Source organism: Gymnoscopelus braueri, assembly GCF_963280865.1.
Source record: "Gymnoscopelus braueri genome assembly, chromosome: 20".
NCBI classification, from domain to species: domain Eukaryota; kingdom Metazoa; phylum Chordata; class Actinopteri; order Myctophiformes; family Myctophidae; genus Gymnoscopelus; species Gymnoscopelus braueri.
The window spans coordinates 24,511,952-24,656,130 of NC_137622.1; the positions used below are offsets into that span (position 1 = coordinate 24,511,952).

At 39.8% G+C, this 144,179-nt stretch overlaps 7 protein-coding genes across 12 annotated transcripts in view; 5 read left to right on the plus strand and 2 right to left on the minus strand.

Moving 5' to 3' along the window:
• The first annotated feature begins 6,619 nt into the window (after nt 1-6,619).
• On the plus strand, nt 6,620-18,037 carry guf1 (GTP binding elongation factor GUF1). The gene is made up of 17 exons (XM_080415810.1): nt 6,620-6,905; nt 7,148-7,259; nt 7,629-7,777; nt 8,693-8,773; nt 8,964-9,041; nt 9,289-9,372; nt 9,705-9,769; nt 9,987-10,190; nt 11,207-11,346; nt 13,554-13,677; nt 14,470-14,602; nt 15,126-15,269; nt 15,447-15,580; nt 15,746-15,847; nt 16,991-17,110; nt 17,649-17,685; nt 17,792-18,037. The coding sequence occupies exons 1-17, from the start codon at nt 6,717-6,719 to the stop codon at nt 17,921-17,923; spliced, it is 2,028 nt and encodes a 675-aa protein (XP_080271936.1). The 5' UTR covers nt 6,620-6,716; the 3' UTR covers nt 17,924-18,037.
• Nucleotides 18,038-19,515: 1,478 nt separating this feature from the next.
• Nucleotides 19,516-89,040, plus strand: pigg (phosphatidylinositol glycan anchor biosynthesis class G (EMM blood group)). Of its 2 annotated transcripts, none has more exons than XM_080417056.1 (13): nt 19,516-19,993; nt 20,563-20,768; nt 26,129-26,338; nt 26,717-26,905; nt 30,693-30,831; nt 37,423-37,635; nt 41,351-41,568; nt 43,039-43,323; nt 64,375-64,784; nt 66,524-66,715; nt 77,564-77,873; nt 82,405-82,568; nt 84,755-89,040. In XM_080417056.1, exons 1-13 carry the CDS (start codon nt 19,840-19,842, stop codon nt 84,999-85,001), a joined length of 2,937 nt encoding a protein of 978 aa, XP_080273182.1. In that variant the 5' UTR covers nt 19,516-19,839; the 3' UTR covers nt 85,002-89,040. The 2 variants fall into 2 exon arrangements, with proteins under 2 accessions (XP_080273182.1, XP_080273181.1); XM_080417055.1 differs by having other exon boundaries at nt 43,039-43,322; nt 64,362-64,784.
• An 11,194-nt stretch (nt 89,041-100,234) lies between these two features.
• Nucleotides 100,235-101,032, minus strand: tmem271 (transmembrane protein 271; the record flags this gene model as incomplete). The annotated part of the gene is made up of 1 exon (XM_080416263.1): nt 100,235-101,032. The coding sequence occupies one exon, from the start codon at nt 101,030-101,032 to the stop codon at nt 100,235-100,237; it is 798 nt and encodes a 265-aa protein (XP_080272389.1).
• A 3,633-nt stretch (nt 101,033-104,665) lies between these two features.
• fnta (farnesyltransferase, CAAX box, subunit alpha) lies at nt 104,666-110,156 on the minus strand. The gene is made up of 9 exons (XM_080415404.1): nt 109,986-110,156; nt 109,343-109,428; nt 108,828-108,942; nt 108,158-108,262; nt 107,644-107,770; nt 107,219-107,367; nt 106,954-107,016; nt 106,287-106,452; nt 104,666-105,346 (listed from the first exon to the last, which is right to left on the minus strand). The coding sequence occupies exons 1-9, from the start codon at nt 110,114-110,116 to the stop codon at nt 105,215-105,217; spliced, it is 1,074 nt and encodes a 357-aa protein (XP_080271530.1). The 5' UTR covers nt 110,117-110,156; the 3' UTR covers nt 104,666-105,214.
• A 607-nt stretch (nt 110,157-110,763) lies between these two features.
• aup1 (AUP1 lipid droplet regulating VLDL assembly factor) lies at nt 110,764-123,291 on the plus strand. Its single transcript, XM_080416679.1, has 12 exons — nt 110,764-111,076; nt 112,008-112,145; nt 114,183-114,333; nt 114,626-114,813; nt 119,811-119,883; nt 120,339-120,412; nt 120,675-120,741; nt 120,901-121,000; nt 121,101-121,238; nt 121,457-121,605; nt 122,527-122,615; nt 122,792-123,291. Exons 1-12 carry the CDS (start codon nt 111,036-111,038, stop codon nt 122,835-122,837), a joined length of 1,254 nt encoding a protein of 417 aa, XP_080272805.1. The 5' UTR covers nt 110,764-111,035; the 3' UTR covers nt 122,838-123,291.
• A 585-nt stretch (nt 123,292-123,876) lies between these two features.
• ctsf (cathepsin F) lies at nt 123,877-138,347 on the plus strand. Of its 4 annotated transcripts, none has more exons than XM_080416675.1 (14): nt 123,877-125,154; nt 126,025-126,135; nt 129,638-129,719; nt 130,063-130,133; nt 130,418-130,490; nt 131,221-131,334; nt 131,791-131,939; nt 132,102-132,198; nt 132,540-132,620; nt 132,787-132,906; nt 133,501-133,565; nt 133,737-133,827; nt 137,284-137,342; nt 137,573-138,347. In XM_080416675.1, the coding sequence occupies exons 1-14, from the start codon at nt 124,903-124,905 to the stop codon at nt 137,645-137,647; spliced, it is 1,440 nt and encodes a 479-aa protein (XP_080272801.1). In that variant the 5' UTR covers nt 123,877-124,902; the 3' UTR covers nt 137,648-138,347. The 4 variants fall into 4 exon arrangements, with proteins under 4 accessions (XP_080272801.1, XP_080272803.1, XP_080272802.1 ...); XM_080416677.1 differs by having other exon boundaries at nt 123,878-125,154; nt 130,421-130,490; XM_080416676.1 differs by having other exon boundaries at nt 123,878-125,154; nt 130,066-130,133.
• A 1,736-nt stretch (nt 138,348-140,083) lies between these two features.
• Nucleotides 140,084-144,179, plus strand: part of eif1ad (eukaryotic translation initiation factor 1A domain containing) — a 5,778-nt gene continuing 1,682 nt past the window's right edge. The window contains exons 1-3 of one of the 2 annotated variants that reach the window (XM_080415465.1): nt 140,084-140,228; nt 141,368-141,539; nt 143,523-143,631. In XM_080415465.1, coding sequence (XP_080271591.1) covers nt 141,453-141,539; nt 143,523-143,631 — 196 coding nt within the window. In that variant the 5' untranslated portion in view covers nt 140,084-140,228; nt 141,368-141,452. Of the gene's footprint in view, nt 140,346-141,367; nt 141,540-143,522; nt 143,632-144,179 lie in introns of both variants that reach the window. The other variant, XM_080415466.1, reaches the window with a different exon arrangement.

The window sequence follows — 144,179 nt, forward strand, 5'->3', positions numbered from 1 at the left end:
GTTCCTATGGATTATTCAATGTATTTTTCCCCATAACAAAACATGAATTGAGTTCATATAGCTTTTATTTTATTTTATTTGTAATAATAAGTTATGTTGTATAATATATATTTTATTTTCAATTCTATATTCTCCAAAGTACTGACTGAGTCCTAAAACAAGACTTCAAGATAAATTGATGGTTCAGACAGTGTGTGCTTTGTCGATTATGTATAAACTGTTTCTAATAAAACGCCTATAATTCTAAAGCGTATTATCTGGTTTGTTGTTTGGCTATCTGCAGCCCCCCCGCCCCCCGACACATTTGCTATTTTCCTGATTTATAGTACAACAAAAACAATATAGGTAGACACACTGACAGGGCAGGATACAACACATTAAAGTCACTATATGCACATTTATAAGATACACATAAGTAAAAGTAAAAACAAAGGATATATATATATTTATTTTTAATGAAAGCAAGCAAGAGATGAAAACAAAATGACTCCTTGTCTCCGCTGGCTGTCATTATTAATGTGCATCATAATTTATTACATTTTTGTTCAAACCTGACATGATAGTGACCACTGCCCCTACAGATGCTGCTTGTGCCATAGATAATAAATCAAAAATAATCTTTAAGCCAGCTGTCTATGGGCTAGTTTCTTCAACTTCCAGTTAATGTAATAAATGTGGATCTGTTTCACTGAGAGAAAGGATAATCTTATAAAATGTTGTTATTCTTTTGAGGTTATGGCACTGCTGGACATAATGGGAAATTGATATTCAATATTTTGCACAAAACATCTTTAACATTTACCCCAGAGCTTCTTACCTCTATGCAGTGCCATTGCCGATGCATAAAAGTGTCAGTCATCCCACACTACAGCCATGCCAGCACATAAAACATTATTGCTCATTTTCTTCAGTTTGTGTGAGGTGATATAATATAATATGATAGTTTGAACAAATCAGTATAGCTTAGCTTTCCAATCCTTTCACTGATCTGTTGTGAGAAGTATACCCAGACCCCATTGTGCTTTTGTGGATGCACACTATAGTTAAAAACCAAAAATCTGGCATACTATAGTTTGGGGACAGTTCCTTAAAGGTAGGGTACGTGATATGTTTTGGTTAAAACAAAACTTTTTTTGTTAAAAGGTTAAAGCACTATATTATGATAGTAAACATTGGGTGTTTGTTCAGTCACAGGGGTCTCCCTGTCTCTCCAGCTCTTTAATAAATAGAAAATACATTTTCAGGTATAGGTGACAACATTTCAGCCAATCAGGAGAGAGTACTCATTTCATAGCTTCATTTTTAGTGTTCCAGTTCCATTCCATTGCACTTGTTTAATCTGTATCCTAACTGAGTTCTCTATCCTGATTGGATAAAGATCTGGAGAGACATGGAGACTCCTGTTACTGAACAAACACTCTAGCAATGAGTACTACTACTGGAATATAGAGCTATTTAACACTTATTTTAACCAAAGAAAATCACTTACCCTATACCGTTAAGTGCGTAATTGCTTAGAATAGATTTCAGATTTATACTATACCAAATAAATACCAAAATGTATCTCAAGTTCCTGAAAAGGTATTATATTCCCATTCTTTAATAACTCTGTTTTTTTTAGTTTTTTTTTTTACATTAGAGTAGAAACAACAGAAAAAGCACTAGCTGTAAATAATGGGTAGCATGGGACAAGAGGGCATGGTTAAAACAATGATTTTAACACGTTTAAAAATGCTATATTAAAGGAGGAGTTCACCCAAAAAAATACTTATTTTCTATCAATTACACACCCCATCATGAAGCCTTAATTTCATGGATTTATTTTTGTTTATGTGGCATTCCTAAGACAATGATTTGATGACGTGTGTATTTCCGGTAGGAGACACAAATAATCTACTTTGTGTCTCCTACCGGACATTAGCCGGTAGGAGACGGGAATCAAATTATTAGCTTGAATGCGACAAAAACAAAAAAGAATCCATGGATTCAAGGCTTCATAGGGTGTGTATGTGCAATTGATAGAAATTTTTTTTTGGGTGAACTCCTCCTTTAACAACTTCATAAGAACGCAGAATTAAGGGGCTTTTAATGTGCTTAATAACAAACAAAATAACAAAAATACATCACTGACAGCCAGACAATATCACTGTAATCTTAGGCGCACACACACTGATCATCGTGGTCCAAGTTAACATCGTTGATGTGCAGACACTGACACATGATGTGTTTGTGCAAGAGCGGCTCAAATAACATAAATATCAAAAGACCATAATGACAATGAAAAAAACTCTGAAGGCTGCAAAAAAAAGAAAAGAGAAAAAAAAAGAAAAAAAGCGTACATTTGTTTCTCCTTTACAAATGGTATGAAGTCTGGATGTCATGCATCAAATATACACTTTTGCTATATCTACAAACAATGCAGTATATGATATGATAAGGATGAACAATGCCACAGTGTGGTGCATTGTGTTTTGCGTTGCTGTTGAATCCAATTAAGGACACTGGACACTAATTAGGTACCCGGACCTAATTAGTGCACCTTTAAACGCCGCTACTTCAAACGTTCTTTAAAGGACTTTGGATTTAAAGGTTCTGCAACATTGTTGCAGTTTTTAAATGGGTCTGTCTGACATGCTGGCCCAGGTGTTAATGTCATCAGAAGGTCGTGGCTTTTAAGTGTGGCGTCGCAAACATCGGAACAATTACACATCACACAAGAAAGACCAAGATAAAAGGATAGCCTAAACAATATGTTAAGGCGCAGATGAACTTAATGTGAACTTATAGTGAACACGCGCGCGCGCACGCACGCACGCAGACACACACACACACACACACACACACACACACACACACACACACACACACACACACACACACACACACACACACACACACACACAGACAATCTTGTCTGCTCATTTATTTGTGTCATCACTTCCAATTTCACCTGTTTAATCTAAATCCTGACTGAGTTATCTATCCTGATTGGATAACATTGGTATCCATCCCTGAAAATGCATGTTCTGTTTAATGAAGAGCTGGAGAGACATGGAGACTCCTGTTACTGAACAAACACTATGAGAAGCTATAGCATATTTAACACTTATTTTAAATCACTTACCCTGCACCTTTAAGCGTGTAATTGCTTAGAATAGAGATTTCAGCTGCAAATCCTACTGCATACCAAATACCAAAAATGTATCTCAAGTTCTTTAATAACTCAGAACTTTTTTTTTCATGCGCACATGATGTGTTTGTGCAAGAGAAAGCTCAAATAATATAAATATCAAAAAGACCATCATGACAATGAAAACTCTGAAGGCTGTAAAAAAAAAAGAAAAAAAAGGGGGAAAGCCTATTTGTTTCTCCTTTACAAAGTCTAAGTTGTATGAAGTCTGGATGTCATGCATCAAATAAACTTTTGCTATATAGCTACGAACAATGCAGTATGATATGATAAGGATGAACACAGTGTGGTGCAGAATGTTTTGCGTTTAATAATTAATTAAGGACACTAATTAGTGCACCTTTAAACGTATGCTTTAAACACACGCGCCGCTACTTCAAACGTTCTTTAAAGACATTTGGATTTAAAGGTTCTGCAACATTGTTGCAGTTTATGGGTCTGTCTGACATGCTGGCCCAGGTGTCAATCAGTCAATGTCATCAGAGGTCATCATGACTTTTAAGTGTGCTGTCGCAAACATCAGAACAATTACACATCAAACTAATGAAACGCACAGAGACCAAGATAAAATAATAATATTAGGCGCAGATGAACTTAATGTGAACTTTAAATATAGAGAACATGCGCACGCAGACGCACGCACACACGCTCGTAGGCCACCCACCCACACACACACACACACACACACACACACACACACACACACACACGCGTTTAAAGTTTAAACAGACTCCTTCCCTTGTTTGAATACACAGACTGACTGCATGCAACATTTGGATTCCTTCTGAAGCCTAACGTAGGCTATTTAAAAACACTTTGGGGTTTAGGATTAGGCTACTCAGATAGCTAGCCTATATTATGTTAAGTGACTAGTCAAGTGAAACAGACTAAATGTGACAACAAACATTTGTTTGGTAAAACAGTAGGCCTATACTCCATTTCCAAACAAAATGGCAAATCATTGCGAAATTGTAAACGTGCAATCAGTGCAATCAGTGCCGGTGCGGTGTACTTTGGGACAGAAAGACAGACAGGTATGATGGATTGCTGACAGGCGACCTGCGGTTGGCACCTTGGCCCATCAACATCAAACAGAATGGCCTTTTAACTCAGCTAGACATTTAAACATTGTTGCAATTCGGAGCGCCTCTAATCAGACAGGTGCGGGTTCAAAGGGGTCCGCAAACCTTTATATACAGCCCAGTGTCCCCAACGTGTTTTCTGCACACTAGCCTATTATACCGAAGACATCAGCGTGAAGACATCGATCTGCCAAAATGACATCCAGAGACGACGTGAGACGACGTGCCGCCGGACACGGACAGACGTCCCAGATCCCTGAGCCTGACCAATACTTCAACATGTGGCACGACTACCTGCAGTTGGGGAGGAGAACCTTTGAGCGACTGCTCGCCGTGGATCATGACTTGGTGGCCGGGGACCCCGACAATTACAGCCTCGGATGGGCCGGACGGAGCACACTGGACATTGAGGACAAAAAGCCTATCCTTTACCAGGAGGACGATTTGAACTCCGTGGAGGAGAGTATCGCACTCAGTCCAGCCAGCACAAGCAGCCTGTCGGACATGGTTGTTCGTCGACCCCGCTACGTGTCGGTGGACTCGGAGGAGAGCATGACCCTCAGCACAGCCTCCAGCCTTTCAGACATGGTTTTTCGTCTACCCCGCTACGTGTCGGTGCCGGTGGACTCGGAGGAGAGCATGACCCTCAGCACAGCCTCCAGCCTTTCAGACATGGTTGGTCGTCGACCCCGCTACGTGTCGATGGACTCGGAGGAGAGCATGACCCTCAGCACAGCCTCCAGCCTTTCAGACGCGGTTGGCCGTCGACACCGCGGTTTCTCAGTGGGGAGCATGACCTCCAGCCCGGCCAGCAGCTTTTCAGACATGGCTGGCGTTGGCCAACGTCGACCCCGCCGTCCCGCCGTCTGCTGTCGGTTCTGCAAACAGAATGGAGAGTCGGCTGAGATCTACCAATCGCACAGCCTGAAGTCTGACGACGGCGACGGGAGAGTCACCTGCCCCATCCTCCGGAGGTACACCTGTCCGACCTGCAACGCCACCGGGGACAACGCACACACTCGCCGCTACTGTCCAATGACGCAGGCCGGCGGCAGACAGGTGGAGACAGGGTCCGAGTACCCGGACCAGACAGGAGCCTTGTGGGGTCTGGACTCAGTGAACTGGGACACTCGGGCTTTTCAGTTTGAGGAGTGAGAAGAAACAAGTGAGAAGTTGTCACTCACCAAGGGACACACGAGACTGTACTGTACATAGTTCAAAACAGCATGGCAAGCAATGTTAAGTTCTATCTAAGATAAGTTACGTGTTCTAATGTGTTCTAACCTTATAGTCTCCATATAGGCTATCATGTTCTGAGAGAAGATTACGTTTTTGTTCACTTTGAGACATCCTTGTTTAACTATTATTTTCTAAGTTTGACTGTTTTGTATATTCTAACCCAGTTGAGACAATTCATGTTCTGTTCTTAAGATATATGAAAATGTATAGCTATATTTATGTACACATTTTTATATCCCCCTAAATGTATAGCTATTTTTTTGTACACATTTTTATACCCCCCGAAATGTATAGCTATATTTTCTACAAATTTTTATACCCCCCTAAATGTATAGCTATATTTTTGTACACATTTTTATACCCCCCTAAATGTATAGCTATATTTTTGTACACCTTTTTATACCCCCCTAAATGTATAGCTATATTTTGTACACATTTTTATACCCCCCTAAATGTATAGCTATATTTTTGTACACATTTTTATACCCCCCTCCCCCCCACACCCCTGTTTAGCCCTTTGTGGTATAAAAGTGTCAGTTCAAGCAGCACTTTGTAGTGATTTGTATATTTGATCTTGTCAATAAATATACCGTTATCATTATTTGGTAAGTTTCATGTTTTTTCTCATTTATTTATAATTAGTTCTTCTGAACGCAAGAGTAGTTTGTAGCAAGCAATATATTAATCGGAAAGCAGACAATAAAAGCCCATATAGGATTGTTCAGATGGCCTAGAGGTTTATTCACATGCACACTAAAAGTCAGATGACAACTTTGGTCTATCATTATTTTATTATTTTACCCTAAACGTTTTTTTTTTGCATCAGAATAAATGAAAGAATGAATGGATAAATACATAAATGCATAGCCTAAATACATACATAAATAAATAAATACATATCATATGTCAGTGGCAAAAATATTGATTAAAATGTACGTGACAAGCCGGCATGGTGATGACACGTGCAATGCATAATACTGCAGGCAGTGGTGGAAAGTAATTCGACTGAGTCAAGTCAACCACATTTCCCAGAATACATTGCTCATGACCTATCACCTCAAAATGGCAGCCTTCATGCAGCTCTTGAGGTTGTGTTGTTTCCAGGGCCATTTTATTGCAGAGCAAAAATATGCAGTGATGCACTATGTATACGTTATTATTTCGCTGATCTCAGTTAATGAGACATTTAAGATTTGATCGTAAACATGTCATTTTGCATTTTGAAACGATGGTACGAAATGCCAATTTTAAGACGTCTTTTAGAGTTCAAAGTGTATAGAAAGAAGATCCAAAGCACAACCCATACGACGTTAAGACACAGATGGATAAAACATCTACCAATATTATCAAGCAGATTCACACTGATACACAGTGATACAACACAAACACACAAGGTAAGGAACTGGATGAAGTTCCTATGAATTAAATGTTGTTAATGTAATTGTAACCTTTATTGCATTGTAGTGGATTTGAATATATACAATTAATGCATATTGACAGTCAGTAACATCCAATATCAGCACAGACGAGTTATAGAGAATTGAAAAAGACTATAAGCTAATGACTGCACTTTGCTATTCAAAACAGAACATTTGTCTGATTTAGGTTTTTCTTTGCCAAACTGTTCACTTTGTAGGATGTTGTTGACCTGTCCAAGTTCCCTGTCGAAAGAATCAGGAATTTTAGCATCATTGCTCATATTGACCATGGAAAAAGCACTTTGGCTGACAGACTGCTGGAAATGACAGGTAGAGGTTGTTCAAAATAGTAGAAATAGCCGATCTACAAGCTCACAACGTGTCGCATTGTGACACGTTGTGACATTGTAGATCTGATTTTTGAACACATTTTGAATGTAAAACATATATGGCCCATTTTAGCTACAGTTCATTATTTATTTTGATTTTTGGTATCGGCCATTGTCAGTAATTTCTTTGTATATTTAGTTAGGCTATTTGTCTGCCCTGTGCAATTTTTGTTTACAATGACTAAAAGCCAAACAGAAATGCAACTTTTTTGCATTTACACAATTAAACCGCTAATCGCAATTATTTGTTAGACAATTAATCGTCAAGTAAAATGTCAAGATCGTGACAGCCAATATCCCTGATGAACAGGTGCCATAGCAAAGACTGTGAAGAACAAGCAGGTGCTCGACAAGCTCCAGGTGGAGAGAGAGAGAGGGATAACAGTTAAGGCCCAGACGGCCTCATTGTTTTACAACCACCAGGGTCAACAATATCTCTTGAACCTTATCGACACACCAGTGAGTCAATTACTTAATTCTTATTTATATATCTGCTCTCGCCTGCTGATGCTGATTAAGGTGCTTTTCGCCTTGCTCTCCTTTCTGCTGCTGCTTGACTCAGCGCCGATGGCATTTTGGTGTAATGTTTGAAAAAGTCTGGATTCTGCTCATGGGAACACAAGTTGACAATACACAAATGCAAAATGCACAAAAAATTGATTGCCAAACAAACAAAAAAAAACAGAAAATTGTCCTCTAGTGTTCGTTGTGATAACTGCATGGATGCCAGCTTTTAATCTGGGCAACATGTATAATTAAATAAAAGGGCTGCACAGTATAATTATTGCATTTAGTGAAATTATGCAATGGTTAAATTGTGTCTGAGTCAGCACCCTTACTGTTAGCCAGGGTAGACTTGGAAGAAAGTGTGAAAATGTATGTTTGTTTTCAAGCTTATGGCTCTAACACAAATACAGTAAAAACTGCTCCTGTCTCCAAGTCAAACACTAAAATGTTGTGATTAAAAAAACAAAAAACGAACACCTGTGTCTGACAATAAAAAGTAGAGTTCTTGAAAAAAAATGATCATTTTGGAAATACGTTATATTTGGGAAAAGACAGAGCACCCTGTGGTTGACTATATGGTAATATGTTTGTTTAAAAGCTGAATTCACTTTGTGTTTCTCTTAAATACACCATATAATACTGTGTATTATATAATAGGCCAAGAATTGATGAATGTGCCAATACAGTATGAACAAAAGCAGGTTCACCATTTTGGCTCAGCCTTCTTTGACATTTACAGTTCTCATAAACATGTTTTATTCAGTATGTTTGGTCAAGATTGTTTATTTTCTTTTTTGCAATTGTAATGTTTTATTGCCCGTAAAACATGTATTTTTTTCATCCATAATACATTTTCCCCCTGCCCAGGGTCATGTCGACTTCAGTTATGAGGTGTCCAGATCAATTTCAGCATGCCAAGGTGTTCTACTTATTGTCGATGCCAACCAAGTAAGTGCTTTGCCCTCAATATGTATGGTGCTAGGTTTAGTTGTTAAGAAGTGTTAGGAATTCTGGGATAGTGTTACGCAGCCATTAGTACCCTGTCATATTATTTGTTACCAGCTGTCCTAGTTGATTTATATGGAAATACACAGTGAATGTTACTTTGCTAACCATAAATATTTATTGACATGTTAAGGGCATTCAGGCACAGACGGTGGCTAACTTCTACCTGGCTTTCGAAGCTCAGCTGACAATTATCCCTGTCATCAACAAGGTATAGTACACTCTTTCACAAGGATAATATCCTTGTGTATGTGATTGCAGAGTGGGGACATCCCCAGACTGCAATCCCCCACACTGAATGAACCAGCGTCACTGTAATGGGACAGTCAATCTTAACGCCTAGGTCACTCTGCCTTTCCACTTTGTCATTTAGACCCACCAGTGATTTGATATTAAGGCCACATGGTACTTTTTTGAATAGAAGCAAGTCATTAACCTCTTGACATTTTCTTCTTCAGATTGATTTGAAGAACGCTGACCCAGAGAGGGTCGAGAAACAGATCGAAAAGGTGTTTGATATTCCACGTGAAGAATGCATCAGGGTGAGTTTGAGTATGCACAAACTTGTTTTCATACTAGGACCATACTAGTGTCAAAGCTTTGGCCAGTTATCGTACTGAAAATCTTTTCCCCGTTCATTTTCCTCATTTGTTTAGTTATTCATATCAGATTCAGTAAATCAGTCTTTTGACATCAAGTACTGTATAATATGAGTCATAGTCAATGGGTTAAACATGCAGACCACTGGTATGGTCCTTTATGTTCTTATTGTGTTTTTGTACACTGCTATAACATGCAAAATGTTTTCCAGTTCTCTGTATAGATGTGTAATATGAATTGACAGTAAATAACGCAATTGATTTAATTCTCTAAGATCTCAGCTAAACTTGGAACAAATGTTGAACAAGTACTGGAAAAGGTTGTCAGCAGAATTCCACCGTAAGTATTGCTGATTTGCTTAAATATTTAATGCTGTAATGAATGATTTTACTGACTGAAGAGGGCCTGAGTGCTGAAACATTTTTGATATACTTTGTTATGCTCTTTGCAATCTACATTTTCTGTAGTCTTTCAACTTTGAACATCCTTTTTGGTTGCAGATACTCTTCCATTTCTTTCATTTAAACATTTTATTTACTTTTTTGTCCATTCTCAGGCCCACTGCTAGGCGTGATGAGCCGTTTAAAGCTCTGGTGTTTGACTCCAATTTTGACCACTACAGAGGTGTGGTAGCTAACATTGCTGTGTGTGGAGGCCATGTCAGAAAAGGGGACAAGATTGTATCAGCGTACCTTGGCAAAAGCTACGAGGTCAATGAGCTGGGCCTGCTCCGACCAGATGAGTATCCAACGGACAGGTTGTAAGTAGCTTTTATCCTCTTTTCACTTCTCTTATTTAGCACATTCTTATCTTTTAGAGTTGACACTCTTGACATTATCATTCACCTTACAGCGGAGGGTCTGTGTGTCTTTTTTTTTTTAAATATACAGTATATTCTTTTTATTATTGCAAATCTCTTCCTAGAACTGAGGTTTGTTGGTGGAAAGTAAAATAGCATGGCAATGTGACCTCACTGATATTGCTACAGTATATACCAGAATGTTTTTCTTTTACTTGTTTTATTCTCTTAAATGCTTTTAAGATGTACATCTCCAGATGTGGGGCCAAGTTGGTGCTCTTCAGCAATCAGGGTTCTGAATGAATTCTAGCCGAATAAACAAGGCACAATACCACCAAGGCAAATGTAATATATAGGAAATGATCTTGAAAGCTTTTAATTGCCTTGTTATTCTTTTGCCTTATTCTATTTCTATTTAGATATTTATGAAATTATGTTATGCATTTGCAATGTGTGTAATAGGTGGTGGTATATGTCTGGGTACATTTATTTTGGTAGTTAAAAGTTTTAACCACATGAACCCTACCCAAAATGTCACTTTTGTTAACCACTTAAACCCCCAGCATCCCTATTCTGGGGGGAACGTTCGCCAAAAATATATTTGTGTAGAGTGAAATAGGAGCGTACCAAATGCGCTCTTTACAGGTTTACAGGTCCGTTTTAAGTGTTACTGAATTTGCAGCTCAACAAAAGCTAATTCATCCTAGTGTATGACGGAGGACAATTTCACAATCAATTAAAATCTCTGCGATACGATTATTGTGAACGTTATTAATTTAGCAAAAGAAAATAGTTTTTTCCTGAACCATGTCATTTATTTGTTTATAAAAATGCCTGTTTTCTCTGTGTAATATTCAAGAGCAGTGGTTCGCAATGTGTGGGGTCCAGGGACCCTCAGGGTTCCTTCAGGGGGTTTTGAGGGTTTTTCTTTTTAGAACCACTGTTCTAGAGTGTAACTCACTTGATCTTCTGTGCAGGTATGCAGGCCAAGTGGGCTACATTGTAGCAGGGATGAAAGACGTGAAGGAAGCCCAGATTGGTGACACTCTTTATCATCAGAACAATCCAGTAGAGTCCCTTCCTGGGTTTAAGCCCGCCAAAGCCATGGTGTTCGCTGGTGAGCAGAAATTCTTGCCTGAGTTCCACTTTTAAGAATTGGAGATCAATCCACTGCTTGTATGCTAAATGAACCCGTTTGTTCATTTAGCATACTCTCTCCAGAGAGACTTTCAAGTTGCAAGATCAGTGTAAAATGGCACGAGCCCTAGTCAACAATAATGTCAGGGTAAATGGTCTCGTTTGCAAAGAAAACAATTCAGTGCTTCAAAGAAGGCCACTCTCACACACGGATTTCATTAATTTATGGATAGACTAGACAGGTGCCCAACAGACTTACTCGAGCACGATGCAAGTCAGGAACGATGCATGTTGGGAATGCATGCTCCACCCGGTTACGCAATACCTGTTGTAACCATAGTACCCTTTGTCAGAGTACCTGTTGTACCCGTCTGTCTGTCTGTGACCCTTTCATGCCCATATGGAGATCTCTGTATCTGTCTGTTTGTCTGCCTGTGTCAATTGTATGCCCACAACAGTTCATTACAGTAAGGACACTCTGTGACATGGTTACTGTGTGGACTCCTATTATTTCTTTTTGTCCTGCATTATTCATGCACTGTTGAGGGTGTAAAGTGTTGTATATTTTTGTTCATTATTGTCTCCGCCAGGCCGAAAGGCATGGCGAGAGAGTATGTTTTCGCCCCTGTCCGTCCGTCCGTGTGTCCGTCCGTGTGTCCGTCCGTGTGTCCGTGTGTCCTGTCTGTGTGTTAGCACCAAATCTCCGGCACCGTTGGCCCGGTCGCTGCGAAACTGTGCACACACACTCCCTGGATGCCAATTCAGAACCTCTGCCTCAAATTTTTCACATGGGCCTGTTATAGCGCCACCAGGAGGCCGATTTGTGCAAAACCCATTTTTTCCCATTACTCCTACAGTTTTTAACCAAACCTCATGCAAATCGGTACACAGTATCTCTATAGTCATGTGATCAACCCTGATCTGTCCGATTTCCCATATTCCATCCTCATTGGCTAAGGTTACCATCCAAAGTTTGCAGGATTGGTCGGTTTTGAACAAACTGCCTCAAATCATGAACGCAGCTTGCCATTTCCATAAAATTGCACACGCACATTCCCACTATGCCGAGGAAGAAATGGCACTTAAAACTTTTCACATCAGCCTCATGGTGGCGCTATAACAGGCCGATTTGCATTTTTTACTATAACTGCACCGATCTGCGTGAAACTTTGCACGCCTACTCCCTAGAGGCCAAGGAAAAACATCTGCACTGCATTTTTCACATCTGCTTTTTTACAGCGCCACCAGGAGGCCGACTTATGTCAAATACATTTTTGGAGATTAATCCTTCAGATTTTATCCAAACATCACGCAAATCGGTACACAGTATCTCTATAGTCATGTGATCAAGACGCATCTGTCCGATATTTCATATTCCATCCTGATTGACTAAGTTTGACTTCCAAAGTTTGCAGGATTGGTCCGTTTTGAACAAAATGTCCGAAATCATGAACGCGGTGTGCGATTTCCGTGAAAATTTGCACGCACATTCCCACTAGGCTGAGGAAGACATGCCACCCTTTTCACATTGGCCTATTATAGCGCCACCAGGAGGCCACAATAACTTACCTGACCTGGCGGAGACCTGTGCTCCGAGGAGCACTTTTTCTAGTTGATGGTGTTTCTTTTGAGGCTCCCAGTACAGCATGGGCAATTTAGCTGCACTGATTGGTCAATGGTCAGCTGCCATATAACTCAAAAGAAGACACGACTTTGGCTTGCACTCATTGGTCAGCTGCTGTATAACCCATAGCAGCTGACCAATCGGCACAAGTTTATCACTCTTGTGTTCCTTTTAGTACTTTCCTCCCCACTGGCAGATAAAGGCTGAGTATGAGTTATCTGCCAGTCCTTAATAATTAATCTTGCCATGCACAAAGCTTTTTACTGTCTTCCCATTTACAGTATTAGGGTTTCTGTGAATACATAGAGCATAACAGCACTTATTGTGCTTGTATTGTAGGCTGGAATAAAGGCTAGACAGGTTGATATAATACCTCTTCAATGTTTATTCAGTGCTTGTGCTGAATAATGACTCCAGTCAGGAGCTGGTTGGCTTTTTGTACATTCAGTGGTTTGCAAATAAACAATGCATGGACTAGTGGTTGTTGATGTTCTCTCTGTCTCTCACACACACACACGCTCTCTCTTCTCCGATTCTTATTTTCTTTTTCTTTCTTTCCCCAGGGATGTACCCAGTGGACCAGTCAGAATATACGGTTCTTCGCAGTGCCATTGATAGGCTAACCCTGAACGATTCTAGTGTCACAGTACAGAGGGACAGCAGTGTGGCTTTGGGAGCAGGCTGGAGGTTAGTAGGAACACACATGCTACAGCATGTCAAACACATTTCACAACAGTATAAAACTGTTATGAGATCATGTTTTTGTATGTGGCTTGTTCTGATTGCTCATGAATGATTGAATTTAGCAAAATGTACAGTCTAAAATAAAGGACAACAAATTAATGTGGGAGGAGGTGATATCTATTGCTCTAGCGATTTATAGGTTCATAGGTTATCAGTGAGCCTGTGCGTTCCTCTGCATACTAGCGTTACGTCCTCCCGGTGTAACTCGTCACTGTCAGGTGACAAGAAGTGACTGGTGACGCCATGTGTGTCGGAGGAGACATGTGGTTGTCTACACACTACACCCTCCCAGATCAAGCGGTAGGGGTTGTTAGTGACAGAGACTGTACTGTACTCTCAATGTACCCATATGGTAATGACTAAAACTGGGGCAAAATGGAAGAAATAAAAGACGGGGTGTAATATTGGCATGGCTTCCCTAAATTGCAGTACGTACGTGGAGGCCAGTCTGGAGCTGTACTCCATATTTGGGATGGCTGACCCCTTCATTGCCATGCGTTAAAAACTTTGGGAGATATATAATACGTACACGGGACGGGGGACATACAGACTTTCCGATTTATTTTTGGCGTCTTATGCTTTATTTCAGATAGGACAATGTTGAGGGAGCATACAGACAAACGGCTGTTCTAGCCTTTCTGTTAAAAGCGCTATTTGCAAACCAAATCTGAACATCAGTTACAGCTCCTATTATAAGTGGTCCTCTTTATTACGGTCTTTTCATTCCCCTTGCAGACTTGGCTTCCTGGGTCTTCTTCATATGGAGGTGTTTAATCAAAGACTAGAGCAGGAGTATAATGCCTCTGTCATAGTAACAGCACCCACTGTACCCTACAAGGCTATCCTGTCCTCTGCCAAACTCATTAAGGTAAGAGCCAGCTTCAGCTCGTATTGTGTATATTGGACAGGAACAGTGATATCAGACACTACACTGTTTGGACTAATGTACATGATTGTGGTTAAGAAGGGGCTTCAGCTACGGTAGTTTTATAGCATGCTTCATGTGTGAAAAGTGAAAGCCAGTTGAAATTCATTTTTTTTCCTCCGGAAAAAGCAAAGGTAGCTTTGACTGGCCTTCACTTTAACCACTTACACCATTTATACTTTGCTGACTGGAGTCTAGACCCAGAGGTCTATACTTGATCCCCTCCTTTTTCCCTCTGCACCAAATCTCTTGGATGAAAATAGCCAATCCACAAGCTCACAACGCCTCACAGCGTGGTGCATTGTGAGCTTGTAGATCTGCTATTTTCACCGAATGTTCACCTATTTGCGCTGAATGTTCGCCTATTATGACTTATGAATTGGGACCCTTGAGTTTAAGTGGTTAAAATAAGTCCAATATTGTAGCTTTAAGTCGTGTGCTTAAATAACAGTGGTTGTTCTTTTAGCAACATGGCAGTAAGGAGATCACCATAGTCAACCCTGCTCAGTTCCCAGACAGATCGGTGGTGTCAGAGTATCTGGAGCCCATGGTGTTGGGGACCATCCTTGCTCCAGACACTTACACTGGCAAGATTATGACTCTTTGCTTGGTAAGCTCTATACTTTCTGTTTGCATTGATGTCAGCTTCCTTCTCATGTGAATCTGGAAAAAAATTAATAATACACACTATATATATATATAATTTTTTGGACAAATGCACTACTCAATATTGATGGATGCAAAAACATATAAGAGTTACATACTTGATTTTGTTTTTGTCTCAAAGAACCGCAGAGCCATCCAGCAGAATATGGTGTACATCGATGAACATCGTGTTATGATGAAGTACCTCTTCCCTCTAAATGAAATAGTAGTTGACTTCTACGACCTTCTCAAATCAATGTCATCAGGATACGCCAGGTAAAACTAAAGATTGTGCTGTTTTATTTGCCCCAATTGTTTAGAGCAACTGCACATGCATTTCTATTTTTAGAAGATATTGAAGACATTTCGGCTAGTTTTGCAGTAACTCTTAAAGTTTCTACCTTCAAATAGGCCTGATTTTGGTTTATTTATTCTCCATAGCTTTGACTATGAAAATGCTGGTTACCAGCCAGCTAACTTGGTTAAGATGGATATTCTCCTGAATGGTCTGCCTGTGGAGGAATTCACCACAATCGTGCACAAGTAAGTTTCAAATTGTGGTATTTGTGTGTATTGTACAATATCATTGTTACTTTCTTCGGCCAGTTTTTCTGTCTAACACAGCCTGTGTTACTGTTGTGTGTACTACTGCTTTTACATGAGTGAGTGACAAATTAAACCCTCTTGAATCTATCAGCGAACCATATATTGTAGCAATCAGTTCTAATGTGGTTTATTACTATCACAAGGGCCAAGACTTAACAAATGTATTTTGAATGGCATAGCTTTTAGGGTTGGGGAAGGTTGACAGAAAGCGCTTGGGCCTAACTTCGCTATGGGGCCTATTGAATTGGTCTAGGCGGGTGTAACGAACAATCGCATTACTGAACTTTTGATCCACCCTAGATTTTTCTCCATCCAGCCATGCTCTTATCTTGTGGTCTGTCATTGTTTTAACTTTTGCTGTTTTTGAAATGTTTTTGCAATGATGTTTTATTTATTGATGTTGTATATGATGTTTTCGTTTATTTTTATGTTGTTTTTTATTATGCTGTACAGCACTTTGGTCAACCTGGTTGTTTTTAAACGTGCTTTATAAATAAAATTGACTTGACTTGACTTGACAATCGTAAAAGGTTTTCTGTCCTTTCTGACAGAAAACCCTCTGGGTAACAGTCACTGGTGCGCATCCCATCTTTCACAAGATACTGTACATATAGCGACCTAAGCAGTAACTGGACAAACATAAATATACTGTTAAAAAGACAGTGACACATAAAATGGAAGAACTATAATGTGGATTGGCAATAAATTAGACCCAATGTATTTGTAATTGTGACATTTTTCTTCACTTAGATTACAAAATTTGAAAAGATTGAAAACATTAAATATATATATATATATATATATATATATATATATATATATATATATATATATATATATATATATATATATTTTTTTTTTTTTAAATAAGATAACTAGACACAAGTTACAGATGTATGTGCTCTTAAGCAGTATTGAATTTGAAATTCCAAACAGCCAACCCCTTGCTATGATTATAAATACATACTGTACATTTTAACAGATATAAGAAAAGTAAAAAAAGAAGTGTAAAGCACTGACTGTTTAATGTCATTATGTTTAATGAGGTTTGATTCAGAGAAGTGTATATTTTGATTACAGAGAACGGGCGTACGTTTCTGGGAAAGTCTTGTGTGAGCGGCTGAAAGACGCCATTCCAAGGCAAATGTTTGAGATTGCTGTACAAGCAGCCATTGGGAGTAAGATTCTTGCTAGAGAGACGTAAGTACATTGCTTGGAATTGGGTAGAAAAAAACATTGTGTGTGTTTGAATTTTTTAGATCTAAAATGTGTAATTTTGTCATTCTTTGAAACCTGAAGCTACATTATAGCACACAACAAAGTAAAAGTATCATTGATGCATCAACATTTGTTTGTACTATAGATGTGTTGAACTTCAAATGTTGTGTTGAGTGAATTTTATTAAATGAGATGTATCATTTCAATTAGCATTGTGGAACTGATATCTTGTACCCGGTCACTAATATACTGTATCAACGGGCAAACAACTGCACGCATGCAGGTAGAGTCATGACTCTGAGGAAGATGCAGTAGCATCAAAACTTCAGTCAATACTTTTTGGTACTTGGCAACTTTAATAAAAGAGGCTTCAATTGTCCGAGCTGCTCCAGTGTCTTCTCTACATACTGTATGCTGTGTTGTCCTGCTCCTGTGATGCACCGGGCTTGCCTACGTATGGCTGAGGCGCGGCAGTAGACTCCCTTTTTCAGTTCCCTTGTGATGTATTTGTCTCTTTCAGAATTAAAGCGTACAGGAAAAATGTCCTTGCAAAATGTGTAAGTAGAACTTTATTCCTGAAAGCTTTGAATCTTCAAATAATACAGTACAGGTTCCAAACAATTAGCAGATGGTACATGGTAACACTTTTCTTTGTTTTTTTAGTATGGAGGTGACATCACACGGAAGATGAAATTACTGAAAAAACAGGCTGAAGGTAAAAAGAAGATGCGGCGTATTGGCAATGTGGAAGTTCCCAAAGACGCCTTCATAAATGTTCTGAAGAGAAAAGACTAATAGAAAAACATTTATAATGTTGCTGTTATTTAAGGTGATTCGCTGATCAATGGGTCTTTATTATGAAAGACTTGTCTGATGAATGAATATGAATCATGAAAAGATTATCTAAATAAAGTGTTTTTTGGTGTTTCAAACTGCAGTCCTTGTGCCTTGGTTTTAAATAGATTTTCTTCTATTAACGTCATGTCCCACACACTAGGAGACAGAATCACAACTTAACTTATGTAACTTTCCTGTCCTACCCTGGAATTGAACCCAGGTCTCCTGCGCAAGAGCTTGAGTTTTTACCACAGAGGTAATAGAGCCTGCCTGTTTGTGCATGGGAGAAATAGAAAACAGGATTGTGTCAAAGGTCGTGTTTAACGGTTACCTCAACACAGGATCTAAATGTCTCAATAGAAGAGCAGGGAGACCAATCACAAAGTTATATTGTACATACTCTACCATACAGATCGGACAAAATAAAAACGTATTCACAAAAAAATAAGTTGCATAATACCGCTTTAATATTATGATGCAAAAGCTCAGCTACATTACACAAGCGGTGAGTTTCAGGACAGACTGTGTGTAAATAGTAGTGTGTAAGTAATCCAACCTGTACGAGTAAATCTACAACTGCCCACTAGATGGCAGCAGCAGGCAGTTGAAATTATCATTCTGGGATTATTTCTATGAATAAATTATTCCAACAATGGGAAAGTGCTACAAGTTGTTAGGGCAAGTGTTCTTTCAAAAGAAGCCTGCTTTTTGATTTGTTTTTCTGTCTTTCTATTAAAGGTGGATAACCTTTCACTTTGAAATAATTCATACAAAATGCGCGTTTTGTCAGGAGTCAGGACCACGATGGATACAAGCCCTTATTCAGGCCTTTTTGTGTTATATTTTAGTACATTTTTTGCTAACTGTTAATAAAGTATTCAATCAATCAGCAATGATTTTCGGTAACAAAAAAACAAACTAAGGCACTTCAAAATGCATAGGCCTATTATCACACATATAGTGTATATGGACGTTATTGATGTAAAACATAATTGTTGAGTGTAGCTGTCATGAGGGATGAGCCTGGGTTTAATTCTTCGAAACACTACCAGTGCTGCCAGGTTCTGTGAAAGAAACAAGCAACCAGGTCTATGAAAACAAGCCCAAAAGAAGCGACTATAGGCCATATGAGCACTTTTAAGCATCGGATATTTGAAAATAGCCGATCTACGCGTTGTGAGCTTGTAGATTTGCTATTTTCAAAAGAGATTATTGAAAAAAGTTAAACATTTTGAATGTTTTTTAAACATAAGACAAATCTGGTATGGGCCCCGGGTCCCTGGCACAAAATATTTTCAGAGGGAGGGGGGGGGGGTCCGCGGACAAATACATATAAGCTGGGGGGGTCCTTGCCATGAAAATGTTTAAGAACCGCTGGTTTAAACAATTATTAAGAAACGAGCCCAAATAAGCAACTACACTTTAGAAACAAGCCGCAAATACCAATATTTTCAAGCAACTTTGCAGAAAAACAAGCCCAAAATCGCTTATAATAAGCGTACATGGCAACGCTGAGCACTACCCGTAGTTTCCATAACCCGGAAGCCGCTCATAACAAATACTGCTGTTCCAAAGCAAAGTAGCGACGACGAGCAGAAATGTGATGTTTTTGTTGTCGTCTGCTTGTCTGTATTGTCGAACAGCTATATTAAAAAGACATTCAGTCCAATTTAAGTGCGTTCTGGCTTTGGACTATGTCTCTCATCTCTGAAATTGTATTTTGGCGAATTTGGCCAGCCATCTGGTGTCGTGCACTAAACAGCGACCAGTCAAGCTAGCTAGATAAGTACATACCTTATTTTTTAACTCTATGGTACATACATAAATATCTTTTTGACGTTTAGTTACACTGAAATCATCACTCAACCGACAAGATGAAAGTGCGTTCATCTGTTTTCGCATCTCTTATCCTTATATTTGAGGTGTTAGGCATTGCCCTCTTTCTAAGGGGATTCTTCCCTGTTCCTGTCAAGTCCTCTTTACCATCTAAGAGCAAGCTGTCAGATATGCCAACAGAGCCATCGACTGGTAAGGAGAATCATTGTAGTGTTTAGGATGGATACAGGATAGGTGGGCACTATAGGGCAATGCAATGGTTCTCAATCATTTGCATTTCCCATACCACTGCACAAGGGACATCTGGGCACCTCGATGTAAAATTGGCTATTTTGTCCAAAATGTAAAAAATGTAAAAAAGAAAATAGAAAAATGTTGTGATCAATTAAGTGAAGTGTAAAGTATACATGATGTGAACATGCACGGTACATCATTATCAGACTTAATTTTATCCTTCAACTTCTTGTTAATGCCCAAAATGACTGGATATACAGGTTTTGTAGCAATTTGTAGCAATTGTACACATATTAATTGTCGTATGTTTAAGCATGTTCTAATCATGTATAGTATACTTTACTTTACTTAAGACCATTTTCCAAATATTACAGTTTTTTACATTTTGGACAAAATAGCCAATTTTACATCGAGGTGCCCAGATGTCCCTTGTGCCCACCTATCCTGTTACCACTCTTGACTACTGTATGCGTCATTCTTTTCTGGCCATGAAATAAGCTTACATGACATTTTGAAACTCATTTCAGGGGTCTCCCACAACTCATCTCAGGCTCCTGAGCCCATCTTTAATAAGGTGGTTATAATGTTAGTTGATGCTCTCAGGGAGGACTTTGTATTTGGACCCAATGGACGGACAAACATGCCATACACAAGACATCTGGTTGAACGGGCATCATCGCACAGCTTCATAGCTAAAGCAAGAGCCCCCACAGTTACCATGCCTAGAATTAAGGTAAGACAATTACCTTTCAAATGATATATATATATATATATATATATATATATATATATATATATATATATATATATATATATATAATAAGTAGTGATCTGACTATACAATAGCCCCTTTCGGAACCCTGTATACCTTTTTTGTATTTGTAATACAAGTGACCCCCCCTGTACTATTTGTACAGTATTCAATCACAATCCCCATGAACCAATTAAGTTACATCTTGGCAGACTTGAGGTACATTTCCAAAACAAACTGGTGGTGGTGGGGAAAGACAGAATGATGGAAATTATTGAGGGATATCAATTTATGAAATGTTGAGACCCAGCTATTAGACAAGCTACTTATTATTTCCCCCGTGCAGTTGACTGTATCTTGCACCCAAACATTCTAGCCTTCAACCATTTCCATTCAGACTTGTTTTTTTAATACAAAAAAATCGATCTGTTTTGAACTTTTGATTCAGTGTAACTTTTTCAACTATTGCTGTTATTCTTAATTTTGGCTATAAAGGGGAAGATGCTTGTCATTCAAATTAAGTGATTTTCTTTGGTTAAAATAAGTGTTAAATAGCTCTATATTCTGATAGTACTCATTGCTATAGAGCGTTTGTTCAGTAAAAGGAGTCTCCTTGTCTCTCCAGCTCTTTATAAAACAGAAAATGCATTTTCGTTTCAGTTTCAGTTTCATTTCCAATTTTATCCAATCAGGATAGAGAACTCAATCAGGAGATAGATTAAACAAGTGAAATTGGAAGTGATGACACTAAGAAATGAGCAGGCAAAATTGGAACTGGAACACTATAAAAATGAAGCTTAAAAATGGGTACTTTCTCCTGATTGGCTGAGATTTTGACACCTACCGGAAAATGTATTTTCTGTTTATTAAAGAGCTGGAGAGACGGGGAGACTCCTGTTACTGACACTCTATAGCAATGATTACTATCAGAATATAGTGCTTTAACCTTTTAACAAAATACTTTTTGTTTTAACCCAAAAATATCACTTACCCTACCTTTTAAGTGGGGAAAAAGGGTGTTAATGAGCCATACATTACATTGCTTTTAAGCAATTCCCTCATGATATTGATACAAAATTATTATTGTTATCGAAGGGATTTTAAATTATGCTAATGTGTTTTTGTAATAATCAAACAATGATATTTATTTACAAGGATGTCTTAGGACAATGGTTCTCAAAGTGGGGTCCGGGGACCCCCAGGGGTCCTTGGCGTGGTACCAGGGGGTCCCCCGCTAAATAGGTTAATATAGCGTCGTCACAATCATTTTAACCACTTTAACCATTATTGTATACTTTGGCTATTAAAACATAGCAGATATACAAGCTCATAGCGCAGCACCGAGTGCCGCTCTATGAGCTTGTAGATCTGCTATTTTTGAAAAATCTGCTATTTTTGAAAAAGATTCTTTATTACCCCAGCAGGAGGCAGTGCAGGACAATTGTCATGTCACACGGCGCCATCACTGCAATGCACCCAGTTGACTAGTATGACACAGCCAACTACCCCAAATTATAATTTTTCAGTCACAGCTATTAATTCATACTGACATTACACCAACAGTTCTAGAATGTGATACACAATTTAGAGTTATATGACCACACCTTTGTATGCATATTCATAATTTATTTTTTATTTGTTCAACAACGTATTTGCATACATTTTCGTTAGGATCGGGCCCGCAGCAGGTAACTATGCTGGAAGCGCTACCCCGAGGTTTTGCTGCATCATCCTCCCATTAAATTTGATGGGTCCATTTGAGACAGGAGAGGGAAAGAGGGTTCTCATTTCCACTCCTCCTGCATTCACACAGATAGTTAATTAAAAATGGCTCTCAAACTGGCACAAAAAGGGGAAATACCCTCCTGACGAGCTTGGACCCATCAGTGAATTCAATTACAAACAACAGTGCTGATTGCCTCACCTGGCGTAGGGAATGTAGGCCTAAATTCAATGGACCAGTGTGTGACATTGTCAACCTCCTGAATTAACATCTTTTCTGCACAACATTATGAGTACTGAGCAGTTGATTTGTCAACAGAGTGACGGACAACCTGGTATTTTGGCCACGACATACTGAGTCTGGGTTGTTGTGAAGGGAACGCTAGAAATAATTCACAGTTCACACTCTTTCTAATTGCTGCTGCCCTCTCTCTTTCTCACTCGCTCTTTATGTCTGCGCTTCTATATTTCTGTCTCTCACACGTGCGCCCCCAGTTAGGCCTGTCACAATTATTACATAATTGCCTAATCCTAATTATTTGAGATAATTGCAATTATTAGCATAAACGTCACAATCGTTCCCATGTTGAGAAAGGTTCATACATTTTGAAACATTCAAAAGAATAGTGGAAGTAGCAGATCTACAAGCTCACAATGCGAGCTTGTGACATATTTTGAGTATAAATTATTAAATATGCCGTATTTTGGCCATAATACATTATTTATTTTGATTATTGGTATCAGCCATTGTCAGTCATTTCTTTGTGTATTTAAGTGTTCGTCATATCTGCCCCTGTGCAACTTTTGTTTACAAGGTCTAAAAGCCACACAATTAAATCGTTAATCGCGATTATTTGTATGACAATTAAAGTAACATTTCATAATCGTGACAGCCTTACTCCCAGTCTCTAATGCAGTGGTTCTCAAACTTTTTCGTGCCAAGGACCTCCACCTGAAAATATGTTGTGCCAGGGACCCCCAGAAGCAAAGATTCGAGTTCAAAATGTTTACATTGAAAAACAAATATTTTAAGATTTGCACACATTTTCGAGATTCTTTCAAAAATAGCAGATCTACAAACTGGTACGAGCTTGTAGATCTGCTATTTTTTAATAGCCAATTTTGCTGGGGACCCCCTGGTACCCCCCCAAGGACCCCTGGGGGTCCCCGGACCCCACCTTGAGAACCAATGCTCTAATGAATACTGAACAGGAAATATCCCCCCCCAAAAAATATCCTCAAGACGAACAGGCTCCAGAGGCCACTTGTCCTCAGCTGCCCCCAGCTGTTTGTGGGGAAAGTGCTCATATTTGAGTGTCTGTACCTTTGGGCTTCTGGTGTGACAAGCAGTGGTGGAAAAAGGACTCAAATTTTTTTACTTTAGTAAAAGTATCAATACTGCAATGTAGAAATACTCTGCTACAAGTAAAAGTACAAAAATATTCGCATAAAAAGTACCAAAAGTAAAAGTACTCATTATGCAGAATGTCCCATTTCACAAGTTTTCAAATGTATTAAAAATATTTTTAAAATGGCAGATCGACAAGCTCACAATGCTACGCCTTTTGAGCTTGTAGATCGACTATTTTCAAATGGCCGAAATGTATATACTGTAGGGCTGAAGTGGTTAATGTATGTTTTGTAATAATAATCAAAATCTACAAAGTAACTAGTAACTAAAGTTTTCAAATAATTGTAGTGGAGTAAAAGTACAATATTTGTCTCTGAGATGTAGTGGAGTAGAAGTATAAGTATTGGAATTTGGAAATACTCAAGTAAAGTACAAATATCTCAAAATTGTTACTTTACACCACTGGTCCCCACTGGCACTGCATGTGCTGCTGAACCCCGCTTGATTCAAGGCTGAAGGAAATTGTATGATTGTGTATTTCTTTACAATGTGTTGCATTTCCTCTCCAGTTGGTTGCTTACTTTGTTCTAAACCTAACACAAACCCGCGTGTTCTACAGATCTTTAATTTGCATCACCTCTCAGTCACCTCCAGTAAGGCAAACTGGTTACAATGCACTATGGAAAGTAGTCTCTTTAAAACAGCCTATCTTCTTGAAAACATCTGGCTTCAGATCCATGCCTAATAATAGACTACAGCGAGAGAGTTTTTTTTTTCAAGTACAGCTAGGGATCTCCTACGCAATAGGTATTATTTTTGGTTGCTTCTCCTAGCTACAGTACTGTGTGTGTACGAATGAGGCTCTGCTCTCTCCCACTGTATCAGGGGTCTTCAATGTTTTTCAGGCCAAGGATCCCTTAGCTGAGAGAGATGAAGTAGGGACCCCCACTACATTGTATAAAGTTGTGTTGCAGATTACACTTTTTCATAGATGTCATAGATAGCTTCATAGACTTGTTTGACAGCACTATTATCAATTTTTGTTTTATATTGTTCTATATTGGATTTATGTTAATGTTTATTTTTAGACATTTAATAAGCCATGAATACTTGGTAAACTTGAGCTTTGGCTCCCTACTTGGTCTGCTCTTTTTTTCCCCCTACACCAAATCTATTTGCCGAAAATAGCCGATCTACAAGCACAGCACGATGCGTTGTGAGCTTGTGGATCTGCTATTTTCGAAATGTTCCCCCCTCCCCACTAGGGTTCAAGTGGTTTATGAAAAAAAAAAAAAAATCCTATCACACAAAGATTTGGTTGCCCCCCTTTAGTAACCTTTAGGTCCCCCTGTGGTTCCGGACCTCCTGTTGAAGACCTATAGAGCATCGCAGTTGCAGCCACTTCCGGGTTCCACTGCAAAATACTCAATTTCCCATTGACATTTCCAAAAATATTGATATCAATTATTTTAAGCCTAGAATCAAGCCATCCAGGGTCCTGGTGAATCATGACCATAAAACGTTTGATTCTGTGAAAAAACTTTTTTGAAAACGGCAAAACAAAGGGTATTTATTAAATATAGTATATCATATAATTAGATATAAAATTAAAAAAATCACAGAAAAAAATGTTTTATGGTCATGATTCACCAGGACCCTGGATGGCTTGATTCTAGGCTTAAATTAATTGATATAAATATTTTTGGAAATGTCAATGGGAAAAATGCATTGAGTATTTTGAAGTGGAACCAGGAAGTGGGCGGGAACTGCGATGCTCTATAGCCGAATGGTTAAGGCGCTTGCCAGTTGCCACATAGGCTCTGATGATGCATGATAGAGACATTAGCGAGTCCCCGGTTCGTTTCCTGGGCTGGGAGAACCGTTGCTGCATGTCACTCCCCTACTCTCTCTCCTTGTTTTCTGTACAAGCTACACTGTGCTATCAATAAATAAAATCGAGAAACAAAAGCAAGTTTATGAAATCAAAAAGTTGAGGTCATGAGGTCAAGCCAATGGCAAAAAAATAAATAAATGCTCACACACAATCTTGGAATGTTCATCCCAAATCCTGTAAGACTAATACTAATACAGTTAATTAATTGCTTGTCAGAAATTGTACTGTTACTTTAAAAGTGTACTGACTACTGAGTGACACAGAATGACGCGAAGAAAGTTTTTAGTTATTGTGAGAATCACCTAAGAAATCAAGACATTACTCGATTACTGTATTTTTCAAAGGTGATAACAACGACAAAATATCCCTCTGCAGGCTATTACCACTGGCAGCATCCCAGGCTTCATTGATGTGATAATGAACCTGAATTCACCCGCACTGATGGAAGATAACCTCATATGGCAGGCCAAAACAGCTGGGAAGAGGATAGTGTTCTATGGAGATGACACCTGGGTGCGCCTCTTCCCCAAACATTTCATGGAATATGATGGCACTACCTCCTTCTTTGTATCCGACTTCACTGAGGTATGGGTTTTTTGTGTGACCAGGGGTTGGTCTGTTACCTTTCAGCCATGTACTGTACTGTAGCTGATGCTCTTATCCAGAGCGACTTGTGAGAGCTGTAAAAGGCTCCTGTTCAGAACACTCACCCACCCATACTCAATACACAGGTCGTGTAAGTTGCTTTGGATAAAAGCATCCACAAAATAGCAAATGCATCCCGAGTGTTCCAGGTCCCTTTGGTTACATTTGTACACTGTCATAGTTAAATTCACACTCGGGATCTGTATCTCAACTGTTGTGCCGTCTTTGGCGACTGAACTTTCCTTGTGGGATCAATAAAGGTCTTATCCCAGGACAGGGTAGGATTAACCATTCTCTGTGCATTTCATCCTCATGTAGGTTGACAACAATGTGACTCGTCACCTGGACAGCACTCTGAAAAGAGACGACTGGGATATACTGATCCTGCACTACCTTGGGCTGGACCACATTGGCCACATTAGTGGACCTCACAGTTCCCTCATCCAGCCCAAACTACTGGAAATGGATGACGTCCTGAAAAAAATCCATGGTTCCCTCATTTTAAAGGTGCTTTCTCATTCCCTGTGTGCCTTTGTTTAGAGCTTGCAAATTGAAGAATTATCTTTATCCTTAAGCCGGTAAAAATTACTAATGACTTAAGTCCCGAACTAAGCGTACTCTACTGACAGTAGTTTAAGGAATCAAGGACGGGTGCAGACTCGCAACAAACAGTCTTTATAAACGATCTGCACTCACAGAAGAAGTTTTATCGTTTTGAATTTACCGTAGCAGCAGTCCGACAAACGGACGCGCTCGACGTGGCCCAAATGTAGTGGTAATATAGGATTGGTAATATAGGCATATGACAGCCTGTATATTGATTATGCCGTTAGTTTTTTCCAACTCTGTTGATTGGGTCTTAATGGACCCCACAGTGTAGTTTTGCCTCATAAATGGTTGTTAAAATATGTTGGAAAGAATGCAGCAGTCTAGTTTCAATTTGGATTGGCAGACAAATACCTTATTATGTTCCCACTCTCCAAGGTTTTTCTAAGAATGACCAAATCTTGGGACTTTTAATGGTAACAAGTGTATATTTCCTTGAAAACTCGTAAAAGATAAAGCACATAGCTGGAAATTTCAGCAGGACCATATTTCACTATGTGCCCTAGTCGTTAGAGCATCTTGTTAAAAATGTGTCTTGCCAAGTGCTTAACTGCAACTGTGTTTTCTGGCCAGTGGCAGGCGCGTAGCTTTTGGCGCCGATCTCCTAGCGAGTCTCCTTTGAATGAAATGTGTTTGAAAGTATTGCTCCAGTCTCATCAATGCAAGCTTCTGCGGTTCTTGCGTGCAGCACCGGTGTGACCTAAATATAGACACCGCCCAGTGGGGTCCCGCAGGATGTCTTAGAAGCTTCAACACACTGTTTTCTCTGATAAACCTGTGCTCCCAATGAGTTTTGGGAGGGGGGTACAATAAATCTCAGCAACACACCGTGTTATACTGCACACCTAAACTAACTGCCTTTTGAAGGGAATGATGCAGGCAGGGAGAGCAGGAAGGTATTCAAATGACAGCTCCCGAGCCTCACTTAGCGGAACCATGCTCGCCTGTTTCAGCTCTTATTAAGAGCAGAATTTGCTCCACCTGCAGAGCTGCTGGCTGCCACAATATCTTCCTTGAAATCTAAAACGTTCCATTTTAATAGAGTGCCAGACGTCTCTAATGGAATAAAACTTCCACTTTGTGACTTGGCCTCTGCTATTAACAACAACAAAAATCTCTGCAATCATGTAATCTGAAACATTTATTTCACAAGTGAGTTAATGGAATGGAATTCCTTTGTTGCAGGTATTGAACTTCATGAAATTGCTTGTTTTACCATTTCACATTTGGCGGAGGAACTGAATGTTTTTTCTTAATATTCAATGAGGCATAGAGTACTGTAAAGGCCCAGACACAAAGTGTCAGATGCTCGCGTCATCAAACACACTTGACTTAACTTGACACCTGTTCAGTGATGATTCAGTTCAGTGTGTCAGGGTTTTAACTCTACAATATCATTTATTACCTGAGTAAACTTCCTACCATGTGCATTGATTTAAAAAGACTCATTGATTGATTGATTGAAAATTTTATTAGGCAAAAGAATGTAAAACAACACAGTTACATTTATAATGCTTTTGTCTAAAAGGTCCGGCCAAAAAAGTCCTTGCGGACTTCCGTTGGGGTCCTTGAATTAATTTCATAGACATATATAGTAGCAACCAAACAGTTCAAAAATCAACATGAAAATACAGATAATACAGAAAAAATACCACTATGTACAAAAAAAAAGCATGAAAAAATAAAAAAAATATGTACAAAAAAAAGGGGGGGGGGGGGGGAAGCATGGAAAAATATAAATTATATACAAAAAAAGCATGAGGAAATAAAAAATATGTACAAAAAAGAGGAGGGGGGGGGGTCGTCTGTCTACAGGGAAACTGGTACTAGCTCCTCTTTAGGCCTCCAGAAAGATGAGTTTTTAGGGCTGTTTTGAATGAGCCCAGCGAACTGCATTTTTTGAGGGATGGGGTTAGACTATTCCATTCCTTGGTGGCTGTGCTATAGAAGGAGAATTTGCCCATGTTTGTTTTATGGGTGGGTGGTACCAGATTGTTGTTTACGCTCCCTCTAGTTTCGTGGCTGTGGGTGTCACTAACTTTTTCGAGGTATTTATACAGATATGCGGGTATAGGGGGCATTTCGGGCAAATCTGCATTTACAATTTTGAAGACCAGTCACATTTTTAGTTGTTTAACCCTGTCTTCCACCCTGAGCCAGCCTAGGCTGGCAAAGTGAGTGGGAGAGAGGTGGGTCATGGGCCCCAGTCCGAGAAGTAGTCAAAGACATGAAGTGAAGTCATAGACATGCTTACAGACATCAGCATATCTACATGTTTAGTCTGCGTGCAAGTGTGCGTGCATGCGTGCGCACGCTTGTTCTTTAGTGCCATTAAGTGGTAAGTAACTAGATATAGGACAGGGGATAGTCATTGCTTTTTCAACACTGAGTTAATCACCACACATTAAACTGAACACAATATTGGAGATTGGGTCGCTACAGTCATGCCTCTTACACTACTGCATTATTTAGCTTTCATTACACTTTCTAATACTAGCACTATCTGCAGAAATTCTAAGTGTTTTCAGTTGGGGTTTTGATTTCATCTTAATTGACTCACACTCTCTCTCTCTCTCTCTCTCTCTCTCTCTCTCTCTCTCTCTCTCTCTCTCTCTCTCTCTCTCTCTCTCTCTCTCTCTCTCTCTCTCTCTCTCTCTCTCTCTCTCTCTCTCTCTCTCTCTCTCTCTCTCTGTGTTTGTGTCTGAATGTCTCACTCTCTCTCCCTTTGACTATCTACACATTATCCATCTTTGCCTCTGCTGGCCAGTATTTGTTTATTGAAAGTTTTAGCTTTCTACCATGTTTTCACCCACCGGACATGTTATAGTACACTGTGTCAATGCGAGTCCTTTTGAAAGTTCTGTAGAGTGGCAGAGATTTGGTTTTGTATGTAAACGTCTGTACTCATGTTGCCAAAATAGTTCAGAGGACCCTGTCAAATTAATTTCACTGGCAGTTTCTTATGCGTCGAGTTGAAAGGGAATTATGGAGCACAGAATCCCCGACATGATCAAAGTGTGTCATCTTACATAAACGAGTCGCCCTGTGTGTCTGTTTGCTCCTTGCTATCTTGAAATTCTTAAGCTGGAAAAAGAGTCAAAGTATACCGGGTGCCACTTGTCATGACTGTATTTCCCCAGGCAATAGTTTGATTGGTTCATTTTCTGGTGGTATTGAAGCACACCTTCCACATAATGAAAGACAAGACACATCTAAATGTCTAATGAAACTATTTAGTAAATTATTGGAAGTAACCATTGCAATTACATTTTTCGAAATGAGCTTATTTAGCAAATTTTGGGTCCCCGGTGTTGCAAGCCTCTCGACCATGAAGAGAGTTATTATATACTCAGAGCTTTGTGCAATGCTCTGCCAAGTACAGATAACCACTTAAACACTTTATACATAGTTGACTGGAGTCCCCCAGGAGTCTATACTAGGCCCCTTCCCTTTTTCCCTCTACATCAGCGGTAAACAAAGTCACATACAAATGCATCGCATTACAACAATTTCATCTACTCTACAATATCAATTGTCTTTAGTTGGCAGTGTAGCCAGATGCAAGCCACTAATCTGTACTAGCAATTGTGACTGCTATTTTTGCTGAATGTTCACCCCACAAGAGGGACGCTACTATGCTAGAGTTCATGTGGTTAACAGTCTATTGACTTGTTTTTTGTGCACCCAGGAAGAAGAGGGCTCCTTGCCCTACCTGCTGGTGCTGTGTGGAGACCATGGCATGTCAGAGACAGGCAGCCATGGGGGCTCGTCAGAACCGGAGATCAACACTCCTCTCGTGCTTATCAGCCCTGCATTCAAGAGAAAAGGTAAATCAACTGTTTGCTCAGCCACATCTGTTGTGTTACATTAAACCAAATGTAAATAATTAAAACACATACTAACGTACTGTTTGCTTAGACTGGGATTTTAACTGTCAAATAAGAATATGATGACTGAAGAAGGGGGTGGCAACTGGCAACACATTCTACTTCCAATTAAACTGAAAGTCAGGATCCTGATTATTCAAACTTGGCTCCCTTTCAAATTGCAGCTGTGCATAATGAGGGATCCATGACATTACATGAAAGAATATGACTAGGTTTTTTTTAGCCCCCCATGCTGTATATTTATGGGGGCCCCAAAAATGTAATATCCTTACTTGACAATGTCACCGGTAGGAGACTCAAAGTTGACACTTTGAGTCTGAGAGGACGTGTGAGGACGTGTGTGTGAGGAGCTCGTGAAGTGTTTGACAAAAAAGCAAAAAAGCGTCAAATCCCGTGGTTTAAGTGGGCAAGGAAGCCAAACAAATCCACAGGTAGTGACTCATACGGCAAAGCAATGTCGAGGAATAGAAAAGATCAGAAAGAACATGAAGGAGAGCTGGAGGAGATAAGGAAGTCTCTTAACTTCATGTCGGCAGAAATCGACAAGGTGCTGGGGCTAGTCGAGGAAGTCCGACAGCTGAAGGCGGCTAACAAGGAGAAGGATATACAGATAGCCGACCTCTGCAAGAGAGTTGATGATCTCGAGCAATATTCCAGGATTGACGACTTGCTAATAAGCGGTTTGGCGACAAAACATCGCACCTACTCCCGTGTGGTAGCAGGAGATAAGGGTGAAGATGCGCCTGACAGTGAGCATGTCTCCCTGGAGAATCAGGTGATCCAGTTTTTTGGTACACAAGGCATGGAGCTACATGCAAGTGACATATCGGCATGTCACACACTCCCCAGAAAGGACGGCAGTGACAAAGACAAACCATTAATTGTGATGCGCTTCGTGAACCGTAAAGCTAAAGTGGAGTTGCTGAGCCAAGGCAGAAAGTTGAAGGGGACTAATGTCTACCTGAACGATCACCTCACAAAAAGTAACGCTAACATAGCAAGAGAAGCACGCATCCTAAAAAAACAAGACAAAATTCAACGCACCTGGACGAGGAACTGTAAGGTGTGGATAAAGTTAAATGGATCGCCTGAAGCAGCAAAGGCCATACTGGTAAGAGACATCAAGGAATTGGACAAATATAAATAATATGGGTAGGCCTATTGCTAGGCCTGCTGGCCCTGGCTTAAGGAGTGACTCTGAGTCCAATGATGAAATCTGACAATGATATTATTTGCTTTAATATGCATGGACTACTTTTCGCGCTCATGGCATATATAGAATTTTGTTTTTCTAATTACTTTACAAGGACTTACCTAGTGCTTTTTGCATGGACTAATACAGCTTTTTTGGAATGCATCTTTTTAAACGGAATTAGTCAATACCCTGGTGGATGGCATGTTTCCCTGGAGGATATCGTTTATTTTACTAGTTCAGTAAATAATAAATGCATGAAAGGAATAATTTATTTGTTACTTTCCGGTTATTTGGAATGGATTATTATTTACATGCATGGAACTATGGGAAAGCATGGATTACTATTGTCGCTATGGAATGGTTATTTTATTTTTATTGGATTAAAACACGCATGCATGGAACTGTACTATCGGAAAGCATGGATTACTTTCGGAGCGATGGAAGGGATTTTTGTTTATTTTATTTGTATTGGGCTATTTTCATGCATGAAGAGGGGTTATTGGCATGCATGGTTCTTTTATCCATTAGTTATATTTTTTGACGGAATGACATTTGAGGACTTGGCTTCCCACTGTTGTTTAGATGGACTAAACGAAATGCATGCATTTGCTGCTATCGCCTTTTTTTTTCCTCTCGCCTTTTTTTTCCCTTCTCTCTCTAGTCCTGTCGCTCTGTCTCTGTCTCTCTCTCTCTATTTGTCTCTCGCTCTCTCTCTGTGTCTCTCTCTCTCTCCCTCTCTCTCTCTCTCTCTCTCTCAGTGTGTGAGCGCCGCGGGTGCGTTTGTGAGCGGGTGTGATGGTAGATTGTTGGAATTTGAAAGGACTCATGATAAATGGATTGGATTTGGATATAGGAACTATTTTTTATTAACATGGTCGACCTGAATCAAGACATTGACCCTGAGAGTAACTTTTTCACGAATGTAAATAACTGTCGTTACTACACAGATGAACAGTTTATAAAAAACAGGAAATTGGATAATTGTTTTTCAATTATCCATTTCAATAGCAGGAGCCTATACGCAAACTTTGACAGTATTAAACAATATCTGAGCAAGTTCATCACACCATTTAGTGTGATAGCTATCTCTGAAACATGGCTCAGTTTAGAGAGGGGGGTGGATTTTGAGCTGGAGGGCTATGATTTAAATTTCATGAATAGAAAAAAAATAACTAAAACAACAGGAGGGGGGACAGCTTTGTATGTGGACAAAAGATTGCAATACAAGATTGTTGAAAGTATGACTACTGCTATTGATGATATATGTGAATGTGTTACAATTGAGATTAATATGGAAAAAAAGAAAAATATTATCGTCAGCTGTGTTTATAGGGATCCAAGCTCTAGCATTGACATTTTCAAGAATTTTATGGAAGAGTTGTTCACGAAGACTGAGCAGAAGGTTACATATGTCTGTGGAGACTATAACATAGATCTTCTTAATCCTAATAAAAATATATTAATTGATGACTTTATAGCTGCAATGTATAGTATGAGCCTATATCCTATTATAACACAGCCTAGTAGAATAACATCTCATTCAGCTACTATAATAGATAATATATTTACAAATAATATGGAGGATAATATAATGAGTGGATTACTTATTAATGATATCAGTGATCATCTGCCAGTCTTCGTGATTTATGACTGTGGCCATAGCCTGAAGAGGGAAGAGAATCTAACTAGATATAAGAGATTGAGAACTGAAGAAGCTCTAAATGCTTTCAATAGGGAATTACTAGCTCAAGACTGGAAGAACGTATATGAAACAGAGGATGTAGATCTAGCCTATGATAATTTCTTAAATACATTCTTACTGTTGTTCGAAAGAAACTGTCCAAAGCAAAAATGCAGGAGGAATACAAAGTGTAATGATAAGCCCTGGATTACAAGGGGATTGTCAAATGCATGTAAAAAGAAGAATACCTTATATAGAGATTTCATAAAATATAGAACTAGAGATAAAGAAATTAAATATAAAAAATATAAAAATAAACTAATGGTTATTATTAGGAATTGTAAGAAAGATTATTATAATAAATTATTAGACAAAAACAAAAATAATATCAAGGGTACATGGAAAATATTAAATAGCATTATTAGGAATAAAACATACTCTAACTATATTGATCATATTGTTGACAAGGAAAAGACCATTAACAACATGAATGAGGTGGTTGAGGGGTTTAATGAGTTCTTTGTGAGTATAGGACCCAAACTGGCAAAGGAAATAACCCCGCCCCAAACAGGAGGTGCTCAATATTTTGTTGAAAGTAACGCAGACACCATCTTTATACAAAATACTGACAAAAAAGAAATAATTGATATTGTAAATAATTTTAAGAACAAAACATCAACAGATTGGAACGGCATTGACATGTCACTTATAAAGAATGTAATTAATGCTATTGCAGACCCATTAACACACATCTGTAACCTATCATTTAAAACAGGCTCTTTTCCTTTTCAGATGAAAATAGCTAAGGTAATTCCAATACACAAAGCAGGAGACAAACACCTTTACACAAATTATAGGCCAGTTTCCTTGTTATCTCAATTCTCTAAGATCCTTGAAAAACTTTTTTCTGCTAGGCTGGACAGTTTCATCGATAAACATCAGCTTTTGACAGATTGTCAATATGGCTTTAGAACCAATAGATCAACTTCAATGGCATTAATTGATGTAATAGAAAAATTAACTAGTTCAGTTGATAATAAGGAATTTGCAATAGGGGTATTTATTGATTTAAAGAAGGCATTTGACACAATTGACCATGATATCTTACTTAGAAAAATGGATAGATATGGTATTAGAGGCATTGGGCTTAATTGGGTGAAAAGTTATATTGAAAATAGACAACAGTTTGTACAGATGGGAGAATATAGATCAACAAGCTCGGCTATTACTTGTGGAGTCCCACAAGGGTCTATATTGGGCCCCAAATTATTTATTTTATATTTAAATGATATATGCAAAGTCTCTAGTATCTTGAAATGTGTTGTTTTTGCAGACGATACTAATATTTTTTGCTCCGGGGAGAACCTTCAGCAGCTGTTGGAAGTTGTCTCTGTTGAATTGGGGAAACTGAAATTATGGTTTGATTTAAATAAATTATCACTTAACATTAAAAAAACTAAATTTATGATTTTTGGAAATAAAAAAATAGACTGCAATACAAAGGTTGAGCTAAGGATTGACAAAATAATATTGGAAAGAGTTTATGAGAATATCTTTTTAGGAGTAATAATTGACCATAAGTTCAGTTGGAAAGCCCATATAAATCATGTACGGACCAAAGTGGCAAGGAGTATTGGAGTACTGTATAGGGCAAAGCATATTTTAAATTATAAGTCATTGTACACCTTGTATAACACGCTAATACTGCCTTATCTGACCTACTGTGTGGAGGTGTGGGGAAACACCTACCAGAGTAACCTTCAACCATTATGCACAATCCAAAAAAGAGCAATAAGAATAATTCACAAGGTAGGATATCATGAGCATACAAACATACTGTTCTTAAGGTCTAACACTTTGAAGTTTCTGGATATGGTTAAATTTAAAACGGCACAAATAATTTATAAGGCAAGGAACAAAACATTACCAGGAAATATACAGAAATTGTTTAAGGATAGAGAGGGGAGGTACGAATTGAGAAGGGAATTGAATTTTAGAAATCTTGGTGCTCGCACCACTCTTAAGAGCTTGTGCATATCGGTCAGTGGAGTGAAGCTATGGAATGGTTTACCGGAGGTGGTTCAGCAATGTAAAAATATAATACAATTTAAAAAACAGTACAAGCAGAGTCTGTTGGAGAAATATAGATACGATAATTAATGGACTTATGGAAAATATAGAGTGTATACAGTACATAATTATAATAATTGTATGGGGTGTAACGGATTCCGTTGTGATGTGTGTGTGTGTGTGTGTGTGTGTAGGTGGGTGTGTATGTATGTGTGTATGTATATGTATATGTATATGTATATATATATATATATATATGTATGTATGTATATGTGTATGTATTTATATATGTGTATGTGTGTGTATGTATGTATGTAAATGTATGTATGGGTGTACATGTGTTATATGTGAATATATAACGATTAGGGCGTGTTGCCTGCTCAGTAAAGCATGGTAACATAATATGTTGGCATGTTGAGGTGAGATACTGACATGTATATGCGTAATAACTAGGAAATTGATGGATTGAGGGGTATGGTGTGATGTGGTAGTGTTGGCGTTTGTATATAACGGTATGATATTTGAATGGGTGTATATTAGTATATGCACGCATTCGGGTGTAAATATGTGTATAAGAACGAAGACATGGGTGTATATATTGTATATTTTCGAGTGTTCGATTAGTACGATCAATGTAACATCTTGAATGTAAATAAGTAATACTTTGAGTGTTCATATAATATGAACTTTATAAATGATGTATCTAAGTTAAAACAACATGAAGGAAGGATAGGCATAAATAAGCTTTGAGCTTCAGCCTATGCCTTTTTGATCAATCAACATGAACCATTGGCTTATAGTGGGGTATGTTTTGTGAAATTGTTGATGTGGATCAAAATAAACTAAACTAAACTAAACTAAACTAAGACAAACGTGCTCACTTGTCCCCTAAGGGGCTGTGTCATCTTGGCGTAAACTTACTATACCATAAACATAAGCTCATTAACATGACTTTGTGTTGCTGCATGGTGGTGAACATGGTTTTGCGAATGTGATAATTGCTCCCTTCTCAGTCATTGCCTAATTTTGAGATCATTCCTTGCCTGGATTTATTTTTGGAGCAGCAATGTTAATTAAGGATTTACAGTTCAGTGATTTGTTGCTACAGAGTTGAGTGCTTTGCTAACACTGAGCCCCCCCCCCCTCCAAACACACGCACGCACGCACGCGCACACACACGTGCTAACAGCACAGTCCTCTTGCCTAATGTTGTATGATGACAAGTCCCGTTCACAGATTCAGAAGTGATGAAGATCTTTTTGTTGCTCGGTTACAATGCTCTCTCTAGTTACTGTATTGTAGGCTGGAGTGACCGGAGATTGCACTTCCCAAGGGGGATTTCGAGGAGGCTAGCCTTCTCCAAATCCAGTAAAGCTTGCATGGCTTGGAGGAATATGTATCAGTGGGGTTTATTTATGTACATAATTATGTTAGTTATGTGTCAAGGCTGTGACTATAAGATGAGTCAACTTCAGCTGAATACACTTCTGCGTCGAGCGACACTTGACATTATTGTGTGTATTATGTCTGCATTTTTCAATGTAAATTTGTGTGGTGTTAATTTGTCCGTTTCCTGATTTTAAAGAGGGGATGGAGAAGCCTGGGACAGTGGAGCAGGTGGATCTGACTCCGACCCTGGCCCTGGGTCTCGGCCTGCCCATCTCTCAGAACAGTGTGGGCCGTGTCATCCCGGCGGTCCTGGAGGAGACATCGCTAAGGGACCAGCTGCGCTTCCTGCACCTCAATGGCCACCAGCTCAGCTGCTTGCTCAAAGACAGCATACCAGAGTATGAAAAAGGTTGGTTGCAGTTTGGCTGTGTAACTATGTGGTCATATGGAATCAGAATAACTTCATTTGTCAGGGGTAAGTGATTGGCATTTAGTACAACACAGTAAGAAGTGATGAAAAGACCTCAACAATGGACAAGCAGTCCAGTTGCCCAGTCCTATGTGAACCAAGGCTGACCAAAGTTTTGTCCGAAATTTACTTATCATGTTGAAGTCTGTCAAATAGAGACCTTAGATATCATCTATGAATTAAATAATGATAAGTTTAATCACATACCCAGCCTTTATTTGCTGGTTGAGGGGAATGATAAAAGGACAGTGAGGGTAATGAGCATGCACAGATTGGTCAGCTGCTGTATCTTCCCTAGGGGTTATATGGCAGCTGACAAATCAGCGCAGCTAAATTGCCACCACAGGCTGAACTGACATTGTAAGTGACCTCATCGCTCAAGGAATTTTCCATGGATTAAACTTGGACAGAAAACAGTTGCTGCAGGTGGTTTGGTAGAATTCACAGCTGAGAAGACACAGATTGTTCCGAGCACAAACAAACCAAAACACAGAGTGCATAACTGTGACCTTTGAATGATTTACTGAATGGCTGCGTACCAAAAAAGGTGAGGCTCGCCAGCAGAAACCTCCGTGTTCTGAGCCAGGTCTCCCCACACTGTTGTTAAAACCCAGCGGGCTGTGGGACTATGGGCTACACCATTTTGTTCGCCAAGGAATTCCTTTTTCTTTTTAAGCAGTTTTTATTATTTAGCTTGCCGCAAGCTGCTATAAATTTAGACATTTCTTTCTTGTTTTATTTTTTAAAGCGGTGCTATGAGAGACTATGGGTGTGACATCCAGCAAATAGGCCATCCGGCCTGTGAATTGAACCGAGTACTCGTTGTCATGCATTAGAGCCTATGTGGTACGTGTCCTGACCACTCGGCTATCGGGCGCCCCCTCGTTGACAGTTATGTCTAATTAGCTTAAAGTATTGATCATATCCTATTTTCCTATTGTCTTTTTGAATAAATAAGGCCATGGGTATGTGATGTGAATTTTGTTGCGTGTGTGTATGGCACCTTTCAAGGTTCCCAAAGTGGCTTTAATAATAACTATCCATTGAAGCGATTGCTTCATGATTCTAATGATGAATTACAAGTTGGAGGTGTTCAATTGAACTGTCAGGTTGCATCAGCTCGGTGGCTGTATTGTTTCCTGTGGTTTTTTATGACTCTTCCTCTCTGGTGCATCCAGAGGGAACTGTGCCGTACTTTAGCGTATACTGTGGAGCTAACTCAAACTCGTAAACATGACAAGTAAAAAGGGCCCACGGAAACACAAAACACTACCACAAAAGAGCTTAATATAATGGGTTTAAATGTTGAATCCCACAAAATGTATGTCTTAGCCCGGGAGGAGTACACCAGAATCTGACTACTCCCTGGTTATTTTTACATTATGTTTTCTGTACACAGGCACACTATTTACTTATTATATTCCAGAGTTGTCCGATATGCTGCTAGTCAATGTCATCCGTCTTGCAACTGGAATACCTAGTCACATTTAAAATCTACTCTTGGTGCTTTATTTTTTTTTGAATTTTGTATCCAATTTAGTTATGCCAATTCACTTTTAACAATGAACTATTACGCTGTCTCTGTCACTGCTAACCCCCATAATTGGCCTGGGGAGGGTGTAGACAAGACAACCACGTCTCCTCCGATACTCATGCAGTTTGCAGATGCTTCTTTTCACCTGACAGTGAAAGGAGTTTCACTCCTAATGCTCATAATGCCTAATTTTGCTCATACTGCTCATAATGCCTAATTTTGCTCATACTGTAACTCCAATAGTGTCCAGTCCAGAGCCGTGAGCCATGAGCAACGGCTTGGCTCACACAGAATGAATTAGGCTTAAAGCTTGTGGAGGAACATGCCAGCACTCCTAGATCCAAAACCTGTAGGAGTCTCTAGTGCAGTAAAACAAAACAATCCCCTGCCGGCTTCCCACCAGCGGACAATTGTGTTTGTTGGAGCGCCCGGCCAACCCAGAGGCACTGTGGATTAATCGAACACAATGGTGGACGAGTACTTTACCCATGTGCCACCTGGATACCCTTGTTCTTCAAAAAAAGGTTAACCTATGAATTTTGCCACTTTTTCAAACATGATTTGATTCTAGAAATAACTTGCTTGCAACTTGCATGTTATTCTGCCAACGCATTTTCCAGTCTATTTCGGTCTTTTGTTGCCATAGCAATGTGGTTATTTTTCAAGGTGATAAAGTGGAAGAGAAATTATTCAACTGTACCTACTTTTGGTGCTGTGGCTTGTTAATCTGTTGGCATATACGGTATGTGTGTGTTTATATTTACATTTATATAGTTTATGTTGCTGAATAGTTAATGGTGGCAGCTTGGGAATTCCCATTTTAAAACCGGCATGATATTTGTTCATATAAGAACTATTGGAGTTTCTCAAAGATATTTTTGGGGCTTTTCTCTCTTTGTTTATTTCTTGGATAGTACAGTGAAGATAGGACAGAAAACGGGGAGAGAGAGAGACGGAGTGACATGCAGAAAAGGCCCCTGGGCTCAGGAATCGAACCTGCGACTCGCTGTCAGGCTGCATTAGACTGAGCCTATATGTGGTATGCGCCTTAACCACTAGGCCACATATTAAGCACTTAAGTCTTTCTTCTTTCATACTGATGAAACGTGGTCACTCAGGGTCATTGATGTTTTTATTATTCATTCATGTGTCTCAAGGTACAAATACTGTATTTACACTACTCACTCACTAGGTGAATTTGCTTTGAATTTTTTATTTACTACTACGGCTAGCCTGCCTCACCGCCCCTCAACTTCTCTGCTTGTCCCGAATAATCGCCCGCCTCTCATTGAAAATGAATTACATAGGCGCGTTGGCCGCTCCCCGTCTGAAACGACCATTATGCCTATGCCAATGAGACCCTGTGGTCGGTAATCGCAATGTTCTGGTTCTCACAAGCTCTTGAAGTATGTTTTGTTGTTGTGGTTTTTTGTTTTATTTATCAAGGAGAACACAGCAATTTCACAGTCATATAGTTCCACACATTCACAAGTTTGAGCTGCCAAATAGAATCTCAGTCTGACAATATTCTGTTGGCTCTGCCTTGCTCAAGGTCACCACAGTTGTGTGTGTCGGGGAAAGTGGAAATCAACCACTCTTCCCATCTACATTTTCCCAGATGGTCTGGAATTCAAACTGAGAATCTTTCAGTCACAAAACTGCTGTTCGAGCAGCCTGAACCACTTAAACCTTACAGAATATGCTTCAGTTGACCGAGATCCCCCAGGGGTTTATTCTTGGACCCGTTTTTCCCCCCCCCGCTACTCTGTCTACTCAACAAATCTCTTCACTGAAAATAGCCGATCTACAAGCTCATAACATGTCTTGTCATAACAATCAAAACTAAAGGTCTTTTGGTCAGTTCTTATTATCCCCACCAATGCAGTTGGTGGAGATAATAGGGGGTTATATTTTCAGACCATACTGTAAACAAAATAACTTGAGAACTGATGGTTGGAATGATCACTAGAGAACTATTGGATCTCAAAGTTAAGGTCAGGGTAAAAATCAACAATGAATGTGTGGATTTTCATGAAACTTGGTGGGTATCAAATACCATAAAAATGTAAGACCATCAAATACCAGCACCAATACCAATCCATCTTCTATCTTCATCCACAGAGGCAGGTTTTGAGCAGTTCCGTGTGGCAGAGAAATCTCATGGGAATTGGATGAAACTGTACCTAGAGGGAAACACCTCTGAGGTGCTGACCAACATGGGCAAAAAGGTTCTGAAGCAGTACATAGAGGCCCTGGCTGCCATGAGTGCTGCCCTCAGCAAGCAGCTGGGCAAATATGACATGTACTCTATGGTCGCTGGCATGGTCTTCGTTTTCCAGGTGAGCTTAATACATTTTGAAACAGCTTAACCACTTAAAACAAAAGATTTGAACCTACTGTAAGTCACCCTATTGTATACTTTGTTAGACCCCAAGGGGTCTATACTTGGCCCCCTCCTTTTTTCCCACTGCACCAAATGTCTTTGCTGATAATGGCCGATTTACCTGCTCACAACGCGTCGCAATGTGATGTGCTGTGAGCTTGTAGATTTGTTATTTTTGTCAAATGTATACCTACTGTATTATTACATGCCCAGAGAAGGGATGCTATGGCGTGGTTAACATCTGATGTCTGATGCTGTTTTATTGGATCTTTATGTGTGTATATATATAGGCTTTTGTTTTACACACAGTATATGGTTTTATGACCTGTTTTTAGTTTTTCCTTTGTTTATTTTCTTCTATTCTGCAGATGTACAGTACTGTATGTGTTAATCAGCCTGATATTCCAGTATTCATTTTAACATTTTGGAACCTTGGTAAAAAACAAAGCTGTACATTATCGACTATAGATAATATATTCATTTAAGATGAACATCAGTTCTGTAGCTGAAACGTATTGAAATTCTCAGATTTTGTTTAATCCAATCTTGGACTCCGTATGGCTTCAAAGTAATTTAGAGATAGGTACAGCCAACTGCTTGAGTCCTTCTTGCCCCTTTTCAATCTGAGTCAACAGGACAGCCTTATTAAACACATTTTGCAATTGCCTTTTCAAGCAAAGGTAAATGCAGTGATGTCGACAATAAAGTTGCGTCCAATCTGATGCAGCTGCCAATAACTTCATTGACATTGTCAACCAGTTGGCATCCTACCTAACCTGACACCAGGGTTGAAATGTGGAAGTGTAGGGAGAACCACCTCCAACCACTGCATCATGTGCTAGTTATCTTGTACTAACATACTCTTACCATACAAATTGGTTAAAATTGTGTTTTATAATTATTCATTAACCCATTCAATCCGGGAACGCATCTCTGTCATTTTAGATTTCTTTGGCTATTCAAAAATAGCAGCTATATAAGCTCATAGTGCACTATGAGCTTGTAGATCTGCTATTTTTTTTATAGTGAAAATGTGTGAAAATCTTTAAATATATATTTTTTAAAGCGAACATTTGTAAAATATTTTATTCCAGGGACCCCCCAGAAGCAAAGATCTGAGTTACAAATGTTTGCTTTAAAAATATATATATTCAAAGATTTGCACACATTTTCATGATTTTTCAAAAATAGCTATGAGCTTGTATATCTGCTATTTTTGAACAGCCAAAGAAATCTAAAATGACAGAGATGCGTCCCCGGATTGAATGGGTTAAAATAAATCCCGGATTGTAACTTTAATCAGTTGCACTGCAGTGAACAAAATGCTAATCAGGGGAGTTATGGACTCGAATAAGTTCACAATCTCACTTTGCCTCTCTTAACTCTTTCCATTGTCTTTCTCTCTCTCTTCCTCTTTGAATGTCAGCTCCTCTTGGTCCTACTGCTGGCTATGCCCGAGGCCCTGAGTGGAGCGGCAGAAGTGGACCTCCCAGTCCTCTCGGCACTGCTCTCCCTGCCTTTTTACCTTTTATGCCTGCTCCTCGCCTCGGTGCACGTCCTGGTATGCACATCTGCCGAAAGCTCCTGCTACTTCTGTAGCCTCTCCTGGGGTCTCGTCTTTGCTGCCGTTGCCTTCTCATCAGCAATGTTCTGTATCCTGGTCTCTATGGCAACAAGACGGCTTCCCCAGGGACTGAAGATTCCGGGCAAGGTAAGTTGCCCCCCCACATTGGGACCTTTTTGAACAGATAATGGACCTCATAGATATATTCGTATGAATGAGCAAATGACAATGAGCATCAGAAAATATGTGGTTTTAAAAATGTTGTGGTGATTTATATAAGAGAAAATGTGAGTAAGCTATCCAAGCAGTCTTGATTACTCCAAATGTAAAATGTGTTACTACAGAAATAACCTATAGCTACAGAAAACTATTCAAAATAGTAAAACATGGCTAAAAGGTTTAGGGATAAGGGGTAAGGCGGCGCGCAAGATAGGGCCCATAGTGTATTAGACACACACGTTAGATCAACATATCAACACAACTTAAATAAAGCGTTTAAATGCAGAAGATTATTACGTATGGAGAAATATGGGATGTAGGGTTTTATCTTTTACAGGTACGCGGATGAGTTTACAGCATGTGGAATAGGTCAGATCTTCAGCGTGTTTGATATAGCCTGTATCTGTAACCTGAAAGCAGTGGGTCAGACTTTACCCACAAGGGGTGACCAGGGCAGTCTATGCGGCTCTCACCTTTTGTGTAGGACTTTTCTAAAACAGACATTAGTGAGTGTGGTCTGCTGAATGCCAATGACCTTATTTCCCACTTTCAGAATGCTACATCTGTGGTTTGTTAAATGTCGAGATGCTGGGGAAGTTCTGAGAAAAAGCCCTCTAAAGTTTTCCAAGGTTTCACAAGCTTTTTGAAGACAGTAGTGAGTCCAAAGAAAATAACTCAAACAAAAAGCAGTATGAAAGAAAAACTGGCAATTGCATCCAATTTGAGTTGATACTTAAATGGACATCATTAATCAAGTGGCCATGGCTGGTATGAGTTAGTAAGGAAGAATTGCGATGAGTATTAGCCTACAGTAGGGAAATTGATAATCTATTCCTAACTACCATTTTGACTCAAAATTTTTATGACTGTTAATATGTATGTTCCTAATCTCATGAAATTGTCCCACTATTTACATAAATATTGACACATGAAGAGATCACTATTAAACGTTTTGTGGAAGAAGAAGTTTGTTTGATTACAAACAGGGGCAATGTGTCTTGTCCCTGTTGGGAAGTACAGTAACACTTTTCCAGTGTATAATGGCAAATTTATACAGGCTCATTTTTACAAATGACTTCTCAACAAAACATTTGTTGAAAGGGTTGTGCAACTAAGTATAAACTTTTAATCTAGAGAAGTGTTTTATTTTATTTTATTTCATAATGGCATTCTATTGACATTCTGGTTCTGTAGACTTTAGGTTGTTGAAATATTTTTTTAGCAGGGGCATAGGAGTTTGACATTTGCTACCCAGTCCCTGCCCACCCCCCATAATAATATTAGAAATGTGCATCGACAATCAGAGCCAGCTGTAGATATTAAACATATGAACACGTACTATCCTCATTAAATGTGTGATTTAAATGCATACGGTAGCTATGGAAAATGTTTGATCCTCCCCAAAAAACCTATACATCTTCCCTTCTACCTCTCTAACCTTCCATGTGACAATCTCACTTATGCCTGACAGAGCACTAGCAAGCAACACCACAGTGATGCTGGTATCGGCATCTGGTGTTGTCAAGCAAGCTCCTGAAGTAATACATCTCATTTTCAACTGTTGGTCTGCCTCTCTCTGCCTCTCTCTGCCTGTCTGTCTCTATCTGGCTATCATGACCTTGCTCCTGCATGAAGTTCCACAACAATAAACCTTCTAGGTGCAGATCATTTTTCAAATAACACAGTAATTCCACAACAAATGCATCAGCCCAGAACTCAACCACATTACAGTACATACAGTACATGTTCATTATGGATTTGTCATACAGATGTTTTATTTTGTGTGTAAAGCAGAAACATGCTAGTGGTGCAAGGTCTGAAAAACTGTCCTAACAGAACACAACACAACATTAACAACAATACTGTCTGGAAATATTATGATCAAGAAGTGTAAAAAGTAAAGTAATAATGATAAAATGCAATTAAAGGAATACTAATCAGGAAGGATCAAGATAAAGTGTGTGTTCGTTCCAAGGGCATACCGGCTTTGTTTTAACATTGGCAGGGACAGCTGCTTCCTTGCTTTAAATTTGCACTTGCATTAATGTGTGCACCCAGACACTACCACCTCTGTGTTCAAAGCAGAACAGAACACATCACCGCTAAGTTATTGTAAGACCTCACCTGAGACCCTGGACCCTATCTTCTGCCTGGTGCAAAGTGGCGCTAACGGGCAGCGTGATTGCCATTGCTATCTTCCGACCGGCGCAGTTGTCATTTGTACACCTGCCACCCATTGTCTAAATACCAAATGATCTTGTGCCTATAGTGCCCATGGGCGTGTTGGTATTAAAATGAAAATCACTATCAGGGTGCACCGCTATTTTACGCACAGATTTTGCGCTCTGCGCTTCAGTGTGTAAGACCAGCTCTGAGGTGGTGTCATTAGCCAGCACAGTGATGGCGCAGATATTTCCTTACTATTTAGACTGCGCAACGCTCTATACATAAATGGTAACCATCAAATCCGGGGCTCCCGATGCATGGAGCACACAGCCATCCACTATGCTTTAAAAACAACAGAGATATGTGAAGATGACACAATGTCTCTTGGACATGAGGAGATACTAAGCTACAGGAGGAAGACGTGAATTTTGAACAGCATCATGACCACTTATTAGTCCACTCGTTTCAATCAAAATTCAGCACAATAACTGCCATGTTCAATATGTTAGAAGACATTTCCAAGGGACGCGGCATTGAGGTAAAACAAAGAATAATGATCTGGGCCACATTAGCAATATGTTGCATTGTGTAAGTGCATTTTTTCTTTGAACAGAGATGAGCGCTGAGGAGAGAGAAAGGTAGAGAAAAATAAATGAATTAATTTTAATTAGTAGTAGCCTACTCTTTATTACTGAATATTAAAAATGTAAATACCTCTCATCCTGTAAGAATGTCATGAATCCATTTCTTCCTGGCTTCTTTATCTGTTTCTGCTAAATGGCAGCAGGTAACAGTTGTTGATATCAATAGAGCTCCGACACAAGGACATACTACATCGTCTTTGGCATGCTTTAATTGATGGTTTAAATAATGAACATAAGTGAGAATGAGTGGAATATGATCAATTTGATATGTAAAGATATCACGGATGTGTTACTTTTCCTCATTATTTGTCGTCTCATCCAATCTGTTGTCTAAATAGGAATGAGCATGGAGCAGGCGCAACTTTGCGCTTAAGGGTAATGGCATTCAACACTTTGATTAGTTTGATTAATGTAACACCCCAAACACACCCATGACTAAGTCAAAGGCTTAATACAACACCTTGGTGCCTTGCACTAGGCTTTATGACCATATAATGTGCTGTCTAACTTGCAAAATTGGCATGGACACACCCCTGACGCAATTTGCGCCCTGCGTTTGTCTCTCTCACCTGTCTTCCTGCTCTTTATATAATATATATATGAGGATAGTTAACGTCCATGAACATATAAAATTCCCATTTTAAAACTAAAGCATAAACCTCCACTGTTATAATCACTAAACCATTATAAGACCTCACACCCTGCACTCAACCTGACTTTCTCGCCTATATCTGCTGCTTGTACCTGAATTCTCCTGAAAAACAATATTTACTGCAAAATAGACTAGCTAAGCTATTGTTTAAATTTACTTTGAGGAGTTGTTTGTGAACTCTGTGAAAAATGCTTACCTACAGACAGCTGTGGTTCCCAAACTGTGCCGAGGTACACTTGTGTGCCGTGAGACCAGGTGTGCCTTGGGATTTTGGGTTTACTATACTCCTGCATGTTCCATCTAATCTACAGCCTTTATCTTAATTACATTACTTATGATCATCTTAATTTGTGACGCTTTGTAAAATCACACTTACAGAGGCATTCACTTTCAGAAAAGGAAAACGGAAATAGGACAAACAGATATTCAAGACAAATACAACAACGTTGTTCTGTCTACTCTGCAGTGTACCATGCCAACTTAAATAAAAGTGCCTTAAAGGACAGTTCCGTGAGTGAGTGCTGGTATTCTCTTTTAGATAATTATTATTGTAAAGTAACTCTTCTAGACCATGCACCCGGTAAGAAAGCTCAGTAATATTGAAACAAGTTGGAGTCGTGCTCACACCATATTATGTAAAGACAAATACAACTAGAAAAAGTGCTCCTCGGAGCACAGGTCTCCGCCAGGTCAGGTAGGTTATTGTGGCCTCCTGGTGGCGCTATAACAGGCCAATGTGAAAAGGGTGCCATTTGTTCTTAGGCCTTTCACGGCAATCGGACACTGCATTCATGATTTATTTTGAGGCATTTTGTTCCAAAAATGTATTTTGCTAAATTAGACCTGCTGGTGGCGCTATAACAGGCCAATGTCAAATGGGTGGCATTTCTTCCTCGGCCTAGTGGGAATGTGCGTGTGAAATTTCACGGAAATTGCAATCTGCGTTCATGATTTGAGGCATTTTGTTCAAAACGGACCAATCCTGCAAACTTTGGAAGCCAACCTTAGCCAATCAGGATGGAATATGGGAAATCGGGCAGATCCGGTTTGATCACACTGTTCTGACTATAGAGATACTGTGTACCGATTTGCATGAGGTTTGGATAGAATCTGTAGGGGTAATGTTAAAAAATGGGTTTTGCACAAATCGGCCTCCTAGTGGCGCTATAACAGGCCCATGTGAACTAGAAAAAGTGCTCCTCGGAGCACTGCCAGACCCCTAATGGTTGAAATCTGAAGATCAGAGCACTACGTCACGCGAAGCTTGGCCAATCAAAAAGAGGGACAGGTAGGAAAAGAGGGACAGACTGACCGACAAAGCCTCATGTAGGCCGACCCCCTGGGTCTGGCAAATAAGGCTGGATTCCAGTTAGTCTGGCCTGTGAGTCAGTGTTTGATTTTGAAGTACTTCTTGTTGTTTTTAAACCTATGAATGGCTTAGCTCCTTCCTACATTGTTGACATGCTCACTGAATAAGCGCCAAACAGATCCCTTAGATCATCAGATAAAGCTTTCCTCATTATTACCTAGAATAAATTCTAAATCAGCTTATGGTGCTGCCTAGAGTCATTATGGTCCTACAGTATACTCTGGAATTCTTTTCCACTTGAATTAACACATTAACTGCCAAAGACGTTTATAAACGTCTTTGGGAATTCAGCTATTGCCTGCCAAAGACGTTTAAAACGTCCAAAAAAAAATAAAAAAAATTCAACAAAAAAGAATTCTAAAAAGATTCTCAAATTATTTAGTATTGACACTTTTTCGATATTCCAAACGAATAAGGAGATAACAATTTCCAAAGATTTGCTGCTCCATCCACTTCAATGTTAAAATTCAAACGGACAAACAATTCACATTGTTTTTTGGTTTGAAACTACTGGTTTTGAGCTATTTTCAAACATCAAACAACACATGACAACAAGGTCAAATGACCTCGTTGACATTTGTGAAACCACACCTGAATCTCATCTGTGATTAGAAACCATCTGGGGATCAATCATACTGGAGAAAAATATTCTGTGGCTATGCGAAAAGGTACCAAAATCGTTCAAAACCCTGGCAGAGGCTACAGACTGTTCTGAAAAAACTCTGGCAGTCAATTAAGGTCTGCTACAACAGAGTCTTCTTTTAAAAGCAGACCCCCCCACACAAGCTTTTAGCTAGGCTTAAAGTAAAACTTTTATTATACATAATACCTTCTAGTTTGTGTGTGTGTGTGTGTGTGTGTGTGTGTGTGTGTGTGTGTGTGTGTGTGTGTGTGTGTGTGTGTGTGTGTGTGTGTGTGTTTGCTTGGAATAAAACCAGCTGCTTAAAAATCACTGGTTTGTGTAATAATGTATTATTTACTTATTTTGATGACATCATCACGCAATGACATCATCACAACCATGTAACTGTCCTTTAAAATGACTTGTCCCAGGTACAAATGTGATTTACCAAGAAATCAACCTGCTTTCTTACAACTTCTTCTTGTAAATTGGTTATCACCACTGATTCGTGTTGGTGAGTGAAATGTCTCACTGGGTGGTACATCTGAATGGAAGAGAAAATAATTACTTCCATGGTGCTGTGGTAGTTGGACACGAGGTCTACTGCTTTGAAGGAGACAAGTGTAATCAGATTGAAGTGCATGTCTTCAACACAGTGTCTCTGTGCTGGATGATGTTACCCCCTGTGATAGCTGGAAGAGGAGAACATCCCCTTGAGGTTCCCTACATATGTGGCCTGGCGTCAGCTATGCTGATCGAACATTCCATCTACATTTTGGTGGACGGACGTCTTTATGCATTTGATGTCGACACCCACAGATGGTTCAAGCCCAGGGATTGTGGGAATGTTCCAGAGAAGCACTACGACTACTCAGCCTGTGTCTTGGGGAAGGCCATATACGCAATGAGGGCTCAATGCACTAATGTCTTCTACAAGTTGGACACCACCACAATGGTCTGGTCTTTAATTAACACCAGAGGCACTCCACCTAACTGCTTCCCAGGGTTCCTCTGCCACCATCATTGGGACAAAGATGTTTGTATTTGGGGGCATACACCGATGGCTTAACGACAACATTAGTGTGTTTGACACAGAGACCAACTGCTGGCTGAGCACTCCTGCGCTCTTTCAACGTCGCCCACAAGGACGCAATGATCATTCAGCCTTTGCCTACAATGGAGAGCTGTACATATTTGGTGGCCAATGCCATAACAAGGACTTGAATGATCTGTGGAAATTCAATCCAGAGACCTTCTCCTGGAAGAAGGTGGAACCCAAAGGAAAAGGCCCGTTATCAATGTATAGAATGTTATGTTGCATGGTGGGAGATCGTATGATCATCTTTGATGGATTCAAGCGATACTTCTTCAGATCCCATGGTTATAACGCAGGGCCTGTTCACACTGATGAACTGTTCATGTTAGATTTAAGGCCTAGTCTGAAGACATTATGCATGCTAACAGTTATTCAGTACAATCTGGAGCAGTCAGAACTCCCACAACACATCAGGTGGGAACTGGCAAAGCTGAAAAAAACTGAAAAACCGAAACGGTTCTTCAATTTGTGCGGCAAAATGAATGTCTTTATGACGAATATTCCGGGCGTAATCTTTGGAAGAGAACCATGGCGTCCCGGAATGGAAGCGAGTGGAGCGGAGGAGAGGAGTGAAGATTCGAGCGAAGGAACAGCTACGGAGGTTCTCGGGAAAAAAGACCAGGAGACCTGGTTCTGCCAGACCCAGAATGAAGTCCTAGTATGTAACACACCCTCAAACCACTTTATAACTGAAGTTCATGATGTCATGAATAGTTCGTGACGAAAGGGGACGTCACAAACTTTTTTTTGGCTGGGGCCGGAGGACAAATGGCCCATGCCCATGTATGGACGAAACAGGTACAAAGCCTCATGGTACAAAGCCTCCATACATGGAGGAAACGGGTACAAAACATGCACTACGTCACGGCTAAGCCGGACTTCACATGACGTGTCAGCCTGTGTATACCCATGTATGGACGAAAGGGGGACAGACTTTTTTTGGCTGGGGCCGGAGGACAAATGACCCCTGCCCATGTATGGACAAAACAGATACAAAGCCTCATGTAAGCCCGACCCCTTGGGTCTGGCAAAAATTTGGGGCAGAGGTTCTGAATTGGCATCCAGGGAGTGTGTGTGCACAGTTTCGCAGTGAGCGGGCCAACGGTGCCGGAGATTAGCTGGTAACACACGGACAGGACACACACACACACACGCGGACGGACGGACGGACAGGGGGTAAAACATACTCTCTCGCCATGCCTTTCGGCCTGGCGGAGACAAAAACAGAACAAAATCAGGAACAATGTAGGGTACAGTCTATATGACAAAAAATGACACCATAATCAGGGTAACTGCTGCTAATGCTTTACCGTTGATAGATTGTATAGTGCTCACTTCATTCCCCGTAGAGCTGTTGTACATATTGATACACATTACTGTTGATATGTGCACATGCACTTTTTACTGTGGATACAGAAAACATTATACTTAAGCCAATATTTATACTGTATGCCTTTAGTACACTGGTGATCAGTGGTGGACAAAGTACTCAACCCCAGTACTTGAGTCAAAGTATAGATACTCCTGCTCAGATATTACTCCACTACAAGTGGAAGTTGCTTCGTGGAAGTGGAAGTTGCTACTTAAGTACAAATTTGACAAAGCAACTTAGCCGATCTACAAGCTCAGATAAAAACGATACAAAAAGAAAACCATACAAACCCAATAATCCTATTACTGCATATGAGCCAGTTCTGATTGGAGCCTGTAGTTTATAGATGTACCATACTTGAACTTGAACATACCAGTCAGTCACCGAGAAATGTCTCCTGTCCAGGTGATACATTTCAGCATAGCAAGTAAGAATACATGACAGATTTACTTGACATCGCTCTCCTTTTGACCTCGCTGTCAGGGCTGGATCTAGGCATAGGCAAACTAGGCAGCTGCTTAGGGCCTAATTGTCACCGGGGGGCCCAGATATGGGTAAAAATATCAACTTTAACGAAAATTAATTTACGAATCAGTAAATCTTCGCTAGGTTAGATTATCAATAGCAGTGGCTATCCTCATAGCATTGCTTTGGTTTGTTTGGAGTGGTTTGGCAAAAGTTCAAGCCGATGTATCCCCTAATGTACATAGTGTGAGTGTCACATGTATCTGGAATTACCAATAGCTCGGAGAAAGATACTTTCTTTGTTGAAACAAAGGAATCTGTGGTCAGTAGTTAAGGAACAGAAACAGAACCCTTTGCAGTTTGGAGATTGAGAACAGAGTTACCACTTCCATGGATTATGATCGTGGAGGACTTCACCTCAGTGAAAGTCAGGAGACAGCATGTAAATATGTATGCGGACCATTTAAATTCCTAAATTTGAGTGAACAAAGACAAATAAGTTAAGGAAGTAAAGGCAAATAATATCCATGCATATTAACTCTCTCAGTGCCAATGAAATAAAAAAATATGTTCATACTGTACCAGCAATTTTATTTATTTTTCAAAGTAAAAAAAAAAGTGCACTGAGAGAGTGGAATGTATATATTTATACATATACTTTACCCTACAAATTAAATAGCATTAATTTGTGTATAAACTCCCAAATAACAAATAAAAATATACCTAACTAAATTAATGATAATTAATTAAAAACCATGGGGCGGGTAAAAAAGGCTTTTTGTTTGTTAACAGCATGAATCAAGTATCAAAATGTGTGTATTTGGGGAGAGAGATGCTGGGGTAATAGGGGGAGCCAATAAAAAAGTGCAATCCATTCATTTAAACCAACTCTGCTTGCTGAATTCAAAAACATGATACCACAAAATAAAACCCTCTATCATAAAATTAAGAGAAGTACCAATAACAAACGACTTCATTTCTGCTTAGTAGTGCTAGGTGTCACATTACTCTGTGCACTCTGTGTGTGTGTGTGTGTGTGTGTGTGTGTGTGTGTGCTCGCGCATACACACACAATGCTCTAGAGATGCAATCTAACTCGGGATGATTAAGCTCTTTATACAGTAGCCTACATATCCATACATTATATAACCCCCCTTAGAATACAGCAGAGTGACCTTGGCTCGCATACAAACTCAGCATAATGTATTATGAGTGCAAACACCTTTAACAAGAATAAATAATTTCACATTTACGTGTCTTACTGTGTAGATAATATTTACATCTCATTTAGATGTCTCACAAACATGAGACCCGCCTTTCAGTTATTGCAAACAGCATACAACAACCAAACATTGTAAGCAAACAACAGAACATTTGATAATCCAGAATCAAATATACAGGGGTTCACTTAAAGGGACTTTTTAAGATCCACCATTGGCCCCACCATTGTAACCAGTGGCTCAGGACCATTAGGCCACTTTTAAATCTGCATTGGACCTTGTAATGGGCAAAATGAACCGATCTGATGCAGTAATAATTATCTATAAATGCACGAAATCTGTCTGCGTATGCCTGTGTTTACCCCGCATATCTCGAGAACCAGGTGACCAATCGACTTCAAACGTGGCCTGTTTATCGCCGAGGTCCCAAAAGTGCCAAGTGGGAGGTCGATCAGATCATCGGTTTTCCAGAAGTGAAAATCCAAATATCTCTGTGCTTTTATTTTCTGTGTGTCTGTGTCTGTCTGTTTCCCTTTCATGCCCATATATGGAGATATGTCATTATAATCCTGACATCATAGCCTGGCCTCCAAGTACTATGATAGCACTAAATACTCTGACAACGGGAATTGCATAACTGAAGGGGCATGCGTTCCGAATGCATGATGTGCATAGACTGGCCTCCAAGTACTATGATAATGGGCACTGTACTAATTACTCTGACAACGGCTACAACGGGTATTGAATAACCGAGGCCCATGCATTCGCAACAGTCCTTGCCCTAGTTTATTTAAGTTGGAAAATATTCTCATATTATTTCTTTACGCCTGAAACTATCTGACAGTTGACATATACAGTACCCCAAATAACAGTGTTATTTCTTTGCCTAACAGTGTTTGGCAAAGAAAGTGCTTCTGTCCTTCTGTTCTTCTCTTTCTTCACATACAACTTGTGTGCGGTACTATTTTCATGGAGGCCAAACCCTGTACCTGAGTGGAGAACCTCTATACTACACAACCAAAACACTCAACATCTTCTGGCTATTCCATATGTGTAATAAGTAAATATATAACTACTATAACTAGCCACTATAAACTATACTGTCAAGCAATTGTTCATTGTCATTCTGATTGGCAGGAGGGTGACATATCTGCTATAAGTGTTGTTTTTATAATGTACTTTATGCTTGCCTGTCATTGTCAGGAGGTAGAGATATAATGGTTAAGTATAGGCTACTGTTAGCCCTGCATTTGGATTATAGCACACACAGCATAGGCATTCTGTTAGCCCTGCATTGCGATTAAAGTATATACCGTACACAGAATAGACATTCATGCTGTGGTTAATCAGTTATGGACCATCCCTACCAAGTACGCTGACTATAATACTGTAACTGTATATTGTTCACCTTTGTCTGGACTGGACAATATGACTTCAAATCAATATCACGATTATGTCAAACTTTTACCTCGATTATGATTGATGAATGATTATTTTATACGCAATTTTTTACCTCTTTTTCCAGAGGTAAAAATCCTATTAATTTCTCCACAGATGTTTCAGAAAATCATTATATTGAGTTTTAAGCCTGTAACCAAGCCAACCACGCTCCTGATGAATCATGACCATAAAACATTTGATTATGTTCATAAGAATTGTAACGCGAGCTCCACCAATCAGGGACGTTGCTGCTACACATTAGGATTGTGGATAGTGAAGAATTTCTCCATGACATCACAAATAAAACATGTTTTTCTTATAACTAGATTGGTTGCATACATACAAATGGCTTCTACAGGAGCATATGTAGAGCATCATTTTACAACCAGGAGCCTCATGGTACGTCTACATTGGATTGTTACGACATTGTAGCCGATAATAAATCCTTTATGGAGAAGAGAAATGGGATTTTCACTTCCAGAAACTCACCGTTGAGCTCTATAACCATTGTTTCCGTCGTCAGAGTGCAGTACTTGGAGGCCAGTGTATGATGTCAAGACTATGACGTCATATTGATGACAGCAGGGCTATCCATATACGGGCGTAAAAGGGACACAGATTGACGATTGGCGTTTTGGACAGCCGCTGATCTGACCAACTTCACTCTTGGCAATGCACTCCTACTGCACTTGGCTCAAGGCAAGTTTGAAGTCGATAGTTCAGAGGGTTCTTGAGATTTGAGGAGGAAACACACCCACACACCGTGCATTTATAGATGGATAACTCTCGACATGTTGGGGACATTTCATTAACACATGCATTGGGGAAATCATTAACCGAATTAACCAGCATGAGCAAGATTAAGTCGGCACGATGTTCCAAATGTCGGTTTCGATAGATTTTCGGTTCATTACCAAGCCCTACTTATAGTTATAGTGCTTGGTGAATAGCCCTTTATACTGGAAGCTGATGCAGCAGAACTCATGAAATGTAGGCTGCACATCAGAATTAATTAAAGCTGGATTTATACTTAAATATAGCCAATCTACATCTATAAGCTCACCATGCATCACATTGCTGTTGCGTGTTGTTAGCAGCTTGTAAATGGGCTAGTTTCAGCGAGTCACACTGTCATACGATTACGTGTAATTTAAGCATGACAAGTCATTTTCCTACACTGCTGTGACATTATCCTATAGCATTATACCTCAAATGTTCTATGCTTCACTCACTTGACCGCAGCTGTCCGCATTGATCTGCAGATCTGACAACGGACCTCATTCTTAGGTGCATTATATTCAAGCCAACTCCAGCATCACGCCATTGTGGCTGAAACGTAGCATCTCTTTCCCTGTCATACTTCCTTGTCCCTCTCAAATGTTCCGGTTTCTTCATTTTCTTTAAAACTTGTTTTTGCCTGGTGTTTGGTTCATTTATTGGTGAATTTTACTCCGCTCTTTGCCGCTGCAAGTTTAGTTGTTGTGAATGTGAACTGCAGGTGCATGGAGGCTCCGGACTCAGAGCAGATGGGAGAGATGGCTCTGTCTTGCCTTTGAACCAAGTATGAGACATCAAGCTCACGAAACGCTATGTTGTTGCGATTATTAACCAGACGATTTCACAAAAGTCAGACAAAACATCAGTACAACATGAAAATAATAATGATAAAAAATTTACCTGGCCTGCGCTGGCAACTGGAAGGTGTGTTGTGCATTTATAATGTTGATACCTGATACAGAAAGCCAAGCATCTAGTCTACAGAGACAGATTGGCTGCTCTACAGTCTATATTGTTTATTCAAACATATGAAAAGAATGTCCTCTGGAATCTTGTCATTCAATGATGATCTCAATAGGAAAAGAATAGACTTCAGGCATGTAAATGCATTTTCCTCTAGGATCATGCTCTGATAGGATGATGGCACAGCAAAACGAGAAATGTTTGACTTATTGCTAAATATTGTAGGAGCAAAAGGTTTTTTATTTAACTTTTAATCAGTTCAACGTTTCCGTTCAGTACAATTACAGTTGATTATGTTTCCATTTCGGCTCCTAGTAAAATATGGCTTGTTTACAGTTTTCATTTCTGTTCCTCGAACCTGTTTTTTTATTAAAAGAAAATGCACAGACTGCATGCCCTGGCTCCTTGGGCCACCTTTTTCATAGCTACTCACAGTTATAGGACATACAATCCATGGGGCACCAGTTGCCCCATGGCTTGTGCCATGGGGCAGGATATTATCCGTTTCAGCCTTTGTCTCTTATCCCACCTTTCAAGAGTTATCTGCCATTCAGATGGCAGAGGAGCTGTTCCCGGCCACCCTGGGTGACCCATCACCTATACCTTTCAGTTTAAAGGGAAATTGTCACCATGGGGCTTTAAAGGCATGGATTGGCTCGTCCTATTGAATTGTAGTTGGCATTTCAGACATTGCAGAGTACAACAGGAGGTGGCAGGCAATTTTTCTTAAAGACAAACATACTGTTGTGGAAGAGAGTCTTACTTAATGATCACTCAGACAGTCATTTGTTTAAAATACCCACAAGATCAGCCCTCTTTATCACGGTGTCTCTTCCTGATTTCATTTATCCTCAAAGGTTACTTCTGGGAACTATGAGAAAGTGCTCTCGCAGCAGAAAAAAAAAAGAAGACCTTGGCCCTTTAGCTTAGCAAGAGAATCAATTCCACAGAAAACTGCTAAATCTAGACCCTTGAGTAGGAATAGGAGGGAATACCAAAACGCTCGCCCCAAAACACGCTCGCCCTGGGGGAAATCCGGCAGTATTCACCTGGTATTCCTAAACGTAACCTCAGCAAACTATGCCTAAACCTAACCTTATTCCTAAACGTAACCTCAGTCAAACTATGCCTAACCCTAAACTTATTTCTAACCTTTTCCTCAGTAAAACAAATACAAGAATACAAGAACCACTGGTCTGCTAAAAAAATGGGGGCCAGCGTGTTTTGGGGTAGCCTTCTGGTTACCATAGGAAGTACGTATATCCCTGAACCAGGTCTCTTATTAATTTTTAGACTTGGTTTGTCAAACAAATATTACAATAAAAAGTGTAAACACATACATAATTTATATTTAATAATTTTATGTTAAATGACATCATAGCTATTGTAGATAAATTAATATAAATGTTATATTATATTAATTTCTAACCCTATGTCTGGATAAGAATAAAGTGCATCGTGGTGTTTTTCAAATAAAATAAGTTACAAAACAGCAGGGTATTTTTAATGCATTTGAAGGACACATTCTCACACAGAACAATACTGGAACTCGACTGCATGGCAGACAAGGCCAGCATCCACAATCCAAAAGATGCAAACCTGCTGAGCAGAGGTATTGAAGAAGGCATTTAAATTAAAATGCTGCAAACCTGTCTTTTAGAACAGTTGTTTGGGGAATAACGCCAATTAGGGCTGTCCTCGACTAAATTCTTAGCCGACTAATAGTCATAGGAATTTGTCGACTAATCTATTAATTGATTTACTGTAATTGGCAAATCTGTCAACTTGCGTTTGCTGTATACAGTATAATCATGTAGAGACCAGCCTTTTCAGGTTGGTGAGGTTGAGAACTGAGCATTCTAAAGGTCATTTCACAATGGCTGCTGGCTGTTGAAAGTTATCAACTGGTACAATTAAAGGTTGTATCTGGAGTTTACAAGAGATATTCTACATGAAAAAAAAGCATTAACATTTTGTTTGACCAAATTGATCTATTATTTTGATTATTTGTCTATGAGAGGACAGCTCTAGTGCCAATCAAAACCAAGTCGTGTTGTGAGAATTATTTTCCAACTTTTCTTCACACTCACAAATTGATGCAATAACATATTATATAGGTCTGATTGTTAATAATAATTACATCTATTGGGGAGAAGAATGTACTATTGAGCCCTGCCTATGTTATTGCATCAACTGTAAGGATCATTCTTGTCAGCAACTAGCTAAAAATGCAGAGGCTTCTAACTCATAATAAATGAGAGATCATATAACTCCCATTTTAGCAACCTTACCGTGGCTTCTAGTTGGTTGACGTTATAATCAATTTTAAGATTTTATTGATTCTTTTAAAAGCAATACATGGCATGGTCCGGTCCGGTCCCATATTACATTAGAGAGCATCCAGCTTATAGCCTTTGATCCACAGACAAAGCTCCTCTGAGCTTTACTTCATAGGTAAAAGCCGACTGGGCATTTGCAAAAAGTGCACCTGCTGTACACTTGGGAGAAACCTGTATCATCATTTATGTCAGGAGTGGAGTCCCATTTCAAACTTGTTTAGAGAACTTGTTTAGATTTTTTGGGAGTCCCTGATAGCTGGCTTAATCCTGATATATATACGTTGGTGGAAAAGAATGTGAATGTCACTCAAACAAAAATTACGTATTTTCATGTCACATGAACGCCTTTTCACCAAAGCATGAATTACGTTCTTTTTCACGTTATTCTCCAGAGATGGCAGATATTCCCAGAATGCATCATGCATGGTATCAGCTTCCCCAGCTCTCTGGTTTGCCAATTTCGCAGAGTAGGCATGAATAAGCACATAACAGGATATTTGATTTCGTTAGTCTTGAAGTTATCGACAAACTGATTTGGATGATGCTGCTTGAATATGTGCTTGTATTAGAGAACAAAGACATTACGATATCCCTGGTGAAAGGGATACATATCCTGCACCACTCTTACGTTGTACATCTCTGCCACTCTCGACTTCCTCATGCAGTACCACACCTCTCTCAGCACGCTGACATTATGCTTTCTCTAAGTCAGTGGTTCTGAACCAGAGGTCCGGGGACCACCAGTGGTCCTTGAGGGGGTTCCAGGTGGTCCCCAGCTAAGTGATGGAGAGTTGGTAACCAAATGGACCCCTTATACTAGATCTTTAACTCTCAAGAGTTAAATTATTGTCAAACATCTTTATTACTTAATTCATAAAAAGTCTACATAATTAGAGAATGTAGAATTATTGTTATTTTGATCAATGTTTGCCTGTTAGCTCTCCTATGGTACCAACATCAATACAGCATGGAATTATGGACAAAATCTTATCCAACGACAACAGAATTCTCTGAGAGTCTAAATCTCATGAAATGGTGGTCCGTGGTTCAAATGCTGAATGAATAATAGACCTTAATATGAAAAGGGTTGAAAACCACTGCTGTAAGTCAACAAAGACACAGTGCAACTCCTTCTGACCTTCTACATACTCCTCCATCAGCACTCTCAAAGTAAACCGCGCATGTATTCTGTAGTGCTCTTTCCTGGCATGAAACCACATTGCTTCTTGCTAAATGTCACCTCTCCTCTCCCCTTAATCCATTCAATCCGGGAACGTGTCATTTTAGATTTCTTTGGCTATTTTTGAAAAAATCTTGAAAATGTGTGCAAATCTTTTTATATATATATTTGTTTAAAGCAAACATTTTTAACTCAAACCTTTGTTTCTGGGGTGGGGGCGGGGGCTCCCATTTTGAGATGGGGAAATACATATAATTTTTGGGGCCCTTGACACTTGGTGCCTCGCTATGTGCTGCTATCTGCTATTTTTTTAATATCCAAAGAAATCTGATGCGTTCCTGGTCTTAATGGGTTAACCTAGTTCCACTATCCTTTCTTATACTGTATGTTCATCATGCTGTGGCTGATCAACTTTATGCCTCTGTAGTTACTATGCAGCTCTGCTCCTCACCCTTATCCTTGAAAGTCGGTACTAGTGTACTTCTCCACTTGGGCATCCTCTCACTTTCCAGAATTTATTTTGTTTATTTGAGAGGGTGAATGTCTTACACTTGTCCTGCGTAGCCAGACGATCAGAGATCTTGGACCTACTGATACGTCTGGAGACAAATAAATTCAATGTATGGGCTAAAACTGGGTGGAAATAATTCAGAAATGTAAAAATAACTGCATTGCAGCACCATTGCAAAGTCTTTATGGCGGTCCTTCACATTGGGACGGTGATTGATGATTTGTTTTCAAAGCAGTGGGCGTAGGTTTGTTAGCGGCCATATACTCGCTGCTGTTCTAGCCCATATATTAAATTTAGAAAAAGTTATACCAGGGATATTATATGACAATATTAACTCTTTCAGTGCCATGCTTATTTATGGAATTTTGGTTCTGAGTGCCACAACCAAAATTAATTGTAAAAAAAAAAGTGCTTAGGAGCCGAGATACAGCCTTTTTCAGTAAAAAGTTAAACAAGAAGTGAATGGAGCAGCAAATCTTCAAATCATCATATCTTGGGTTCTGAACATGTTTTTCCAAAAAAATGACGTATTTGACGTATTGTGGCACACGGGCGTTAGGCCTCATGACGTATTTGACGTATTGTGGCACTGAAAGAGTTAATAGCTATTCACAACTTCCATAATAACTTTTTTAATCAGTCTAAGGAGAGCTAAAGTATCACACTTTTCCGATAGGATGAGAAAACCCAATATTTTAAAAGAGCAAGCTTGGCAGTCTTAAACATTCCAATTACAGAAAGGGAAGAGAATATATTTTTTAACAACTGTTACGAAAAGATGCCTTGCGTAGATTGTCTGGCAGTATTACAAATCATATACAGACAAACAATAAATTCCCCAAGAATGGCTGAAGTATGCTGATAATGCAATTGATAACGCTTGAGCTGTAAAAAGAGAAATTTAATTTACACTGAAGGAAGGCAACCATGCAAGGCAACAACCTGCTCATTGGAAGCAGGTTAGCGGCTAAATATCACTAGACAGGAGGAGCCGGGGATTGAACGAAGAACGTTCTGATTCCTAACCAGCTGCTCTTACCTCCTGAGCCACTGCCATGCCAGGGAAGCAGCCACTGAGTTTCTTGATCTAACTAGCTAACTAACTCATAGCAGGATAGACCACAAATAAATATGCAAATTGATTTATGCAAAAGAGGAGGACTATGCCTTAGAAATGTGGAATTGTATAATGTTTATAGGATTTCAAAATTGGCCAAATCACTGGAGGGGAGAAAAAGGAGCAGGGCAGGGATGGGTGGAGCTGGATTGAATTATTACAGCTCCCTTTTGGTTCAGCGCATTTCTTGCTTAAACAAAAGAAATAAAAGGAGATGGGTACACACAGGACATCAATCCTCTTCTCAAGAATTCAGTAGTAGTTTTTAATCTATGCAATGTACAGTATAAGCAATCTCCGTTAGAACAAGAATACATGTATGCGTCTCCCTGGATCAACCTCGAAATAGGTCCAGAAAAGGCTAACTGCTTTTTTGGGAGAAATATAGTTTCTTAATAATTCCATTTGCCAAATAAAGAGAGGTGTATGAAATACAAGCTAAATGTGATAATGTCTGGAAATATATGCAATCTACGATAGAAGCATGCAATCTACGATAGAAGCAATCAATCCCTCTATATCTTTGCCTCAGTGGAGAATATTTTTGATTGATTTGTTTTTCTCGTACATTTTCAGAACAGATAGCACTTTAATGCTATGCTGTGTAAAGTGAACAGTGTGAATGTATAATATTTGTGTGAACTTAAATCATCCCTATAGGGCTGTAGTTGGAGAAAACAAATGCTCATTTAAAACTCACAATAAGAAACTCTCGTTGGCTTGGTGGATGCCCACAATAGATAAATAAAACACAAAATAAATCAAAAGGGATTACTGCAAAGGTATTTTCTGAGCAGTATGGTCTCTGTAAAAGCTTCACTGTTTGGACAGGTACATTAGAAGCTTGGATGCTTGTAATACATCATAACAATATAGATTTCTAAGAGTATTAAACACCATTAGGGAATAGAGAGAGACGTTTATGGACGTGGGTTGGCACAGTGTAAATAGAACATAAAAGGGGTACAGTACGTATATGTACAGAGTGGAGTATAAATGAGCATAGAATTATTTAGCATTGACTATCAAATTGATTATAACTGTTGTAAACATGGTCAAATTGGAACTTCCCTTTGGCATTTAAGTTCTCAGTTTTATGATGGATCTGATGATAACCCACTGTTATGCTAGGAACATAATATACGAGGCTGTGATATGTCATATCACGATACAGGCATTAAAGAACACCCTTAGCCGTGGTATAATCATAATATACAGTATCATGGCCTCTCGTAGCCTGACACTTTCAATTTTCATTTAGTTTTACTCCATTATTCAGTCTGAAATCTTTCTCAGTGCAGCCGTTTTCTGAAATGGGGGCGTGGCCAAAGTGGTACTCTTTGGCGATTGGTTCATACTGGATCATCCCCATCCCCAACCGACCTTCGACAGTGTCACCAAACTTAGCCCGAATATTTTTTTAATGGGCGTGGCTAGCGATACAGGGGCTGAAGCCAGGCCTCTCGTGTATTATTGCTCAATTGTGGCGCATTAGATAATGGTGTACAGCCTTTCCTGTACCTTGTGGTTTTGAGTGTCTGACAATATCACTTCCCTAATGAGTGAACATGGAAGACGTGGAGGTCAGGGTATGAGGTGATTGTGCCTGCATGCGTTCTAGACCCGAAGTCGCATACATGTAGGTCCTACACGTAGAAGGTGGGCGGGTCACTGCTGATAATTCTCTGTGCTGACTGCATGATGCATTGCAGTCTGGCCCTGTCCTGTGTAATTCCCTACCTACAACAGACAGTGATGGAAGAGGTGAGGATAAGATTCAATGACGGCCATGTAGAACTGGGCCATCATTGTCTATTCTCCCCCCCCCACACCCTCTGCAGTATCTGCTGCAGTGGTTCTCAAAGTGGGATGTGGGGACCCCCAGGGTTAATAATAAATGTTATCACTTTAACCCTATTTTATACTTTATACTAGATCTTCAAGCTCACAATGCGTCTCTATGTGAGCCTGTAGATATGCTATTTTTAAAAGCCTTGAAAATCTGTGAAAGATTTGGAATAATTTTGAAATATAAATATTTTATGGGGCTCCCTGGCACAAAATATTTTCAGATGGGGGTCCGCAGCTATATGCATACTGTATCAATTCGGGGGTCCTTGACATGAAACAGTTTGACAACCATTGCTTTGCTGTACCTCTCTCTGATTTAGTGAGTTGGGTTGATTGGTGCCTCTTAGAAGATCTTTCAATACTTTTGATTTGAAAAATAGTATTTTAAAGCAAAGCAAATACCGTAGATATTCTTGAGCATGCAACAAGCTGCATTGTGAGCTTTTAGATGCTTTTTTGCTATTTTTGTGACACAATTATACGCCAAAGTATGAAATAGGCCTTGTGTGATAAATCAGACTAATCAATTTACTTGATAATAAAAATCTATTCAAAATATTCACGTCAATTTGTTTCTTTTTTTAAAGGGGTACTGTGTAAGTCCCAAAATAACAATGTTTAGCAACCTCTGCGGATCTTCTCTTAGCCAGTGGAGCTTTAGTTACCGTGAGATTTTCTTTTGCTTCTTTCTTTTGTTTTTCCATCTTCAAATCCTATAATGCCATAAAAACAGCGTTTTTTTTCCTTTTTGTTACTAGTGTGGTAGTTCCGGGACAAACAGGAAACTTCCCAATTGTCGAAAAAGTAATCAATAGAATATTTATTTTTATAGATTTTTTTAATATTCGTTTTTGGCTTTTCTGCCTTTATTGATTGTTCAAGTGAAGATAGACAGGGAGATGGGGAGAGACACGCAGCAAAGATCATCGGGAATGGGACTCGAACCCGCAACGCGACAACCAGCATTAGAGCCTATATGTGGTACGCGCCTGGACCGCTTGGCCAGCGGGCGCCCGTAATGACATAATTGATGCTGGTATGATCCCTTAAGGAGGAATGGGTACAAGTTCCTTGTACACATTGGATTACGCAGGTTGTATCTTTGCAGTAGTTGTGTATTGTGTAACCATTCAAATGATGTCAAAGCAAGAATTTAACAAACACTCTATGGTGTCTTATGTCGTCTCCATCCCAGGGCAGTGAGTGGTCACTCTCGGAGCTGGACGTCGTGTTACTCGTGGGGACGGTGGGCCACACCCTCAGCTTGACGGCCAGCAGCTTCGTGGAGGAGGAACACCAGACGTGGTACTTCCTGCTCAACACGCTCTGCCTCGCCGTCTTCCAGGACGTCTGTCGGAAGTACTTCCGAGAACAACGCGGTGGCTCGGGGGACGAGACTGACGACGACCACCTCCTCCCCTCCAAAGGCTGTCATCCCTCCCATAGCACTTCCTCCGGCTATTCCCGCACAGGGATTCTCTCGGAGAGGTGGCTAGCTTTAGCCACCCCGCCTTTCACCCTGACCTGCTGCCGCCTGCTGCGCTCTCTCAACCAGACGGGGGTGCAGTGGGCCCATGTTCCTGACATGGGACACTGGCTTAACAGGTGTGTTGGATTGTTTTATTACAAACTATATCGAGTACATTTTGTTTATTACATGGATCATCCCATCATCCCCGGTTCCTTCCTACACAATCCAGTTCCTGGTTCTAGAATTAATTCAACTGTCTGGATGAAGGTTAACCCATTCAATCTCATTTTAGATTTTAGCTATATGTGTGTGTGTGTGTGTGTGTGTGTGTGTGTGTGTGTGTGTGTGTGTGTGTGTGTGTGTGTGTGTGTGTGTGTGTGTGTGTGTGTGTGTGTGTGTGTGTGTGTGTGTGTGTGTGTGTGTGTGTGTGTGTGTGTATATATATAGCTATTAGGGGTGGGACGATATGGGTACCTCGCGATACGATATGTATCACGATATTAGGCCCACGATAACGATATATATCACGATATCTGAAAATGCCGATATATTGCGATATCACGATATATTGCATGAAATTTCACCAACGATATATCACGATATCTGAAAATATCGATATATTGCGATATCACGATATATTGCATGAAAATTCACCAACGATATATCACGATAGTCCTTGTATTCAATTCATAAACACATAAAATAGCACCAAACAGTTCAAAATCATCATTACACAAATACAGAGTAGGAAAAACAACGTATCACAAACTTTTTTTATTATTTTTTTAATATCGATATTTTTTGGGAGGATATCGATTATTTATCGCGGGAGAAAGTATCGCGATATATCGATATATCGATATATCGTCCAACCCCTAATAGCTATATATATATACACAGTATATATAACAACACAAGTTTTTCAGAAAACTGTTGTCAATTTCCCCATGTACTTACATGCATGAGGAATATGAAATACCGTTCCCCCTCAGCTACTTGCAGTGCAACATAAAACATCAAGCCTATCTAAGAAACATAAAAAGACCAAATCTTGGGCATTTTTAGATTCTGCCTCAGGTTAAATGGGTTAATTCAAAACCAGAGAAAGTCGTCCTCACTAACCTCTGCTTGTTGCCCCTTTCTTTTTTAAATACCTTTTCTCTTTCCATTAAAAAAAGTTCTCTCTATCTCTATGTTCCCACAAACTTTAGAAAATGTTCCTTATTATACTTCAGAGTGTTATGGGCTAGGAACTTATTTTCTGTCAGTCGATAACTAACCTTTTTCCTGGCTAGTGTTGCCTTTTTCCTCTTAAAGTCTCTGCTTATTGCTGGGATAATCAAATATAGATACAGCGAGTTGCTTGTGTTATCCCAACGTGCAAAATTCTTGGACTCTTTGATCCAGCAGCCAGCCAGTGCAAGGTCACCTGTCCTTTTTTGAAGGGTCCCCTGGGGTCTCTGTGTAACATCAACCCACAAAGCCCCCAATCTGATCAACTATTGAAGATGTTTGCCTTGAAAGAAGTGTTGCTGGAGGATACAATTGACTTGGTTTCATCTGATGACTTACTCTTGACCGTGTCCCAATAAATAGAGGAGTCAGAAGTGTAATTTGGACTTAAATAAATCTATAGAATTGCCATTTAAGGCAGGTAGTACTTTTATAGTAAAGCTGTCTGCTGGACCGCATTTCAAGTGTCTCACACATATAATTTTTATTCAAAGTAAGCAAATCTTTTACAAGATCAGTTTTGGAATATCAGTTTTTAAATTCCCACCCCTCGATAATAATAATGAAGTAAATAACAAATCTCCGTCCCGTGAATATGTTCAATGACATACGGCATGTGTCTCTCTCTGTCCCTCCCCAGCTCTGAACACAAGGTGGTCCTCTCCCTGGTAGCTGCTTTCTCTTTGGTTCTTATTTACTTATTGGTTCAGCGACGCTGCTCCTGGGTGTCGAAGATTGCCCTGGCCCTGGGACTGTTGGGTGTCTACAGCTACAGGGCGGCAGTCGGGAACGTCCTGTTCCCTTGGCAACATGCTGGCCGAAACATGTCCAAGTAAGTTTGCGTAAAGCTCCTAACTGTGATTTATATTGACCTTGTTGATTTGCCAAGAGTCACAAGTTTGTGCAGTTCACTGCTAGACAGTTTTATATATGGTTCATTCGGTTGTGTAGATGCTGTGTATGGGGCTCTGCAGTATATGTCACAGGGGTCATGGGTTCAGATCCCTTTCGCCATGCTGATGCTTTTAGTGTTGCCTCGTCAAACCATTTTACCATGCTATTGCTTTTTTATGTCCTTATAAATTAGCAATGTCATATCGTTGCTGTCCAGCAGAAACCTTGTTTGTCCAAAACAGTAACTTTTCAGGAAATGGAAAAATGTACCTGTGTTCCAATGGATCCAGTGTCGTTATTATTTAGTCACAAGCTCTTGTTAATATATTTAATTGGTTAAATATTTATAACATCCACAGTGAGACTTAAGACTGGCTATTTTCACTAATTTGCACAACACTGTCATAGGACGAAGTATAAGATAGAGCATTAATTTATAATTAAAAAAGGAAAAAAAGTTGAATTATGGAGTTACAAGGTTTTTGCCCGACAGCATCAATATCATAAATTTCAAGTAGAAATAGTCCAGGTGATCTAGTGGTTGGAGTGAACGTTTCATAACCAAAACATGCAAGGGTCAATCCCTGAAATAGCCACCTGTCCGATTTGAAGTGTCCTTGAACTCTTGTAGAATCACTGACACAGAAAAACAATTGTTTAGTGCTCTGCCAATGGAATAATAAAAGAAAAAAGTGAAACGTTGAATAAAACAGCATTGTAGCCTGTTAAGCTGTTAGATTAACCATCTGTTACATAATCACCCCTGTACCACTGCCATGAGGGTTGTTCCAGTGCATATGTTTAATATTTTAGCACATTGCAGAAAATGCATGATTATTTTTGTCATCCATCAACTACAAAGTGATGAAATCAATGTTCTTGCATCCAATAAGTGTGAATATTTAATTCGGCAGCCTGTGGATTTGCACAGAGTAGGCTTTTACTAACTCTCCAAAATAAGACTGACTGTAGCGAGCTCCTGTCTCAATTCTTTGACCTCTTCTCATCCGACACCAGAAGCTGGCCTGCCCTAACCTTCCCTGTCCTTGGCAGTCTCTCTTACTTGCACACCTAATTAAAAGCTCAACCCCTCACCCCTGCCCATGCACATACACCCGATTCAAGCCAAGCAGGAAGCTCGTTTCTATTAACAGATGATTGACAAGGTTGAAGGCTCGCATTGCACTGGTTATTTATTCAGACTGCATGAAGCTCTCTCCTGTGGCCCTCACCCACAAGTATTTATTTTAAACTTAGTCCCACTTTGGACTAGGCATTTTAAGTTCAATTTCAGGTTTATTGTCACATCACAGGTTTGCTGGTGTAAAACAGTGGGGGGAATTATTTGCTGCAGACTTTTGTCCACCATCTGAGGTGTCACATCTGAATATTGAGTGAAGAGAGGCCATATTGGCTCAATTATGCTCTGATGGAAGCAGATGCGCCTTCTATTTGCAAGGTAATTGACGAGTATGTTGAACATGCTTTGAATTTCAAATCGAGAATCTATACAATAATGAGGGAAATATCCCATGAGGTTCCTTTTTCGACAGTGTTTTTGAACACTGATCATCCAGTGGAATTCATTAATGGATCAGACTCATTTAACCAGCATAATCTTCTTTCTGAAGTAAATGAAAGACCCAAAGTTGTATTCTTGTTCTGTTTCTGTTTTTCACAAATTTCCCCCCTCTAGCACAGTATTTAATAATGCAGCAAAGGATACAGTAGCTGACCCTACGTCAAATTCTGGTCCACTGTGTTTTTTCTGGCCGAGTGTTCATCCAGAACAGAGGCCCCATCTCACACACACACATCCCTTTCTGCTAGCTGCATGACTGTACAGTTGCTCTTTTCAACATGGCTAATGGGTTAGGGAAGAGCGGACACTTAAATAGTCTAATGAGATACAGTACTTGGTTGGAAGTCACCTCACATCTGTCACAAGGCACACTTGCACTCACAAGATGACAGTTTGGGTTTTTCAAACCTACCATTTTGCCCATTAAAACACAAACTCTGATCCAGATGAAATCATCATAAACCTCCTGAGAAGGGAGCACCAATCACACAGCAGGATAAAGACACTCATAAAAATTGTGTGGTCTATACAAGAGTCAGTCATGTGTCCATTTTTCTGTTTATGATGCAGAACATTGAAAAGCACAAGTGCTTTAGAATGTTTCTGGGCATCCTGGATCTGGTGGTGCAGAAGTAACGGTCCTGCCCACTACCTTGGAGACTTATTTCCTTCACACTGCATCCAGCTTGGGCGGTCCAAGGGTGTGAGACCAGGTGGGGGCTGGGGAGGAACTGGGGAGGGTGATCTCTGTCACTGCATTAGCAACTCCTACAGTACATGTTGGTCCTCCTACAAGAGGATAGCGCGTTCTCTTCACACATTATCTTCACTGTCAGCTGAAAAGAAGTGGCTGGCGAGGTCACATGTATAGGAGGTGACACGTGGTTGTCTACACCCTCCCTAAGACCCATCAGTAGGCGTCAGCAGTGACAATTGGGAATTGGCATAACTAGGGACGATCACACACAGATGCGTCGGTTGAAATGCGTCACCAGGAAAAACATTGTTTTCCTATATCCTGGCATCCATTATTGAGCTGCGTGTTGCACTATTCTAGCGGTTTTTAGACATACATAAAAGTTCGAAATATTCTCAACTTTTCAGCGCAAGGCACAGAGTCTCACCACTCCTTTGTGTTTTGACGTTGGTGGATATGGTAGAATGGTGGGACATTGGCAAATGCAGATGAAAGTTTAATATTAGACTCGAGACTCAAGGTCTGCTTGAATCAAAGTTTTCCCAGTGATTCATCATTTGATCACCAGATTATGCATTCAGGCTCCCCACGCTATTTTGCCCAATGCGCTCCTTTGCCAAGGCATTTATAAAGGGTACTGCACCTGTAGTGATTAAATTGGGAGAAAAAAAAAGAATGAATTTTTTTCTGTTTGTTGTTTCATGTCTATATTCCGTTTTACACTTATGCACCTGCACAAAATATAAACCATTTAGTCTTGTACTGCTATATCTAAATCAGTTTTTTGTTCTGTAGGTAGTTCATTTGGAAATATTCATGCATTCAAATCGCTCTATGTATGCTAATGTATTCAAACTCCCTTCAAAACACCTGTGAACTTTTTCTCTGTCTCGCACTCACATGCACAAATGCGCGCATGCACGCACGCACGCACGCGAGCACACACACACACACACACACACACACACACACACACACACACACACACACACACACACACACACACAACCTATTGGTACACTTGGGAGGATCTTGAACTCACTTCAATTAAATGCATGAATTAGCCAACAAGCAGTCCTAAGCTTAACCCTCAATGCCCCATGCTTATCTGTAAAACTACAGTAATCTATCCTAATTCTATGTCCAACACTAATTGCCAACACCATCAGAGATGATGACCAGCAAAATGTCTTTTCGCAACCATTTTCCTCATATTTCAACAATGTCCTCACAAGTACAACAATATGCAAACACAAATACATTAGCCACAATTACTTGTTTAATTTTATTAGCCTTGGCGGACACCATTTCATAAAGCCAGCAAATCCAATTGCTTCATTTCATCTTTCCATCCAACTCATGCTCCTCTTCAAAGGTCTGTATATAGTTATAGGCATTGTGACTGATGAGCAGCGTTTACTGTAACAAAGGTTTTACTTGATCAAACTCACAACACGTACTGCCCACTAAGCGGAGAATGATCTTACGTCGTCCCATATTGATGGATGAATGCATTCTTTATGCATCATGTCACAGTCTCCGAGATGAAGAATTCATTTCGTTGATAAGACAGGGCAACAGAGTGGGCAGGCCTCCTTTCTCCTCACACATCTCTTCATGAAACCATTCCCCTGGCGATGAATTCCTTTTGGTTGATGCAGGTGATTAATCCATTAAGACCGGAAACGCATCTGTGTCATTTTAAGATTTATTTGGCTATTTTTTGGAAAAATCTTTGTGCAAGTCTTTGAATGTATGTATATTTTAAAGCAAAACATTCATAACTCAAATCTTTGCTTCATGGAACAGAACATTTTGAGATGGGGGGGGGGTCTGCGGCCAAATACATATCTAAAAATGTTTTCTAAATCCGAACGGTATGTTGCTATATCAGTGGTGCTCCTACTTTTCCATGTCAAGGACCCCCAATATGTATTTGGCCACGGACCCCCATCTCAAAATATGTTGTTCCAGGGACCCCCAGAAGCACAAATTGAAGTAAAAAATGTTCGCTTTAAAACATATATATATAGTATATTCAAAGATTTGAAAAAACAATAATCACTATTTCAAGCTCAAGCTATGAGATTGTATATCTGCAAATTTTTTAATTAAAAATTAAATGACACAGATGCGTTCCCGGTCTTAATGGGTTAATGTAGGTGTTACACCTAAGACGTTCAGGGGGCGGGGCACTGCCTTAACTATCTTGCTTACGCATTCTTGGTGGAGCACCAGAGCTTGTTTCCACGGTAACATGCAAGTGAAACCCAGTCAGCTCGTCTATACAGCAGCTTGACAAGCTGACATTTTCTGTCCACAGTTGCTGCCGCTAGCATTGTGACCTGTGAGCAAATAAGAGCAAATTGATCTTAGTCTAGTCATGCTTTGTCACTGGTGAAGTGTGATGGGGTCAGTACATCAAAGTAGATGGGGGCTAAAAAATGTAGAAGTAGCCAGTTTCTGGCCACATATCTGTAAAAGAACCCCGTTTTATTCTTTTAGGCAAACAGTGATTGCTCATTTTGAGTGTATAGCTTGATTAACTACTTAAATTTATAACATTACGTATCCTGTCCCATTCATTTTATTACCTTTTTCAAAAGGTTTGTCAATCAAAAGGTAGTTTTCTGTTTTATTCCTTGGCTGTTGTTCCGATGTCCCCTAAAAGTTCCCTAAAGTCAATTATATTATTATCTCGCTAGAAGAAGGCGTATGTCGTTTATCCGTGTGCCTTCTTCTAGCACACCATAGTGCAATTGCCTCCACACACTATGCACACATATAATGCATGGCATGGGAAATGCTATACACTACATTTCATGTTTGCAACTTTCATATTTTCCGTACACTTTGTATTTGTATGAAACTGCATCATTGTGCAATAGTTCTGCCATTAGTGCTCTTACCGGATTTGCGTCACATTTTTCCAGTTACACAGCGCATGCGTGGACACGGACAGTCACGCTGTTCCAGGAAAAAAAAACAGTCAACCCACTACCTGGCTCTCTTACTATTACTATGTCAGAGATATATGTGTGTGTGCACGAACTAATAATTTGTCAAAAACGGGTTACATTTGGTTACCTATCCAATATGTGTCCTGTTGCGTGACGCGTCCCGCAATGCATAGGTAGGCAGATCGCTTTAAAAGACGTAGGGGGGTCTCATAGAATCGGAGAAAAAGAATTTGTGCCACCGCGATAATCCATTCCATAGTTATTGGCAGTTGAATGTAACTTGTTTTTGTAACTAGATTCTCATTTGTTATTGTCTGATGAGAGTATGTTTTGCCCCCTGTCCGTCCATCCGTGTGTCCGTGTGTGTGTCATTCTGTCTGTGTACAGCTAATCTCCGGCACCGTTGGCTTGATCGCAGCGAAACTGTGCACACACACTCCCTGGATGCCAGAGCAGAATCTCTGCCCAAATTTTTTTTTACAGTAGTCCTACGGATGTTATCCAAACATCACGCAAATCTGTACACAGTATCTCTATAGTCAATAAACAAAACGGATCTTTCAGATTTTTCATATTTCATCCTGATAGGCTAAAATTGGCTTCCAAAGTTTGCAGGAAGTACTCCGTTTTGAACAAAATGCCTCAAATCATGAACCCAGCGTGCAATTTCCGTGAAAACTTGAACGCACAGTCCCACTAGGCCGAGAAAGAAATGCCACTTGAAAAATTTCAAATCAGCCTCATGGTTGCGCTATAACAGGCCGATTCGTGTTTTTACCTATAACCGATCTGTGTAAAACTTTGTATGCGCAGTGCGCACTCTCTAGAGGCCAAGGAAAAACCTTGGCCCTGCATTTTTCACATCTGCCTTTTATAGCGCTACCAGGAGGCTGATTTATGCAAAACAAGGTTTTTGATATTAAGCCTTCAGATTTTATCCACATTTCTCGCAAATCGGTAGGTACATTATGATCTCTATAGTCATGTGATCAAGACTGATCTGTTTGATTTTTCATATTCCATCCTGATTGGCTAAGGTTGACATCAAGTTTGCAGGAGTGGACAAAATGCCACAAATCATGAACGCAGCGTCCGATTGCGGTGAAACTTTGCACGCACATTTGCACTACGTTGAGGAACAAATACCACCCTTTTAACATTGCCCTCTTATAGCGCCACCAGAAGGCAGATTTTTGCAACATTTTTCTTTTTTATATTACTCCTACAAATTTTGTCCAAGCATCACGCAAATCGGTACACATTATCTCTATAGTCAAGTGATCAAGATGGTTCCGTCCGATTTTTCATATTCCATCCTGATTGGCGAATTCCGAACATTAATGCCCACAATAACCTACCTAATAATAAAATAAACTAATCCTATATTCAAATTGGCTTAAGGGAGGACAGGCGGGCGGTTGGACCACGCCATCACACTCATGTCACCATGACTCAGCCATAACCATATACTTAAGGATACTAAGGCGTTCCCAAAGCAGCTACGCCCAAATATGGAGTGTGTTGTTTAACCTCAATGTGTCATCATGGCATCAGGCACAAACAAATCACTCAGCTCCATATATGGGCACAAAAGGGGCCATGTCCATATGTGGCCATATACTAATGACATCAGGTAATGACATGGGATCTCGATTTATGCCCATAAAAGGGACAAGGACTGACAGATATATATGGCCATATCAGTCGGATCGGCGGTGCAACGTAGGTGTGAGGGCCACATAGCGGCCTGAACTCTAGACGTGAGGGCCGAACCTCTAATTATACTTTTATAATTCAGAAGTAAAGTTAAAAATGTTACCAAAAAGATGAAAGATGTGATACAATTTCAACAATTACTCAAAATAAAAAAATCTACTGATTTAATTGCCCCCCCATCATTTACATTGCTACAAGAATCTAATGATTCACTTCTATATGCTCTAACCCTAGAAACCGTGGCATTATTTTAGATCAGGCTATGCTTTTAGATAAGCATGTGCCTGCTTTTATCACCTTCGTAATATTGCCAAACAAAGATCAGTTGTTTCATATCCGTAGTTAGAAATGATCATCCATGCATTCATCACATCTGGATTACTGTAATTCCCTTTTTACCTGTCTCTCTCTAAAGCATCGTTAGACCGCCTGCAACTGGTCCAGAATGCTGCTGCCAAGTTACTGACCAGGTCCAGGAGATCCTGTCACATAATCCCCATTCTGGCTTCCTTGCACTGGCTCCCAGTCAATAATAGAATACATTTTAATACAGCCCTGCTGGTTGTTCCTCCCACAACACTAAAAACTAAAGGTGATGGAGCCTTTGCGAGTTTCGCCCCCAGGCTATGGAATGATCTCCTTCAACCTAAAAACTGTGGCCTCTGTGGACATTAAAAAAAAAAATGTAAGACTCCTTAAACAGGCCTTTACATAGCCCTTTATGATTACAGATTTTGTGTTGTAACATAATTCTGTATTGATTTCTTTAAATTCACCGGCTGATTGGTCAAATGCTGATTGTTTTACTTTTACTGTAGTGAAGCACTTTGTGACTCTGATGTCTTACTTACTTCTACCATGTACAGCCACATAACAATTCCTTAAACTGAAAAAGGCTAGTACTGCCCCAAGGTGGTAGGAAATCTATCTTTTTCTGCACTGAAAATGTGCTAGTGTCGCTTGCATTAATGTGTCCCTGATCTCTCAAATTTTTCACCCTTCGTGAGTTAAAATCCCCTTTTGTGAAAAACGATGGACTTGAGATAAGCTGCATAATATGCTTAATTGATGTGGTCTGGGGGGTATTCTGCCTCACATTGGAACGTCTTATGCCCACCTCAGCCCGAAAGACAGGTTCAAGTAGATTTTGAGCCAGACTCTTTAACAGAGTTCTGTGCTGGTTTTGTTAAACACACACATACATCACACCGAACGAATAATCAGTAATGCCCATGCCCATTGCCCTCTAACCAGAGAGGCAAGCTCAGACCTGTATTGTAGCTGTGGTGCTTAGCATAAATTCAAATCATGGCAAAGCTTTTTGGCCTTTCCTTTGCATAAAATAGTTATGACTATAATACATGCCTTATTGTTAGGGGAATTGTGAATAATAAAAAATGGTGCCCAATGGAGTCTATTACGGCTCTCTGTCCTTCTGTAGTAACGGGTTTCCATAAAACACTGTGGTTAATAATACATGGCCACTACCACCTGGCCTTACTCAGCTCCTTCTTGGCCAGCTACACTCCTACACTCTAGACAAGACCTGTATACCAGAACAAAAGAAGTTTGTCCCTGGAGTCCATGTTGTCCTGGTTCAACTGCAAGGCAATCAGAATGTTATGCTGATTTATACTTATGCATGCGGGTGTCGCGCACCACAAATGCACGACACGCGACAAGCCTTAGTCATTGCCTTATACTGTAGTTGAGTTCATAGAGCATGTTTAACTGTAAGATAGGTTTTCATTGTTTTGAATGCTGTAGAGTTGTAGTGGCTGTATGCTTAATATCTGAACATGGCTACCCTTTATTTGAGTTATTTTTTTTGTTTAGTATAACATCTTTGCAAAAGCATTTCTTGAATAACACTCATTTTCCCAATTCAACATTGACCACCTACAGTATACCAGTTGTCCTAATGCCTATCTGTCCTATTTTAGCCAATATACTCTTCTACTGTTTGCAGGAGTATTTTGAGTTTTTGTCAAACTTAACATTTTGTGACAAGAAGTTTGGCAGTACATTGTGTGTTTCTTTTGTTACAGTATTGGTTTATGCTTTACAACCTGCATATGTTGTAAATTGCATGAGCTTTCCTAGCAACATCTTAAAAGTATCATAGTGTAATAAATACTTGATACAAAGTTACAACTGCAACCTCTCATCACAGAGCAGTAAATGAAAGAAACCCCTTTAATGAAAGTTTCTCCGGATAAGAGCATCTGCTAAATGCCTAAAATGTAACGCAGGCTAAATATAATTGCCTTCATAATGAAGAGCACTTTCCCTTCTAAGATTCAATCTGCTACATTTTGTGCATATCAAATACTGATAGATGAAAAGGGCATTCCTGGTGAGTAAGACGTCACACCACCGATCCGACCAATATTCCCATATACTGTATGGATATCTCTGTACAGTATCTGTCAGTCCTTGTCCGTTTTATTCCCATATATAGAGATCGCTGATGTCATCAGTATAAGCCCATATATATATATATATGGGCATAGCCCCTTTTATGCCCATATATGGAGCTGATGCCATGGCAACCCATTGAGGTTAGACAACACACTGCCAATTGGGCGTATAGCTGCATTGGGAACTCCTTATTTTATTATTAGTCATAGTGTGACGACATGGTCTGCCAGCCGGCCAGTCCTCCCTTAAGCCAATTTTGATACAAGAAGAAGATGGATTGTAAATTCACAATCTAAACAGAATAAGATATTAAAAATACTTTAAAATAGATTTCTTCGATTTCAGCGCTAGTGGCATCAACAAGTTATCGCTTCAAAATACATGTAAAGCACATGTTAACTCAGTCTGTGTAATTGATGAAGTAGACAGTAGTAGACTCCAAGGCACAGGGAGGGAAAGATTCATACTGTAGCTACTCGAGTGACACCCCACTAAAATATTCATGCTAATTTACCATGCTACATGGCGGCATACAATAACAGATTTGTAAGCTTATCAGGGATTGAAGAACAGGATATGTCATTCTGTCTTCTCAGGAATTAGAATGAAAAATGAAATGACATATAATGACTTTCCGTTTTTCCGCCTTTGGTGCATGTATTATTAATATTAACAATGTGCCATCTATCAAATGAGCAGGGAACTCTGAGGCAGTGATATATGATGGGGGGGTTTTGTGGTAGAAGACATGCATTTGGATTGTAAAGACATGCAAATTTTAAAATTTCTACTGTTGTGAGGGGGAAATATTTAAAGCTGCAATCCCGAGTTTATTTTACTGAATAAACTGTTATTTTAAACAATATGTTAATTTAATATAACTAGTACATCTGCAATAGTTGTAGGTGTTCTCCCTACAATTTCATTGAGGAGTTTAGACCCTGGTGTTGGGTGGTACTGTTTGACAAGTAGCCGACAAGTTCATAATCCCGTCATAATACAGTCACTCCCCTGGTTAAGCAGGGATTCTCTCTTGACTGAGCGGTAGCCCCGGCTTTGAATTCTGGGTGTTACATTTGCAGTTACTGTACCTCTGTCCTTCAGGAAAGGACATAAAACTTACGGGTTGCAGCTTTAACTTCACCTTCCTCATCTACAGTCAATAATATAGTCATTCCATCTTTCATCTGGAGAATATACCGCTAGTTTCAGTGCTCTCTTGATTCAAGTCTTGGGAGACATTAATTATTTCTTTCATAAAAGTCCCATACTGTATGAAATGTTGTGAAAGTGACTGCCTGGGTGAGCTTTATACCTGTCCGATATATTTGTAATTACATATTGCTTGTGCATAGCATTACTGCGTGTCCAAAGAATGACACCTGTCCTCATCTTTTTATTTTATTTTAGGGGAACAGTGGAGGCACGCTTTGTTTACGTCTTTGTGCTGGGAATCCTCTTCACCGGCACTAAGGACCTGCTGCGTTCCCAAATCATCACAGTGGATGCTCGGCTGAAGAGCAGGGGCTTGTGGGAGATTTACAGCGGCCTGGTTCTGTTGGTGTCCCTGTTGTTCCGGGCTCACAATCTGCCGGTTTTGTGCGGCTGTCTGTTGATTCAGTCACTTATGGCTCAGTTCATCTGGAAGAAACTGCACTATGACGCTGCCCAGACCACCATCATGCACTACTGGTTTGGTCAGGCTTTCTTCTTCTTCCAGGTAAGACATTTTCAAAATAAATGTGAAAATAGCCGATATGAAACACAAATCAAGAACATTTTTGCCTGTAATGACATGCCTAAAATATTGAATATGTTATGTATGTTGAACATGATTTAATTTATTTGGTGTTGGTGTACAGTGTGATTAGCTTTGCAATGAAACACTATAGTTTTAAAGTAACTTTCCACTAGAATTTCCAATGGAAGGAAATGAGCCAAGGAAATGGGCACAGGGAATAGGGGAGGGGCACTGTGCGGATGCTGCCCACGCAAAGTGGCCATATGGATCAATAAGTCATTCTATTGCATCACCATCACTAGAATTTTATTGTGTTATGTAGACAGTTATTTTGTGAAATGACTAATGAATTCTAAGTAAGAACAATCAGCTTGATGACTGCTGTCTTATTGCAGCATTATATGCTTCCAAAATCAAATAAAAGGCACATATTCATGGTCTAAAAATGGAATTGTAATAGGACTTAATTCAGTGGAGTGTACCAGTCCAGACTTTCAGTTTAATTCAGTTTGAGGTAAAGTGGGGTGAACCCACTGAGTGCCGGCTCACTTTGTACAGTGTGTGGCCTGATAAAAAAGGGCAGTTAAAAGGAAGCCAAAAGGACAAAAAGAAAATAAATTGGAAAACAGCAACATAGCAGGACAAAAGATAAAATCATGGCAAGAAACAAGAACATTAGAGGAGTGGACTATTGATGTGAAATGGGTAGTACTGTATTTAAAGGCTGGTTTTCCTCATTCATTATTAACAATTAGAGCTTCCAGCTATAGATTCTCCTGTGAGCTGGGGGGGTAAATTGTAATTCTGAGTGGGTGATGCTTGTACTGCAACTGTGTGTTGGGACGATGCTTGTTTGGTTTGTTAAACAATCAGTATTGCTGTTTTTGTCTGATGGCGATATACAATACATCCATTATAATTTATTTACAGATTACAATGATGTGTGTGATGTACAGTGAGTGTACAATGCACTGTATTTACATTTTGGGTATTTTGCTGATGCTATTATCCAGTAGAAAATTTATTTCCATCAGTGTAAACGGTGTAAGTGATATTTATTTGTTAAATTAAGTGTTAAATCGCTCTATAGTCCGATAGGTGATAGCCATCATTGCTATAGTTTTTATTCAGTAACAGGGGTCTCCCCATCTCTCCAGCTCTTTAGTAAACGGAACATTTTCACTTCAGGTGTCTAATTTTATACAATCAGAGAAAGAGAGAGAACTCATGCAAGACACAGGATAAATAAGTGAAATTGGAAGTGATGGAACAAAAAACATTAAAAAAAAAGAGCAATTGGAACTGGAACACTATAAAACTGATGCTGATAAATGGTCTTCGTGGGATTCTCTCTCCTGATCAAATTGGTAGTTCCCTGTCCATACTGTTTGCCTGTAATTGCCTTTACAAAAGTGAAAGCCATATATCATGAATGCAACATCAGTTCATCAGTTAAAACAAGCAGTCCGACACATACCTATTATGAACTCCATTTTAATTTATATCTGGGTTTTTTTCAGGCTATTAACGTTAAATACTTTAAATTTAATTCAATCTTTTAATTAAACTGTAAACAAAAAATAAATAAATGCTATATGCCCAGCCTACCTAATGTGAAAATGATCAAACCAAAAAATATAAACCTTTACAAATGTGCAACAAAAAAGGTGTTTTACATACAGTAGCAGCTGTAAGACAGGGGACTAAACAAACAAACTCTATGACTGCGCAGGAAAAACCTCAGTGTTAATTTAACTCAAATCAATGTACCTGTGAAGCCTTGTCGTACGCCCACTGAAAATAGCTGATCTGCAAGCTCATAGCACATGACGATGCATTGTGAACTTATAGATCTGTTGAGTGCTTGTACATCTGTTATGTAGATCTTCTATGATCAATTGTGAGCATTTAGATCGACATTTTATATCATTGATAAATTAACAGAGGATTTCACTTGTTTGTAAAACTGAGAAATGTGGACAGATGTCCGCTTTCAAAATACTGTGAGTTTTTATTCACTTGTGTTTCTCTACACCCCTCAGCCACTTCTCTGGTAGTGATAATGGTTAGCCTACCATCTAGCTAAGTAGTGTTTGCACACAGTTCAATGCGCATGTCAATGTTACGCTGCTCTTGGAAGCAATAGTAAATTCTGAACTTTATTGTCAAACCGAGGCCGTAAAATCAACAAGAAACGTTAATAAGCTATAATCATTATGTCATGTCACTGCATCGATGCACAATCGTCAATGGCTGCATCGATTCTGCATCGGTGCGTCTTTTTACAATCGATAATTTTCCACAGATCTAACAAATGCAAACATTTGCACCCTCTGTCATACAAACTATTTGGTTAACGTGAACCTCCTACTGACAGAACAGAAATGGTCCCAATGTTGGCATTTTCTGAGTTTCATGAAGAACGGATGAGGTGGCATTACATCTTCAATTGTTGTAATGATCCACTCATGGCAGTGTGACCCTTGTCTCACCTGGCAACCATCCTCCAAACATTCAGGGCCATGTCTCAGTTAAGAGAAGGAGATGAAGAACGCTTGTCACAGGCAGGAATGATAACTGGCCTTAGACTTCACCTCCAGCGAGGACAACCGTATTTGGTTTGCAAATGCGTGTTGTCAACACTCAAGCTGGCATCCACATCACTAACAATTTAATGACCATCTTCACTCTTCAGTCATTAATACTATGACAGGTTTGGGAATAAGCCACCATCGAATAATTGCCACTCCAGGCACCCAGGCATGAAATTATAGACCCCTGAATGATGACATTCTCAACAAAGCTGTAATCCATGGTATCCCTGAAGTGACATAAATTTGATTTAATGTCACTGCTCTGAAATACCCACATCAGTGCCACACAGAACAGTCATAGTGAATGTTTGAAGTCGGGCACAGCATCGCTTCAGTTGTCAATGTCGAAGAGGAACTTGCCATGGTGACATCAGCACACAAACTTACTGACAGCTTATTACAGTTTTACTGTACATACTGGCACACATGGATCAAGGACAAACGGATCTTACATACAGTGCAAAAAATAACAATATAAGACATGTAGTGCATTATATACTGTATACAATCTAAATGATAAGTGTGTATATGTTTGTGTGGTTGACCATTTTCATTAGTAGTTGTTGCATTTTCAGAGGAAAGTGTGAATGACTAGTAGCACATTGGTCCAGTATCGTATATCATAAGGAATTTATGTCCTGAACAGAGTTCCTGCGGCTGGTTAAGGGATTATCCAGTAGACCAGATTGTCCAAGAACTCACAAGTATATGTCAGAGTTTGGTAGGACATGTTATTTTGCAGTACCCTTATAGGAGCTGTCACCCAACCGTAATAGGCACTCTGGGGAACAGTTGTCCCCACCAAACCTAGTCTAAAAGCTACATTTCTGACACATATACAAACATACAGCAAAGTAGACCCGGGTAATACTTTTCCATTGCAAGAGCCTAGAGTTTGTTTTCTAAACTATTGATATTAAAGCCTTGAGGGGAAAACCTGAATACTGTTGTTGGCAGAATGCTTCTGAACCCAAATTGAAGTATGTTTGCCAGCAAAACTTAAACATTTCATTTCAAGCTCAATTAATGCCACAATGGAAAACTAACAAAGTTGTATAACTATCATTATGTGAGAGCCTGACCAATTTGAAGCTGATGCATACCAATTATAAGGACAAAGTTATTTCATTTTTTCATCTTTGATCAAAACAGTCACCAATAGTTTTTGTGAAATAAACTTTATCTTGTAATGCCCTTATAAAGAAAGCACTTCACACTAACAAATAAAACTCATATAAAAAATATATTGGTTGGGATTTCTGAACGAGAAGGAAAGGTAAAGGTAACACTTGTCTGTTTTGATAATGAACAGCACAAAGACATCACGTTTCTACAGCATATTATAGTGATATTTCGCAGTTTTATGTACTGTGGCTGAAAATTTGTTTCCAGGAAAATAAACCACACTTTCACATAATGTAATTCTGTATTTAAAACAATAGCATTAGTGCTATAAAAAAATCAAGCCTATAACTCATACTTGACCGCTGTGTATACTCTTACACATACAGGAGTTTCAGTGGCTCTCATCACGTCAGCATGGAGGCTGTTAGCAGAGCGGTGCCTATTACCACTGCCCTTGTCTGGGGATCTAAAGACTAAACAACTGGGCCATTGCGAAGTTGGCACAACCTCTGAATAATGATGTTAAAGGGAAAGAACAGCTCAAAATGTCCCTCCAACTCTGAACATTTCAAATGCCAATCTTGGGATAAACAGACAATCCAGGCACACACAAAAATGTACGAGGAAGGAGAGAAAAAAGTCACTGTAGGTCTTTGTCAGAGCCTTTTTAAACCTCTTCCTACCTAACAACCCTATTTTGGGCATGAACATGAACATTCCCCCCCCCCTAAAATAGCTGATCTAATGGGTTCAATTATTATTATTATTAATATGCATTTCTGTACCTGCAGGGGAACTCCAACAACATTGCCACTGTTGACATTTCAGTTGGCTTTGTTGGACTGGAAAGTTATGTGGAAGCACCCGCCATCTTCTTAACGGCACTCAGCACTTACGCAGGACCGCTGCTGTGGGCATGCCATCTTGTCTGCTACCTCAGCTCAGAGAGGGACAGGTTAGTTGCAAGCTTTGAGTGTTTATTTTGATTATGTGCTAACAAATGTATTTTATGCTGGCTCAGAGTAAAAAGCTTCTTAAGAACTGATTTGTGTACTAATTTGTTGAGATGGCGCCCTCCCTTGTGTCTTGCATGAGAAGTGGGAAGTATTAAACCTTTCATTGCTTTATTCCCACTGCTTCAATCCTAACCTACAGTAAAGTAGCGATATTTAGATTTTGTTTTAACCAATTGACGCCCAATTGACGCATCCCTATTCTAGGGTGAACATTCGCCAAAAATAGCAGCTCTACAAGCTTGCAATGCAACACATTAGCTTGTAGATGATTTGGGGGAAAATTAGCCGACCAATCAAGTTTACTAAGTACAGAGGAAGTGAACTAAACTCTGATGCCTTTTGTTTAATAGTCAGTTCTTACTTCTTAACATATATGGTATATTAATTGTATGGGCAAATTAAACTGCAGAGCACTTTGTTCAATTTATCCACATGCTTTTTATTAATATTTCCTGATCAAATGTTTGGACACATTTAAATTATTCAATATGAACAACCAGACAAGACTCAAATTAGAAACATCCAGCATGCCTCATTTCTTTTTCATGCAATGCACTTCCAACTAATATAACATTATATCCAGCTGACATCAGATTATACGCCGCATTACAGTACAGGACACTTTGCCAAGCATTTCCTGTTCTCATTATTCATAGCGTGGTGCCATCCTCAAGAATGCTTTCCCCAGAAACCCCACCTGCGAAATGCACTCAGAGGCCATGATAGATGAAGCTCTAAAATAGCCTGACACAATCTAGCGCTCTTAAAATGAACTCTTGCTCCATCAGCAGCACGTCCACACAGAGTGGGGTACTGGAAATGGACTTTGATCAATACCTCCTGAACTGGTCTACCCCCCCTACTGTGCAACTGAACTTAAAGTGATATTTCACTTTGGGCGTTCACCAATGTATTTTTTGTTTTGTTTTTAGTCCACGACTCCACGTTATATCAGCCTGCAGAAGGCCACGAATGGAAAACCACCAAAGTAGATAGCTCTGATCAATATGGCCCTAAAATGATTACGTCTGACGCCACACAGTAAAGTGTTTAGAGTGTCTTTACTATGAGAGGGTCAATTTTTACACTCCGAGTTAAATTAACACTCATGGTTTGGTGTGCAGTTAAAAAAAAAAAGTACTTCTGACACGTCCTGAAAACAGGAACATCTGAGTCGGGCAACGTCATTTGTTAACTGGAGGATTATTACTTTTCAAGAAACCTAGTCAAAGTGTCTGGGTGTTGTTCACTGGATTTAATCTAAAATATCTTATTGTGTCCTTGAATCTCGGACTCCAAACTGTACTGCCCCCACTTCTTCCTACTTTATCAGTGTGCTTTTTAGCGTCTTGGGAAAAATATCTGTTCTTCAGGTTTGAAGTTCCTCCCCCACAGCTAGGACATACAGTAGCCTGCTACTGAGCACTGACTGAGCAGGGATCCTGCACTCGTTTACTTACGTGTTTAAATGGGTCAGATATTTCTTTATTCAAGCCAGGGGATATACTGTACAGTAGTAGGCTTTTTTGCATGTGTGTATGTGTGTTTTTCCCTTTTTTCTTTCCTTTTTTCTTTTTTTTACATTAGTTGTTGTTTACATGTTCAAAGTATGTGTAGCTGCGTAATAGGTGTTCATCATATTACATGTCTGGTTCAAAAATCCAAAATCATGCAGTCACCATTCCTGTATTGTGATCGCTTTGCTTTGTTTTGGTATAAGTTTTCTTTAAGATCACTGCTTCTTTACGAAAATGTGCCTGCAGCCTGGTCAGATTTATGTAAATAGAAAATGTGTTCAGATTCTTGTCATGGCTAGACAGGCAAGGCTATTTTGTAGGAATACATCCAAAAGTTGAGTCAGCATTGAACCTTGAGACAGTGGAGAGATTATGTCTATGACACAAGAAGCCTCAAAGCATGGCCTTGGCTAGAGACGACCACTGAGTATGCCACTCTATTGCTTTTCACATCACTGATATGAATAACAAAAGCAAAGTTTGACTTTGAATGCCCTTGAGGCAACAATCTTTTGGTTCTTTTGTCTTTGAATAAAAGCCATATTGTTCAGAATAATATGAATGTTGTTGTATAGCACTGTAACATTGTTCCGCCCTCTTCTCTATAGGAGCGCAGTAATGATGGCCCATGGTTGCTACTGTCTGGCCCTGCTGAGATCCGTGCCGGTGGCGGCCTACATCGTGTTGATAACTGCTCTACGGTACCACCTGTTCATCTGGAGTGTTTTCTCACCCAAACTTTTGTATGAGTCTATGCATATCCTGCTAACGGCTGGGGTCTGCCTCTTCTTTAGCATGATGGAGCAAGGCCACGTACAGTTCCAGCAAGTCATAGGGTTTGGGGGAAAAGACTGAGGACCTACCATGATTAGTGATATTTATTTAGGCATTTATCTGGAGAGATGTTAACAAGTAAAGCTTAATTCATACTGTTTGAACCAAGCCATGGCTCATGGTCCTGTACTAGATCAGTGGTTCTCAACCATTACATTTTGTTTGACTCCACAAATAAATATTGTGGAAATAGCAGATCTACAAGCTGAGCTTGTAGTTCGTGTTTTTTCACAAAATATGCCTCTTTCTTATTGTATTTGACAATTTGGCTGATGTTTGACCAGTTTTTATAGTATAGTTTGTTTATTACTTTTGATGCAGTAATAGTCTTTTTCTTTTCTTTCTTTTTTACCAGCTTGCAAAGCACGCTGGTCTAAGAAGAGACTGAGTCTAGTCAACACATTCTAGTTACTTTTTCATCATTGGCTGCCCTTTAAGCCAATGGGGATTCTTTCCCACACTCTGAACTCCCAAGCTATGGTACTAGACACGCCTCTCGCCTTTTTTAGGTATTAAAAAGGTCTTACAAGTCCTTAAATTGTCACTTCACTGTCATCTGGGGACCCCCCAAAATCATGTGGGGACCCCCTGGGGGTCCTGACCCACCCCTGTACTAGATAGTATTGTTGCTATGAGCCATGAGCCAGGGTTTGGCTCATACAGTATAAATTAGGCTTAATGTTTCAGCGTCTTCCTCAACAAGACATTGACAGGACACATGGCTTTTGAAGGAAACCAATAGTCTTCTTTTTGAAGTCAACTTCAGCATATTTATTGTGCTAGAAGATTTTTCATGTTGTTCATTTGCAGATTAAAGAACAGGAACTGATCAGAATAAAAATGAAATGACACACAGATTCATACATTATTTTTGATGATGCATTTTGCTTAACATTTTTTAACATTTAAGGATAAGGATTTCGTCAGGGATGTACATTGAGATCTTTTTGGATATAAATGTATTGTTTTATATTTAGGCTCTGTGTTTGTATTGATGTGGATGTGAAAGTACCCAATGGCTAGACATTTAGAGTTGCTTTAATTTGAAGACATTTTCAACAATGCACAGATACAAAAAAAAAAAAAAAAACTCTCAGTTCTTAGTCCCTTTAAATCTATATCAATTCAATTGTCATTTTTAGTATGGATTCAAAACTATACTGCACAACAACTTGCAAAAGTCTGCAATCGATAAAGAAACCCAGAGACTTGATGTATTAGGGTCAGTGTTAAATATAAATTTTCTGTAAATCAATCTGTGTTGATTTAGTCTGGGAGTCTACTTGGCTAAAGAGTAGTCTGAGCAAAATGTGTATAAATGGTTGGGTGAATTCATATGGGCAAATAATGGTCTTAGTTATAAAATCACCTTCAATTTCATTTTTTGGTAAACGAGTCCTTGCACGTGAAGCACTAAAAATCAGCTTGAAGTCATCTGCAGCTACAGGGCACCAAATTAGACCACTTAAGTAGCTTTTTTCCCCATCTGTACTGATTTATTTCCCCCAGATTTCAGAAGGTAGCAGTGAAGAGAAAAGTCTACTAATATAATTTGTGCCTACCTACCTTGAAGCTCCAGGCTGGTTTAATACCTCGGCTCAGACCCTTAATCCTCATAGTGATGCATTGAAATGTGAAGCAGTAAGAAAGAGGAGCCAACACACGACATTGAGAGCCTGGTGATGATTGGAAATACAACCCTCCAAGATTAAAGCTGGGAGTTTGCCATTTAACCTCATAGCCATTTCACACTCAAAGTCATTACAATAGCAAAAATGCCTGTCCCAACATTAAAGTGAGCTCATTGTAATTGTGTCAGATCAGTTACTTTGACTCTAGCTGTTTTGGTAGATAGACAGATACCGGGTAGGTAGAAAAGTATGTCCACTGTTTCATGCCAATGAACAGTGTCTGAAGTTTCATCAAACCATCTGTATCTCACAAGCTCCTTTCTTCTTACATCATGCAGGAACCTGTGAGATCCAGATGGTGCCTTCATCGTGTTTTGATATGCCTATATATTATAATACAGGTAACATATTCCCACTAGCTCAACAACACCTGTCCCACGTCAATGCATTCGTTCCTTTAAGTAGTTACAGGCTTGTAGCTAGTGTCAACATCCCTCTGATGACAGATTGTTCATGATAGGTTACCACAACGATTTTTGGTTGTTGATAACTTTGTACGTGGCCATTCCTACATGTTTCCTGTAGGATTTGTGTCCTAAAAAATTAAGCGCTGCAGAGAAGTAACATTTTAGAGCCTAACCAATTTGCATTTATTTGGCATCTACTGCATGTAGACACAACTATGGAGACAACTCAATTCCCCCACTGAATACAATTAAAAAGGACTGAATTGTGAGATGGGTTTTATCTCCTAATTTTCAGAATCTCAGTTGTTGTTTTTTCTCACAAATGTGAGATAGACAATTGTGCGAGAAAATCTGAATTCTGACTGTACGTCGGAATTGCAAGAATTCTTTTTAAATTAATAATAATCCTATATTAAAATTGGCTACTGGAAGGGCCGGCGGACCACGGGCACATCACTCTGACTCAGACATAACCATAAACGAATCCGATAAGCCCATTTATAGGAGTATCCATAAATCTTCTGCAGTGCCGGGAATGGGTTTCCATACACAACTGACCCCGTACAACAGGTTTAGACTATGTTAAAGTAGCGTTTTGTAGTGCAGTAATCTGACTGAGTGCTGTAAGCTCTAACCTATACTCAACTCAAAACTTTCAAGATACATTATTTTAATTGAATAGTATTTCACACAGACTGTGGTCTGTCTCTGAGCTTTATAGGAATGAATCATTTATACAATATTATTGCCAATATACTAGAACTTTATTGCTTGTTATATAGTAGTACTGTACTGTACTCAGAAATTATAGATTTGAACACCAATATCCTTTCTTCAAAATGAATACATAGGCCATTCTGGGAAATGAAAGTGACTGTAGTGATGATCCACTATATACATAAAGTTCAAGCTGTACGTCTGTGGCAGGCACACAGATATACTCATAATATGAGTATTCAGTCCAGTCCATATATTATATGGATGTCAGTGCAAATCGCCAAATACGCCCATATATGGACAGGACATGCCCACGTCAGCATAAGTCAGCATTGTTAGGCAATGGTTATGCCCATATATGTTCATGCCTGATGTCACAGCACATAACTCAGCGTTGTTATGCAATGGTTGACATGTCATTTCTGTTGGGTGAGTCGTCCACCCAGAGCTCGATTTGTGAGAGAGACGGAGAGGGGAGGAAGAAGGGAGAGAGGGGAAGAGGTGTGTGACATCAGACCAGAGCTCGGCACAAGAGAGAGAGAGAGAGAGCGGGGGAGGGAGAGAGCCTATTTTACTTATGCAATAACCCGGCCAATGCTGGGTACCGGAACTTGAACACGCTGATATTGATCAATGCACCATGAAGTGACGTGATGTCGGAACAATAACGTCATGCGAGATAAAGCGCCACATTTTCCTCTTGTATTCTATACTAGAGGATCCGGCCGTGGATAAGCCATTATGCAGTGCAATATAGCATATACTGTATGCTATACTTGTATTTGCTACTCTATTTAGATGGTTTATGTGTTTACGTCTGTGGTAAATTCCTTCATTTGCGTTAGTGTTTTTATTTAATGAAAGCAACCCTGAAGTTTAAATAATTGTTTTCCTTTTGATTTATTGTATAATTTACTTCTTGAATTAAGTTCATTTCTTGGTTTAGCTTTTTGGTGTTTATTGTGTTTTGTTTGGGAAAAGTGGACCACTGATTGTGATTTAGCACTATATTATACTATAATGCTATAATATTTTTCATTTGATGATGCATTTTGACATGACTGATAGTCGTTCTTCAAGTTAAGGACAATAACGCTGTAATGGCAAACTTTAACCGAAATGTAAAATGGAAGTGACAGAATGACTACTGATCAAAATATATTTGTATATCAAGAATGATTTTGAGGTTATTCATTCAGTGCATATGTGTCCCAAAATAATTAATGAATGCTCTTACTTTATATTAGTTTATTCTGCGGTTGTTCGTATGTATGTCACTTGTAAAACTTTCAGAGGAACAGAAGTTAATTTCTCAGTTGAGTCTTTTTTAGGAACAATAAATATGGATAACAAGGTGGGGGAAAAAACATGAACATTTGGAGATTAGGTTTTTAAAGACTGGAACTTTTTCTAAATGTTTTATGTTGGCACTCTCTACCCAGTCTTCTGGATGCCCTCTTAAGTTTAAGAAATCATCTGAGATGTTTATCCTAGATCATTTGTGTTATTTATTTAAGAACACAGTGATCCAAGGGAACAGGATTAAAACTAGGTTTCTCTTATTATCTCCGCCAGGCCGAACGCCCGAAGGCCGGAGATCACAGTATGTTTTCACCTCTGTCCCTCGGTCTCTCTGTTTGTTTGGGTGTCTGTGAAAAAACTCATCTCCAGCACCACTGTAATGATCACTGTGAAACTTTTCATGCATACTCCCAGTAGGCCCAGGAAGAACCTCCACCCAAACCTTTTCAAATTGGCTACACGTTTTGGCCTATAACTCTTGAAGCGTAGGTCGTACAGTAAAAAAAGTAATGTTTCCCTTTTTTTTTGGATCATGCCATTTTGCGTTTTCTTCACACCACACTATTTTCAACTAGTCTTACAGATTTTGTCCAACGCTAATGCAAATCAGCACTTATTATCTCTGGAGTAATGTTATCAAGGTGTATTTGTCAGATTTACCAGTTTCCATTAAGATTAGCTACGATTAGCTTCCAACGTTTGCGGGAGTGGCCTCAAAGAAAATGGCACAAATAATGAATACACCACATATTGAGGGGCCTCTTAACAACACAGAGCCAAAAGCTATTTCACTTCCACACTGTGGTGCCATGCCAGTGGAAATCCTGCTTAATATGGGGACACCACAAATGCTCTGTTTATTGCATTATTTCCCACCAAATGATGTGATGTCATCATTTCATAATTTGCCTGCAATTACATGTACCAAATTGTGGCCAGGCCCAACGTCTTACAGAAATGGTATATTTCTTCAACACAACATCCAAACATCCCCAAATTGGAATCACTTGTTGAGGGGCCTCTATAGAGCTCACCTCTAAAAACCATTTCCCTTCTGCCCATAGAGGGCACTACAAACGCGAATAGTTGCTCCATCTATTGTACAAACTCTGTTTCCGCTGCAGCTTCCACGTGTCCTGACAGCTGCCACGCCACAGCTGACACTGCCCTGGGTAGGCAACTCGGCCTGGCATAGATTTGCACTCTGAGGAGTGCACTTTGCTAGTTACAGTATTTATATCAATGTTATCATAACTTTATGTCAATAGACCAAGTCCATCATTGAAATACATTTGAAAAGAATCAAATTAATATAAATATGTATCTATTTGCTGTTGTGAAGGCAAACAATATTTACATGACCAATTATTGTACTGACTTATGACATACTTGGGTGGCTGGTGGCTCAGTCAGTGCACAGACTACATGCTCACTGTGAGTCGCAAGGACATAGTTTGAATCCAACCTATTCATGTCTGGATTTCCTGTCTCACTATTAGTCTACTATCTATTAAATACAAAATTGCTCCAAATTTGTCTTTAAGAAAACAGATTAGCTTAAAGGATCTACACCATGAATTTAAAAAATATATTTAATATTTAATATCATATTGTTTATGTCACACAAACGTTTTTCAAAAGGTTTGAGGCTAAATCAAGCCTCAGATATACTCATTCCGACTAACTTCTCTCTGGCTTATAAAGCACTTTCACCTGCAATACCACATTGTCCTGATTTGCACGTGGCGCTATTGAGACAGTTTGTATGCATGTTATCTCCTGGTTCTGAGTGGAAAAAGAAAAAAAAAGGGGGGGAAAAATCAAAACATGTTTTTGTTTTTTGGAACTGAAAAACGGGAGGGATTGTACCGCTAGTGACGTCACTTTCGGGGCCAAATCAGTTTGGCCTGTTTTGAGACCAATTTACATAAAACCCCAGATATGCTTATCCTGAGTGCTCAAACTGGGGTATTTTTTGGGATAGAAGAGAGGTAGGGGAGACCAAAAACACAAAAAAGAAGGAAAAGTTAAAATTCATGGTGTAGTCCCTTTAACACATCGACCGCCAGAGGTTAATCTCATAATGTACTCACCAGTGCCAAGGTGTTTTTGTTGTTTTTTTGTTTTTTTCATGTCGCCATAGATCTTGTTAAAATCCTTAAGATTGAGCCGTACACGGTCTGTATACATCCGCGACATCTCAACGTATCTCCCAGTGAAAATCACGTGTCAAACGGGGCATCCATGTTGTAGTTAGAGCGGATTACGTTAAACAGTGAAATGCGAGGAGAAAAAACTACAGGAAGAGAATTGAGTTTCAGTTTCGTCTGTAGAATGGGAGCGGACGTGATCGTCAAAACCGGATCCCAAATAATTCCGTTTCCGGTCATCAAACCGGAAACGGAAGTGGATCAAAAAAATCCGAAAGTGAACCCCGGACATTATTAGCACGAAAAGACCGTGGACCGTAGGGCTACGGTCTCGGCGCTTAACAGTTGGATTTAACGGACCGTAGGACTACGTTCTTGGCGGTTAATGTGTTAAGAAGTAGCCTACAGTACTTAAGTGTAGTGGCGTGTACAGACTTATATGTTTGTAAAGGAGCAGCGGCTCTACTCCGAGTCTGTCTCGGGTGATTGAACTTCTCACCCTATCCCAAAGGGAGATGCCAGCCACCCGTCTGAGAAAACTCATTTTGGCAACTTGTATCCTCGATCTTATTCTTTCGGTCATGAACCACACTTCAAGACCATAGGTGAGAATAGGAACGTAGATTGACCGGTCTATCGAGAACTTTGCCTTCCGGCTAAGCTCTTTTCATCACAACTATGCAGTACAGCTGTACAACTATGCAGTACAGCTCCTGCTGCTCTGATTCTCCAGCTGATTCTCCATCCTCCCTCATTTGTGAACAAGGCCCTGAGAAACAGCACTACATGTAATTACACAAGCTACACTGTCTCAGAAAACCACATTGGGAGTCCCGCCTTTTAGTTCCAGCCCTTCCTTGAAGCCAACCTTACCTCAGTTGCACTGCCTCACTCTTTGATGCTCCAGGAGTTGTCCACTAAGTGGCAGATGGCAGTGAGCCATCAAGGTTACTGCAAGTAAAATTTGGAGCCAGCTCCTAATTAAAAACCCCAACCAGTTGCAAGAGGTATTGATCCTTGGACAGCTCATTTTATGGCTGTAGGATTTGCGTGGGCTCCCCCATGTCCCCTTTCAGCCACAAACTCTGTTTAAATCAAGTGAGAGGAATACAGCCCATTAGAGTGCTGCTCAGTACTTGTTTTTGATTGTTTAGGAAATGTGAAGGGAAACACTGGCTATTATCATTAAATACTTTACTCAGGCAGGTTTCGAGAATCAGGATGTCAACCCTGTCCAGGCCAGATTTGATTAGCCTTTGATCAGCTTTATTTGTATTGCTACACTGTAACCAATTGCTGTTAATGGATTTACAACAGTATCTTACTGTTTTTCATAATAATTGTAAAAATACTGTTATGTAAATTAACAGTTAAAAATCACACCCAGTGTGAAGTGGGCGGTGTGGTCACAGTGGTCATCACAGTGATGGAAGAAGTGATGGAAGAAACCATAAACTTAAAAAAAACACTTCTATGTTTTTTTTTAAAGTTATGGTTTCTTATATAGGGCTATGCACATGTGTCATGTTTCCCTAGCCAATCACAGTCCTGAATAGACTGTGATTGGCCAATCACGGTGCAGGGTTAGGGGGGTACATTTGTGGATTTGGTGTGCAAATATCCAAACCTCACATATAGGGGCGGTTTCACCGCCCAAAAAAAAACTTTTTACACCAATTTTCAATCTATCTTCATATAATTGGGCCTCATTAATGCTTATTGTCATCGCCTAGCCTTGTTCCCAGCCTTACTCATCTGGGAAGAGAAAAGTCTGGTCACGACCTAATGCAGATAGTGTCTATAGGGGCGGGACTTCCGTCGTACGTCGTATCTTTTTCAACCAAATTTCGGTACTTCTGTTTAGACACTCAACCGGCTAGGTCTTGCCCAGCGTGGTCTCCGCCAGGCCGAAGGCGTGGCCGAGACTATGTTTTCGCCCCGTCCGTCCGTGTGTCAGTGTGTGTTTCTGACTGTCTGTGTGTGTCCATCTGTGGCTTCTAAAGTTGGCAGGAGTGTCCCATTTTGTACAAAATGCCTCAAATCCTGAACGCAGCCTTTGATTGCCCTGAAACTTTGCACACACATTCCCACTAGACCAAGGAAGAAATTCCACCCTACATTTAATGTACATGGTGGCGCTATAACAGGCAGGTTTCTGCATTAGTGAGGACCAGTTATATGAAGATAAGGTTGAAAATGGGTGAGTTACTTACTTATTTATCCTATCGTCCCGGTTGGAGCATAAGGCCACAATCATGCACTGCCACTGAACCCTGTCTCGTGCTTTGGCCTGTGCTTCGTCCCAGGAAAGACCCATCTCCTTCAGCTCCATCATCACTGCCCTTCACTATCCTTCTTTGGTCTGCCCCTCTTTCTTTTGCCAATTGGGGTCCACCTGAAGGCAACTTTGGGTAACCTTTCATTGGGCATCCTCAATACATGACCGAGCCAAATGGGTGAAGTGCTCCTTTAATGCTGTTGTTTTTTGTATCAAAATATGTTGCGGTACATAAAACTGCATAATAGGTAAATTGCACAATAGATAAAGTGAAAATAAGGAACTGAATAACAAACCAAACGGGACTGTGCCTCAGTATATAAAATACAGGCTCATTACATAAGAACCAAGAACTCTCAGGCCCACAGGCAGTGGTCTTCCATCCCTCGTACTAAATCGAAAGCAGGGAAGGCTGCCTCCTGTGTCTATTCCCCAAGTAGACGGATCACCCTGCCTGTGGACCTGAGAGAGGACACTACACTGAACACTTTTAAAAGCAGCTTACAAACCTTAGTATATAACTATGTGTGTTTCTTTCGGTTATTGTGGGATCTGTTATATTCTGCACAAATTCTTAAATGCACAAACGTGTGTGTGTGTGTGTGTGTGTGTGTGTGTGTGTGTGTGTGTGTGTGTGTGTGTGTGTGTGTGTGTGTGTGTGTGTGTGTGTGTGTGTGTGTGTGTGTGTGTGTGTGTGTGTGTGTGTGTGTGTGTGTGTGTGTGTGTGTGTGTGTGTGTGTGTGTGTGTGTGCGCGCGCGCGCGTGCTGTATAAATAAAACTTGACTTCACTTGACTTAACTAATAAGTTGGCTTGCCATAAAATATTGTTCATAGAGTTGTCAGATAAATTGGCCATTTCAATACAGACAAAGGACTCACTGAAACGCAATTCAGATTACATTTCAGATTACAATTCAGTGTTATTTTTGTCACGTTTCCCCTAACTATTATGTTCTCTGTGAATTCATTTGTAACTAGAAAATGTGCTCCTCGGAGCACAGGTCTCCGCCAGGCGAGTACTGTTCCTGATTAATCCTGTCTTACCTATTTATATTACATATTGTCACATGTCACGTGAAGCTTGACCAATGTTAGCTTGGCTGAGACGGACACACACACATATTGTCACGTGTCACGTGAAGCTTGACCAATGTTAGCTTGGCTGAGACGGACACACACACGGAGGGTAAAACATACTCTCCACCATGCCTTTGGCCTGGCGGAGACAATAACTGCTCTACAGCTACTGCTCCAGGACCAATAAAGAATTTATTAGACAACTAAAGACTGATAAAACCAGAATGATTGGATGCCGAGTGGAATCAAGTCAAGTTTATTTATGTAGTATGTTTCATATGACAGGCTCAATGTGGCTCAGACGCCATCGTCTATGAGAAAATGGCCAAAGTACAAGTCTAATGGTTTAGAAGCACACACGCAGGTAACGAACCACATTTTGTAACGACACTAAAGACTCATTGCTGGCTTTTAAAAACCACTGGCGCTGTTCCAGATGCAGGTTTCCCTGGCAGCGCTGCACAAACAAATGGGTGTGTCTAATGAGAGGCTTTTAAAGGATATTGATTTTTTCTTCTTCTTGCCATACTAAGTGTTACTGGCTGCTTCACCCTTGACATATATTCGGACAAGCAGGCCTATAAGTATGGGGAGGACATCTCTTTCTGCTGTAAGATATTTTCTCTGAGGAAGTGATCACATTGATACACTATAGCTTTTAGATTATTACACCAAGCAATGGTGAGTTAATTGGCTAACCCAGCCAGTCTAATTTCCTAGAGAGGATAGTTCTGATCTTTCATTGTGACCTTCAGGATACATCATAGCCTACCCAAGCCTTTAAACTTCTACCGATGTACATCATTCATCGAAATATCTGCAGTGTAATCATTTGTGCAGACCCCCTCCCTCATATTCCTCAGAGCGAACAACTTTGAAATGCAAGTCAGCGATTTTGACTTTGTGTGACCAGTGCCCAAGGCTGTCATTACACTAATGCAGTACTTCTATCCATTCCAAGACCATCAGGAAAATGGCTTGAGGACCTGGAGAACCTAGATCTTAGGATAATAGACTGCCCTGCATTTAGTCCCATCATATGTCTGGTTTCAAATTAGGTAAATCACTCATCATTTGAGGTCTGAGATTTTATCCATGAACCCTATATTATAGAGGAAATCTATCTGTTAAAGTGAACATGGTGCTTAAGTCCATTTATGTCTATTTTTACCATAATCCTTCTATTAATTCACAATACCTGTGTCTGTTTGTCTGTCTGCCGAGTGGCACTGCACCGGGTCTGCGGAGGATGCACCAAATCTCTCTGTGTTTGGGTGGGGTCTGGGTACCAGCTACCCTGATTGGCCAACCCGACCCCTTCGGCTTTGCAGATTGGCTGAGCTTCGCATAGCGTTTGTGCCGCTGCGCTAATGTGTTTATGTGGGCACCGGCTTCCCAGATTGCTAACCCGGCCCTTCAGCTTCGCTGATTGTCTGTCTCTGAGCTTTGCGTCATGTACCACTTTGCCAATATGGCAGCGTGTGAGAAAATGTCAGATAAGCTTGGTACCCCAGCATGTAAGACAACTTGTACAACAAATACATCAGGTAAAGGAGTATTTCACAAACGGGTGGGCATGTATTCCCGACGTGTGTGGTGTATGTAATAATAAGCATATGGGTTGCTATTCAAAATATTCTGGATATTTCAATTTGTGATGGAGTTTGATTCATTTGAATAAAAGGCACACGAATGCTTGTATGACAACTATAATCCGCAATTGATTGTATCCTAAATGTGCTGTAGTTAATACTTAATAAGGTGGCATACTGTATACTTGTGTTCTTGGTGTTCAAAGCCTAATTGCTATCAATTCAAGCTTTAGCACTGTCTATTTTGAGCAATGGAAATTGTGTGATGGCATACTTGAAACTCCTGTTTCAACAACTATAACAGCTGGCTGGTGACGGGCTGGCTATCACAGCTGGTGTACGTCACGGTTTTTGAACCAAACTCCAAGAACTATCTGTAGAGTAAAGTATACCAAACCTCATACTGCACCTAAGTGTAGTCATAAAGTGACATGTGTCTGTAATTATTTTTGTTGAAAAACACGTAACCACAGTAAACAGAAATTAGACAAGGGACTGTTATGAATAGATCTTGAATTGCCTCTCTTGAGGTTACACGTCTAAGCATTTAAATGTATTCTTCATTTACCCCTGGTATCAATCAGCAATCTGTAAGCACATTAGATATGAGAAAGTATGAATACAAAGTGTAAACACACACACATCACGTGATCAGATCTCAATCAAAGCCAGACAGGTGTAACTGCAGCCTGCTTATATTTGATACAAAGTAGGTATATGCTAGGGCTGCAACTATCAACTATTTTCTTTGCGATTTATTTATTCTGTCGATTACTTTTTTGATTGATCAAATAACCGAGAAGCATGATTTTATCGTTCATTTGTTTTATTTAAAAAAAAAAGATTTATAGAGATTTTTTATTCTTGACTAAATTGATTAGTCTGATTAACCACTTAATCCCTATGTTATGCTTTGTTGTACAATAGTGTCGCACAATAATAACGGAAATAGCCAATCAACTATTTTCGCTATTTAAAAAGATTTCGAAAGAAAAAAAAACATTTGCCACTTTTATTTGTTTGTTATGTGATTATTTGTTATTTTTGTTCAATATTTTTGTATAATCGATTTGTTGGAGTAACTGTATTTTAACATCACCACCTTGGTTAAAGGCATAGACCTTACAGTATTCACCACAGCCTCAAGTTAGTTTGACATATTGGTAGTATTGAAAGGAACTTTGAATGTACATTTCCAATGTAGGCTGAGGGACTTTAGACAATAGCTGCCCAACAATGACAATAACTTGACATAGAGATACAACACAGAATGCAGATAACCTGCCCACATCAGGTGTACACGCAAAGATGTGCTTGATCGTTTATTATGCAGATGGTATATTATCCAGATACAGATTGCATATTAATACAAGTTATGGGGGTTTAGAGCTTCTTCAAATTGCAGATGAACTCCAGAATAACAAGAATAATCCCTTATGAGATTATTCGTATTCAGTTAAACCTTTGGGGTATTTACTGTGTACTGGCTGATAAGCAGATCAACCTGGTATTTGGAGTCTAATCCTAACTTCATTTTGTGGTTAGGGTTTCTGTCCTCTGCTGATGAAAACTCAAGATTAGGTACAAATGCCTTGGCCAGCCATATTGACATGGGAACTCCTTGCCCCGTGCTCCAGTTCTGAGAATTGCTTCTGGCAAGGGCACAGACTCTATTTATATTCACAATCCCGTCTTTTGTTTGAAAGTGTTTTTTTTTTTACCAAACTCAATTTTCTTTGTTGTTTGATTTCTCTGTGTGGACAGTAATTTTGCGAGGTCATAGTGATTGAAAAGTTTTTCTGATTGCTTTGCTTGCATCTCTCACTGAGCGCCTCAGTGGGGATCTCTTATAGGACTACGTGTAGAAGTTGTTTTGTCAGTGGTGGACAAAGTATGAAGTACTGAAGTAAACACCCAATTACACAAAAATAGTGAAAATTTCAAATTCTACAAGCTCACACCATGCCGCCGCACCTATCTTCACTATTATTTGAAATATAGGGCTTAAGCTGTTAATTAATAATATATTTTTGTAAGTTGGCGTCCCAAGAGTCCCTTCCTAGAAATAAGTGGAGTCAAAAGTGTAATATTTCTATTTGAAATGTAGTGGAGTGAAAGTCATGAGTTTGCAAAAAGAAAAAAAGAAATACTCCAATTGTGTACTTAAATAGTACTCAAGTAAATGTACCTAGTTACTGTCCCCCCACTGTCTTTTGTTTAGTTTGGTTGTTGTTGTGGGACTCTTGTGTTACAGCACTCTTTTTTTATTGTAATAATAAGCAGAAGGAGAGGGAGCAGGAAAGAACACAAACAAAATACTACTGTTGGTCTATAAAGCATTGAATGGTTTAGGGCCAAAATACATATCTGATCTTGTGCGATATCACCAGGTCACCTGGGAAAGGTCTGCTTTCTGTCCCTAAAATCAAAAAGCGTGGAGAAGCAACGTTCATGCGTTTTTATGCACCACATACTGTATATGGAACAAACTCAGAAAACTGCAGGTCTGCTACAATCTCAGTGTGTTAACCTTTCTGTTTGCTGCTGCCTTTCATTGAGATTTTTTTTAAATTTATTATCCTTCTGCACTGTAATTATTACTTATTTTTCAGTTTTTCCCCACTTCTTTTCTCTTACTATTTTATATTGTATTTGTTGCTCTGTGTCCTGAATAGGTGTTATCTCTTAAGGAGATATGTGTTTAACTTTTCTTTCTTTTTACTGAATTCAAATGTCCTTTTATCAAGTGTTTTTCTTTCTGTAAGGCCCTCTGCTTTGCTTTGCTGCATGCAAGGCTGTACCCCTCTAATCCCCAACTCAATCAGCCAAAACTCATACACTTGTGCCCAGGGACACTGGTATCAGATGATTAACAGCTGTGCTTTGACTATGACTGATTGAAAGTAAACAAACCTAACTCATTCAATTGGACATTCTTAAATGTCACTGGTATCTAAGCTCAGTTCCACTGTTTTGACAAAATGAGCCCTAGAGCTGGAAGCAAAACAATTAGATGTTCAAAGGACCATGTCCAGTAATGATGTAGTGCTTAGGAGGAACCCTTGGAAGCACACATACTCTGGTTGGCTGCAAATCAAATGCTGACATTGCCTTCTTGCCCGTGTCTCCCCTAGTTTTTGTCCTTCTCAGCCTGCTTGTTGTCTCAGTAAAGATTAAAAAAAGAAGAAAGTACTTGATTGTCTATCCCGTTGTTCCACTCCCTTTCATAATGAGTTTAATCACAAGAGGGATTCTTTGGTCTTATTAAAAAGCCATGATAACATTGAATGGATTACTTATTGAATGGCTAAATACTTTTTGTGGAAATAAACAATAACTAAAGAGCAAATTATACACGTGGGTTGCTGTCCGTGGTGCTGAAGTCCTCCTACCTCATCATGACTGTGTGCAGTGCTTATTGATGCCCTATTGTGAGTTAATTAATTTGATCCCATCATGTTGACAGTCCTCTTTTTTTACTGAATAGATCATTAAAGGAGGAACAAAACTTGACGAAATTACATATGGCAAGCGCAAATTCAGCTAAACCTCACTAATATAACCTTTAAACACAGAAAATAAAACCATTTGGATGTGACCAAGCAGCCAACATAAGATCAACAGGATTCCCATCAGCTGGCATAGCAGTAGGGTTAAATACACTTTTTATTCACAAGTAAAAATGTTAACAGCAAACATCCAGAACACAAATTCTGCTGTAGTAACATTAGCAAGCTTGTCTGTGGTGTTTATAGGCCTTGATCTGGTCTTTGTAGGAAGAAATCCTGCAATAGGCCTGTTACTTTAATCTGATCATTTACATAATTCTGATGAGAGTGGTTTACAATAAGCTACCGATGAATCAGGCAGATAGGGATAGCGTATAAGAAAATATATGATGAGAAGGAATCAGCTGAAATCAAATTCACTACTATTGTCCCTTCTTCAGTTTAACTTACTGATCGGGGAGTCCTTTAAGCGTATAACGTCAGTGATTGTCGCGGCAGAATCTAATAAAGCACTGCTGGGTCCAGAGCAGCTATATGTTGCATGCCTCCACCGGGAAAATGTCTTCATATGCAGGTGGTTGTTCGCTTGGGAGCGGTATCGAAAAGGGATAGGATCGATTAAGCTCCGGATCCGTGGGTGAGTAACCCGGGAGCTCAATGGACGGGTGTCCCCTGCATTGTACTTCAGTACCTGTCTCGTCAAACACATGGAAAACACCCAGATTAATGTAGGAAACCGGTTGGAATTCAGCGGAGGAAAAGTCCCGCTCCTCGTTGAAGATTATAGCCCCTGTACTCCTACTCCGCCTCTGTAATTGCCTGTTCCTGTAAAACTGCGCTGTTTTATACCTTTTGATGATCACCAGGTTCATGAGCCCAATGAGGCATTCCAACGTGCAAAGAACTGTGGAGACGACCAGACTTCGTTGATAGGCTCTCAACTGCTCGCAGACGGGGTTCACGACCAGAGAGCGGAGGCAATAGTGTGAATATTTCCGCTCCACCAGAGAGACCGTGTCTCCGTCCACCACCGCGCCGGAGAAGGCTGTGAGAACTCCCAACAGGAACACCAGGACGCCGACGAGAGAGAAATTCTGACAGCCCGGCTTGTCCGTGCAACAAAGGAGCGCAAATCCCAGGAGCACCTGCCCGATGGCCACAAGTATCCCGGAGTAAAACGCCCCGGCCGCAGCACTGAGGTGGAAATGGGCTTTCACCAGAGACCCCAACGACATGCATCTTAATCCAACGACAACTTCGCACACGGCGCACGCGAAGAGGAGCGTGCTGGAGACGACGGTGCACAGTCCTTTCCCACTCAACTTCATTATATTCCACCGCCTCTGCCACTCTCGATCCTCCTTCTCCCTCCTTCATCCTCCTTTGTCCTCCTCGTATCCCCTGGAAGCAACACTCACAGCTTGGGACATTATATGCCAGCTAGTGCCTACAAACGGGTGATCTTCTTCAGTTCGTGTTGCGTCTCTTTCCCATCCCCGCTGCTGCTTCAGGAATATATAAATATTTAATGGGAAGAAGAACGCGTATCTCTGCAGCTGACTATCGATAATCCATATTAAACTACAGGTTATATGATCACCCACAGCATTAGTCCGGAAAGGCTCACTCACAAAGTTTTCCCTTTTTTTTTCTCGTTGAGAGTGAAGTGCAGACAGTCCTCTATATAAGTCACCAGACTGACTGTTTTTATTGGCAGTGGGTGGGGGCGTTTGCGTTGCTATAGTAGCCTACCAGTAACCCGTGGGCTGTGCTGCCTGTTGGGGAAAATAAGAAAATAACTATGCTATAGACCAGTGGTTCTCAACCTGTGGGTCGGGACCCCCGGGGGGTCCCCACATGATTCTTTTTTTTTTGGGGGGGGGGTCCCCCAGATGACAGTGAAGTGACCATTTAAGGACTTTTTAAGACCCTTTTAATACCTATAAAAGAAAGAAACGAAAAAGACCATTACTGCATCAAAAGCAATCAACAAGCTATTACAAAAAAAAAGACATTGGCCGAATTTTGTCAAACAATTTAAGAAAGAGGCAAAAATAGTGAAAATAGACGATCTACAAGCTCAAAGCCTCCCAACGCAGATCTGCTATTTTCACAATATTTATCTGACTCAAACAAAATGTAATGCCTCAACTCCTACAATTCCAAGTGCTGGGATTCCCCAGTTCAAATATGATTTTCTTTGGGGGTCACCGCCTGAAAAGGTTGAGAACCCCCATAGGCTACGAGAGCAAATGACATGTGGATCGCTGTCCATGGTGCTGAAGTCCTCCTACCTCGTCCGACCTTGTGTTGCTCGCCGAACAGTACGAAATTTCGAGCGTTGCGTCGCGTTTTTCAAAATAAGAATGCTTGACACCCTTGCACGATTAAGAATGAATTAACCTTTAAACTTTTTCAGGCTAGGAACACCTCAAACTATAAGCATTTGAGAACTTGAGTCTGAGGGACGTTTGCCATTATAAAAGTTTGTTCGACACAGAATGAGTCTAAATTATGCTTTTAAAAGATAACTCAGTAATTGGTTGTTAGGACTTAGAATACAAGGGCACCATATAACTGAAGGAGGTGCCAGTAGGCTTACCAAACCAGTCAGCTGTGTTGTGCATCATGGGTATACTATGGGTATCAGGGGGAAATAGTGTAAAGTAACAACTGAAACATTACGACACCCTTGAGATCCTCCCAAAATGCAGCCTTATTGGATGTGGTGGGATGTTTTCTATTCTCAGCGCATTGTGATACTTTCACCGACCGACATAGGCCTACGTGGCCGAATCTAATATCATCTGGGAGGAGGGAGAAATCTACACTATATTATTCGCCGCTTTTTCCAACCATTGATTGCGAGAAGTTGGATCAGTGGTCGCTAGAGCCTACTATTAGGCATGTACATTTCAGGCTTGTGCGCAATTGAATTTCATGATGCCAGTGTCATCACAAATGTTGAGCCTTGCTGTGTGGACTATAGGAGCTTAATGGGCAACAAACCAGTTAATTTGCTGTGATGGCTCCATCTCTTATCTCTCAGCAAATACTTGTGATTTTAATAGCATGCAGTGCAAATTGGTTAGGTATTTTGATGTACTTATGTGTATGCTGTTTTGAGCATTGTGGGTGTAGACACTTTAGTAAATGATCAGAGCTGTGACAGCCACCAAGCATTTATGAGATGTATTGCAGTAATTTATGACCATATACTATACCTGAATCCGCCTGCTATTGTTTGCTCTTTAGAAGCTAGACAGTATCAGGTCTGTTCAATACTCGGATGGCAAACTGCCCAACATCGCCAAGTAGGTTTCAGGTTTTCTTCTCTCCAACCATCTTACCATCAGAGGGCAGTCCTGCCCTTCTAAAGGTAATACAGTATGACAGAAAACATGTATTATTTATTTGGAAAACAGCTGGTGCCAAATCGATGGCAAACGATACCGAAGCATCGGGAGCAGAGACTCTTGAACAGTTTTTATCTAGCAGCAATTAGACTGCTGAATAAGAGCTAAGCCTGTGGCCACTGCGCACTGAACTTAACTGTGTTTTAATGCACAGACTGATCTGATCTGTGTTTTAATAGGACTCTCCTTTACAGATACATTCATGTCTCTTAAACTATTATGCACATTAGCCACTTTTTCTCAATGCACTTTACTGTACTTCTATTCTCTATCTTTTAACTGCATTGATGGGCCTGCACAATTAAGAATTTTACCCATATTACTTGTAATGTGATGTGACAATAAAGTTTGATTCTGTTAATTATAGATGGATAAGTTATTAGGCCTATCCAAAACTAACCTGTAATTGTGTTCAAATATTTTACAGTTCAATAAACTAGTGTCAATTACAAGACTTAAGTCAAGAACTGCCATTTTTCCTCACTAAATAAAACCGACAACTAATAGTTTCTTTAGTTTAAGGTGACTCATAAGGTGACAATTCAGAACTTTAAATAAAAAAGGCCAATAAATATCTAGCAAGTAGATACAAGCATAGTTGTAATTGGTCATTTTTCACCTGAGGTATGCCAACTTGCTGCTTGGATGGCAGCAGTTAGAGCGAGTTGAAATGGAGGAGAAACATCTCCATCTAGTGGCATTTATATGTAGCTTTAGACTAAAGTCCGGGACAAAAGACTGATTATCAGTGCATGTTGAACATGCCCGAGTCTCAGGCAACGGAAACCAAACCGACCGTCCAGCTCTCAGGCCCTGAGTGATAGATGGTCGGTTTGGTTTCCGTTCTGAAAACCTGGCTTAAAAATCAGCTTCAAAAGATCAGAAACTAGTTATATCCTGTTCTATCCATCTAAAAAAACTAAGAGTTGTATTGGGACATTCATTTTGACAGATAGAAAACAGTGGTCATGTGATGGAGTGGCAACTTATCTGAGGTTTAGCCTATTCCTGCCAGTAAACCAATGCATACTGGGATAGACAATGAAAACAAAGTCCCCAAACACAATTTAGTCATTATACCAATTCCCAAGTTTCCCCTTACACATACTGTCCCTGTCACTGCCAACCCCTACAGTTGGTCATGTAGGAGGGTGCCTGAGAAGTTACATGCACCGGGAGGCTGTAGAACGCATGCAGAGGAACATGCCATCCATCATAGTTCCGCACCCTGACCAACCTGTTAGTCAACAGCTGGGAACACAGCCAATTGTGCTCTTTGGAGCAACCGGCCAAGCTGAATGCACCGTGGAGGATTCGAGACCCTAATATCCCGGTGGTGGGCAGGAAGGAACTTTTCCCCAGCACCACAATCCCCCATAAAGTCAATGAATTAAAGAAGGGTTGTGGGTGTCAGTGATTAGAAGGATTTGTATCTTACTGGTATCTTGGTAATACAGAGTACAAACATAGCAATCCAGTTTTTATTTTTAGTTTCCATAATACTTCTTCCAGTAAAACATTCAACTATATTCTTCATTGTTCCTACGACAATAATGTTAATTTCTGGAAATAAAGAACATTACAGTTAGACTATCATTAATGAGAACACCGTTTACATGAATGTTTCTGAACATCCCTGTGTTATGTAAAAACTGAATTTGACTAGTATTGCCATTAAAGTTAAGCTCGCATTGCAAAAATCACTGATATATAGCTGGATATATTTCTCAATATTCCAGCTAAAGTTGGCATTTGGAGGTCCTCATAAGCAGGATAAGAGCTTATCTTATTGTAAACTGATATGATCTTTACAATATGGCAACTCAAAAACAGAATACTTGAGTATTCTATATTAAACAGAGAATGGTGAGGGTATGCTATGAAAAATCAAAGTTATTGTTGTTGCTTTTTTTTTAATGGTTAAACGATACAAAAAGAATAAAAATGCAAAACAATTAGTCTAAATAGCCACTGTTAAAGTCTGTAGGTCCTAGTAAACTAGGAGCAATGTTGTTACCAACAATAACAATTAGTAACAATGCTGTATAAACAGATGGGAGTGAAGATGTTTTTTCCGTGTCGTGGACACCGAGCTCAGCTGCTGTTGGCCAGAGCTGGGCCATCAGAAGTAGCACCGCATCCGTATTTACTTTCCAAGCAACGACCCAGATATAGCCAGTACTCCCTTCGGATGGTGTCCTTCTCCTTGGCCAAGGTTTGACAAAGCTTTTGACGAGGAAAAGCAGAGGGAGAAGATAAGAAAGGTAAGATCAGTGGGACAATTTTAAAGCTCCTTATCACACTTCATTTACAGCAGACAGAGTTCCATGCAAGGGGCCCGGGCGGCTGGCGTAGCCATCTGGGCTGGTGGTCCAGCATGACAGTGTGTCGCGGGTTCGAGTCCCGATCCCGACGACCTTTGCCTCCAACCACTAAATTTGCATTTCCCCAATGATGCAAGCATGGTTTGCTTGCATCATTGTGTTAATTCGTTTTTCCTTCTCTGCGCTGCAACCACTTAAATCTGAAGTTTCTTCAGGGTTACAATGCTGATCACAACCACATAAGGCGTACCGCCACCTACCGAAACAAATTGTACCCTGTAATGTATTTTCGCATTTGTCATTATGGGCTTCTGTATCTGCCGAAGTCAGGAAATAAACAACGGAGTGACACAACACATCCGTTGGCGACACGCACATTCAATCTGCCCCAGATCAAATGTAATGCCCAAACTCGGTAAGACATTTAGACCTTGAATTTCAAAAACTAAATTTAAGACGTTTTAAGGCTCTGCAAACCTTAATAGTGCAAAGTAGCTGACATGTGCATCAACTTATAAATAAATAAATTGCAATGCATGCAACAATTGCCATGCAGTACATCACTCCTTGGAGGACCAGAAATATTGTGCACTGCCGCATATTTTAACAGTAATAAATTCTCTCATTTGAAATGAGTGAACTGAATATGAAGTACTATTTACAGATACAATACTTTGTATAGTATAGCAGATCTACAAGCTCACAAAATGTCACAATGCAACGCATTTTGAGATTGCAGATCTGCTAGTTAAATTGTGAAATGTACTTTTTTTTAAAACATTTTCACCTAATATGACCCAAAACAGGGATGCCATGTTGAAAGTGGTTAACAAAGCCCTTACCTCTAGGGCCTTGCTTAATGTTTCCTTTTGGTTGTCGCTTTCCAAGACATCTTCATAACAATCAACAAGAAAGGCCAATAGGTAAGGTGAACAGTGTGTCTCCTTCAGCTGCAGGATCTGATCCAACAGGCCTGGGTGTGACGATAATCCCCGATCCTGCAGAATCCTGAGACAAATGAAAGATTATAATATTGTTATACAGCCCTTATCATCTTTGCCAGATGATTTAGATATCAATACAGGTCACTTTACTGATTGGCAGCCCAGACAATATTGTCTTTATCAGGGAATGATTTTATGTACAAGAGACCTGGGCAATAAACAGGAACGCTAAAGGTCATTACACACCGGCGATTATGCGAATATACGCAAAATTCGGACTCGTTCCGAATAATTAAAAGACGCTTTTTCGCTCCGTGGAAGCTTGCATTGACTTTATAAGGTTTAAAAAAATAAATAAAATTATTCGCATGAAAAAAATCGTCCCTGGTGTATAAGGGCCTTAAGTCCTCAGCGTTAAAACACTTTTTTTTCACTCCTCTTGAAGAAAGTGATAGTCAGTAATGGGAGGCTTGCATTTAAGTTATCAGGGGAAAATGTAAATTTAGTATTTTGTTACATGCAACATGGAGATTCATGCTTTGCCTCCAGTTTCTTAACAACTTACCCTTTCAAGTAGCTCCATGTGCTTTCATTGTGGGGGGCCTTCATGATCTGATACACACAATATCTTGTACAAAGAGAAGAAAAATTGCTGCTGTTAATTTTTGACACCAACCACTCAGTATAGCGTCTTTTGTATCAAGAGTATATTTGCCACCAACATCTGGCAAGAAAATGTGTATTTTGTATGATTATGTGTATGAGACACATTAATGATAGCACGTCACTCTGTGATACCCCAACATCTGGATTGCAAGGAATGCACTTACTGAACCTCTCTGTCCATTATGGCAGAATCAGAGTAGCCTGTAGTGTGAGATATAACAAAATGCCTCTGATTCCATGCCGAGTTATTTCTCACATCTTCTTCCAAAAGTGTTTCCACAAACTCCAGCTCATCGTCCCACAGTTTGTATTCCTGGATGTTGGATGAGACAAAGGTGAGCAAAATAGTGAAAACACTAATTCAAGGAAGGGCTATAGTCCATTACATCATCCACATACCACTTGCGCAAAATAAATCAGCCAACTGAATTAAATAATGTTCTACACTACAATTGACGGCAAACTGGAAGGACAGCTCACTGTGGGCTTATCAGTACATCCTTGTTTTAAAATGTTTTGCTTTCACAAACGACCAGGCACAATTTCTTGACATTCCTTTCAAGTTCTTCTAAAGACTTGTGAAACCTACCTGTATGACCCACTGTCTATGCTGCCAGGCGTGGTAGTTTTTCGCATCTTGGCTTAAAATTTCAGCAATGAACTCCAATTCTTCTGTTGGGTCGTTCAACCACTCTACCACCATTCGTCTATGATGCCTGGAATAATGAGTATAAAAAAAACACTCATGTTGTTTGTCAAAGCCCTGTTTATGCTGGTTATCTCCCTCAATCTAATGTACTGAATCTCAAGAGATTCTTCATCATGGCAGGCCTGGACAAATACAAAACTTTAATTAATCATTTAACCACTTAAACCCCATATACTTCATTGACCTTGATACCCTCCTTTCCCCCCTCTAATTAAATCCCTTTGCCGAAAATAGCCGATCTACACCAAATGTTCACCTATTATGACATGCCCAGAATAGGGACGCTAAGTTTCATGTGGTTACACAGCTTTTACAGTATTTACAGTCCCTAATTATTTAAGAAAGGCTTATGTATTGTATAGCATCACATTAGACAGCATTTGGTAGAGCTCACCAGACTTGGTAGTTTTTCGGTTGGTCCTCGATGATGGCTGTAATGTACCTCATCTCTTCCCTCAGGTCTTTCTCTAAGCTCTGCAGTAAGACACGCCTGTAGTGCCTGCAGATTCCCAGACACAGAAGTACATTGACTCACATGGCAGCCATGTTACTCTTACTTCATATTATTGTGCTGAATTGGACTATTTTACAAAGTCATTTTCAGGCAAAAACATGTTTTTTTCCTCAATGTTTTCTTCATTTACAGTAGCTGTTACAAATTCCCCCTGTGTACTGTGGTCCCTGCCACTGTCAACTACCACATGCCTCCTACGATACACATGGAGTCACCAGCGGCTTCATTTCACCTGACAGCAAGGAACAGTTGCGTCAGAGCGAAACGTTTGTGGATGCTCACACCAGGGACAGGCAATATATGGATATTATACTGATATTGTGATATGAGACTAGATTTCGTCTGGGATTTTGGATATCGTGATATGGCATAATTGTTTTGTCTTTTCCTGGTTTTAACCACTTAAGCCCTATTTTATACTTTATCTTTTTTGTAAAAAAAAAAAAAGCAGATTAGTTCAAAGCTTCGAAACGCTTCTTTATGAAAAATATTAAAAATATTGCTGGGACTCAAAAACAAAACATTAAAGTGTTTTCTTCTGTATGCTTACCACACTGTGTAATTTGCAGCATTCAGCTCAATAGCTTCTGCAGTTAATGCAAATGCCCGGTCACTTTTTTCATCATTCTTCAGCAATGCACGGAAATAATCATATACATCTGTGACTGTGGGAGAAATATGAATTATGTTTTTGTACAGACATATTTTTAACGGCTTTGATTAACATTTTCTCTGTAATTTGATGAACTTATGAATTGCAAACGTGGCCTGCATGTTTTACTGACATCAATTTGGCAAACTCTTGAAGTCAGGTAACAGGTGTGTGTGTTTATGCGAGTGTGTTTCCGGCAATTAAAATAACAAAATGTACTGTCATGTTTTGATTGAATAAGTTCATTGAGGCAGACTGTCCAGATGTCAAACAGGACAACTTCACTTGCAACTTGTTTCAAAAGTGAAAGTGATTGTGAAAGCCTGGCTGAGTTAATCTGAAAATTGTTGACGTGTCAGTGTCACTGTTCTGTTCTAAACTACAATCAAATGAATGGCATCAAACCATCTTACACTTTTCAGAATAGGCGATCTTCACAACAGGATTTGGTCCATCATCTTGAGGAACAGGCTCCAAGTCCGCCCACTCTTTTCTATCTCTATGAAGAGAAATTGTGTTGTTTATTTGTGTACAACCAATGTGTAACCCGGGTTATGAATAAACCATCCAAAACATAGTGATGTTGTAGCTTTCATCATCAATTCAGTATTAGTATTAGTAACATTTAAATAAGAGTCCACGCACAGCACTGGATCTAGCCTTGGATCAAGACTATCAAGTAGTATTGTATTGCATTCTATCGAGTCTGATTTTTACTTTCATAAATACTAAAGTAACAGTCAGAATCGATAAAGTCTTGATCCAAGGCTACACTGATCATGCTCCCATAAACAGTACAGTAACCCTCAGATTAGAGGTGGGGTAATTTGGTTAAATTACCGTAATCATTAAAGGAAACGTGCGGCCAAACGTATACTGGTTAATATATTAAATCATAGATCTTCGTGCCATATAAGTCTGATTTCTGGGTAAAGGTTTGTTCACTAAAGTGAAGTTAAAGTAGCATTAACTACAGTAGTAGTAGCGCTGGTTAAACCGGGTGGGTGGATTAATTCCCGACTCTAGAGCGAGCATTCGCTGGTGATGATACTGTACCTGTAAAAGACATATCGATACGGATCGATGTCATAATCGACTCCGTGGAGAACATGGAGCTCCGCGTCGGCTTCGTCATGGTCCTCTTCGAGTTCTAAAGACTCATTAGACGTCGCTTCAAGACCTGACATTGTGCTAACGTGCTAAACCTGCTAGTTCTTCTGCGTCTATTCTGTGTGGGCACAAAGTATCTGTAACGTCACTTCTGGTTGCGGGGAATCTTTAAAGCATGGCCGAAAATTGCAGATCCACAAGCTCAGCACGCGTCGCGATGCGACCCGTGGCGAGCTTGTGGATCTGCTTTTTCTTTCGCACGCGACACCGTCGTACGACGAAGTAGCAGGCTGAAAATGTGGGACTTCCAGGGAGTGGAGTTCAAAATAAGACGCACGTTGAATGATGCGCGTTCAATTCATAAATAGCCTCTGATTGATTGATTGAATACTTTATTAAAAGTTTGCGCACAAAAAAGCACAGAAAGTACAGTTCTATACAAAAGGATGCTAAAAGGATTAAAGCCCAAGAAAGCACTATGGCTTGTTTCTATTGGGGTCGAAACATTATGACAGACAAATATAACAATACTCTGCAGAAACATCATATAAACCAGGAGAACTCTATTAGGAATATGTTGCGTTCAACATATTCATATTATATCTATGCATAACTTTATTAAAGGAAATTAAAAGAAGTCATATGCTGCCCACAAGAGGGCGACATGTCCCTCTGGCGTGACACGTGTATTTTGAAAACCGCAAAACGGAAGTATTTCCTAGCAATTGTTGTAGCACTTTGCTCGGGTTACAAAGACAAACGGTACAACAAACACACTCAGCGCCAGACAAACGTCTTCTTTAGGTACACACATAAAGCTATCATTCATCAGGTCGACAAGTTGTCGACAACCGTCCATTACAGATAACGAACGCTTATTCTGGTGAACGGTATGACATGACTTATTTATTCTCAAGACGGACATTGTCGTTCTCTGCTTAGCATTAGCTCCATAGCAGTAGCCGTGTGGCTACCATTAAAACGGACACAACAGACATGGAGACCCGGGGGGCTGAAGACATGTTCGACTTTCGTCGGTAAGTTTTGTAACGTCAGCTGTCAAACTACGCCAGGCAGGTATGGCCCTGTACAGAATAGTCTAAAACCAACCTGTTCTGACGGCTAATCAAATGCTAACGTTGCTTTTAAATGTTCTTTATGTGTTTGTTTGTTTGTTTGTTTTTAGAATACATTTGACCAAATTATTCAGTTCTGAACTACCCTATAGGTCAGTGCATGGTTCTCAAACTTTTTCATGTCAAGGACCCCCAAATTGACACTTATTAGCCCGCGGACCCCCATTTCAAAAGATATGCCAGGGACCCCCATAAGAGAAGATTTTCTGAATCACTGCTAGCTACCAGTGATTCTCAACCATTTTAATTTCAAGAGGACCCCCAGTTTGACATGCATTCTGCTACAGACCCCCATTTAATAGCATTTCTATCCCTGGGACCCCAATTTATATTGTAAAATCAATGTTGATTTAACTCTCTGTACTCTCAGAGTTAGACCAATAAGGGTCCATTTGGTTCCTAACTATCCTTCATTTAGCTGTGGACCCCCTGGAACCCCCTCAAGTACCCCTGGGGGTCCCCGGACCCCACTTTGAGAACCAATGCTATAGGTGACGTTAAAAAGTTACACTTTGCTAACGTGGATGTATCTAAAGTAAAAAAAAAATCTCTTAATTCCAACATCAACTTCATTATTAAGTGTTACAGGAATGGAGAAGAGATATCTGCTTTTGTATTGTCTGTATTTTTATGTTACCTTAGAGTCCTCTGTAATGTGTGAAAAGCATAGTTTAGTTCGTACTATAATGAAATGATGTTATAATACATTTGAAAATTACACATCTGTTTCAACTATTTAGGGTTAACTGTCTAGGTAAGCTAACGTTACCCACTGTAGCTAATGTCAATGTCAATGTGTACAACATTTACATTTTTTATCATTCCTGTGCAGGTTTCCCAAAGATGGGCTTGTCCTCTTACTTTTGGTGATATACTCTCCAATTGGCCTTTGTTTGATGTTGCTGCGAATATTCATTGGTGTTCATGTGTTCTTGGTTAGCTGTGCTCTCCCAGAAAGTCTTGTTAGAAGGTAAGTACAAAATGCATATAAGTAATACAGGTTTATTCTTGAATAATAGTTATTGAGCATGCACTGTGATTAACATTATTGTAGTTAACAAAATAAATAACAAAAGCTAAAGTTAACTGAAATAAAATCAAAATGAGGCTTTACAAAAAGAACATTTATAGAGAAAACGTCCATAGTTTTTTTTATCTTTAATGTATTTCATACTTAAAGGGATACTTCACTCTCGGGCCGGGGACACATTTAAAAAAAATATTAAAAATAAATGAAAAAAGTTATGGAAAATTCATGGCCCCCTCACGACACGCAGTGTCCTACTAATGTGTGAGGGGGCCATGAATTTTCCATAACTTTTTTCATTTATTTTTAATATTTTTTTTAAATGTGTCTCCGGCCCGAGAGTGAAGTATCCCTTTAAAGGGCAAGACCACCTTGCCATGATGTAACAACAAAGGTGGGCAAGAAAACAAAAATGGAGAAACAATGGAGAAATTATTTTTGATTTCTTGCCCACCTTTGGAGTTACATAATGGCAAGGTAACTACAAAACCCAAACCTCTAAGTGGTCTTGCCCTTTAAGCCTATTTTGAGAGGATATTAAATCTATCTTAGTTTTATTTTAACTGTGCCAGTTTTACACCAGCTGTTGGCACTTCACTGTCCGGTCCATGACATGTTGCCAGTCCGTCCACGGTTGGCACCATGGCAGCGGCGAAAGTCAGGAGAATGCACCCATTTGGGATTACTTTCTATAATACAGCTGTGTCACAGATGAGAGTAAGCATCTAGGCCTGTCAAAATTATTACATAATCGCCTGATTGCAATTATTTTAGATAATCACAATTATTTTACATAATCGTCATAATTGTTGACAAATTAATGACCAATATATCAGTCAGTTATTTGACTTTTTTTACGATATCGGTATTGGCAGCCGATATGACCCGATTTTAACCACTTTCAACCTTTCTATCCATATATTTTGGGCATGTCATTCTTGGTTAAAGACATTTGTTTATCACACATTTCAAAAATTGCAGATCTACAAGTTCATAATGAGCTTGTAGATGTGAGCTTGTAGACCAGCTATTTTTGAAAAATGTTAGGAAAAATTCTAAACTACAATTACAATAACCTTGATTTGTAACTATGTAGCAATGGGCCATATCTGTTTTTATGAATTGTATTTTTCGGCAGCATGCATTATTGCATTTGCTTCTTTTTACCTTTCCCGCAGCACTAGAAATACTGTTAAAGAAAGCTTTATTGATTTCCCCCCCTATTCCCATCTTAAATGGCTGTCTTTGACCTTTTCCTCTACTGTGACTCTGTGAGCAGTCAGTTTCATCCAGTTAGAGTACCCATTACTTTCTACGTACATTCAAGCCAGTCCCATGTACCTTAATTTTCACCCCTTTTATTTATCATTGTGTTAAAGTGAAACAATCACTGTTTTTGAGTGTTCAGGAAAATGTTTCAAATGGCAGGAAATGTATTTGCTTAAAAGTGCTGACACAACAGTTTAGCCATTTCAAATACATGCCAGCACAAGCCAAAGTTTTGCAGTGATGCAATTGTGAACTACACACATGGAAAGCTCTGGATAATCTTTAAAAAACATTGTAGATGGACTTTTGAACTGGTATGCAGTCAGTGGATGTCACAGAGTAATTACATTAAATGTGGTGCTGAAATTACTATCAAATGGCACACAGCATACATTTATATATGAATACCTTCTTTAACAACTGAAAGATGACTGGCATTATGGTGAATATCTACCATGCCATATAGATATCATACATTTTACCTCATACTAAGTTGTAAATAAGGGCCCATGGCTCTCTGATATCCTCTTTTTTTAAATGAAGGACATTTTTGTATGACAACAACCTTCACATAATGGCAGACAACAGTAGATAACCTTGCTGACACTATAATGAGGGGGATAACACGGATCGTGTTACCCACTTCGTTAAATGTTACTAAAATACTACCTTATATGTTCAAAACCTTTTCTATTTTTCTTATGTTTTTAGATTTATCGTAAGGATCATGTGCTCAGTCCTGGGGATGCATGTCGTACAGCAAAACCCACGTTCAAGAGACAAAAACACAAAACTGTACATATGCAATCATGTGACAGAGTTTGACCACAACATAATCAACCTCCTGACTCCTTGCAATACTGTGAGTATGTTTCCTGAAGCTTGGTATCTGATTAAACTGCAATGCATGAGCAAGTGTTTGTATATTTCCCCTTCCACCCTTTTCCTCCAATTAACTCCAATTAACCCATACAACATGAAACATAATGTATTCTAAAATTATGATTAAGCCAAATGGAACATGTCATGGTTGACCTACATGTTACCCTAAATGCCTGTTTGAGTGTCTTTTGAAATTCTACTTGTAGAATTCTAGTACTCATGTCATGGTTTCACCTTGAAAAGTGCTATGTCCGTCTCTCTCCGCTTCACAGCCACAACTGGAGGGCTCCACTGGTTTCGTGTGTTGGGCTAGAGGCTTTATGGAGTTGAACTCTGCGTCGGGCCAGGCTGTGATTGGAGAGTCTCTTCAGAGGTATTGTTCCACTGAAGGCACTTTGCCTTTGCTTCTGTTTCCTGAAGAGGACACCACAAATGGTCGTGCTGGCCTCCTCAAGTTCAGGTTAGTATCACTTCTTTTCTTTTTGTCAAAGAGCAGTTCCACACAAACCTAAGAATGAATATGTTTGATCCATATGGTCTGTAGACACACAAACAACCCAGGGAGTTAGGATTGCTGTCTGTGGTGGTCACCTAAGATGTAAACACTGATAATCGGTCTCTTCTAGCCTTGAACCTTATTTCCTGGACATATTATGTAAGTTTTGCCAATATTTAGTCTTTAGTCTGTAAATTAGACTTAATTGTTTACTCTTACTGATTAATAAAACATTTAACAGCAGTGCTTTAGTTTTAAATGGGAACATAGTGGTTTGAACACTTCTAAACACAGTCAAGTGGTCAAGTAGTTAAGTGGGAGGACCCCAGCCTCGCGCACAGGGTGCCACTATTGAATACTACTACTTTTATTGTTTTTCCACTTACCCGGTTGGGTGGGATGCTTAGGCTAAGTATAGAGTATTCAAGTGGTTAAAAGCTTTGTAAGTCCAATATGCAAACTATATTTACATTTACTAATGCCCTATTCAAAAACATTCTAAATCTCAATTCAAAACTGGGGAAGAAATAAGAAAAAACTGCAGTAGCTACAGTTTTTTTTTACAAACAGGCAAGGAAACGGTGTGCGTTTCCACTGACTTCAAAGACTGTGCTAGTGCAGGTATGGTCGTGCACACATATTACAGGAGTTTCGTTTTCCTCAAGTTGCTGCACCTGGAGTGTATCCACAAGCAGTTTATGCACACAGCTGAAGTGGAGCGTGTCTACTTTTGATACGATCCTATATTAATCAATGCCTGTATGCACAATGGACCTGTCGTTTTTCATAGATCTGCACTATAAAAATACACTGGACATGGTTGTATTGGCATCAAGCAAAATGGCTGCTCAACTTCTGACATGTTTCACTGTGTCATTTGATTAGCTAAATGATGCTAGGGATTATGGAAAGAGTAGATAAAATAATACCTGTGTAAATTTGTGCCTTTGTGAATACATTAAGATGTGAATTATTTTGTAATTTATAAAAATAAGAGTTGGTTATTATTATTTTTTCAGCTTTAATATATATTCTTTGTACTATATTCATGTGTAATGTGTCAAACATGATGGTTTCACCAAATGCCCTTTTAACAAACTAACAAGAAGCAATGTCACTGGGGCTGGTCTTTCACCAAACAAGCAAACTATCACATTTTACCACAACTTCCTTGTCTTCAGCCGTGACACTCAACCGTCTCTTCAAAGACGGTTTGCTAGATTATGGTGTGCACTCTGCGTGCTGCCTTGCATAGTGCTCTGAATTCCGAACAGGGGCACAGCAGCACACCGAACACTCTGAATTTCACAACGACAAGAAAGCACTCAGAGTGCACTCCGATGCCCTCAGAATGAATTGATGAATGCTAGAATAGAGAACATTCTTTCCCAATTTAGTCATTATGCCAATCCCCCCATGTGTTTAGTCCCTGTTAGTGCTGCTGACTCATACAGTTTCATTTTGAGGAGGGTGGTGTGTAGATAACCATGGATCTCCTGAGATACACCATACACCAGCCTCTTCTTTACACCAGACAGTGAGGAGTTATGCCAGGAAGGCATAATGCATGCGGAAGAACACACTATCCTTCCCAGTTCCGCTATGCACTTCCCAGTGCATCATCATATTAAAAAAAATTGCCCTCTCCAATTGGCTTATCACCTTTTGAACACAGCCAATCCTCCCACTATAATTGACAAACAAACTCATGGAGACGAAATGATTGCATGTGGAGGGTATCCAAGCAGACCCATGGCCCAACTAACTCCAAACTTTTCACAAAAAATCCTCAATATTCTGCCTCCCAGCATACCTGCTTCCCATACCGTTACTGTACTTGCAGGATGTACAATTATATGAAACGCATTATGCCCCAATACTTATGCAAATCACTTCGCCAGCTCGCAATTTACTTCCGGATGGTTCGTTTCACCAAACTGAGCACCTTTGCCACATCAGTCAAACGGGAAAGAAACAAGCGCTGCCGTGGTCTATGCAAACGAGCCCAAATGCGCGCCCAAATAAGACCAAAATCGATTATACAAAAGGCAGACCTGGCAGCGCAGGCTACGCCAATCATGTGACAGAGATCCACAAGCTATGGGCCAGAGACCCATGTGCCAGACACCGTATCTTAGCAACAACGAAAGCGCTCACTCTCATTGGTCGTGTCATCCTGAGGCCAGTTTCCAGACAATGGCATTGGCATCGCAGAGAGCTTGCTGTCGCCATTACAGGCAGACGCAGCAACAACAGGGCTCCGTGAGAGTAGGGCGAGCTGAGCTGGCTATGTTAAACATCTTATCAACAACCTGTATGAACGTTAGTCTGGTCAATGTCATCAATGCAATCTAATTAGCCTGTTGAACAGTGTTATTTTGGTGTAGACACAATGTCACGTCCAAATGATCACTAGCTCCATAAAGAACCTCTCACTCCGCTATACAGCTCCGAGATGAGGTTCTATGTCGTTCTCATCCAGGATCGGTGGAACGTCCGCCAAGGCTCCGCTGTTTACCCTTTTGTATACATCGTATCCCAAAACTAATGGTAGATTCCAAACCGCACGGATGTTTAAGGTTTGGTCAGCTGCATAATATTTTAGGTCGGCAGCGAAACTACCCGTTTAAATTGCTTATTTAGTCAGCCTGTGGCCATGTTTCCCATTGTATTCAAACCGGGAGCAGTACTGGCAGCGGACGTAGGGGGGTTTTCCGGGTTGAATGGGAAACATGGCCACAGGCTGACTAAATAAGCGATTTAAACGGGTGCGGCTGCAGAGTTCATGTGCAACCTCTAATAAGTCAACATGTTGAAAAATCTTTAGAAAACAGCTGATCTACAAGCTCACAACAACTCGCAAAGCCACGCGTTGTGAGCGTGTACACTGGCTATTTTAAAATAGCCAAAGTATATAGTTATACAGTGGTTAATGCAGGTTGTGTAATAATTATATACATCTACAGTTTACAAAAGGACAATATTTGCCTCTGAGATGTAGTCGAGTACAAGTACAAGTACTGAAAATTGAAGATAATCCAGTAAAGTTAAAACCCCTCACATTTGTACAGTACTTGAGTACAAACAAATGTACATTATCTATCTATCCATCAGCATAAAACGAATATTCTATCTATCTATCTACAGTATCTAACTATATATCTATCTATATCTAGCCTGTCTGTCTCTCTGTGAACACATTACTTAATAAGTATGATGATTCATTATATTATATGATTATTAGATAATGATTATACGTGCCCCATGATTATTATTATAAGATCATATATCTTAATCAAATATAATAATCATATGATATAGAGCTGAGGCCGCGCGCAGCGCGGCCGAAGTTCTAGTTGTATGAATTTAAGCACCCAGCCAAGCCGGCAGCACTGTGTATTATTCTAACCCCAGTCTCCACGGAGAACATTTTAATTTCTTGGAACTTGGGAGGGGGTAATTTCATCCAATTCTAATGGGTAATGTATGATTTTAGGTGACCAATAGTGCAATGGTTTGGCCTAGATCAAACATTATCGGTTTAGGAACCAGATTAATGCAGTTGAATTAGCTTCTTCCGTTGCCTGACAACCTCATTATTTTAAACAGGAAGACAACATCCTATCCAATAGATTCAGTAGATGATATTAAAACTTTTTTTTAGATCTGTAGACCTAAGTAACTTAAAGGAGCACTTCACCCCTGGAAGAAGTTTTCGGTCTTTTAATGAAGTTTAGGAGTCAAGAAACAAGATCCTGGGTTTTTTTTGTGAATAATCTGTGTTTTTAGATATCTAGTAATCTTCGCAATATTCGTGACGTTATTTGCATCATGAGAGATTGGTCTCATTCCTTTCCGCACTACATGTCTCGGCGTGTCTCAGTCAGACCATCTCAAAAGACAGCCCCAATGGGGTGTCCGTAACACTTTGTTCAACCTTCTTTCGCCACTCGGCCACTCCCATTAGCTGCGGCCAGCGGCCCTTGAAGAGTGAGGCATTACTTTACCTGAGTTATCTTCTGATAGTTGTACTTGAATGTTGACATGAAATAATAATCCTGTGTAGTGTTTCATAAGCGCAAGCTTGAAAAAAAAAATACAGCGTGGAGTAGCAGCGCTGGTAAACAAACACCGTCACGAAAGGCTAGGATCATAATACCAAGGATGTGACAGTGATGTCAATACTATGCGACACGGAAGTGAAACTGCATGAAGATACTTATATGTCCCAGTGATATGACATCACTAACGAATCCTTGGACATAATATGTAACTAGATGAACGTTTGCGAGGACAGCCAGTGTTGCCAGATATTGTGAGAGAAATAAGCAGCCAGGTCTATGAAAACAAGCCCAAAAGAAAAATAACTATGCCAAGAGCACTTTACCTAGACATGGGATATTATATATTTGAAAATTGCTGATCTACAAGCTCACAACGCTTCGCAACCCATTGTGAGCTTGTAGATCTGCTATTTACAAAAAAACTTGAGGGGGAAAAAGTCCAAAATGTGGATTTTTTGCAAAATATTTTTATTTGCTTTTCAAAATGTGGAATATTTTTGACACATATTTGTTAGGGGCTCCCTGCCACAAATTATAATTTCAGATGGGGGTCTGTGGAAAAATACATGAACATGTTTGAGAACCACTGGTTTAAACAGCAATCAAAACATTTGGAAACAAGCCCAAATATCAACTACATTTTAGAAAGAAGCCGCTTATAATAAGCAGACATGGCGACACTGGCATGCTGTGTGGATGTTATTGTTGGAGATCACACCCACATGGAACCTCCCCTGCCACAAGGCACCAAAGCATTCTGGGAGTTGAAGTTATAGGCAGTGATACGCTGTGGTCCCCCTGTGGTCCCCCCTGTGGTCACCCCTGGAACTTCTTCCAGGGGTGAAGTGCTCCTTTAATGCCATTATGCGTCTTTTTAACTGATCTTTCTCCCCTCAGCTCCTGGCCATTTTCTATGACTGATTGCATTCAGCCTGTGGCCTTGCGGGTGAAAAGACCTTTCGTTGCTTTGGTAATGTCATTTACACAGTTTACACAAGTTTTGATTTCAACAGTAAACCAATTTTAGACATTAATGCCAAGCTAGTACACCTACCAAATCATTGATATTTTGTTGATTGCATTCTTTCATAGTTCAAGTGTAATATTCTGTACACAATCGCAGAATAAACTCTATGTTCAAATGGACTAAATGGTTGAAATATTTTTTCTTCTTGGCATTTAAAAAAATTTTTTAGATAGGAGAGTGTAGAGACAGGACAGAATAATGAGAGTTTGATTCGAACTCACGTCCTTGCAACACTAGTAGCATTATTAGTTAGTGCCCTAACTGGCTGAGCCACCAGGCACCCCAGCACAGATAGTTGACTTCCATTTCTGTTGAATCTATTTTAAGTGAATTAGAAATGATGGCGTGTGATCATGTAACGGTACAATGAATCCCCCCCGCCCTCCCTCTTTTCACAGAGCATGCCAGAGTCCAGTTGGCTGACAGAACTGTTGTGGACACTTTTTGCTCCATGTACAGTGTATCATGTAAGGTACTGATTTGTGTCTCCTTATTTGCATCTGCTATTGTCATCCTCAGCTTTATATTAAAACTAATCCTTTGGTTATTTTCTTACTTCCTTAAATAATAAACCAATAAAAAACTCATATTAATAACCTTTATTTCTACAGCTCTAGAATTCTAAAAACAATACAACAAAACGGCTTTTTGCAAAAACAATCCCCATCCCTGTTACAGTTGCTGCCAACGTTCTTATTGCTTCCTTATGTTTTCTGTATTTCTGTGTTTCACAGTTGGCTCCCACCAGTTTCCAAACATGATGGTGAGACTGAGCAAGAGATGGCTGACAAAGTCCAGGAGGTAAAACTTTCATTTTCTGTTTGATTACACCTCTTGATCATCATGCTTACAAAAAATCCCAGTCTGTGATAAATCACATTGCTATTTCATAAAAGTCTTTAAGTGTACAGATTAACACCATTTAATACATGTACTTTGCTTGAATGCTTTACATTTCAGGTTCTAGCATGTGAACTTGGTGTGGCCTGCACTCGGATCACAAAAGCTGATAAAGCAGAACATATCAAAAGGAAAAGGCATACTGCTCCACAAACTTCAAGTAAACAAGTCAAAAAATGTGTTGGATTTGCTGAGGTTTTGATTGAGTCTTTTCTTTGAGTGTCCATGGCTGTTTATATGTATTCTTTATCCAAACTTAGGTGCAAGACCTGCCTCCATTTCCCTTAGTTTCATGGTGCCGAGCTTGGGAACAGAGGATCATAGGATTATTAGAATGGCTCAGCAGGTGAAGGACGTGCTGCCTGATGTCCCACTGAATATCATTGCAAGGGACCTAGGTATGGTACTTAGAAATATAGTGCACATAAACACAAGGACAACACTCATCCTAAACATATGCTTGAAAAAAAAGTTTTAAAAAGTTTTAGTTAATTTTTTACTTTTGTAGTCTTTATTTACACATCTTAAACTTATTAGCTTTATTTATACAAAGGTATCTTGAAAGAAAAAGCAAGAAAATAGCATGTTCTAAAAATAAGTGTTTCACTTCATTAAGCCAAAACCAACTGCATCGACACCACCATCACAAATCTACTGGAGAGTCCAGAGGAGAATCCAGAGGAAGCAAGTGGGGCGTCTACATTTGGACCTCCCAGAAACTCCTGGGGGGACTCCTTTTCATCTGCTAATGTTTCCACTGTCAAGGTTTGGGCAAAAAGTGTTAAAATACAATACATTCAAAGGAAACTCAAATTACTTGGTGAGATTTGGTCTTTTGACTTTGCCAAGATGTCAAAACAGTAAATATTTTAAAGTTTCTGCTCCGAACGAGGATCGAACCCCATCCTCCCAGTCGGAAGACTGGGGTTCGACCACAGCTCGGTGCAGAATCGCTACAATAGTCACGTACATTAAAAAGTAGGAGTGCATCAGTCACTGCTTTATGAGTTATGCTGTTCAGAAGATGGGTCTGATAGCTGCATCATGTTCAAGTAAAATAGATAAAAAGGTAAAAAGATTTATTGAGACTTGATGATAACATACCGAACACAACACCCCTAAATTAAGACTATCTCACACTCCTGTCCACTTTACCTTGGCATGCCTCTTTTGGGCATATCATTATAGCCAAAAGATTAAGACATTTTTAAACCTTTTGAAAATATGTGAAATTGCTCCAAAGATGTATATAGAATCTATCCTTGCAAAGCATGTGCAAATAGTACAAGGATGTTTTCTGTTACATTGTTGTTACATCGTTTAATTATGTAAAACACGATAATGTGCCCATATACGGTACATGCTACAGTATATCCTCTATAGCCTGGTATATGTCCAGTTACAGTATATGAATGAAATGGTCATAAACCGACTGGTCATTATCTCTGAGCTTTTGTTTCAGAAAGATAATTGAAGACATTTTATTTTAGGAGATATTGCAGAATTCAATTTAGAGAACACAACAACAGAGGTGTTTGGGATAAAATTAACGTTTTTACAGCTTAACCAATATCTTCACACACCAGGTTATTTGAATGATTAGTGTTAATACAATGCATTCTGCTGCTCATTTTTGTTTTCACATTCAGGAGGTAGGTTGTAACTGCATTCTAAATTCTTCCACAGTCTGCTGCCAAAACCTTTGGGAAATCACCAAACGACAGACATTTGTCCCTGCAGGAGAGAAAAGATGCACTGTATAGTTTTGCAAGAAGGCAAGTTTTTTCCTATTTGCAATCTCCACATATTTTTTTGTGGGTACTAGAATGAATAGTTATGTAAAATATTGGCGTGTTATAGTATAATAAATTGTTCCTTCACTTTTAGATTATTGTTGGAAACAGAAGTATGAAACATTAAATTGTTTTTTATTTCTCACTTTCTTACCCAGACGCTATATTGAAAAGCATGGCCTGGATCAGGAAGACCTCCATTGAATACGAGTGAAGCCATCCATCACTGAAGCGCAGAAGAGTAAAGCCTAATTTATACTTTGTCGTACGACTGCGTCAGTCGCCAACATTCACAGATTTTCAGCACAAAAATGTAATGCAGCACACATTTTTGCCGTTGGAAAATCATACGATGAATTATAAATTAAACGAGTAAGAGTACATTTGCAATGCTGGAATGTCTTACTTTGAATGGTGGACTTATTAGTCTGCAAATGTTGGAAACCGGATATCACAAATAACAGAGCAGTTATTCTGAACATGTACATATGTCAGTGGAATGGTGTTATGCATGTCTAAAAACCTTCATTCTGGCTAAGACATAATTTTGATAACAGTTTATATTACTATCCAGTGACTGTGAATCATTTATTTATTTTTATAATGCCCAGACTCGTCAATGACAATAAAGTTCAGCTTGACCTTGCTTTTAAGAAAACGTAATTTATTGATAAGGATATTGTTCTCAATGTGTATTTGTCTGCAAACCTGTTCAGATGGAAGTATATCGTTTTAATATAATTTCCTCATTTATTTTTATTTATCATGCTTTAGAGTTAACATTATTCAATTGTAATAATTGAATAGTAGATTCAGTCAAACGTCCAGGAGGAGCAAGGGTCAAATTAGGCATTTATAATTAAAGCAATAATTGTTACCCACAGTCCTCTGGTTATCAACGGTTGCCAGAAGAGGGAAGTAAAGAGCTTGTGTAATGGAACTTCAAGGACCTGTTTTATCTGTTCTTCCGCCATACCCATGTATTTGGGTCCCACCAGCACTTATTACAGCATGGTTTGTTGGGTGTGCAAAGCAAGAAGAAATAAGTCTGAGAAAATCTATAAGTAAATACAATGAACCAAAAAAAGCTATAGGTGGCGTATGTGGCAGCAACAGTTTGTGTTTTATGGGAGTGGATGAATGGTAATTATGGTGTGGAAGAAATAATCGGTAAGCATTGGGTTTACATCCATGATCCATCTGAATGGCTCATGCAGAGATGAAAACAGCAGGGCAGTGGTAGGGAGGGGTTTTTCATATACTCATTTCCACCTTCAAGTCAATTCATAAACACAAATCAATGGCCCAACTAGGCCTATACATCAATTTTACACACGCATAGATCTCTAGATATATGCCACAAACTGAGCTATTTTTAGTTTTAAGTGACTTGAGGTAGAAATGAGGAAATTAATGATATACTGTATATCTAGCCTATGTACTGTATGTATATACATAGATAGATGCATATATGTTTTTCTATTGTCTCCGTATTGTAATTAAGAAGGCTTTAACCAGTTAGGATCTATATGAGCACCATACATGTGCAACACAACACAACACAGCAGTAGCTACAGCTCTTGAATACAGCCTCCCTTTAATGCCAAGAGTCTCCTCCCATCGTTTCATCGTCCTCGTTTTGTTTGGCAACACTGGTGGTCAATGTTGCCATGTCTGCTTATTCTAAGCGACGCTGGGCTTGTTTTTCTCTACATGCTTGTAAATATTGATGTTTGCGGGTTTTTGGGCTTAATTGTTTCTAAAGTGTAGATATTTTGGGCTTATTTAGGGTTTGTTTACATTTTCATGTAAAGAACCCCCAAATTAATATGTATTTGTCTGCGCACCCCCATCTGAAAATAATTTATGCCAGGCGCCCCATACAACATTTGTGCCATTTTAAATGTTTAATAACAAATATGCACATTTTCTTCAAGATTTTTCTACAAGTTCACTATGCGCGTTTTGAGCTTGTAGATCAGCTATTTTCAAATGGCCGATGTATATAGGTTTAAACAAGTGCTCATGTGACCTAAGTTGCTTCTTTTGGCCTTGTTTTCATAGTCCTGGCTGCTTATTTCTTTCACAAAACCTGGCAACACAACACTGACCCTATTCGCTGTGTAATCGCCCTCTCTCATTGTTAGATAATCCGAGTAATTGTGTTTAAACTGATAAAACAAACATTTTGCTTTCATAGCGGAACGTACACTGGACAGCGGTCCTTTCTTTTCTTCTCAATTAGATCTTGCGGCTTCTTCAACACATCATGGACGCCGGGTTCTACCACCGCGGTCCTTTAATCGTGTGCTTGGCCATGGCCGTTGTCCTAGGCTCGGTGCGGGGCCTGGGTGAGGACCTGGACCGGCCTCTGATCGGACCACCGGGGACCCCCATCCGACTGATGGAGACGGACCCGGGCCTGAAGAAGGCTCTCCAGTTCGCCGAGGAGCGTTACAACCTGGGCTCCAATACAATGCACGTCCGCAGAGTCAGTAGGCTCATTTCTGCAAGCAAACAGGTATGATTATTATTAATTATTATGATGTTTTAATTTAATGCTGTTTAATAACCGTGTTAATTCGTCATGTAACATGTTTGATGATTCTGTGTCGAATTGGTAATTTACTGAAAAAATAATTATAAACCGATAATAACGGTCATACTAACCTACATACTGTGCATGTTTTTGTAAACAACTACGTCAGTGCACCAACTGTTGTTGCATTGAACTGTGTGACATTCTGCGCATCCATCTGTGTTGCGGCATCACATGACTTGCTGTAGCCACTAGCCAGCAGCGCGTCAGCCCGTTATAACCAGTGGTGTAAAGTTACCAAGTACATTTACTCAAGTACAATTTTTAGGTATTCTTTTTTACTGTACTGGAGACAGTATTTTCAGTACTTTTACTTCTACTCCACTACATCTCAGAAGCAAATATTATACTTTTACTCCAGTACAATTATTTGAAAACTTAAGTTACTAGTTGTTGAAAATAGCCGATCTAACTCAATGAGCCTGTATATCTGCTATTTTCAAAATATGTTTATACATTTGAAAACTTGTGAAATGGGACAATATGTATAATGAGTACTTTATACTTTGAGTACTTTAAGTACATTTTGATACCAATACTTCTGTACTTTAAGCACATTTTGAATTCCTTGTAACAGAGTATTTCTATATTGTAGCAGAGTACTTTTTCCACCACTGACCATTTAGATACTGTGTGTGTGGCTGCGTGTACACTACAGTAACTTGAAAATGTTGCTCTTAACAGCATTGGCATGATTCCTCCTCCTGGTCTACATGATAACCTCCTAAGCTACTGATCTTTAGGTTTACGAAACAAAAACTGTCTCTTTTTTTGTGGGTTTTGCAATTGCAGCTGGTGAAGGGAATCCGCTATTCCATCACAGTGGAGTTGAGCAACACACAGTGCAAGAAATCTACTGTGCTCAGAACATGCGATTTCTATCCTGAGCCACACCAACTGAAGGTAGGTGTGTGTGTGTGTGTGTGTGTGTGTGTGTGTGTGTGTGCGCGTGTGTGTGTGTGTGTGTGTGTGTGTGTGTGTGTGTGTGTGTGTGTGTGTGTGTGTGTGTGTGTGTGTGTGTGTGTGTGTGTGTGTGTGTGTGTGTGTGTGTGTGTGTGTGTGTGTGTGTTGTGAAAGCAGAATCTGAATGGGAACTCAGTCAAACAAGATAGACAAAATAAGACACAGACGAAGTCACAGTTTGGAGAAGAATCAGTGATATATTCTTGATATCAGGAGTAGATACGAGACTCACAATGCCAGTAAAACAGACCTGTATGAAAAACCACAGCCCTCGAACTCCAAGAACACTGTGACTGCAAGTGACTTAAGGCAACTCCGCACCAAACAGACTCGTCCAGACTATTGCAGACTACTCCAGACTGCAACAGACTGGTATTCGGTTGGCAAAAGTTGCCATTTAAGTCTGTCAGCCGACTGGCCATTCATGTGCTAATTAGACTTTTAGCGTGCCAGCGTTGCCAGGTCTGCTTATTATAAGCGACTTTGGGCTTGTTTCCCTGCAAAGCCACTTAGGGATGTTCCCAGCGTTTTTTCTTCACTGACGTGCAGTGGTGTAAAGTAACTAGTACATTTACTCAAGTACTGTACTTAAGTACAATTTTGAGGTACTTTTACTTTACTGGAGTATTTCCAATTGTCTATACTTGTACTCCACAACAATTATTTGAAATGTTTAGTTACTAGTTACTTTGCAGATATAAATCATTATGAAACATACATTAACCACTTTAGCCCTATTTTATACTTTTAAGCTATTTGAAAATAGCAGATCTACAAGCTCACAACGTGTTGCGATGCACGCGTTCTGAGCTTGTAGATCTGCTATTTTAAAACATTTTTGTACTTTTACTTTTGGTACTTTAAGTACATTTTTATACCAATACTTTAGTACTTTTACTCAAGTAAATGTTGAATTCCAGACTTTTACTTGTAACAGACTCAGAGTACATCTATTGCATTCAAGCCTGGAATTTCGTCATTTTAGGGGCAAGGCCACTTGGCCTTTGGTGTTGTAATTTTTTGGAGGGCACAAAGGCCCTGCCCGGCCTTCCTGCCAGGGCAGGAAGGCCATCCAAAAAAATAATAAAGATTTTTAAGTCCAAAAATGATTTTTAAGTCCACGGAAATAATGCATTTAACTTGAAGGTTAAGGATGATTGTATTTTAATATATTATAAGAATAGTATAACTATCTGTGAAATATTACCCATTTATTTCACAAAATAATGTGTTGGCAAATGACCAATATTTAGTTATATAGGTCTCAATATGTCACATTCAGCCCTGGACTTCACTGACTGAAGTAGCGGTCACATTAATCACATTAGATTCACAGAATGTATTTTACCCACAAGTTATTTTCATTCAAATGAAATGTGAATGAACTTGCACTAATAATGACTTTAGTTGATTTTTCACTCTTTAAAATATAGTATTTCTTAATTATTAATAATTACAGCTTGTAGATTGGCTATTTTCACGATTTTAAATTGTTTTTAAATAATAATAAAAAAGGAACATACAAGATTTCCACCCGACAGCCATAATATATAGCCAATATATGGTTCTGTATCAGTATATGAGTCCGTTTTTGAAGATTTCATTCTAATTGGCTACTAGCCTGAATATGAATTTCATGAGCCTGGGTAGGTCACCCTGGCTTGGCGGAGATATGCCCTGTAGCACACTCCGCACAGCAGCAGCAGCAGCAGCAGCAGCAGGTGAAAGCAATTCACTTAATTGCTCGTTCTCTCTCCCTCTTTCCGTCTCCTCAATCTCTCGCTCGCTCTTTCTCTCTCAATCTTTCACTCTCCCTTTTTTCTCTCCCTCTGTCTCTCCCTCTTTCTTTCTTTCCTTCTCTCTCTGCCGCTTTTGTTTTTACCTCCCTCTTTCTCCCTCCCTCCGTTTCTCTCTCCGTCTCCCACTTTCTCTCTGTCTTCCTCCCCTCTCTCTTTCTCTTTCTCTCCCCTCCTCTCTCTCTTTCCCTCTCTCTCTCTCTTTCCCTCTCTCTCTCTCTCTTTCTCCCCCCTCTGTCTCTCCCCCTCTACCACTCTTCCTCTGTCACTATCTCCCTGCTTTACGAGCCTATTCATGCAATGCTTGAACTCCCACTCAGAAGGACATGTTTACATACTTGCGCATTACATATTTATACATAAACACGGATGCATGTGACTCCGTCACTGGACAAATTTACACACCTGCTCCCAATCACCACAGCGCAAAAGTAGGGCAAATCAATCAATCTCTCTCTCTCTGGGAGCAACAACAAGAAACAGTGAATGTAGGTTTTCATAGACATGGTCGCTTGTTTCTCTCACATAATCTGGCAACACCGACAGCCCTCTGTTGTCACTGCCACTGCGCTACCAGTCGGCTAAAAAGCTGAACATGTTCGGTCGGCTCTGGGTCGGCCGAAAAGGTCCCGACGGACCCCCCGACGGACCCCTAACCGACTGGCCGACGCTTCCCGAAGCCAATTCGGCCCAAAATCGGGCCGACTCAGATTGGTCTGGAGAGGGCTTAAAGCCCTCTCCAGACCAATCTGAGTCGGCCCGACTCGGCCGACTCGGCCCGAGTATTCATTATACTCATCACCAAAATGGCAACATAGTGCGATCCCTCCTCCAACCCAACAGCTTCATTAACATCCATAAACACCTGAAAACAAAGAGGATTATAATTCCCTTTGTTCCAGCCAGGGGCAGAAACACCTATCTTTCAACTATTCCTACCCCCCGGCCACAACCCAGCCAATTTGTCCTTCAAACAAACAAATGCCAATTTGTCTCTGTCTGCAGTAGGATTTGACATTATTGCATTAACTAGCAGTTGTTTACAAATGTTTACTTATTCTCCAAATTACTTTGACATTGTGTGTGTGTGTGTGTGTGTGTGTGTGTGTGTGTGTGTGTGTGTGTGTGTGTGTGTGTGTGTGTGTGTGTGTGTGTGTGTGTGTGTGTGTGTGTGTGTGTGTGTGTGTGTGTGTGTGTGTGTGTGTGTGTGTGAGAGAGAGAGAGAGGGAGAGATCTGTTTTGTGTAGTCAGTTGGTTTCTCAACATCAAGAAGGCCTTGCATGAGAAGAGGTTAACATTTCATAACTGTGTGTGTGTGTGTGTGTGTGTGCACGAGCGAGCGCATGTACCATACCATACCACATAATTATTGCTTTGTTCTGTAGTCTGTAGTCTTGTGACTTATAGTGACCTTAGTAAACTCATGCTCGCAAAAGCACAGTACAAGTTGGCTTTGTTCTCTCCTTTGTGTGACTTGCAAATAGGTCATCCTGGGTAGCATACACTGACACTGACATCCTGTTTTACCTGTAGAACTGAAGGAACTCAACCACACCAATTGTCTTTAGAACACTGGTTCTCAAAGTGATATACTGTGTTATATGCTTTAATATCAAATACTCCCCTCTCCTCTTTGTGGCTGCTAGACGGAGGTGTGTTTGTTCGAGATTTGGGACATCCCCTGGCAGGGCACTTCAACAATGCTCAAACAGAAGTGTCAGCCTGCAGGTCAGTCAATGTCTGAAAAAAGTTTTTTAAATCCATAAATAAATAAAATAGTATATCAAATATCAAATATATCATATCAAAATGACTTAAGTAATGGTCATTAGTCGTTTTGTGTTAGCGTGTACCATGTGCCGGGCAGCGGTCAGAATCCGAAAACAATGAAGTCTGCACACTGGATAATGCTCCAAAGTTACAATTTATTGTTTTCCACCATTTGGACGTGACGTTTCGAGCCTCACCGTCTGATGAAGAGCTGGTGAGGCTCGAAACATCACATCCAAATGGCATCAATGTACTGTGCACATTGGTACTCACCTCCTGTCTTCTGTGCTGCTTCTCTCAGTAGTTAAACAACAGCCCGAAGAGACCAACAGTATTGATCATCTGCCACTGTCTACGAGCCAACCACTGGAGGTGACACATATTGACAACATATGAATGTGTTGATCATCTATGCCTTGGTCTGATATTGAAAACAACACACTGTTTACTTGTACGAAGTAAATGTGTCTCAGTATTTCAGTTGTTGTTATACTACCATGCTAAATGTGTGTGTGTGTGTGTGTGTGTGTGTGTGTGTGTGTGTGTGTGTGTGTGTGTGTGTGTGTGTGTGTGTGTGTGTGTGTGTGTGTGTGTGTGTGTGTGTGTGTGTGTGTGTGTGTGTGTGTGTGTGTGTGTGTGTGGTCCTTATCTGACAGCAGTCTGTGGAGCTGCTGGGTCAGTTCAAAGAGTTTGTGGCCAAATTCAATAAAGTCTACAGCAGCCAGGAGGGTGAGTGTGTTGTCCACACAACATAATAGAACAGTACAATGCCACTATGTGTGTGCCATAATCCCTATATTTCCACAAAGCCATTCCTAACCCAGATCTGAACAAAGCATTGGTCTGGTTTTGTTTTTGTATTTTTTGTATTTAATTCCTAAATTAACCTGCAAATGTCATCCAAGGACACATATGGGATTTAAGTATCAGCACCGTTTTTTGAATGTAGTCAAATTGGTGATAGTTGGATATTGATCGATATATCAGGCTAAATAAACATGCCTGCCTAGAGTGAAAGCCACATGGAATCATATATTATTTTTAGGATACAGAGTTAACTATCGCTACATATGGGAATCTTTGAGAGAGATAAAAAAAAGATTGGTTGATATCAGCCTTCCTCTTCCCTAAAATATGAATAATATTGAAAAATCCATATCGGACGACCTCTAAATCAAATGCTGTAACATGCTTGCTTACTTTGGTTTCTAACCAAATATTCTGTTTACAAAATAACTAAGATTACTTAGTAATTACACAGAGATAAAGAAGATAAGAAGATTGGGGTGGAATTTCTACTGTCATAAAATGTTAGCACTGAGAAACATGGCAAAAAAATAAAAAAAAAATGTATCCAAAGTGCTTCAAATATCAACATCTCATTCGCACTAAGCTAATATTCTTCCATTTAAAATGTCATTCCATAAATTTAAATGTTTTCTAACCTATGACCCTGCAGAGGTAGACCGTCGTCTGCGTGTCTTCCACCAAAATCTGAAAACGGCTGAGAAGATCCAGTCTCTGGACCAAGGCTCTGCTGAATATGGGGTCACCAAGTTCAGTGATCTCACTGGTGTGTATGTTAGTCTGTATGTGTTGCATTGTATTATAATGTAAAATTATATCGTCGCTGTCGGGTGGAAACCTTGCAAGTATAAAACTGTTACTTTTCGGCAAATGGGGAAAAATAACCTGTGTTCCAATGGATCCAATGTAGTTATCATTTAGTCACACGCTCTTGTTAACACTTTTCATTAGTTAAATATTTATAAAACCCGCAAACAGACTTAACCACTTACCTATTTGGGGCATGGTGCCATAAATGATTTTTTTTCCCAAACTTCTAAAACTTCTCCAAAATAGCAAAAATACCCGATCTACAAGATGGTAGGAGCTTGTAGGAGTTTGTAGATCTTGTATTTTTGCTAACTTTTGTGTGACACCATCATGCAATGAAGTATAGAATGGGCTATTAATTTATGAGTTCTCTCCTTCGCTTATCCTCTCTTTCATGTGTTTACCTTTGCAGAGGAGGAGTTTCGTTCTATGTACCTGAATCCCCTCTTGAGCCAATGGACTCTGCATCGGTCAATGAAACCGGCCGCTCCTGCCCTTGCTCCTGCCCCTGCCAGCATGGACTGGAGGGACCATGGAGCCGTCAGCTCTGTTAAAAACCAGGTAGAGGCCTCAAAGATTAACTCAGAAAGTTCAACAAATGACATGAATATGATGAATATTACTATAGGTATAACGTCTCTCTCTTTCTCTCACTCTCTCACTTTGTGTGTGTGTGTGTATGCGTTTGTGTTTGTCTGTGTATGCATCTGTGTGCATTTGCAGGGCATGTGCGGGTCTTGCTGGGCGTTTTCCGTTACAGGCAACATTGAAGGCCAGTGGTTCCTGAAGAATGGCACCTTACTGTCGCTGTCTGAACAAGGTAATACACACACATGTACACGGATGTGCATAGACACAACGTCACACAAACAGTTAACCATTTAAGCACTATTTTATTCCTCCTCATACGATGGTTTGACGTTGCGAAATAGCCGATCTATAAGCTCACAATGCGGCAACGTGTTGTGAGCTTGTAGATCTTCTATTTTCACTCTTTTTCAATCTTTTGAAAGATTTCACCTATAATGGCATGCCCACAATAGAGAGGTCAGGTTGAAAGTGGTTAATAGCACATGTAAACAACTTTCTTTGTCATGGTTAGTTGTACTGTTTACTTATACAGATAAACTGACTTGTTTATTGATGATTTGTCCCTCACAGAGCTGGTTGACTGTGATAGGCTGGACCAGGCATGTGGAGGCGGGCTGCCATCAAATGCTTATGAGGCCATTGAGAAGCTGGGTAAGAAAGACGAGGGTGGATAGGTTTGAGGTACTCCATGCTGGAACACATAAGTCTTTGCCACGAAATATAAATGAAACAATACTTGAATTGTGAAGAGTCAATGTAACGAGTCAAGTCACACGCTTTATTAATTTTTCATCTTCAACTATGGTGTGTGTTTCAGGTGGTCTGGAGACTGAGACAGACTACAACTACACTGGTCACAAGGAGAGCTGTGACTTCAGCAGCGGGAAGGTCGCCGCATACATCAACAGTTCTGTGGAACTATCCAAAGATGAGAAGGGTGAGGGGGGCACAATGACAAAACAAAAAAGTTTGGGAAAAAGTCGCCATTTTGTATTAGGGCCAGGCAATATATCAATATTATATTGTGATATGAGACTGGATATTTTGTGGAGTAATATCGTGATATGGCATAAGTGCCCTATTTTATAAGTAAGACTTGCAGAGCCCCTATTTTATACTTTTGTGTAAAAAAAAATCAATCACTCGCACACTGCTTTATTGCAGACAGGTTTGATTGCGCCCACTAAATGCCTAGTGACGTTTCGAGCTTGCGCTCTTCATCAGACACGCTTCAGACATGCATCATGACATGATCTGTTACAGATCTTTGCTATTTAAAAAAAAAAAAAAAAAGGAATTTGATATTGTCACAATATTTGACTTTATTTGGCCGAACATATTGTGATATTTGATTTTGTCCATATCACCCAGCTTTATTTTGTCCTTGTATTCATTAAATGTATTCCATATGTACAGTTCCATCAAATTCTATGGGGTCTAAAGAGTTGGTGAACAGGTACTTAAGAAATGCAGAGAAGGCTAAAAAACTAATTTCACCAATGGACTGAAATGCAATTATTTATGGTTTCAGAAATTGCTGCTTGGCTGGCTGAGAATGGACCTGCCTCTGTGGCCCTGAATGCCTTTGCCATGCAGGTAATTTAAAAAAAAACGTTTTTTTGTATAGAATCCATATACCATATATTTTAAATCATCAACTTTGCCTCCACTAAATTTTGTGTGTGTATATACTGTACTACACATTATTTACAGTATATATCCTCCTTTAAGTTATTTATTAACGTAATCAATAATTTCCCGACATAGTTCTACAGGAAGGGTGTGTCTCACCCCCTGAAGATTTTCTGCAACCCCTGGATGATTGACCACGCTGTGCTGCTGGTGGGATATGGAGAACGTAAGACAATACACATCCACACACCATCCTCTTTCATGTTTTTTTGTTGTCTGTTTCAGCTGCTTCATAGTCAGACCATATTCACATGGCAGCCATTTTTCTCTTACTTCTGCACTGTGGATTTGGATAGGCCCTGCAGCAAAGTCAAGTTGCCGATCTTAAAATGTGTTAGTAATGCTGCGTTCACACAGCAGCAACAAAGAAACAAACTAAGTCATTTACAATGGAAGCCAGTGACATGAAGTAAAACAAGTTGAGCTGGCTTAAAAAAAAATCAACACTCCAATGACGCAGAGAAGTGTTAATCATATGTTTTTGTTTCACTTAGTTGTTTTGTAGCTTTTGTCACCACTAGTGTGAACACAACATAATATTTCAGTTTCTTTCTTATCGACAATTTGACAGGACACACTGACTTGTGGGAATCAGCCTATCTTAACTTTATTATAGATAGTCTCTGAGCACCCTGCCATTTGAATTTTTGTTAGTTTAACCAATCTGTATGGTAAAGTATGTTAACACAAAATAACTTGCACATCTGCAGTGGTTGGAGATAGTCTCCTTACTCTTCCATCGAGAAATGTAGACCCTGTTTTGGGGTAGGACACCTACTAGTTGACGACAGGTATTTGAAGCAGACGAATGCACTGGATTGGACACTAGTAGCACTGCCGTCTTTATTGTAGTTTGGACATTGTTAAAATTACAGTACCTCTCGCCATCCAGAGAGGGAGAGAGAGAGAAACGACAGACAAAAAACTTAAGGATTATAACTACCACTACCCTCCAGTCAGCAGGCCTCTGATTTCATTTGCCTTCCAGTGCTGACTATTACAGTAGGTTCTCAGTTCTTACAGTATGTACAAGAATCAAATTCAACAGATATGAATATTAAATAGTTCCAGCACCTGTAATGTTTCAAACATTTTAATCATAAACAAGCCTGGCACACAATCACCTAAAATATTGATACCCGGAGGTAATGTTATTGTCTTGCTGCACTGTAATTGCTGCTGAATGATTGCCCTTTGGACTTCTGCCAGAAGTTCACTTCTGTCATCAGTACTTGTGTCACTTGTTTGTGAGTCTCAGTGGCTGCGGTTACATGGACATCATGTATTCATTCAGAATAAACTCATTCCGAATAGAGATTCATGATCTGTTCCACTCACCTGTTTACATGGGACCTGAATAAAAGTATTCCTTGTTTACTTGACCCAAAGCATTCATTCGGAATATAACTTTTGACATGCGCAAAGTGGTTCCCGCCTACGCCCGGGCATGGACCAGGGGCCGCCCAGCTCCACTACCCGGGGCGGAGCTTCCCCTCACCCTGGTGGGCATGGGAGGAGGCAATAGCCCCCTTGTGCCCCCTTGGGCGGAGGTCAGTCGGTCGTAGGCAGGCCGGTAAGCAACGCACCGACTCCTGGCCAGGCAGCGTTGTATGCGGTGCAAGCCTGCGTACCTTTGTTATAGCCGTTTTAATGTGAAGTAGCAGATCTACAAGTTCAGACCAGTTTCTTTTTTGTATTGGTATCAGACACAGTCAAACTTAGGCTAGCCTATACTACTTGTCACATTTTATACCTTCATTTTATTTAAACCAAAAACGTTTCATCTGACTGAATAGATTCTTTTGATTATATGTTCCCGTTTCATGTCAAGGACAGGTAAAGATTGTTCCTCCATCACAGGCTCAGATCCTCGGAGCGTCCGTTCTCCTGGACAAGTCTGGGCTTAACCATTACAGGCTTATTAAATGACAATTTACAATTTTGGCCTTTAGCAGACGTGATTTACAGTAAGCAAGATAAACACGAGGTAATACATCAGATGCATAGTGTAGTGCCTCAGTAATCTAGGATCGTAGATAAACCAATAACCTATCATCAGTCTAAACATTATAATAATATTTTTTTTTAAATAATACCGGTATGTACATTGAAACTATACACACTATTAGGATGCCAGCTAGGTCAACAATGACCTGGCATCTGTCTAAATAACATGCTATCTAATTTACATTTTAACTTTGCATAAGACTGCATGGTCGTCAAGGCTAGAACATTTAAAACAAAACTATTATATATTAATATGAATTAATTCGCATTGGGCGTTATCTGAGTAGAGAGAGAGAGAGAGAGAGAGAGAGAGAGAGAGAGAGAGAGAAAGAAATGTAACTTACGTATTGCACGTCGTTGCCATTCACGTGGCTGTTGCATGTGCATTGTGCACGCATGTTCGTGTCATGTTATACTTTGCTGTACCGTGAAACTAATAAACCGGTTTCTGCACATACCAAGGGATGTATGCAGCACTCCTTACATTCTCTGGAATGCATCCTTCTAACAATACAGGTTGAGTTAGTTTCATATTGAAACGGATTTGAAATGTCAAACATATCAAGCCTCTGACGTTTTTAAATCTAGTTCATCATGCAACGCGTGTGTGTTCCGCCCTCAGTTTCATCTTATGGAGGCCATCGCCCGCACACGCAAGTTCATGTAAATATATATTAAGTTCTAAATAAAAACAGGTTTCACTCCCACTTTATGATGCATCTCTTTTTCCCCTAGACGGGACGTAACAATATAATATCCATTCCAAGTTTTATTAGCCTTTGGTCGTGAGGTTAAACTGTAAACAAACTTCTTATTCTCTTCATTATACGTGAGAGTCGGCTATTTACTTTCTAAACGTTTAATCGTGTGAGGGACTCGCTTGCGCTGATCTACAATTTGTCATGCGGTGCGTCACGCCGCTTTGTCAGCTTGTAGATCTGTCCCTTTTGAAGAGTAGAGACATTTTCCGGTTGCCTTTTATGGTCTTAAATGGGGCGTGGAGCAATGCAAATGATTCTCTACGTGAACGCGCCTCTGACTGTCAGACAAAAATGAGGAAGACCGGCGATACACACATATCAGTGATTTACACGCCGGTTGGTACGCACGTCCGTTTGTGCTTATCGAAAATATGCACCCCTTTAGTCACTTTATTTAGGCATGTCCAAATTTGAATCATGTCCAAATATGTATATTTTTCTATTCTTTAAAAACAAACAGAAAACTTAAATCTTGGCTTGGTGGGTGCCCCCCTAGCCTAATGGCGCCCTAGGCAATTGCCTACTCTGCCTATTGGCTGGGCTCTGAGCACGGACATGTGCAAAAGAATGCATGTATTCCAAACAGAGAGGAGCGTTCGGAATAAAGTGTTTATATGGTCAATTCCGATTGGTATACGCCGGTATACCGATTCAAACGGTATATACCACCCCTCCAAACCCGAATGAAAATTCATTCAAATCAGACCGGAATGGTATTCTATTCCAATTGAGGTGTTTACATGAGCATTTTTATTCTGAATGAATTCCTCCATTCATTCATTCCGAATGTAAGTGGAATATACCTGTCCATGTAACCGCAGCCACTGTAACTGAGTGTGTACCTGTTTGTACAGGTAAAGGCATTCCATTCTGGGCCATCAAGAACAGCTGGGGAGAGGACTATGGTGAACAAGTAAGAATCCATTCAAACTTAACAGCTGTGACTGGCTGCATGTGTTTTCCATTGAGTCATATACAAGCAATTATTTAGTATCCAAATAAATAATGTTACATTTTTGCAGCATTTTTAACTTGTTAATTCATATCTCTCTCTCTCTCTCTCTCTCTCTCTCTCTCTCTCTCTCTCTCTCTCTCTCTCTCTCTCTCTCTCTCTCTCTCTCTCTCTCTCTCTCTTTCTCACAGGGTTACTATAACTTATACAGGGGTAACAAGCTGTGTGGGATCAACAAGATGGCATCTTCTGCTGTGATCAACTAGTCTAGACAACTAAAACACACCAACAATACACACACACACACACACGCTCACTTTCTCTCTCCCTCTCTCGTGCGTCCCTCCCTCAACATGTGAACAACATGAGTAGTGAGTCCATTGTTAACACTATTTAACAATATGTTTCCTTTAAAGTGCATGAAGATAGGGGTCAGACACATGTACATCCTGCTGATGTTACCTTTCTTTCAAACCAAGTTCTCAGTATTCTACATACCTCACATCTCATGTCACTTTACCATACCAGCTGTGATTAAGCTAGTTATTTAGCACAGCTCAAGTGTTATTGTGATTTCAATATAGATTGTTTGCTCTGAACTAATTCCGTTAATCCTAATAGGGTGAAACAATTGATTGATTGAATTTTTGACAATATACATTTTTGGTGTACCTAGTTATTGAGCCTGTGCTTTGAAAAATGAGATGCTCTATTGCACTTGTGCGTTGTTTGTTTCCCTGAATGTTACAGTATGTCTCTGCTAAAGTTATGTTCTCAAGATAGCATTTTTGGTTGAGTTGTTATATTGGTCTTTTCAACCTCACATGATGCTAATGTGCATTTGCATAGAGCAACCAAGTTGTTTGCGGGTTCAATCTAAAAGATTGATTTCATGATTTTTTCAATTACTGTTATAATGCAAGGATGAACATGACTGGAAGTTGAATAAAGTTTGGAAACCTCTGATTGATTGATTGATTGATTGATTGATTGAATACTTTATTAGAAGTTTGCAGAAAAACGCACATGAAGGTACAGTTCAATACACGTCAGCTAATAGGAATTAAAAAACCCAAGAAAGCCATTGCCTTGTTTCCATTGGGGTCCCTTGTACTCAATTCATAGTGACATTAAATGACAGACATATATACACTACTATGCAGAACATCATAAAAACAGTTTAGGAAAAAGAAAAACAAGAAATATGTACAGTAAATATTTTGAGGGGGGGGGGGGGCTAGGTGAACAGTGAACAGGAACAGGTTGCAGTCACAAGCTGATGACATGTCGTTTACATATCAGGAACAGTAAAGATCCTATTATGCTTCCTTGCGGAACGCCACAGCTCACTAGGAGGGGGGTGGACAGGGTTCCGTTCACCTCCACCACCTGTTCTCTCCCCCCCAGATACGATTGCATCCAGCTCACCGATGTTCAAAACCAATTGCTTTTAGATTATCAATCAAAATAGAGTGATTAACGGTGTCAAAAGCCTTTTGGAGGTCTAGCTTGACCATGCTGCAGTATTTGCCCTGGTCCACCTCTTGTTTGATGTGATCAAATATCCTTTATCTCATGTGCTGTGAGTCCAGGCACAGGACAGGACAGGACAGCAGGTGCTTTTTTGTATTGATTGAATACTTTATTAGTCAGAAATGTAAACAGCACGTGGTACAGTAAGACCTTAAAGCTAAAAGGATAACACAAAAGTCCTGGGTACTTGTTTCCATTGTGGTCCTATATTATTTCCATTTGGTGAATGGAAAGCACACTTACATAACCACTATAAGTTCATGGGAGCCTTACATTGAAGAAATTGTCAATGAAAAAAATATTACTTTTATACAGAAATTTGTGAGGCAGTGATTTGAAAATAAGACGAATGGAATTAATAACGAAAAAAAAAAAGGTTCACCTTTTCATCAAGCTCAGTTGAAAATCACCAGCATCACCATCCTCATCGATGGGTCTGGTGCCAAATCTTATGTTGAAAATAAGAAACGAAAGTCGCACTGTGTCGTGTGTGTGTGTGCGTGTGTGTGTGTGTGTGTGTGTGTGTGTGTGTGTGTGTGTGTGTGCTTGTGCGTGAATGTGTGTGTGCGTGCGTGCGTGCGTGGGGGGGGGGGGATTCTACCTCTACGCAGTACGCACAAGAATGGCATCAAGTTGTTAATCCGGTCTGAGTATAGAGCGGATACAGAAACTGTGCGCGCATCTGTGTGTGTGCGCAAATTACCGGATACAGTAGGCGGGCTATAGACCGGATCACACTGGTTAATTCAGAATAAAAACCAGGCTTTCCGACGGTACTGGTGGAAAGAAAGCAGCGTTGCCATGTCGGCTTGTTATAAGCGACTTTGGGCTTTTTCTGTGAAGTTGCTTGTAAATATTCAATATTGGTAGTTGCGGGTTGCGTTTTTTTTAAGGTTGTTTCTAAAGTGCACTTGCTTATTTAAGCTTGCTTCATATTTTTTTTAATTATTATTTAAACCAGTGGTTCTCAAATATTTTCATGAAAGGGTTTTGTGCCAGAGCATTTGTATTGTTGGAATGTTTCAAAAAAAAATATTCCAAATAGTCCACATTTTATTGCGAGAGTTTTGGAAATAGCAAAGTGCTCATGTGGCCTAGTTGCTTCTTTTGGACTTGTTTTCCTAGACCTGGTGGCTTGTTTCTCTCGCAGAATTTGGCAACACTGCCTTGGGAGCACATGAGGTCTAGTACGTGTTTACGGACAACAAATCTCCATCCTAAGCGTATTTCTTCTTATCCTGAGGTCATATACACACCTATTGTCAGGCTACTGTCATCAAAAGTGACATATTAACCCCCTTTCTATCCATCAAGGTATTTATGTAACTTTTCAGAGTTCTCGTGTATTATTATCATCACGTTTTGGGTTGGTTGTTTGGTCAGCTAGGCTAGCAGTAGCATCTGTCCAGACTGTCCAGGTTAGCTAAAAAGGTAGGAACGTTCTTTTCTATTCTGCGTATTATGACATTTTAAACTATTTGTATGCATTAAAGCCTTTAAAGGGCAAGACCACTTTGGTAGAGGTTTGGGTTGTGTAGTTACCTTGCCGAACGTGTATTAGATTAGTTGTTGCTAACTGTTAAATTAAACACCTTCACGTGACTTGGTGAGCGTGTTGCTTCAGCATGTCTTCAGTTAAGGTCGTGATATTTGTTGGTTAAAACTAGACCCATTACGAAGTTTTTTGTTAAAACGTTAGATCTATATTCTGATAGTAATCATTGCTATAGAGCAGGGGTCTTCAACAGGGGGACCGATTTCTTTGTGTCATCACTTCCAATTTCACTTGTTTATCCTGGCTGCATCCTGTATGAGTTCTCTGTCCACCGTCCTGATTGAAAGGCATTTTCTCTTTACTTAAGAGCTGGAGAGACAGAGAGACCCCTGTTACTGAACAGGAAAGGTGGGCACTAGGGACATCTGGGCACCTCGATGTAAAATGGGCTATTTTGTCCAAAATGTTAAATTGGTTAGACACGATTGACATGATTAGAACCAGAGCCATGATCAGGAGAACATGCTTAAACATTTGACAATTAAGGTCCAATATTCTACAATTGCTACAAAACCTGTTTATCCAGTCATTTTGGGGCATAAACAAGAAGTTGAAGGATAAAGTTAAGTCTGATAAGGATGTACTGTGCACATCATGTATACCAGATGTCCCTAGTGCCCACCTATCCTGTATCCATTCGGTTGCCATATTACTTTGAATGGTATGCTCGTTCTATATAGCAATGATTGAGATAAGATCAGAATATAGAGCTATTTAACACTTCATTAAAATAAAAATAATAATCTTTTACCTTGCCTTTAAACATACAGTATTGGTCAATAGCAGTATCTGCCAACTCTTTAAAAGCTAATTTCTTGGCCTTTTAGCTTAGTTACCGTTTTGGATGCCATCTAGATTTCTCCAACAAGCATCGCCAACACACTCTCTTTCTTTTCAGCTGGCTAATAAAACGGAAGCTCCAAGCATCACAGACACACACCTCTTCCACAGCTGGTCTAGAGAACTGAAGCTCAGCCTCAATAATGTCACAGGCCACAAAACGCAAACATGTTGTCCAGGACCTCCTGGGGGACTTTGTCATTCCTACAGGAAATCAACAGATAGTGAAGGTTGGTTGTCATTGCACTTTATTCTAGAAAACATAAAATTACAGCAAAGTAGTCTGTAGTTTAGTAAAATGTCTCCACTTTTCCTAGCTCGGAACCTCTCCCTCGGCTATATAGCTCTGAGATGAGGTTCTGCTTTGTAGGGTGCCGGCAGAACGTGACACAGATGAAAGGTACTGATTTTTACCTTTTTCCGCCCATCGTATCCGAAAAGTAAAGGTAGTCCTCCCTGCTCTCAGATGTTTGAAATTCTGGCAGAAAATAACATTTAAGCAACGGGTTGAAACAAGCGTTTGAATCGCTTATTTAGTCAGCCTGTGCCATGTTTTCCCATTCAACCCGAGTGGACACCCCGACGGCAGGTGTCAGTACTGCTCCCGTTTCGGAAGTTCCCAAAGAACCTCTGGATAAAGAGGTTAATTATATAGTGACACTGTACTTTTTACACAGGGATCTTTTTAGCAGTGGAATGTTCTCATTAGGGAGTGCTCATAAAGGGTTGGTTTATCAGATAATCCTGGTGGCTCAACCAGGTAGTCAACAGATTTGTGATGATCTGAGTCACATCACCTGCTCCCTGTACCTCGTGATTCAAGAGGGTTTATTTGTCACTCACTCATACAGGATTAAGCAGCGAAATGTTAGTGTGGCATGCTCTGCAGACTGCTAACAACTGCCTGGCACAGGCTGACTAAAAAAGCGATTTTAAATGCTTGTTTCAACCCGTTGCTTCTGCGAAAATTGCAAACATCTGAGAGCAGGGAGGACTACCTTTACTTTTTGGATACGATGTGCAGAAAAGGGTAACAAGTCGGTACTGTTGGCCACCGTTTGCCGCTGTCACACTCTGCCGGCACCCTACGAAGCAGGACCTTAACTCGGAGCAATCGTGGAGGGTGAGGTTCCAAACGGGGCTACACTTTTCCATGAGTTTCACATGGACCACATTCTCTCCACTTCCTCTAGTGAGCACATACGCATACCTGCCATTGCTGCCAACATAGACTGTGAGAAATAAGGAGATTTTCTGGTGGGTGGGGGGGGGGCTGACTTGGTTTTAACTTAGTATTCACTGACTTAGTATTAACATTATGGCCCTAGCTGCATATCAGTGGGGTGTGTAACACCCATGGGCATGCTCACTTTTACCCCTTACCTCTTGGGTGAGTGGTCCAAAATAAAGGATATTTTCAGGAGGATTACAATTCAGATGCACAGCAGGATACAGGGTAAAAAGTCTGGAGTCTCCTGCTAAATTCAGGAGTGTTTGCAGGTATGCATTCGGTATGGGGCAAGACAACTGACAGGTGAGTTGTGGTTGATGCGGGATAATTGATGACACCTGTCGATTGTGTGCCCCATACCGTTTGTGCTCACGAGGGAAAGTGGAGAGAATGTGGTCCGTGTAAAGCTTGTGGAAAAGTGGAGATATTTTAGTAAACATACGTTTTCTGCCAGAATTTGCAAATGGATATGAAACTAGATGACAATAGCTGACCCCAAGTTGCAGCAATTAATTATTAGGTGAGTACACACGCACACACAACTTGTAATGCCGCGTGATGACTCCCCCAACACAGGAGGGCATGGGAGTTATCCATGGCTGAGTATATGGAATACATGAAATGTACATATCACAGCCATTCTAGGGCTAGGGAGCGTCAGCCAGTACTACTTGTCAACAAGTAAATGTCCTACTAAACACCAGGGTCTACATTTATCAATGAAAGAACAGGGAGACCACCTCCAACTACTGCAGATTAACTTACTTTACCAAAATTACCATACAGATTGGGTAACATTTTATTCATTCAAATATTTTGCAGATTGTAGCTTTAGTCAGTCAAGCTACACAAAACAAGGAAGCAATGTACATTTTGCAACACGTACCATTTTTTATTGTGCTACAGTATTTTATGCACTCTCCAAACGAGTACCTTCTTCCCTGTCCTTTGGTCTTATTTGTTTCACTTGGTGCCCTTACAGGTTATCGGTAGCCGTGGCAACAACCTGCATGAGGCTGTCACTGCACAGGGCGAGGCCTTTCTGGTGAGCATGCCCACCAAGTTCCGGAAGAACCTCTGGATAAAGAGAGGTAAATGATATAGTGACACTGTACTTTTTTCACAGGGATCTTTTTAGCAGTGGAATCTCATTAGGGAGTGCTCATAAAGAGTTGGTTTATCAGATAATCTAACTTGTGTAACTTAGAAATATTTAACTTAGACGGCCCTATTTTACGCTCGACCGCTTAGCACTTGTGTACCACTCAAAACAGGTGGTTCACAGGACGATGAGTGATTTAAAACGAGTGCTCCCCAAAACAACTTTGCTCCCACACTCAATACACAGGTGTAAAACACTGCAGAAGAAGAAAAACAGTTAGCTTCACAGAGTTTGACAGAAAGTTGCTTGTAACGACAACGGTGCATTTTTGTGAAACCAAGTCTTTACAGAGACAAAAAGGTGTCTGTAGAGGTGAAATATTGGTGAGTATTGTAGTTTAATACAATCAGACTGGACTTTTCTGCCTCACGCTGTCAATGGAAGAGACGCTGCCTATATTCCTCAGACACCTTTCAAAAAGAAACCTTGGCGGGGAATGATTATTTTGGCGTTGATTTTATTTGAAAGCTCCTGTCT

Excerpts from the sequence above, each read along its gene's own strand:
- guf1 (XM_080415810.1), top strand. The coding sequence starts at position 6,717 with ATGTCATTTTGCATTTTGAAACGATGGTACGAAATGCCAATTTTAAGA. Across the intron at positions 10,191-11,206 it reads GAGTATCCAACGGACAGGTT|GTATGCAGGCCAAGTGGGCT; the intron begins GTAAGTAGCTTT and ends TCTTCTGTGCAG. Across the intron at positions 11,347-13,553 it reads CAAAGCCATGGTGTTCGCTG|GGATGTACCCAGTGGACCAG; the intron begins GTGAGCAGAAAT and ends TTCTTTCCCCAG.
- pigg (XM_080417055.1), top strand. The coding sequence starts at position 19,840 with ATGAAAGTGCGTTCATCTGTTTTCGCATCTCTTATCCTTATATTTGAG. Across the intron at positions 19,994-20,562 it reads GCCAACAGAGCCATCGACTG|GGGTCTCCCACAACTCATCT; the intron begins GTAAGGAGAATC and ends AACTCATTTCAG. Across the intron at positions 37,636-41,350 it reads CATACCAGAGTATGAAAAAG|AGGCAGGTTTTGAGCAGTTC; the intron begins GTTGGTTGCAGT and ends CTTCATCCACAG.
- fnta (XM_080415404.1), bottom strand. The coding sequence starts at position 110,116 with ATGTCAGGTCTTGAAGCGACGTCTAATGAGTCTTTAGAACTCGAAGAG. Across the intron at positions 108,263-108,827 it reads GCTGCAAATTACACAGTGTG|GCACTACAGGCGTGTCTTAC; the intron begins GTAAGCATACAG and ends GGGAATCTGCAG. Across the intron at positions 107,368-107,643 it reads ATAGACAGTGGGTCATACAG|GAATACAAACTGTGGGACGA; the intron begins GTAGGTTTCACA and ends TCCAACATCCAG.
- aup1 (XM_080416679.1), top strand. The coding sequence starts at position 111,036 with ATGGAGACCCGGGGGGCTGAAGACATGTTCGACTTTCGTCG. Across the intron at positions 114,814-119,810 it reads GCTGGCCTCCTCAAGTTCAG|CTCCTGGCCATTTTCTATGA; the intron begins GTTAGTATCACT and ends TTCTCCCCTCAG. Across the intron at positions 119,884-120,338 it reads AAAGACCTTTCGTTGCTTTG|AGCATGCCAGAGTCCAGTTG; the intron begins GTAATGTCATTT and ends CTCTTTTCACAG.
- ctsf (XM_080416675.1), top strand. The coding sequence starts at position 124,903 with ATGGACGCCGGGTTCTACCACCGCGGTCCTTTAATCGTGTGCTTGGCC. Across the intron at positions 129,720-130,062 it reads ACAGAAGTGTCAGCCTGCAG|TAGTTAAACAACAGCCCGAA; the intron begins GTCAGTCAATGT and ends TGCTTCTCTCAG. Across the intron at positions 133,828-137,283 it reads GCTGGTGGGATATGGAGAAC|GTAAAGGCATTCCATTCTGG; the intron begins GTAAGACAATAC and ends CTGTTTGTACAG.